The sequence below is a fragment of the Thermobia domestica genome, chromosome 5, assembly GCF_964235325.1.
Source record: "Thermobia domestica chromosome 5, izTheDome1.hap1.1, whole genome shotgun sequence".
Lineage (NCBI taxonomy): Eukaryota > Metazoa > Arthropoda > Insecta > Zygentoma > Lepismatidae > Thermobia > Thermobia domestica.
In genome coordinates, this window is record NC_137458.1 from 96,030,132 (window position 1) to 96,133,382 (window position 103,251).

The 103,251-nt window shown below is 35.0% G+C and overlaps 2 protein-coding genes across 2 annotated transcripts; both read right to left on the reverse strand.

Annotated features, from left to right (window-relative positions):
* Positions 1–1,996: 1,996 nt before the first annotated feature.
* LOC145684672 (thyrostimulin beta-5 subunit-like) lies at positions 1,997–34,293 on the reverse strand. Its single transcript, XM_081757057.1, has 3 exons — positions 34,167–34,293; positions 7,018–7,240; positions 1,997–3,171 (listed from the first exon to the last, which is right to left on the reverse strand). Exons 2-3 carry the CDS (start codon positions 7,237–7,239, stop codon positions 2,932–2,934), a joined length of 462 nt encoding a protein of 153 aa, XP_081613183.1. The 5' UTR covers position 7,240; positions 34,167–34,293; the 3' UTR covers positions 1,997–2,931.
* Positions 34,294–44,657: 10,364 nt separating this feature from the next.
* LOC145684673 (glycoprotein hormone beta-5-like) lies at positions 44,658–78,162 on the reverse strand. Its single transcript, XM_081757058.1, has 3 exons — positions 78,056–78,162; positions 53,840–54,056; positions 44,658–45,066 (listed from the first exon to the last, which is right to left on the reverse strand). The coding sequence occupies exons 2-3, from the start codon at positions 54,053–54,055 to the stop codon at positions 44,803–44,805; spliced, it is 480 nt and encodes a 159-aa protein (XP_081613184.1). The 5' UTR covers position 54,056; positions 78,056–78,162; the 3' UTR covers positions 44,658–44,802.
* Positions 78,163–103,251: the final 25,089 nt, after the last annotated feature.

Sequence of the window (103,251 nt, forward strand, 5' to 3'; positions counted from 1 at the left end):
CAAAATTAGTCATTCGAAAAATACGTGCTCGTCTTACACTCGTAGATTAAACTTTGGTAGTTGAGATCATTGTATGTACGTCGCACAATAGTTTATACCAAACGTTAAGGTAAACTCCCATTATTGTAGTAATGATTGTTTTGATTTTAAATTTTAGTAGTTGCAACTTTTGTCATTGTTATCGTAAAAAAACTGTATGTATCGTAAACTATCGTATTTTTATTTACGATACTGCATTTTACTGGTATTTGTTCTTCTATTACCATAATTTAGATACCCAATAATCAGCTTCAGTTTACAACAGGTAATGTTGACATTTTTTATTATCTTAAGATATTTTGTATCAATAAAACCATTTGTAATTTTTATTACTTATAATCTGTTAAAAAAAAGATTCCCAACAAAGCTTTTCAAATAAGGGGCTCGTCTTAAATTTAGGGTAGTCTTATAGTCGATTCAATGCAGTACGTATTTTTTCTATAAAGAGCCTAAGTGCAAGATTTGACTTAATTACTACTTCAACGCAATGGTAACTTTATACTTTTCTGCATAAAAAAGCTAGAGGAAGATTCTAAGATAAAGGGTAAATGATACAGGTACTTTAATTTCTGACGATATAATACATTAATATTGATAATGAGAACGAAACTTATAGGTACGTTCGAATAGACACTATTTTTTATATTTTATTGAGTCAAAGGAAAATGTCTCGGTTAAGGCGATTTAGTATTATTGAAAACAATAAAAATAATGAACATTATATTTTTTCACCAAAATATTAGTTTTTTGTTAATCAAACTGTACGTGAGCATATCCTAAAACTGAATTTAGTTTACAATTATCCTGAATTTCAGTATAAAATATGTAAAGAAATTACAGGAATAAGCAAATGGGTTCAGTATCAAAAATAATGTTTCTATTAGTGCTGTGAAAATTTGAATATCATAATCGAATAGCGGAATAGGATTCCTTTTTAGTACTGAGGGACTAGTTATTCGAACAACTAAAATTTGTTAAATGGCGAGTAGGCCTATTTAAAAAATGCTTACAATTATTTTGTGAAATATTCGACTTAGTTTCACAACACTTATATGTAGTGTGTTTTCACAGAAAAGAAACCAACTCTGTGTTCATAGCAAGGAACTTTCACAGAGTTCCTTACGGTAGCGAATTATCAATATAATCGTAAGCATTTTTGATTTAATTTGACTTCTACAATGTATCACTTCTATATCAGTAATTTAATAATTCAGTAATATATTCATGAACTTAAAGATCTAGAAAGACTGGATAGGGGTTTTTAACTAAACTTTCCGACATATCTAGGAGAGTCCAGCTATCCTCGAAAAACTTATAACTTGTAATTTTGATTATGATTAAAAACAAAAAAGTGTAAAATTGATATATTTCAATTTCCTATATCGGAAACGTATTTTTGGGTATGGTAATAGGAGTGACCAGATATCACAGTATGCAATATTCCAAAGCAGAGTAAAATATCTATAATATTCTAATGCATTTTCAAATAAAGGTAACTGTATCACTATTATTAAAAGCGAGAAACAAAATTAAATTTTCAGAAATGTTTAAAACTGTTAATTGAACACATTATGGTTGAAAACGTTTTGTTCATATAATCGAAAGTTCCAGCATTTTTAAATTGTGAACTGTCATTCTGTAATACAGTTTTAATTTCTTTGATTTAAGCATAAACTTGATTAATTGAAAAGGAAAGGTAATCAGAAAATAGCTACAAAACACAGTGATATTTTTACCTTCTTGAAGTGCTCATAAGTAGTCTCTGAACCGTGAATAGGACAGATGAATAGATATGTTTTAGCTTTGACCATCATATTTATAGAATTAATGTGTATTAATTTGACTCTAATTAGATCCTATGTATTGCAATAATTTAATATATATATATATATATATATATATATATATATATATATATATATATATATATTTCTTGAAACAATCAAGGTTAGCAGGACAAAATTAAACTTTTTTTAACTTTTTGCTGAATTGTTGGAGTCATTTGACATCTCATAGAATCAGTTAAAGTAATTATTTAATATATTTTACAGTATCTTAACATTCGGCAAGCTCTAACTTATTTTCTTAAAATTTCTATACATCTGACAGGACTAGAATTAAAATAATTAATTAAAATTAAATTAAAATAATTACTTGTGAGGTCTGATCTGTATATAATTTCTGACAAGGAAAGAAAATATTTATTCTAATTTCATTATATTACCGGAAAATCACTTTTTGAATTGACCCATTATATCGGTATATGAAGAGTTTTTAAACAATTGAATTCAATCCTGTAATTTTAGATTAAAGCATAATACATACTTTTTATCTATGAAATCCATAAAACTTTTCAGATGTGTAATAAATATTGAATTTTCTGAAGTGTTTGGATTTCTAGTAAGTAATGCCAGTGATTACTATATTTTGAAGAATTCGGTATACTTTAAATTCTTTAGCGTTTGGTCGAAATCTGGTATCGAGAATTGACTAATTTACTTATATTGGCATCTGCTTTACTAAATACACTAAATAGTTTAACTGTATATACTTTTTAAACATGTCACTATAGTAAAATACAATTTTCCCCACTGATGGCGATAGTATTATGATATGATATGCCCAATGATAATAGAATAGATTCTACAAGTATGATAAAATTATGATAATTCAGGAAGATAATTCATCTTTCAATATATAAACATTGTTTATTTTTTAACACCGTGAGTTCATTGTTCCATCGTTTGAACACTGCAAAAAGTTCCACTGTTTTGACCAGATAAAAATTTAGTTATTATTACTGTATTATTGAATAAAATTTGTCATGAAAATATGATCATTACCAAAACATATCTATTGCTGGTGAAGGCCCAAAAGTACAGAGATTTTTTTTTATTTCTTTCTTCCCCGAGATCCGCTCCTAGCTCCTCTATACCTCAATCCTTCGCAGCTTGCTTCGGAAGATTTGCACACAACACAGCTACAAGAAACTGCCTCTAGATATTGGTAAATTTCCGTTCCAGGTTCCACTCCTTTGTCGCAATTTCCCAAAATCACTTCTCGAACCACTCGTTCATCATGCATACACACTGGATGGTAGGAGCGCTTGTAAGGAAACCTCCAATCCGATATCTAAGAATGCAATAGAATAATGAAAATCTGTATATTAATCTAATTAATATTCATAGCTGAATGCTGAAGAGTCAAAATGAGCCATCAGGAAAACAGAAACAAATACCAAAGCACATTTTTAAACAAAGAATGCACATATCATTATCAGATACTGAATGTTAGGAAACATGCCTATTTCTCAATAAAAATGAACATGCCAGAACTCATTTGGACGGAGATATAACCAAAATCTATTTTGTCTATTTGGCTTTATAATACCTATATATTATAGCTTAAATACTAAAAGTTGCCTTCTTCAAAATTAGAACTATATTGTGATAACTACATTGATCTCGTTGACAATAAGGATTTCTGTCCCTTCTTAGAAACTTGAAAACTAGTTTTTCCCAAGTCAAGGTCAAGCTGAACCCCCAATATGGAAAAATGTCGCCGCAAAAAATGAGGTTGAGTAGTTAGGCCAATAAGGACTTGGACAAATTAAAGAGAATTGAAGAAGAAAAGGTAAAAATGTACCAATCCACATGTTCTTCCATGCTATAGAGAAATACATGGTTATCATTGAAAAATTGAAAATGAATCTCGCTGTCATCTGGAATCGCAAATTAATGATTCTTTCTGATGAACTACCAAAATGTATTAACTTAAAATATGCATAACAATTTATCTACTTACTCGAAAATGGCCAATAATTTCTTTCTTTGGACTGATGTGTGTAACGTGGTGTAAATATTTGGACTGCTATGTGAAGAGATAAAATGCTGGAAATAACTTATTACAAACACATTAGACTAATTCCATGCTCCTCTCTTTAGAAGAAGTTTTCTACAAGCAACAACCAGGAATGTTAATGGATTATTTGAGTGCTTCGTGTGGCTTAATTTTAGTTTCTTAATGTCATTGGATATTAGAGATTCGAATTAACTCCATTATTTCGAGTTGAACTTTACCACCTATATTTGGATTGAGGCACAATAACCACTTTTTCAGCTTTTTAGAACAATATAAACTGGTTGTGAAAACTTTCTAAAACCGGATTTCCATAAATCGGTTTGGTTTTATATTAAATCAGTTTTAAACTTGTTTAGGTTTTCTCTCAGAAATCTTTTGTTGACTTTTTTTTAGGAAATGAGGACTGCAAGAACAAGAAAGGATACCAGCTTCGATGGAAATCACACTGGTTTTCAGTAAAAAAGAAAACTCCATTGAGAACACTGCAAGCGATTTCGATAAAAGTGGAAACTGTTTTGCAAGATATCGAAATATCAGGTTTTCAGTTTTCCTAGTAACCGGTTTTGTCAATTCATAAATAAAATTGCCTACCTATGTAATTTGAATGGTTTTAGTGTCTGAACATCCAGTCTCTGATTGTCTTCATAAGTTTTTTTTTTTATCATCACTAATAGGCTACTTGCTGCAAATCGATAAAATCTTAGCTCGATAGAAGTAATCTGCTTTAATGAACTAAATAGAACCATTGATGTGATACCCCTTCGCGAGCCTGAGGCTACTCTAGCGCTATCTGTTAGTGACCGCTAGAACTGCGTCCAACTTAGCGACGAATATGTGATCAGTGTGTCATGTCACCCCACCACTAACTAGCTTATCAAAATCTAGTTGCCTCTAGCTTTCTGGACCTAGCGGTCGTCACATCTTTATTCACGAAACTAGCCAGTTCGCGTCACTACGCTGAGTGGATGCCGAAACATTGGGAGACGCTGGCTCGGTATCAAGCCTGGGACAACGGTCTCCAACGCTCTAACCACTAAACTACCAAACCTTCTAATCTGGTTTAATAGGTAACAAAAATCCGCGGACTGTAATACAAAAGTGATAAAAATATTAGGTAAATCAAGATATCTTGGAGTACAGGTAAACAAAGAGACAAGAAACTATAGAAGCAGAGTAGTACATACCAAATACGTTATTCGTATGCGTCATCACGAGAAATATAGAATGAAATTAAATAAAATCAAATCAAATTTCTGGTTATTAGTCCCACAGCTATGTATACCCTTTAGGCTAAAGGAGAGGATGATTAAGAACGTGAATGATAATGAAATAATTGGCGAAATGAAAATGTGGAAGGAAACGAAATACACGAAACGCACAACACGATATTGTCTACAACAAACTAACTTGGCCTAGGATAGAACCAAGGATCCCTAGCACCAGAGATGAGCACTCGATCACTGAGCTGTCGTATCTCTTAGTAATGTATTTTTTCTCTGCGTGTAAGGTAGAAGAATACGTAAAAAGCCATTTTATGAGTTATTTTTTCTGTCTTTTCCTTCAGAGGATTTCATGAGAGATGATTATAACGCGTTTGAAATGTTCATGTTTTAGCAAATCTTCAGATAGTGTTTCTGAATATATAAAATTTTACAATTGATACACAGATATATCAGAACAGAGTAGTAAGAATTACATCAACTCGGCGGGAGGTGGTTATGAAGCACTTTGCCTCTGATTACTTTTAACAAAAAAACTTACAAAATTTCTCACATAAGATAAAGAATATTTATGTATTGTAGGAGAGGAACCTTTTACAAGCTTTGTTCAATTTATGTTACTATTTCGTAAACTATATTTTCGTTTCGTTTCGTCGTCTTTTCCTATATTGTTGCTCGTTACAAAGTTTCACATTTTTATATGTATTGTATACCAATGAACATTTGTTGTAAAGGGAGTATAAATAAAAATAATATGATTTCAAAAGACAGATTTTGGTAGACAATTTAACACAGAAGCGTAGTGTAAACTTTAAAATTTGTGTCTGAATAAAGTTTTACTCACAATAGTATTTTACTTTGTTCCAGATAGATGCCTCTTTGGTGCGTGAAGATAGCGACGCAATATGAGAAAGCGTTAGGATTATTTGCTGCGACGTACGATACCACACTTGGTCCGCACTTTACACACAGATTGTAATCTTTTCATTTTCCAACAGAACGGAGCATTAGTACAACGCTGGCATCAGAATGTCCGTTCACTTGTTAATGAGCGTTTGTTAACAACAAGTTCTCTCAACGGTAGATAGGCAGTCATGAACATAAGCTATCAATTTGGCTTTACACCACTGGTAACTGGAAACGGCCCATCTCATTACCTGTGATTTGTTCTTGTCGAAGTTCCACTCGTGTATGTCCCCCTTTTCCAAAAACCGTGGCCGTAACCGCATAATAACAACAATAACTGCGTTAACACCACATATGTTCGCTTAAGTATGAGTTTCTTATCGATTTGATGTGTTATCCGTGCGCGTGAAGGTTGAAATATTGTGCATTTAGGAAAGTTGTGCAAATAAATATTCAGACATATATTTTAAAACATACTGTATGCTCTATATTAATTCGTTTAGAAAATGTCTTCAGAAATCATATGTTTAGCCTTTTAGTTCTTTTTGGTACATCCTGTATAAAACTATGATTCTTACATTAATGCATTTTTCTAATTTTGTTTAATTTTCTTCCTCTGTTTTCTAATCACTAGGAAAAGTATGTATTTTGCAGTTACTTCTCTAAATGCATTGCTTATATTAGTGTAACATGAAATCTTAACTAATATTACGTTCAAAGTCTACAACTCAAATTACGATAGCATCAAAATGTATTCAAACCTACTGCCACAATCTATTTTTATTCACATAAGCCTACTTTCAAAAAAGAGGCAAGGGATTCCGCAGTCAAATATTAATAGAAAGTAAATCTAGTTTCATGCTTACAACTTTATTGTACTCACAGCAACTAACGGTTTATTTTTGCAACTAACGGTTTATAGCAAAATCATATTCTTAATTAAGTGATGAAAATGCACCAAATGTATTTCGAGAAAGATATACTAGCTTACCTCATTGGAGTCACATCGTCCCCAACAGGACATAACCTGCACATAATCCCAGCATTCCAAACCAGCGCTATCAACTTTTGAAGCTCTGCTCATGTATAGACGCCGATGACATTCGAGGGTTGTTGAAGGATCCACCATTTCCTGTACGTTCTCATACGAAATCCGAGCTGATGTCAGCTGCATCATGGATCCAATTATCCCTAAGATCACAATCATCCACATCCTGCAAAGGCAAAGTGAAAGAATGTGAACGTAAATTGGTATACATAAAAACACCAATAACTGATTTGCTACTTCCACCAGGTTTTAGTATGCATAACACTGCTATAAAAGAAAAGACTGTTCGTTAATGTTGTAAAAGATTTATAGATACAAATTGCTCTTTTCTAACCTAACTAGTTCCATTTTCCCCAGAAAAGGCGTGAAAATTAAGCAAACTACTGAGCGGGTGTCCTAAGTATAGACTAAAGGAAGAGAAAAATAATTATTCAATGCATCTTCGCCTCAAATCCAGCCCGAAAATACAAATAAAATGGCAGTCACTATACTAGATCAATAAGGGATTCTCGAACCGAGGCAATAACAATTTGAACTATAATATTTTAAATTTTGTTACTTCTGTTTTAAAAAGTTTCAAATCGGAGAAACCGATTATTTTTACTACTTTTTCAGAGTTTCCTCACTGAGTCAGATGAATCCTAGAATGACACCTCTAAAAGTAGGTCCTGCGGGATTCCATTCGGAAATTTCATTCTCACTTCCCTTTGTTCATATTCTCAGGTTTATAATTAGTACGTGTTAAAAATGTTGGCACATGCCAAGTTGGTCAGTGGTTGTTAGAACGATAGTATGTGGGACTGTAGATTAAAATAAGAATATTTTTGAAGATTAAAATATTGTGTGCCGTAAGGGAGAAAAGTAATAAGATGTATGATCTTTTAATATTATAGATGGAAATTTATCAATAATTAATTGAAAAAATATAAATAGAAAGAAGGATTTATTAAACCTATATTCTTTAAAAATAAGTGCTCTATCAGTTATAGTGATTTGCAATAGTTCTGATAATAGTACATTACGTGTCGACTATTTATTTAAAAAATACGTATATATATATATATATATAACATATCTCTTTAAACCCTTATAAGGTCTCCAATTCATCAAATAGTAGCAAGTTTAAACTGTTCTCTTGCAACACTGGTCAATTCCTTAAATCAATACAGTGGCTATTATTTTGTGGGTTATAAATCGAAAATTGGAAATTGCAGTCGAAGAGCCTTAACATTTATTTTCTTTTTAAGAAATACAGCCATCTCCAAATGTTGACTTGATGGACTTACCGACGAGAAGAGACGAAATCGACTCTTCTAATAGAAACAGATACAGTTTCTGAGACAAGACAACCTCAACCCTTGTCTCGTACGTAAGAATGGATTTATATAGTAAAACTTTCCTTCCACTATTTTGGAACAAAATACTTGTAGGCTATCTAAATTATTGAATTATTGCCCCATTCGTCCCTGTACGATTTCTGAGAGAGTTACAGGAGAGATTACAATGTCCTGTGATGAGTAGAAGGAAACTGGTTGACCAGTGTTAAAATGTTTATTTACGCGGTCTCTGGTTCGATTACAGGCAATGTAAGCTTATATCGGACCACATTGTATTCGTAGAGCTTTTAATGATTCACTCGTATTCTTCCGCTGTCTTTGTTGTCACAATTCATTCGTAACTAATCACTTTTATTTATCATTAGATTCTATTAACCTATAAAATATAAACAGTATACGTAGGACATCAAACCAATGTTCTCCTTTGATTTCTTTGTGTGCTTAATGAAGCGTGTGTTTCCGAGTTCTCTGCACAAGTTTATTTTAATTAAGGAATTATTCAAACGGTTGCATATCATGCAGCAGCTCTCTATCTATTAGTAGATACAGCTTCCCTATTATACTGCAGAAATGTGGTCCCAGGTGTTTCATTTGTTTACTTAAATTGTATCTTGAAATGAGTTCAAGCTACATCTTGTATTAAAGGGAATATCATTTAGTAATATAGAATAATGAAACAATTATCTTGAAATATTCTATGAGGTTCATCAGTTTTTTTTTAAAAAAATGGTTTTGTCTCTTTGAACTAAGTAAAGAAAAAAAGAAGTAGATAATTCTTTGTCGTTTCATTGCTATTGAATGCGAAACAAAAATGCCAATAAAATAATCGATTTTACAAGTTCTGTTCTATCAGACTAATGAATTATATTGCATAAGAAATGCTTAATCATTTTATAATTTGGTCCTTGTTCCTGTTAATCGTCTTATATATTCTATGAAAATAAGATTTCAGTGGTGGCTCTTGACAGACGTCACATCGCTAAGGAATTAAATTGCGCTACAAGCTAAGGTAAGAAAGCTTACTTAATGTAGTAATTCTTGTATAGTACACCTCTTTCTGAAATTTTCTGCTGCCATTAGCTTATATTGATAAAATGTAAATTTTAACGAATGTGGCTTTGGTCGAGAGCCGCCACTGATTCTGTGTCTTTATTTTCTTCCTTGAGACTGCTTTTGTACCGGTACATTTTATTAATGTCAAATGTTCCCATTTCCTGTCACAACAATCACGCCCAATCACTTTCTTGTTTCGAAGTTCCTTTCACATGAGCTCTCGTTGCCTATTTCACTATAAAATGTTTGTACCGAAACTTTCATCAATCGGACTAAGTGGACATATTACCTCAGACTCCGATTAGCTGAGTAAACTGGAGCCTCGGGTGGCATATTGGTTCTCTCTTCCCCTCCTTATGCATTACAGAATAAATTCATTTACTATTGTGCTAAAAAGATCTTATATGATCTCTATATTACAGATTTTAATATAGTTTTATTTTTCGAATGATCCTGTTGTATAAAAGTATATTCAACAATGAGACATTGTATTGATATTTGTTTTCACAGTATTTCGCATTTCTGTACCTCTGCAATCTTTTGTTTAGCATATTTTGTTTGTACGAAGTTTTACTTGATTAAATCACCGTCATCAAATGATATTTAAAGTTAGAACTTGGTTTACAAGTGTTATCAATCACTTACTCGACATCACAGCTTAATAAACCGATAATAAGACATTTTCAATCAATAGTACAGGCGCTAGGCTACAGGCACCATGTCACGTGTGTAGTTATATATGCCTTCATTTTGACTGCTAGGTGATATTACCTACTTAAAAGAGAGTAAATTTGTTTCGGTCACGTGATCTGGTTCATGGTCGTTCATTCCCCATATTGGATTCAACATGACGGATCATCACCTTTAAACGTTCATAATTCGGCTATTTATGGATCAATTTTGATTATCATTTTTCCCTTGGGAAGAGAAAATCATACTCTACACTTCTGTACCCTGGCACGTTTTGCGAAATCTGCGCTGACTTCACGGAAAATCGGAAAGAGTAGAATTGAAGATAAAATTTCATTCTATTTTCCTGATTTTCTCAAAAATAGCTAATAATTCAACATTTTAATAAGACATAAAAAAGCAGAATTTAATAAGCTTAAAAACGGTATACAACAAGCAGTTTTTACTTTAAAACTAGGCTACGTATTAAAGAAAAACTTAATAGTATGTATGATTTTCATTGTTTTTACAAAAATAGCTTTTAGACCATTTTTACCTTCTAACAATATCTGTACTGCAGGCGCTAGTTCATCTCATGTGTGAAGTCATATGTCCCCTGACTTTTGTTGTAAGGTATGTTAAACACCTATACGAGTATAAAAAACGGTCACATGATTCAGATCATGGTCGTTTAGTTGCCATATTTAAAAATGGATGCCAAATTACTAGATTTTTTGCCTATCTCCGTATCCAGTGGTCCGAAATTACAACCTGGTTGCTCATTTTACTCCTTAGTAAAGTGAATCTCATAATTCTAAATTATAGTGTAAGATGAAAAAAATGTTACAATGGAGAATTTTCAGATACAAGTTTTTTTCTTTTTTTTTTAAAAAAAAAAGTGGATTCAAAGAGCAAAAAATATTTTTATAAATAGGAGTATGTAGTTTTAAATAAATACGTCGTAGTGGATAATACTGATACAAATTAATAACATAGTGCCAAAAATTAAAATAAATATTGTAAATCTTTCAGAGTCGAGATAAAGACAAACAAAATTATTAATGAGGATTTTTCTTTAATATATAGCATAGTTTTAAAGTAAACCTGCTTTTGTATACGGTTTTAAAGCTTATTAAATTCTGCTTTCTTGTATCTTATTAAAATGTTGAATTATTAACTATTTTCGAGAAAATTAGAAAAATACAATGAAATTTTATTTTCAATTCTACTCTTTCCGATTTTCCGGGAAATCAGCGCAGATTTCGCAAAAAGTGACAGAATACAGAAGTGTAGAATATGATTTTCTCTTCCCAAGGGAAATAGAATGATCAAAATTGGTCCATAAATAGCAGCGTTATGAACATTTAAAGAATGTCATGATTCGCCATGTTGAATCCAATATGGCGACTAAACGACCATGAACCAGATCACGTGACCAAAAGAAGTTTACTCTCTTTTAAGTGAGTAATAACACCCAGTAGTCAAAATGAGGGCACATATAACTGCACATGTGACATGGGCCAGCGCGTACACTACAAAACATTTTTTTTCTCTTATCCGTATTTAAATTAGGGTTCTGATACCCCAGTTCTCTCTACAAAATTCGTTGCACCGGTACGACCTAACTCTGAAATGTAGCTATTTAGATAGAGAGTGTACAAGTTCCTCTGATATTTCCGCCTTTAATATGTGTAATGGTTTCCGAGCTAGCCAGTCTCAAAATTATACTTTCCTCGTTTTCGGCAAGGTGTAACTTTGAAACAATGTGGTTTTTACCCTATGTTCATATAGGCTTTTTAATGGTTTAGGTGTAACAATTTTACCAGTGGATTTTGGCTACATAATAAATTAACACTGTATATGATGATCAAAATAATACAAATATGTAGTTTGCAACACGTAAAATGTGTGACGTAGTTAAATTTAGCGTCTACCCATTATTTAGGTGTTAGGCGATTGTTTGGTATATGAAGCGGGGTAGAACGGAAGCGTATGTTGAAGCGGGAGGATGATGAAATGCAGTAGAATACTATTCACAGTGTGAAAGGAACCATGTACACTCATGTCCAAAATTATTGTCGCATGTCTATAAATATGTTGTTGTAGGAATATAATTTGATAACTAATTCGCTCGTTATTTCTTATAATGTTAGTATGTGTATTATCGGCAAAGACATGTATGTGAAAAATTTCATGACAAATGAGCAGTAAATACGAACAATGAAACGAAAACAAAACTTTCTTGTCCATTTAGCAACATTTTGTTTTACTCATTCTAATTTTCGTATTTATAATTCTTTTCCTATGAAATTTAGCAGAAATATACATTTCCTGATTATACACATAGTATCAGTATTAAAAGTACCCTGCAAAATCATTATCAAATTATATTCTTACAAGAAGACAGTTATAGATATGCGTCAATCATTTTGGACATGAGTGTACGTGCGCGGTTAGTTACTTCAGGAGTATCTAAGGTGGCCATAGTGATAGATGAGTCGCGAGAAACAGTGTTCAAGGTAAGGACAGTCTTCAGAACTCATGACAAAATATTCGGTTTGCTAAGAGAAATACCTGATAGAAGACAAACCTCTGTACCAAGCATTGCCCATCACTAAAGAGGATTGTCACCAAAGACAATAGAACAAATGTGGCAGAAATGACTACAGAACTCAATGTGTATCAAACAGTCTTGGCGACAATTATACCCGTCTTGGCGACAATTATATCCGTCACTACTGTCATAACCTGAGCATCCGCTGTCAGGTAGTAACTTCCAAATGATTGATCACCTTAAACACTTCTACAGAACAAAGGAAATGATGTCAAGACTATATAAACTGGATCGACAATGATTGGAAACGCCTAATATGGACCCGTGAGTCCCTTTTCTCTTATTTCCGACAGTAAGCCATATTTATGGATGAAAAACGCCCAAAGAAGTTTTACTCCAAACAGTCTCATCCCTAGTTCTATGTATTCCGTGAGTCCTGAAATAACGCTTACACGACGTATTACTGCTAATGATTATGTAAACATTTCAAGTGACCATGTGCATGCTATGGTTGTGTGTATGTTGTTTCCGGATCATGAGGCAATTTTCGAAGATGACAATGCGCCAATTCGTACCGCTGGAACTGCTGAGACGTAATTTGGTTAACTATAACAGGTGTTCTGGCCCACCCACCCGTAAAACGTCAACGTTACTGAACGTTTGTAGTCAGCTCTGGAACTCAGATTTCGGAATAGGTAGTATGACTCCTTCATCCTCGGTGACGGAACTCAGTGCTTAACTGTATGTGTAAAGCAGGATACACATGTTAAGGTTTACAGGAAAAGTCTACCTGAACAGGTCGTAGGCTGTAGTGTGTATGGGACGTACAGGTTCACTGTACGGTATCACTCAGGGGCGGGTAGAAGTAATTGATGTTTTATTTGCTCCAGTCGCCTGAACAAGTCTTCTGACATACCCGCTACGGTCGATTTTCGCAGGTGTACCTGTGCTAATAGACCTCTCTGTTAGACCTAATGTGCGTGGTCTGCCTAATAGTACAATATTCCAATGGAAGTCTTCATAATGTATTTGAAAACCTTCATTCGGTATACTAACGGTGACCTCAGTGACGTAAAGATAACTATGCTGGCTCGTCTGGAAAAAATAAATTTCGTAGCCCCTAAAATGTGCGTGTACTTCAAATTGTCAATTGTCATATGACCACAGAGAGTAGATGCACCGGGGAAATCAATGTTGGCAGGTTTACTGTTTTTTTGCAGATTTCCTGCTATTTAAACAATGTACTAGTCTATTGTGAAATTAAACCCTCTTCAAAGATCAGCGCGAGCGTCTTTAGTGAACGAAATTCCGGATTCCAATTCCAGTTTGAATGCCTTGAAGTTTAAACCCATTATGATGGTTCGAATTCCACACTTTATGACGTCAATACTGGAAACAGACACTAACTTCCAACCAACCAATGAATCTACTGTAGAAACAGCATGAAATCTGAAGATGTTTCTTCCGAGATAACATCATGTAATAAGTTGACTTCGTTTAATATTTTTAAGTAGAAAATCATTAGAAATTGACATGAATTGGGAAAATACTGTTCAAATTACTCTGAATATTGGATTTTTTCTTCTGAGTGAGGTAGAAGCATATTTTAAGGAAGAAAAGAAACCAAGTACTGCTATTATTTGTAGAGTCAGATGAGTTTTGTATTATCTGTGTTTATTTGGTGCCTATTGAGTCTTCCTCATTTTAGTGCTAGAGTTTAACAATTATTTAAAAATCAGGGAATTTGATTGTAAAATTTAGGAAACCGATTAAGTATAAAACAATGTGTAGGCAATGTAAAAGCACAGAACGTATACATTAGATTGAAGTACGTAGTCTTCTGTACACGGTAAGATTCTTCTTAAAATTCCAATGTCATTCTTTCATTGTTACAAATTATTTGCTATAACAGATTAATAGTTACTTGCATGACAGGGAAAACTATTGACGAGAGATTAATCCTAAAACTTCTTAATTCGGAGAAGAGGGACTAGGACTGTCATAATTACGTCTATTATAGCTTTTGCATCATTAACTGTATTTATTCTTCACTTTTCATAATAGATATATCTCCTGCCATTTCATGTTAAAATCTACTGACTTCAGGGACGTATAGCAAAAAGAGAGAAAGGAAAGCTCTTTACGTGAGTAAAAACCGCTATGCTATCGTCGAAAGGGGCAGGTTTGTAAGATGGTTAGCACCCTTAGGTACTGCATCGACTTCAGCACAATACTAATATTATTTGATACAATATTTTTATAATTTGTCTGTTCTACCCACAAATATCAGTTGGGACTATCCTATAAAAGGGTCGTAATACATAATCTGATCTTTCTCATTCGGAGAGCCTTAAAAAGTGAGACTCTCCGGGCTCCCAAAGCACGACAGGCTCGTCTCTATTAGACGACTTACAGGCCTTAATGTTACGCCACTGTGTAGTCCCACACCTATTAGGCAGGTAAGTGGCATGTCTTTCATCTGTTTTCATTATTTTGATAACCGTTTTTTTTTATATATAAGGTGGTAAAACTGATTCATCGGAGATTCTCTGTTCGAATTCTATCGTTAAAAAATATATAACTACTTTCTCAAACGAAAGATTAGAAGTGAATCTAGAACGTAGCTAGCGTATAGCCTATCAACGAAATTTTTCCGGAAAATTTTCTAGAAAATCCTTCAATTCGTAAAAAATCCTTCAATTGATTTACTTGTTCGTCTCTCCTACACCGTTATTGTACTGTAAATTTTATTTGCAATAGACGTCGCATGAAAAAAAAAATAACTGAAGATTTTTAACAATCCTTCATTTCTGGAAAATATGTATGAAACATATAATTAATATACTTTATCCTTAGAAATAGCCTTTGTTTACAGAAAATCATAATATCGGCGTTACATCAGTTTGATACGAATGATATAATGTTTTCTCATAAATTTAGCACTTTTCGATATATTTAGATAGTTCCATCACATACAAAGAAGTAAAATTTAATATAAAGTACTTACTGTAAGTTTTCGATTACACCAGACTCTAAAGTTTAACTGATGTAACTCTTTAAAACAAATACTGAAAATTTTCAAGAGTAAACATTTATTCAAATACTCATTCAGAAAAGGAAGTAAATAATAACTCATATATCACAGGTTTGGATAGTTGCTATTTTAATTTTAAAAAATGTGTAAAAGAAAACTACAAAAGCTTCAATAAGCAACAGCATTTTAATTGACAAAGTAATTTTTTTTGGTTTTATACGTATTTATCTGTCATATAATTATTGTATTTTATTTATTATTCTTTTATGAATTTTTATAAATAAATGTTTCAATACGAAGCATTTGTGACTACATTTTATAAGAATAGAGTTTATAATAATCAACAAGTCTTGTCCCTACTACATATATGAACTGTTTCAAATAACATGAAATAACTAGAATCTATAAGATTCTTTGCACCACTACAAGTTGTATACATAACTGAAAGATTAAAACTAGCTTACATAAGGATTAATAATACAGTATAATAAAATTTTGATTGTGTACATGCTTCAAAGTTCTTCGTTTTATAGTTGGTTCAGTAAATGAAGTCACAAATAAAATCAATACAGAACTTCGTATTCCATGCTATAATAATTGTAATAATAACTTCTGAACAATGAATAGCGCAATGGCAAAAATGCATTTCTTTATCATAGCAAAAAATGAAATCTTTAAGTTTTACGTCCTATGTTTATGCCGGCTAAGCTAAAGGAGACGATGATGACGAGAAACGAATGAAATAGTGGAATGAACAAAGTGGGAGGAAATGGGAGAACCCCCAGAAAACTCACGTATGCAGTGTTTGTCCATTACAAAAGTCAGTATCATAGAAAGTTAAACACATATTGCATACAGTGTAACATATCTATTGAAACAAAAATATAAAGCAGTGTCGGATTAAATCAAAATGGCTTGTCAAATTGTTACCAAATATATTTTATTCTATAATAGATACATCGTCAAAATACTACAAATGTATATTTTTGTACAAATTAAAAATGAATGTCTATTAGATTTTATAAAATTGATCATTTTTCTTAAAATTAAAACTTTTATCATTCAAGAAAACTAATGTTGATCCATTCCTCATATTATATAGTTGTACCCTCATACCTATATTGTTGTAGGCAGTATTGAACATGATATCTATTGTCTAATATTTTCTGAATAAAATCTTTTTTAACAATATTTTTTACCTGTCACTTAATCCCTATAATATCAAAAATTGATTCCAATTCCATAAAATTGACTCCAATAATAATAAATCAAAGAAAAAGTCAGCATAGTAGTCCTACCTATACGGAATTCTTAATCACACCAGTATTAGTCTCTATTTATTTTACATAGTATAACAACAAGCCTTTTTCTGTCGCTGTTTGTAGAGGTCCGTGTTCCATTTTCCTTCACACCGTGAGTTCACAATTGGCCTTCACCGTGTTCCATTGGCCATTTGTATTCAAAAATGGAGATAAGACGAAGGTCAGTTGTTGGTGTAGATATATCCAAAATACTACCTGGTTGTGGCAGCTCAGTTACACCGGGGACTTGCGTAAGGACAGAGTGAACGTGAGACCTCCACAGAGCTCCATAAGGGAGTGTATGCTGTACGAGTTCAAACTGGGGTCAAACGCCGCTGCAGCGGGGCGGAAGGTATGCCAGACCTTAGGTGGGGGTGTCGTGACTATGCGAAAACTGCAGCGGTGGTTTAGCAAGTTTAAGGACGATTACGAAACGCTCGAAGACGTAACACGTGCCGGAAGACCAACACATGTGCAAAATGAAAATCTTCAGGCAGTAATTGAGGCGAACAGTGACTAGACATATGAGGAACTGGAACTACAATTCAGTGCGAGTAAAGAAACCATTCAGCAGCACCTCCATCAACTTGGGAAGCCTTACAGTTGGGTTGAAGGATCCCACATGATTTGACTCCGGGTCAGAAGGCAACGCGAGCAGACACCTGTGTTTCTTTGCTGTCTCCTCTGAGGAAGGAGCAATTTCTGGACAGGATGTTGACATGTGGGGAAAAGTGGGCCCTGTACGAAACACCGCGGCGCCCTCATCATTGGTTAGCATCTCATGAACCGGTTTTGAAACAACCGAAACCAGCACTGCACCAGAAGAAGGTCCTCCTATGTGTTTGGTGGACTGCATCGTGCATCGGGAACTGCTATCAGTTGGTCAGAGCATCAATGCAACAGTGTACTGTCAACAGCTGAGACGTGTTCAAGAAAATCTCAAAACTGTGGAGCCAGCACTTCTGAATCGCAAAGGAGTCCGCCTGGTACAGGACAACGCCAAGCCCTACGTGCCCAGCATGACCCGGGAAAACCATTCTATGCCTTGGATGGGAGACGCTATTGCATCCGCCATACTCCCTGGACATTATACCATCCGATTATCACCTATTTCATTCTTGGACAATCACCTTAGAGGTCGCCAGTTTAAATCCCTAGTAGAGGTGCAAAATGTATTTATACTTTCTTCGCTTCACGGCCCACCAAGTTCTACCGCGATGGAATCCATGGCCTTCCAGAACGTTGGCAGAAGGTCGTCGATGTTGATGGGGACTATTTTTAATCTTCCTGTTGCGTCTTAGGTGACATATCGATGTTCGAAGGTGGTGAGTAAGAAAGCGACAGAACGTTCTTGGTTACCTTTATACTAATTTAAACATGTTATAACGTGTAGTAGGCAGGGATTTACAGTATTAAGCAATGATGTGTCATTTAAGATATCGTTGGATCTCTTCTGTTCAATGTGGATTTCTGGCCAACAAACATTACGTGGAAGCATTTTGTCAAGATACGTACTCAAGATACGTACTCGACTTTTCAAGATCCTATTGATTACTTCATCGTCCTTCATTCGCATTTATCATCTTTCTATTTTCTCATAAGCTTTTTCAAATGCGGCAGAAAAATCGCCCATTGAGTTTTTATGCAAATCTTTATTAAAATAGTTTAGCGAAAATTTCACCAAGTTCATACTTCTCATTTGATTACTCGTAGCCCGGAAACCAAAAGCATATAAACAAAACTTTTTCACAGCAGGTCAAAGTCTACCACCACTCCAAGTTTTATCCATATCGATTGAGTTCAGTTGAACTTGTTCGATATATATAGGGAGTTCAGAGCACAAGAAAAAAAAAGTCCAATTATCGAAGTTGTGAGAGGCCGCGGTGGCTGAGCGATAGACCGCCCACCTCTGTCACATAGGGTCCCTGGTTCGATCTCAGTTCCCACTACATGAGTTTTATAATGAACATACACCGTCTAGGTGAGTTTTCTCGGTGTTCCTTCACTTCCTCCTACTATTGTCATTCTACCATTATCATTCATCTCATTATCACCGTCTCCTCTAGTTTCAGTGCATAAAGGTAGGGCGCTAAACTCCAAAAGAAAAACAAAGATGTGAAAGACAACATTATGATTTTTAACATTTAGTTATTTACAAAATTTGAAGATCATTTTTTTAAGCTCTGAAAGGAGCTTCAGATATAAATCTTCTTCATGTTCAAGATGACCAAAAGTGAACTTGATTCCTTATGCAGTGAACGTGCTATATAAAATGGCCTGGATTTTTCAGGAAAAAACATTGAAGTACGGAACTTGAAAATAAAGAATCAATATTAAAGTTTGTAAAATACATATACAGTTCGTGTTCCTTTTAAGCTTCCAAATACTATCAAACAATGCAATAGTACTGTTCGAGATATTCTTTATCGTTAAATACTGGACTTCTTTTTTTAATTTGGAAAGAAAATCATCCCTTACCCTTCACTAATTTCAACCTAAGCAATAGGATTGATTTATCAGTCTCAAAGTCAGCGTATTATGTTTCATAAACATGACGAAAGTTACCACGGAACATTCATTTATTGATTATTCACTAATCTCGGTGTTTGCTAGCACATAAAGGACCCTCAGCATCAAACAAATGAGCAAAAATATGACTTCGAAAAATGTATATAAGCTGAACGGAATATAAAATAAAAGAAAGAATATATCTAAGAATAAATTAGAAGAGAGGTCGTGAAAAAGCTAACACAACAAACGCATATCAGTGTCACGCGTACACTACATGAAGGAGTTTGGTTTCTCAATTACGGCGTGTTTTTCAAGGAACTTTTAACTAATTGAACACTACGCCACTGATCCGTTCTTCATTTTGGATATCGCTTCAAATAGTTCAGCAAGTTGCAAAGACAAAATTGTATCCCTTATATGGAGGGTCTGTGATCCTTCAAAGTGATTTTGAGCAGTTTCTTCATATACAAAGCTCGCCTTGCCTCTTGGTTTAAACTCAAGAAACTCGTCAGGACAGTACAGAAAAATTCAGTCTTCCGAAAGAAGGTACGAAATTCTTATATAAAAAGAGTGTTTTTATGGAATATAAACAAATATGAGATTTTCTAATAACTAGTAAACCGTAATAATGTGGGCTAATCCCGTACAAACATAAATAATAATACTATTTTACATTTTTCTAGTGTAAATTAAAAGTGTTCAGATTAATACACAAGTCACGCATACTAACACATGAACTTAGAATTGCGTCTCGCGGGTGGAGAGAGAGAGCAATGTACGCCATCCATTGAATGAAACAAGAAGAAACGAACATTTTTTTAGCATAATAATTTTGTTGTGTCCCAGTAATAAAAAATGATCGTAGTTTTCATGACAAGTAGTATATCGTAAAAAGAAAAAGAACTCTGCATACTTCATCCTAAGAAGAAAGAGTTAAGTATGATGTTATAATCAGGGGTAAAATGGATCTAAAATGGTAGGGGAACGTTAGGTAGTAGCATGACGTAACGCCGTCCCCCTGCCTATCTTTGCGCATTGTATTTTTTAAGGAACTGCGAGACGCCGTACATATTTCTTAAAGGGGATGGGAGGGCATCCCCCCGCGTTCCCCCCTCACTTTTATTCCTGGTTACAATATGTTATGTTAACGTCTAGGCATCCTAACATGTTTTGTCCGCGTCTCGAGATTCGTTATATAGAAACGCGTTGTATATTAAATAGCTTATTTATTATGGAAAGTGCTAGCAAATGTTGATCAGAAATAATAATAACATGTGAAATTCATAATATTAACAGTTGTACGATTTTCATGCAATAGAAAATTTATAATGTTCTAGATTCAGTAATTACAATTAAAAAGTTTTCGGAAAATATTTTACGATAAATTTAAAATAAATTTTCATTTATTTAACACATTTTCGTGTTACTAGTATTTTTGCATGAAAATATTATTCATGTACAAAATGGGCATGTTAGTATAAAATCTTGTTATGAGACGCTATAGGCATCCAAAGTAAGAAGTGATTTATATATGTATGTTCAGTTCGATGCCCTGTTGGAGTGTTGATACCATAATTCTTCAATCATTCTGCTGAGCTAGTAAACACCCGAACCTTGGACACTGCGCTTCGAGATTTTGAGCTTTCAATATATATATACATATATACGTTTGACATGAACAGAGAAGGTATAGCTGAGGAACGAACCCAGACCTTTCCAGGTCTAAAAAGTTGGTCTATTGAGACAAAGGATCGAAGCAGAGATTTGATCCCCGGTCCCGTTATAGAGTTATATTATATATGGTTAATAGAGAGATTTGAATTGAGATGGAATACATTTTTAGGACGCTTAATTGATTGCAGAAGACCATTTATCAGAATCTATAAACATAATCGTTTTTTACTCTATACTGATCAGGTTAGAACCGTAAGTTGTTGATTTCTACCACTCCCGGTTTTAATAGAAAGTTAAGAAAAAAGATTATGCCTATTATTAGAACGCCTAATATATTGGAGGAAACTGCTTCCAGGGGCGGATCCAGGACGGACTTCTGGGGGGCGGTGGGTTGTAATACTGCTACTTAAAGCTACTTTTAACAGCTCTAAACTCTGGAATGGGTTTTATTTATATAAAAAATAAAATAAAAGTTTCCTCTTCTGGGGGGAAGCGATCGCCCCGATAGCCCCCCTGTATCCGCCACTGACTGCTTCTCGCAATCTGTTATCTTTTTTTGCTCTATGGAGATGAAAACTGAAACCAGAAGTTATAATGATTTTTTATCACTTTCTGTTTTAGTAGAGAATGCACATATTCTGGACACGTTTGATTGATTGCAACAAACAGTTTATCGCTATGTTCTTTCTATTTCTCCGTTGCTTGAGTTAAAAGAAAAGAGGAAGAAGGAGGAGAGAAAGCAATTCAAAGCAAGCGAGTTTTTTTTTTTTTTTTTTTTTTTTTTACATTGTGATGACTTCTGTCTAAGCGTAGATAGTAAGAGAAACTGACGTATTCGAGAAATAAGATAAATAACAATAACAGTGGGAGATAGTCATTGTCTCAAAATATATAAGGGAGTTTTCATAAACTAAGTTCCTAAAAAACAAAAGTATTTAATATGCAACGTTTCCTACTTCAAGCCCAACGAATGAATTAACTGATTGAAAAGCCTCAAAGAAATATGTGTTATATTTCATTAAAGTCATATTTTTTTACAAACTACCGAAGGAAATTATTTTGCTATCCAATTAGATATGTACACAATCGTGAATTTTCAATTTGTTAAATATTTAAACCACTTTTTCCTCAATCAATTTCAAATTTCAATCCCAAGCAAAAGAATTGTATGGAAAGTCAGAAGAAAGCATATCCATTGTTTTATTTTTTTAAAAAAATAATAATACCAGAAGTGTTTGTTCTTCTCAGGGGAAGAATAATATTTATGCAAACGTTTTGAAAGTAAAGAAATACGTGAAATATATAAGGACAAGCAATACCTTTTGGTATCGTCCTTATCGATTCCCGAGCCAACTGACGTGTCTATTCTTTGCACGGGAAGAATAAGATTAATGCAAAAGAATTCAAAGATCTGGAAGGTGTCGAACTCGGAATACTGGAACAATGCCTACTTCACAGGCCCTGTGGTTCTGTATAATGTTTGCACAAAGAAAATGAAGCCTCCTATTTCCCCTCGAGTAGAAATTCGACAAACGGTTACGTACGCGATTGAATCTATTGAAGATATATTTATGTACAAAATTCCAGCCTTTTTATAGATGAATCCTTCCTGTGAAAAAATCTTATGCGGACATGCAGAAACACACATATTGTTATATATTAGTATAGGTACATAAGGACAGACACGAAAGACATCTCGAACTATTTCGTTCTGAACGATTAGCGTACGCGCCTTTGGCATTATAGACCCTGGTTCGACTTCCGGCGGGAATTCATGTCATTTGGATTCCACGTTAATCAGTAGGTCTCGTCTCATATAGCCTCACTCATATACATATAACGTTAAACTCAAAATCAACTCAACAAAAGACATCTCATGCCGAGTGAAAACCTCGCTCGCTTTCATTACTATTTATTATGTGTGCTTCTCCATAGAATTGTAATGATTGTATCTTCTGTGCACTTGACATTAGGTTCAATTCCTGTTGTGTTTACTTGACTCGGACTCAAACCCCAGTAGTGGTTCAGATCTCACTTTAAACAGTAGGTTCTGTAGTCGCATATAGTCTCGGTGCTGAAAGGGATTTGAAATTCAAATCAGTCAAGGGAAGCACGGTGGTTCAATGTTAGAGCGCTTATCTCGACTCCAGCGGTCTCTGGTTCGAAGCTGTTAGTTTACGGTAAAAAAACATCCTGGTTTTTCGGAGTTTTTGAGTTGACTTCCACGTTATCATTTCACTAATTATTACATAATAATTCACTTTCATTAATCATCTGTCGCAAAGGTACTAGACGGAAGCTAAGATACTACCATTAACCAACTAAACTAGTGTCTTGTTAGCTTTATGAAAATAGTGGTGGTAAAGATATCGGGAGGACGCCACATCATTATCAATTTTCACGTGCGTCTTACTAGTGCCATGAGAAGGATGATGGTAAAGATATTGGAGGGCACCATACCATTAACCAATCTTACACGCATCTTTCTAGGTACGTGAAAATTGTGGGGGGGGGGGTAAAGATATTGGGAGGGAGTCGTACTATTCAAAATTTTACACATACTTTCAAAAGTTGTTACCAACAAAGACCCACGAAACACGCAAATTATTGTGCGCATTATTCCAGAAAAAATAATGTAAATGTTTCAGGAAAGTTTATTCATTTTATTTTCGTAATTAAGTAGACTTTTTGGCGGGGAGCGCCATAAAGGGAAGAGCGTATCGGATATTTTCCCAGTTGTCAGGGGATCCAGTCCACCCCTGAAAGGACTAGTAGTTCTGTCCATTTTCTTTTTCTTACGGCAATCTTGATGCGTAGTTTATGATGTTAAAATTGTCAGGCACTCCAATTTCACTATTACTGAAAAATCTTGAGAATAATTTAGTTGATCTCATAGTATTTTCTAGGAATTAAATGATCTATTTAAATGAACTACAGTAAAATATCGTTAATCCAAACTAATTTGCGGGTAAATTGGTCGGAATAACGGAAGTCCAGATTAGCTTAAATAATCTAAAAGAATAGTAGAAAATGCATTACAACTCTATAGTAATAAAACACGTTCATTATGGTATGTCTAAAGACATAGGCCTACTAATATAGAATAAGATGTAAAGCACTACAATACAATGTATAGGGCTGTGGTATATAGTGCATATGTTTATACCCTTTATTATGACGATGCATATACAATAATGATGTGATGCAAAAAAGAAAGTGTTGGGTTATGTAGTGTTATGGCTGTGGTGAAATAAAAGGAATGCTGTTCGAGTTGGACGATATTTATTCATATTAGTATGTTAGGCGTTTTAGTAATATCCTCAATAACGGACAAATACATTGCAATTAGCAACTATCATGAAGTTTTGTTACAAAATGCAACTGCGATTTCTAGGCACGCGCGCACCCAGAAATTTTTGTTCGGACGAGTCCAAGCTTTGAGGGGTCCAATGCTACAAGCCATTACGTCTATGTAGTATTGAATGAGTATATGCTACACCCAAAAAGACGATAAGTGATTGTCAAATACTTCCAGCTATGTTTTCAGATAAAAATGAGAGAACTACATTGCTTTTATAAGAGAAAGACTTTAGATGATAGAATCAAAGTTTCATGCTACTTCAATCATTTCACTGTTAAACGAGTATAGTTTTATTGGAAAGTGTACAAAGGTATGTTGCGTCAGCACATTTCGGGAAGGGTCCGGACCTGGTGGACTCCTGTGAGTACGATAAAATTTTGCATTTTGTCGTTTTTACAATCTGTCCGAATTAAGCGAGTTTGGCTTATCGGCGTCCGGATTAACAAGATTTTGCTGTATTATGTTATTTGTTATTATTTAGTTATTTACAAAAACAAAATAGAAAAGTGGGAATCGTAATGAAGATTCCTAAGACTCAAGCCACTTAATGCTTTTATTTATTTATTTATTTATTTATTTATTTTGACCTTTCCGCTGGTTTCTCTAGTGGCTTGCGAGCGCACGTTTGATGTACGTGATGCCAGGTTTGTGTCTCGGTGGGAGAGTATTAAATGGATTACGATGATTCGGATTCCACCTTAAACTGTTGATCTACGTCTCATAGTCTACATATTGGAAAAGCGTTCTAAACTAAAACAAATAACAAAAGATTATTTTTTATCGGTTAGTGACGAGAAATATTTTTATGTTAGTGTGTTTAAATTTGCACTGTACAAGTTAAACACAATGTTAATGGCTATTGTTATAATGTTGATGAAGGAATATGATCTTTTACTTGTCAACAGTTCGTAGTAGTAATAAATTAATAGTAACAAAAATCATTGGTAGTGATAAAACAATGAATGAATCCGTATATTATTCACCTGTCGGTGTCTTTCTGTTCTCGCAAGTAAGGGCGTAAGTCAATTAAGTTATACGTACTTTAAATATATGTCCCTCTCTAGTTTCTTATATAAAGTGTGTATTCTGTCTATATGTGCGTTTATGTGGACTTAGTTATTCTGGAATCCTTGTGATAGAAAAGCGCAGGGAGTAAAATTGAACTTCGACGGAAAATTAAAAAAAAAAAAAAAAAAGAACAAGAACAAGAAGTCTATCCCCTCCAATGTCGCTAGATGCCTGATTTTTTCGTAAAATTCTCACAAAATTCAGATTAAACAAATACTAACATTCCTAATTATTATATTGACATGAATGAAATATTTGTCCCTTGTGCGTCATTCCAAAATGCAAAGCAAGAAAAAGATTTGATTTGTTTTAATTTGATTTTATTTGACTTGACTTCATTTGATGTGATGTGATGTAATTTGATTTGATTTTCAGTTTAACATCTCTTTCAGCAGCGAGGGTCTATGAGGTGTGGACCTCCTAACCACATGAGGTCCCACCGGGAATCAAACCAGGGTCTCCAACGCCAAAGGCGCTTAGCCACCAGGGAGCTCGAATGAGAAAAAAAGTAAGAAATCCACAATATCTGATTAATCAAATAGCCACCTTTTGCAATCACATATTTCTGTCATCGTTCAGCCAACGATTGGACTCCGTGATGAAAGAAGTGTGAAGTATAAGATGCGAAGAAGTCCTCAACCGCATGTTGCATTGCTCAATCACCAAGGAAGGTGTTCCCCTCAAGAAACGTTTGAAATACGTTATGAGTTGGTAGCTGAAGAGAGAAGCGTCAGTAGACTATGGTGAGGGATACTTTCATACTGTAACTTATGCAAAGTCTACACTGTCCTTTGTACATGTTGGCGAACATTGTCCTGCAACTTGAGGGCACCATGTCTTTTGACCACTGATGGATGATTATCGACACGTGTGGGCTTCAATACATGAAGTTCATGACTATAACGATTCACAAAGATGGTAATGCCTCGCCTGAGAAAGACATGATAGACCACACCCATCATAACAGCAGCAACATTCTGCCGGTAAAGGAGTGGTTTGGGACACTGTTCTTGACGTTCATCACGATCAAACCACTGTTTTATCAACTATTAACAATTGTCGTAAGAAATCCACATTTCATCAGATGTGACAATCCAATGCAGGAAACTTCCAAGTTATTTCATACACTCATAGAACTTTTGCACCTTCAGATGGCAATTTTTGTTTACCGATGTCACCTCGTTACACTCATGAGACCAACTTTTTCACCTTATCGTTTGCGTGGACCTATCGAATGAGAGTGGTATAACGTATGCCTAACTCATCTGTAACGCCAAAAATATTTTCCCAATGGTTTGCATCCACTGCTCCTGAGGAGTTCGCCTGAACATGATGTTGATCGGTTCCGACGGGGATCATTTTGCTGTGTCAGAAACTAACAGTGAATGGTGCGTTCATTCACCATCCCTGGTCCAAATGTACTGTTAATGTATGTATGTGTGTGGTTTTCGCCTTCCTGTGCAGTAATTCTTATAGAAAAATCATTCACAGTCATGTGTTCTCCATGGCTCATTATCATATGACCCTGTTTAAGAACGCACTAACTCCTGACTGTCTGGCAGTGATGATCTCAGGGGTTGCCCCAAGTAAATTCACCCTGGAGCTATATTTCCTAATATCCTCAATGTGGATTCTCAGAATTTGCGTACCTCTGTTGCGTGGGATCCTTGGTTGGATCCCCGAAAAAGCAAGTTTGTGGTGGACAACAACGTGTCGGTGTTTTCTCGGGGTAATCCCGTTTCCTCCCACTCTCTTATTCCACCAATTCTTTCATCATGATTCACGTACCTTAATCATTGTCTCCCTTAGTCTAAAAAGAATAATCATGGGACGTTAAACTGGAATATTTCATTTCATTTCATTTTCAGTATTTTCGTAGTACTATTTTTCATAAAAAGTATACTGAAATTCTTCCCGGGAGAAATCTGAAATCATCACTTTTCTGTCTGGTTACACTAGCCAGTTTACTGGACGTGTATTAAAATTGTGATGTTAGACGCGTGACCTCACCATGACGTGTCGATCCTTTGAGTGCTGAAGTGAGTTTCCCACCGGACGTCAAAACGGACATTTCATTTACACAAACCTAATATTTGAATAAGTTAATTTCAGTAGCTTCATTAATGACAAAAAATTGAACTTGAGTCAAACTTTAGATGATTTTGGATTTTTCAAATTCAACTTTAGGTAGATAAAAGCTTGAAGACTTCATTGGTTTGTTCCTAAGCATTATTAATTTATAATTTTCTCCATCTCTATTAGTTAGCAGAATTGAATGTTAAGAATTAAAACAAATTCAGCTAAGTAAATACAGAAACTATGCTTTTATACAAAGTTTGTCTTACGTACGTATAAGTTAAGATTCTTGTCTATCTAAAATTCCTTGCTACGAAGAAATGATACAGCTAGATAACCCAGATATTTGTCGTAAGATATTTAGGGAGAAAGCCGAAAATTTAGTTGTGCTTAGTAAAGGTTTCTCTTCATCATTATTACCAGCTTTGGTTTGTATCTACTTAAATTTGATTAAACTACTCGGTGAACAGAAAAATACTTTTTATTTTAAAAACTAATAACGTGCTTTTAGTTTAGGAAATTTTTTATCTTAGTTGCAAAATAGACAGTAAGTTTCTCAATATATGTATATGCGAGATTTCACTGCTTAAATCATTTTCTAAGATTTACTTGAAGTTGTTTTCTCTGTCGGATATGAGTCCTCACAATATTGCGGAAACATTAAGAGTTGTATAAAAAAAACGATTTATTTAAAGAAATTCAACAGTGAAAGATTCATACAGCCTCGGTACCAAAAATCAAAGAAACTCTTTAACGGTCCACGTCTATACTCTGAAGTCAATGTAGAACATGAATAATGAATCTAAGTAATGATGAATTTATTATAAGAATGATGTTGAAGCAAACGAGATATTCTACATACATGATGATATACACAGCAAACTCTCACAACAGGAACTTGACTCTTCTGAAATAAACGTACTAAAAAATTGTGTTTCCTACAATTACAACCCTATTTCGGAAGGCTAAACACTAATATAAAATACTTAGCTACAACAAGTAGCCGTTACTATTGTGGATTTTCAATTAAACATTTAGATGGCGATGTTTACAAAACACACCCACACAAATATATATTTCTGAAATTTTGTGAGAACAGAAATAAATGATGCAGTATTTCATAGCTGTTAATGAAATATGGATGTCTGAAATATAAGCGTAAGAGTTGAAGCCGTTTTTGAGGAAATCGCTATTTTTTTTTTTTTTTAATTTCGTTCTCCAGTTATGTAAGTTGATATTTTGATGTCAGAAGAAAATTCGAAATATACACTGGGGAATTTTATTACAATAGAGTTTTAAAATTTGGTATTAATGCATTGAATGATGTAACCTGTAGGCCTCTTTATATTGGTTCGAACAGATCGACGGAATTAAAGAATTACTTTTTAAGTACAAGAATTGAAACGTAAAACATGATCAAAATTCCGAATTCTTCATATTTTTTCTTGTTTTCTTCTTATTTTTCTACCATCATCATGAGACTCTTAACTAATACTGTGAAGGCATTAAAAAATAAACAAATAAAATCTTTTTTGTAACTTATCGCTTCTGGTTTTTCTTCAGGAAAGTACTTACCATATTGTAGGGTTGTTAAGGAAAGATTTATTTACAAAATGTGAACAAAATTGCTCGAAATGATGGAGAAAATCAAATACCTCTTGCGAAATTTTCAGGAACAATTACTTGCTCTATATTAAATCATAAGAAATATGAGGAAAGTTGCTCTTTCAGAAGAGCTTTTAGGTTGATTTGAAATTTAAAATCACTTTCAGTAGCGAGGCTATATGAGACGGAACCTACTCATTAACGTGGAATTCGAACAACATGAGCTCCAACTGGAAATCTAACCCGGGTCTCCCACGCCAAAGGCACGTATGCTAACCGCTTAACCACGAAGGAGTTCGAAGAGCTTTTAGGAAAACCGTATGAAAACAATTCATAATGAAGAACGTACTTCAACTTTTGGAGTTTTCTCTGAAATATTATTGATATCGTATTGTAGGATTCTTAATTAAATATTATTTTAAAAAAAATTTAACCAAATTGTTAGAGCAGTTTTTGAGAATATCACAACCTTCGATTTTCATCCTCAAGTAAACTATCCTCGGTTTCAGAAGTAGAAAGAAACTCGCAATAGTATTTTTGAAGAACTTTATGAAAAGGATAAGTTTAAAATTTGGTCCAAATGCATCGCAGGGTACAGCCTTTAGGTATTGTTATCGGGACAAACAAATAGATGGAAGGACATCTAAATTTTTTTTTCTCGGCATATGCAGACCAGAAAACTTGTAAATTCCTTGAAATCTCGAATTCGATTTTTTCCCGATTACAGGACTTTCTCGCGTACTTTCGCTCGAAAGTAGAAGATATGAATACTGATTGAATTAGAGAAAATAAATTCATAAATCATTTAAGACTTATAATTAAAATTCTATTAATAATAATAATAATAATAATAATAATAATAATAATAATAATAATAATAATAATAAAGTTTAAACGTCAATAGCTCCAAAACTATGGGACCTACCGTAGTCTGGGCAAGACATATCTTAGAAATTAGTATATGCCCTATCCAAATATCCATGTTTCAGAATCCTGCCATGCTTCCGCAACAATTTTTATGAAGGTAGTTGATGAGTACTTCAAATTATATGCCCGTAGCCAAACTGCCACTATGAAAATTGTTGCGTGAATACTTTGGGATTCTGAAATATGTATTTTTGGATAGCGCACATATTAGTTCCTAAGTGAAATCTTGACCCGACTACGGTAAGTCACGTAGTTTTGGAACGATGGACCTTTAAACTTCATTTTTCTCATGTTTTCGGCATCTTATAATTCCGAAAGGAAGCATTTGTGCACCCAGGTTGGTATTTATTTTTCGTCCTATCTTGATGTCAGGAATCACCTCCCAAACGTTGTCGGTGTTGTTTTGAAACACCCTGTAGATGCAGTGGCTGTATTGGATACACACCAAAGCTTGAACCTCTTCTAACAAAAAGTTTTGGGTTGTCCGCTTGAGTAAGTGTCTGTTACTGAAAGTTCAGTTATGACGATACATTAAGTATAAAGTTTAAATTATCACAAGCAGTCTATAATCAGGAAACAAAAATAAATGTTTGCGGGGATGAAGGTGTTTCATTCTAACAGTAAATGACTACATGTTTAAGAGCTTACTAGTCTAATTATATAGATTGATACCTGGGAAAAAGTATCAAAATCTAATGTAATCTTGTAGGACCAAATGGTCATATATCGGATGAGAAATGAAGTGATCTTGTCCTGTGATCCTCTCTATAGATCTTTGACTCCTGAGAAATGGACCATCAAGTTCTGGTTTGACCTAAGTCGAATTGAACCAAAGAAATATTACATTCACCAATTGAAGAAGAACATTATCTTTTGTTATTTAGTTCAAAAAATTAGGGGCAAATATACGGAGCAAACCTGAAAAAACGTTAATTTAAACTGCACTGTAGAATTAATTTGGATTGTAGAACAATATATTCTCATATTTCGTATATCAGTGCGAGAAATGTTCGTTTAATGCATACTGTATTATGGAAACTGTCTACTTCTTAGTTTTACATATATTGTGTTCTATTTTACTTTAAACCTCTGCAAATGCATTTTAATTGAAAAGAATGAATGTAAATGGTTAATTCACATAGTAGAAGCGTTATAATAATTCTTCGATCACTGGATGCTTATTTGTTATACTCGAAAAACTTCCATAATCTCTTTATCATGACATACTTGAAATGGACTAGTCGGATTTAATATCAGTCATCAGTTAAAGAGTTCCATCACAGATAGTCATACACCACGAAATGTTGTTTCTATGGAAGACCATCCTAAAAGTTTCATGTAACCATAAAATAAGAATGTAAATAAAATTCTTAATTATCTTATATTTTATATAAGAATATAAAATTCTTAATATTAATAAATATCCAATACATGGATATTTAAGCTTTTATGATACTGATTGTGAGGTTATTTAATAGTTAAGTAAATTGTGGTTATGCACATTGTCTCTGAGGGAATCCTTTAATTGTAACCTTTTTCTCACGCGTCTCTTTTCACTTTCCACCATATACTTCATCCTGTCTCTTAGGATGCAACGTTGTCTGAAATAATTACCTTCTCTTCTTTCTTTCAGAGTCGCAGTGGCTCAGTGATAGAGCATTCACCTCTAGTGTGGGGTCTCCGGTTTGATCTCAGTTCGATCCAAATGAACTTTGTGGTGTACAAATACCGTGTGCGTGGGTTTTCTCGCGGTTTTTCCGTTTCTTCTCACTTTATTCATCCCACCATTGTATTCATTTCTCATCATCACCGTCTCCTTTATCCTAGCCGTTATAATCGTAAAATTCTTTTGTTTTCTTTTCTTTCTTTGTAATTGCGCCAATCATTTTTTCCATTACTATTCCTAACACTTGCTTTTTTTTTTTTTTTGTCTGTTCGGCCTAATCGTACCTAATTTTCTCTGTAAACTCCTTAATGAGAAAGCAAAGAGAATAGAATACTAAATGATTATAGAGATAACGTAGAATTAAGATAACACTCAGAGAATATTCTTACTTAATCAAGCAATCATAACTCTTCGGACAGACATATAGCATTATATTGATCCAGTGTTACTTGTACTATACATATTCGGATTTCTTAGATAATTAAGCCCTCACCGCTGGTGATTTTTATATATATACCTATAGATAATTTTCTGCTTTTGATAATTGCCCATTAAAAATTTTAAGAATGGGAAATAGTACAGCTGGAAACCATTTTCATTTCCACTACTCTCGGAAAATATGAGTTAGCAAAGACGAATAATGTACTCATAGGACAAGTTATCCGTTCAACCGGGCTTACTGATTCAATCTGCGTTATAAATCCAACAGAGATCCAAGTTAATGCTGTGATTCATGAAGCGCAAGTAACGGCAAAGAAAGGGTTCGCGCCTTTGATGCACCTGAACCCGGGTACGTCCCATAGTTATGCCCGCTAGGCTAAAGAACAGAGTGATGATGAGAATGAATAAAATGGTGGAACCAAGAAAGTGAGAGGAAACGGGAGAACTCCGAGGAAACCCACGCACATGTTGTTTGTCCACCGCAAAGCTCATTTGGAGCGAGCTGGGTTAGAACTAAGGACCCTATGCACCAGAGGTGAACGCCATATCACTGAGCCACCGCATCCCCAGACCCGGGATGAATTCTCGTTGACTGTTTAGCATTCCTTTCCAGTACTGAGACGATATGAGACATCGACTTACAGTTTAACATGGAACTCCAACCAAAATGAAATGTTTAACATCTCATGATTATGTTCTTTCAGCTAAAGGAGACAGGTGATAAATAAAAGTGGATAATTATTGATAATTGGTGGAACGAAAACACTGAAGAAAACAGACGCTTCCTGAAGAAATGGACATGATTTTCTCCACTACAAACTTCATAGTCTGGGATCGAACTACTGGCCCTTGGATAAAAAGAGAGGGCTCCAGCACTGAGTTCCGTGAGTTGTTTTAGCATATATGAACAACATGAACAGTACATAATCAATAACCAAGTAACAGTAATTTCTACAGCGAAATGACAACAAATAAAATCAAAAAGTTCGCTACCCAGAATTTACAAAGTACTATTACTTAAATAAACTGATAAATAGTCTCATAGAGCTTATAGTCCAGAAACGAATGAACGCAGTTCAGGAAGTTATCCTCGTCGGATTCATATACTTGGGAGAAAAAAACGAATTTTTCGAATAAATTTAATCTATTTTACAAGTATATTACGCGTGTTAAATATCTCGTTTTCAAATTTGTGACATTTTTCGTTCTTATCTTAGCACTTTCCTCAAAAAAATCAGAAAACTTATTGTGAAATATAAAGAGAAATTATTGTTATTATTAACACTTATTATTGATATTCATGTTATTAATCAACACATTAATAACAATAAATAATATGACAATTATGGAAGGTAGGCAATTTAATGTTTATGAAAATCTTCTAAAAGTACTGGCAATTAGTTTAAAATATTTTATATAGCGAGAAACTTGATTACACAATAGTAATATACTATTATGAATTACGTCTACAGATTTTTTATCTATAAGAAAAGGCGTGGAAACATATTACTATATTTATTAACATTTTAATAAAAACTATCGAACTTATTTTACAAGTAGCGCGATATTTTAAATTGTCTCAACATTATTTGCTAAAACTTAAAAATCAAAAACAAAGTGCATAAGGAATTCGAATCAATAGGATTTTTATTAAGAAGCAAATTTTGATTTTAAAAAAGTTTCTCTCTAAAGAAAATATATTTCTTTGATTTTCTTGAAAAATTACATGTAAACCTGACATTACTAATTAAATGCAAAATTTCCATATCCTTGTTTAAAAAAGAAAAACAATCAATAAAAAATCAAATAACTTACGTTGTAGTTCGATGCTTTGAACTAGGTAATGTTTTTCCGACTCGCGAGAGAGGGCGTATTATGTCACTTCACAAAATTCATCTCAAACTATCTGTTGATGCAACGTATGCGCTGAGTCACCCGGCGCGACCTGTTAATTGTCTCCTTTTTATATTACCTATCAGAGCGCTCGGTGCAGCGCATGCCCTTCTATGCACTCCAGTCGTTGGCTGCACACCAAAACTCCGAAAACTACATGAGAATCCAGCATCGACATTTCGAGCAGAAAAAGTTTTTGCGTGGGCGGCAGTCAACCCTTTGAACATTGCTATGTAGCTATAACGTACGTATATACATACATACACAAATATAAACAATATTGCCAGGTAACTGTGTAAATTTGGTTGATTCCAGACTTTCTTGTTATATAGTTTGTTGAAATTCTTTTATGTTTTTTGTCAGTTCTAGTGTTGCCCACGAGGTGAGAAGTACGCTTTTTAAATTCGAGACGAGACAAGTAAAATTGCAATTCTAGGCTGGTTCTCGAAATGAGACGACGATTCTCGTGGACAATAATAGTTCCTCCAAGTCTTAGATTTCAAACACTGTTATAGTGTTGCATGATTCCAGTGGCGGATCTAGAAAGTAAAAACTAGGGGGGGCAGCCACACCCCCAACTATGATAGGTATATCGCGAGTTTATTACAAACTTACAAAAATATACAAATAATAGCTTCAATTATTTTCGTCACTCAAAAAACTGGGGGGCTTGGCCCCCCGGCCCCGGTCTAGATCTGCCACTGCATGGTTCATAGTATAAAAACTATTGATTGATAAAGAGATTGTACGAACATCAAGAACGAAATTTGTCAACGTTTAAAGATACTAAGTCATTACACAATACACTTTAATTAGGCTATAAACATGGTTTAAATGTTGTTATATCATATCCTTCGTAGACCTCTCGTTATGCGGAGGGATTATGAGAACTTTTAGATGAAATTAATAAAATAGAAATCAGGTCATAAATTTTGTACATAAATTTGCAAAACGAGCTTATTTCTCGTCTCGTCTCTCTTTATAGGAAACACTAATCTTTCACGTCTATCTTCTCATACTCTTTAGATTGAAAATTGTGGGGAAAAAGAACTTAATTCTAGTTGTTTGACGCTTTGAAAGATTGTATGTGTGTGTGTGTGTCAGAGAGAGAAAGAGAGGTTATAAGAAGGTATCAAAAAGTTCGTACAATCACATAGAAGAAATCCACTCTGGAAAACTCTGACACCATGATGATATTAGTTCTTCTCAACATAATTGCCGAGCCTAGCGATACATTTTGCCAACGGTTCTTCACTTTCTGTAAGCCCCTTTTGTAAAAGTCTGCAATTTGACTGAAACCACAGTTCAACCTCATAAATGACGTCATCCCTACTGTCAAAATGGGTCCTATGATTAGACACTTCATTTTTGGAAAGAGAAAGAAGTCATTTGGTGTCAGGTCCGGTGAGTATGGAGACTAGAGCAATATTTCATATCCTAATTCAATTGTCTTCATCATGGATTCATGGGCGAAATGAGCTGGTGTATTGTCTGCTAAAAGCAGAATCCTTTTTCTGACCAATCCACGATGTTCCTTTTTAAGCTTCTCTCGTAACTTAGTCTGGAGATGGGAATAATGATACTAGTAATAGTTTGTCCCTGTGGTAAGTAATCTGACATGATGTGAATTAATTGGATTAAAGTTTGAGATTAAAGTGAAGTGCGAAATAAGTGTTTCGATTAGAATGCACCATAAACACTTTTCATTATATAAATGGAATCAATGAAGCTTTTTTTCTGAAGAAATGGCATAATAGTGCAATATAAATAACGTATTCATTAAAGTTTCATGGGCTATTAAAGTTGTAATTTATTATATTAATAATGGATTTTCTTATAAAGTTTTCTATTATTAATATAATATATTACGACTTTAATACGTCCATAAAGCTTCCATCGACAAAGCTGCACTAAGTTATTGGGCTACTCTATTATTTACATTAAACTATTAGGCTACTCTGACATTTACGTTAAGCTATTGGGCTACTCTAACATCTACATTAAGCTATTGCGCTATAATAATCATAGATCTGAGATATATAATGAAAACTTACGATCCACGTTATTCGAAGACCTTAATACATACCAACCGTATCTACTACTGGTTATAATAATAATAATAATAATAATAATAATAATAATAATAATAATAATAATAATAATAATAATAATAATAATAATAATAATAACTTTTAGATTTAGCCTTTGCAGTCCATGATGAGAGAAAGATCATTTATATTATTGTTATTGTTATCACCATTATTGTTAGTAGCAGTAATAATAGTGGTAGTAGTAAAGTCATATTACGAAGAAGATACTGGATGTAAGAAAAGTTAACAGACAATTTTAGTTTCGTGTTTCGACAACACTGATATGTACAACGCCTTAAATCTGGCTTAAAAGAGCTTCTAGGGAAGAACCATAACATGGGGAAAATAAGGGCAAATAGAATGTACGTTGTTTCATATCAAATGCGTACCTAGAAGAGTTTGTATATAAAAAGTTCCAGGTGTACAAAGTGTTCCATTAGAATGTTTATATTTCAATATACCATGTGAACCTTTTCTCACATACACCTGCTATTCCTATTCGTTGATTGGAACTCGTGGGCAGCTAAAAATTGTCCAATCAATGCACTGTCATCGTAAGCAATGTTTTTTTCTTCTTTCTTTTTTTATCCCCTGTTTTATTTTTTGCGTACTTCATATTGGTTAGATAAACTTAAAAACATAATCCAATTTGTGTCCATAAATTGTTGAACATTGAATCTCACAAATGATTACTAATGAATCGAAAAAACAGAATAAAAGATTAAGTTTACTTTCCTCATAATAATACTTCACTCAATTGAGTCATTTGATGATGGACCTAATCCTGCTTTCTAAGGCTTAATTAGCACTACTTCCCAAATATCAGCAAAGAAATGTTTAAAAAGATAATTCCTCAATTCAATAACAAATTGTAAAAAGATTTATTATCTTACTCAAGAGGAATATTGTCATTATTTTCAATCAACTTAATATGGAATTAAAATAATACTTTTAAATCGGGAATATAAGGGATCTCCGTAATTGTGATTCTTCACCCTCATAATGAAAGGTATGTAATAGTTATTCAAAGATGTAGATTTTCATCAGATATACAAATAAGGGGATAGCAGGTAATTGTTTTAATAAACGTCATAAAGTTCTTCGTGTAAAAATACATTTATTGCAATTAAATGGAAAATGCAATTGTCAGGATTTAGGATTTAGATTTCTGAGGTTTCGGCAGCTATGGTTACGTTTGAGGGATGATGTCCCTCGGCGAGCACACGATCCAAAGAAAGGGAAGGAAGAAATAATTGGGGAAGGAAGGAAGCGACTGGGACCTATATGTTAGGTACCAAACCGGCATTTGCCTGCTGTGAATGAGGAAAACTTTATTCAGGATAGCTGACCTGAAAAAGCTTTTTACACCTTTTCAACCGAGTGCTCCACCGAGAATCGAACCCGGGACCACTCGTGCTGAAGGAGAGAGCGTTAGTGACTACGCTATGCGGGGCCACAGAACATGCAATTGTCATTCGATAGATATTATCCAGAAATATACTGATACGTTATTAGTGTTTGGACGAAGTTTTCAATTATATAGTATTTTTGAATAAATGCAACGACAAACGAGAAATTGTAATTGGTCTGTTGGCGAAGAAGCATGCCTTCATAAAACTGCAAAGTACAAAGTCGCAAGATAAACTATTTCACAATATTATTGTTCGCTTATGATCATCACCTAATGTGGTACCTGTGTCTGCAATATATTTTCCAAGCTTGCCGTAAGTTTTACATCAGAGTATTCATTTGTGAAATGTCCCATGACAATTAATCATGATCTGGTTACGTTAAATCTACGAATTTTTTAGCCGACGTGGGCAACATAGCATAAATTGAATGCAATTAAATATTGTGCTCTTATTATTTTACACGCTTGATATTTTGCATATGCACAAATCAAATTGTAAAATGATTAATACTATTATCAATAAGTAAGTACATCTGTGAAGTACATGGCTATATTCAGTGGTTTACTCAAAATTCTTTGATTAAGATACAATGAAATTTGACATGGAATGTTAATCAAAGCTTCAAAGTTCATAGAAAATATATATATTCGCGTACATCTATCAGTATATGATTACAACGAAGTCGCATAACATGATAATTTCTTTGAAAATTATGCAGATATTGCAACTTCGAAACAAAGTTCACTATTGCACACTCTCTACGGCAACGAAATACAAGATCGTTAGGATGACTCATAATAAGCTAGATGTAAACATGTAACATAAAGTCATCCAGTTAACAATATTTTCTTCAATATTAATCTATAAAATATGTTATATTTGTTTCAGTTCGTTAATTAAAAGTTAGCAAGGCATACTTTGAATTGGTTGTTATATTGATGTAATAAATATAATCTTTAGTTTAACGTCCTACGTATGTATATATAAAGCCTAAAATGGACTGAAATTGATGAAAATCAAAGGAATTGGAGAGAATTGGTGTAATGAGATTATCAGAATAAATGCAAATACCCTCGAGAAAATCTATGAACATGATGATATCCAACACAAATTTACATGACCTGAGACTAAACCAGGAAGTGCTCTACCAGTGAGCCACCATATCCCTGTTGACTAGTGTATTCGGCTTGAACACTTGATTCAATTAGTACAAGAGAAGAAGATATACATAAAAATAAACGTTCGAAGATATCAAATAGACTGTGTTATGAATCAGGACAGGTACGTTAATAGCTGGAAGAACACGAAGATTCTTCCCCGGGGCCGGCAATTTTTCTGATCATAACCTTGTGGTGGCCAAAGTGAATATTCAACTGAAAATTTATTTACAAGAAAAGTAGGCAGGATATTGAATACCGAAATGATAAAAGCGAGAAAGTAAGAAAACTTTTCTTTCAAAAATTCAAAGAAAAATACCTAAACGAAGAAAGGATAGGTGTAGGTAGTAACAGACAGAAAAAGCATTAAACTTTGTGTATTCAAGTACAGCAGGATGAAGAAGAAACAGTAGGTTACTGCGAATACAAAATGGCTAAGAAACCATGGGTTACAAACCAGATGTTGTAAGGGTAAAGAAGACATGGAAACAAGTTGATACAGAAGAGGTCAGAACGATGTATAGAAAGTTAAACAACGAAGGTAAACAGACAGAGCAAGAGAAGAATTTTACAAAAAAATGAGAGGACATATAAGAATTAAAAAGAGTTAGGAATATGAGGAAATATACAAAGAGGTGAAATCTATGGACCTTCAGAGGAAACAATAGAATATTACGATGACAGTGGAAAATGAGACTGGAAAGGTAGCGGGAGAGATGAAGTCTTGGGAAAATGGAAAAAATGTGTTAAGAACTTATATGAGAGTAGGGATAGACCGTGTGACCTAGATGTTGAAGTAGAAAATGAAGTATGTGAGGATGATCAAGGATTTAGTATTCTTCGGGATGAGTTTGGAGAAGCTATATCAGACAGGAATTGAAAGGGAACCGAAACAGATAATATGCCAATCGAATTTAATAAGAATATGGGAGATAAAGGCAAGAAAGAATTGTTTCGACTTTGGAATAAAATGTATGAAACAGGAAAGTATCCGAAAGATTTCCACTAGACCATCATGATAACCAGGCTAAAACATGGAACCCAGAAAAATGTGAGGATTATAGAACTATTAGTTTCAGATCACATGCAGCAAAAATTTTGCTTCGAATACTGAACAAATTGTATGAAAGAACAAATGAAAAAGTTGAGGAGAAAAGTTTAGGTTCAGGAGAGGTAAGAGAACAAGAGATGCAATTGGGTTATTAATGCTAATCAGTGAAAGGTTTGTAAAGAAAGAGAAAGAGATGTACGCGGTATTTATTGATCTATAAACACGGTAAAGCTTTTGACCGTGTGAATTTGGAATTGTTGTTGGAAGTTCTAAAGAAGGCTGGATTAGAATGGAAAGATCGAAGACTCATAAGAAAATTACATGTGAACCAAGAACAAAATATTAGAATAGTAGGGGAAATGACAGAGCAAAGTGCAATTGGAAGGGGAGTTCGACGGGGATACACAACAATACTTAATATCTATCTATATAGAAGAAATAGTGAAAAAGAGCTTACATAATGAAGACATCTCAGTAGGAGGTAGAATATTTATATGCATACGGTTTGCAGATAATATGGCGCTTGTTGCGAAATCTGAAGAGAAAAACAATAAGATGTTTGGAAACTTGATTAGGAGCTGTGAAGAATATGGAATGGAAATAAATGTGAGAAAGACAAAAGCCAAGGTGATAGGAACGAACCGGTCAGTGTCAAATATAGAAGTAGAAGAAGAAAAATAGAACAAGTGTCTAGTTTTCGATAGCTAGGTAGTATTATTAGTGATGATACGAAATGTGAAGGTGAAATGAGAGCAAGAATAGGGATGCAGAAAGAAGCCATTAGGAGGAAGAAAATATTATTTTGTGGGACCTTGAATAAAGAGTTGAGAAACATTCATAAAATGCTTCGCGTGAGGTGCAGATACATAGACATTAAGCAAAAATTATGAAAAACGACTGGAAACCTTCGAAACGTAAGTGTAGAGAAGAATGGAAAGAATTGACTTGGTCTACCGGAAAACGAATGAGAAGTTGTTTGAAATGGTGGAAGAAAGAACAATTTTAGATATTATTGAAAAGAGTAAGAGAAACCGGTTGGTACATTTGCTAGGATGAAACTGTGTCATGAGGGACGTGCTAGAAGGTATGCTGGCAGGAAAGAGAGGGAAAGGGCTAAGAAGGCTACAGTTTATCGACGGTATCAAAACAGAAAAATCGTACGTCAAGACGAAGAGGCTAGAGTTGTGGCAAGTGACCTGCCAGAAATGGCAGAAGACCTATGATAATGATATGTAACTGAATGAGATCCTTAAGTGAGGGTGATCTTTTTCTTGGCCCTGTATCGGAAGATAATTAAGGACTTAAATTAATTTTCCTGGAGCTTGCCAGATAGTACACATTTATGTGGCTGATATGGCTCTAAACGTCATTATTTCTCACTTAATAGGTAAAACTTTTCTACATCTTACAATAGTATCCAATTACTCACCATGCCAACACATAAATATTAACCCTACGTGCACCAAGGGGTTGCGCGTAACATCGTGCACCAAGGGAGGGTTAAAAAATGTCCACCACATAAATTGTAATAATCTGTCCCAGAAAATGTAATTTTCTACTGTATTTTGTACTAAACGTAAACTAAGACAACTAAAGGCCACGAACAGAACTATTATTATGTATGTTAACATTTTTATTTGTTATTCTCATAATATATTTTAAAAGCAAAGAAATGCTATTAGCATATTTTCCTAATTACAAGAATAAGGGTATGATAGTACAAACATAAGTTATTTTCATTGTTGAAATCTACAGAGTAAACGTAATTTTATTATATTACCTGCCATAAATCACTTGTCGGTTACTTTGAATAAGTAATATTTCGTTTACAAGCGAGATATAGGTTTTTTTTTTTTTCACTATTTTTTCCACAAACAAAGGCTTTATACTTTGAGCATACAATTATTATTTTTGCAAGTTTCTTCAATAGAATGCTTTTCGATTTGGCTTCTTTGCAACAAAGAATTCATCTTCCTCTTCGTGTCTTTGGTTCTTTCAGTTCCGTAACACGTTTCGTGACTGTGTGTCACAAAACATATTCTATTGCTGCAACAACGTGATTCTGGAGACCAATTGGATCCTTAGCTCTTTCCTGCACAGTTTCTTTGATAAGTTCCGTGCCGAGTTGTTGGAGGAAACTATGCCGTTTGTTAGATCTTTTTTATGCCACTCTGGATTAGTCAACACGTAAATAGTATATGAATTGAAACAAACGATATCCAACAACGAAAGAAACACAGACAATGGCCATCTTTGGGTGTTCCTTTTGATGGTATACTTCCTGGCCATTTGTCCAATAAAGTCGCTCCGTCTTTGGTCGAGTTATAAAACACTATAATATCGGACTTATTTTTTATGACTTTCATCGTATTTTGAACCCGCATGCTGTGTTTAGAGCATGACTAGTACTTCCTTTGTTTTTTCCCGAACAATATACGACACAATTGTGACTGGTGGATTACCAGAAGCAGGATCCGTAATTGCAAATATGTTGGAGTGCAATTCTCTGCCTTTAGTGAACTTCAGTTCTTCTGGAATGTGCTTGCTATTGCACAATTCTTTGGCAAGCTCTAGAAATGTATATTACCTGCCAGTTGTCACATCTCGTCCTGTATTTACAATAGGAGCAACAAGTCGTTTCACTATTCCTTTAGGGCCCCTTGATTGGGGGGTCGATCCTTCTACTTTGCCGACATAAACTTACATATTGAGGACATAACGCTATTCACAGTCTGCTAACATTCTTATCAAAATCCCGTACTTTTTGGGCTCAAATTGTTGTCTTATTTACACCCATGAAAATCACAATTCCAATTAAAAGCCGTAAAGCTTACGCTGAACAGGGTTTAGTATCAGAATTTAAACTTATCTTGATATAACTTTTTGTACATTATGGTGACACGCTGCACCAAGGGTGGGCACTTTATGTCCACCACGAAAACTTTTTTCAAAAAATAGGTTAAATTTCAGAAATTAAGAACACTGAAAAGCAGAAAGTACAGATTACATTAGTTTTTACACAAAACCTGAGTTATGGTGTGATACTAACGAAATATCCATAAAAATTGTCACTTTAGGAAAGGGTGGACATTTTTTAACACCCCTTGGTGCACGTAGGGTTAACCGAAAGCATAATCGAATCTAGGATGAGGTGCAAAAAGATCGCTTATTTTCTTATAATTGGACTCCATAGGTAGATACATCGGGTTAAAATTTTAAACCAAGAGTAATTTGTAGAAGGTTATTAATTGCAATAATTATTTTGTTTTACTTTAATAATGAAATGCGCCACAAGTCAAAGGCAACTCAAGAAGAGACAAAGAAAAATCTTTGTAACTCTGCGCAATGTATAGTTCCGTTTTCGTTTTTTAATTTTATATTGCATTTGAAATACGGATGTTAGTATAACATTGATCAATGACATAACATACATTATCAAAACTAGTGTTGCCACGACGAGATATTTTTCTTCTCTTCTAGTATTTTCTTTTTTTCGAATTTTCGTTTCGTTCTGATCCCAAAGAATTCTTTCTCATCTCGCTTTGAATATATACTAAGTATAAAATTTATACCTTGATTTTCTACAAAATTTCAGCTAAGATGTTACCAGAATTCTTCCGCATCAGCAGAACATTATAACAACATTTAAGCTAAATTTATTATTGAAACATATTGTGTAATGATTTACGTATACTTTAAACATCAATAAATGCTTTTTAGTGTGTCAGGACAATCACTTATCAATTTGTGTTTTTTTTTTTGTTACTTTGAATCATGTAACACTAAAGCAGTGTATAACATGTAAAACATTGGTGAACTAGTGCTGCCCACGCGACTCGAGAAATTTCTCGTTTCGTCCTGAGTTTTCAAAATACACTTCTCGTCTCGTGAGCAACACTACTCAAAACTCTGCTAGGAGGCACGGTGGCTCAGTGGTAGAGCACTTACCTCTGGTGCGTGAGGTCCTGGTTCAATCCGCAGCCAAGTAAGTTTGTGGTGAACAACATTGTGTGCGTGCGTTTTCTCGGGATACTTCCATTTCCTTCCACTTTTTCATCCCACCAATTCTTCGATCATCATTCACGTGCCTTAATCATCATCTTCTTTAGACTAAACCTTACCTTTCTTAACGACTATGTCATAACACATTGGTGTGTCGCGAGATTTTAAATGTCTTCTAAGGTCTTCCACAAAGAAATTACCTTTAGAAGAAAATAAACATTTATCTCCAATCGACTTGATTTCATACATGTCTTCCAATTATAAAGCTGGAAAGTTTGCTTTTAACGCTGTTTGTTTTTCTTTGGAAAGAAATACTGGAAATGAGAGTGTGTCTATCGAGAGTTCGTCCACGCAATAGATATGCTTTCCAAAAATTGCCAGAGACAAACATCTCACTAGTTTTAAGTTTGATGTCTTCTCATGTTTCTGATTGTAGTATTTCTGCTTAAGTCATAACTTATGTTGGCTTAAGTTTGAAACGTAAGTTTGAAAGGTGTGACCCAAAGGAAAAACAAAAAGAACTTCAGCAACCTACCCGTCACTTTTTTGGCCTTCAATCTCCATTTCGTGACTTGACAATGATTGGAGCTGCTTTTGAGGTCGGATGCAATTGGGCGCAACCTTATAACAATGTCCACATCTGATTTTAGTGTAGTTTTATTTTTATGCTATCCACAGAATTTGAAAGACAAAACTTCCGGAAAGAGAAAACTTTATTTGAAGTTAGAAATGTTATAGCCCTATTTTTTAAATTGCAAAAAAATAAGCATTATAAATTATTCAAATGAATACGATAAATTTATTAGTGATTAAGATTTTTCACAATGTCACCAAGTCTATCCTTCATTAATTGTAAGTAACAAAGTCAATGTATTCTTTTGGTATCAGGGGCCCTGATCCAAGAAATCTAGATTTTATGCCTTCGCAGCTTGCCTCTGAGGATTGGCAAATGCCACACTTGCAAGAAAGAGCCTTATAAAAGTGAAATTTGTTGGTTCCAGGCTCAACACCATCCTGGCAATACCTCAATTCTATTATATTTCTTTCCCTTTCAGCGTACATGCACACCGGATGGTAAGAGATTTTGTAGGGAAATCTCCAATCAGGGACCTGCAAATACAAGATGAAGAAACATATTAAAATATTTCGAAATATTAGAATGATACTAGCAATTATCTTATTCGTTATTATAATTAAAGTAAATAAGCATTGTAGATAAGGGGTCTTTAACGTTAATACAGTACATACAGGCGTCAAAGCATAGCAATGGAAAATCCTAATAGATAAGTTGGCTGATGTAAGTGTATTAAATATTATTCAAAAATAATAAATGTTTTCTAAAGACAAAAAGAAGAAACTATATCTATTTTTTAATATAATGATTTTTAAGATACGAACTATTCTTTTGTGTTCCCAGCGTGTAACTGAAATCTTTATTTGGTGCTCCATAAGAAATTAACTTCCATGGAAATAGCAATTAATACTATGTTATTAGTGTTTGTATCTTGTTTTTAGTGTTTAGTCAGGAGCGTAAACGGAAGGTGAGTTCTGGGATCCCAATTCCCTTCCTCCTTAATCCCGGCCCCCTTCTTTTCTCCAAATATAGTCTAACTTGAAGGGAAGTTTTACACATTTTAATACAATTTATCCTCATATTGAATTTACACCCTCCCCCCAAAAAGGTTTGGTCCCTTCCAAAATAAATTTCTGCATACGTGTCTGGCTTTAGAGTTTGCTTAGCAACAGAAATCAGTATTACCAAGACAGATAAGATCTTTCACTAGACCGAAAGTCAAAATATTTTCAAACACTATTTTTCAAGCTGTAATATAAAGTCAAAAAATGTATTTATTCACTGTTGAGTAGATGGTACCTGTGTGTGATTTTCGAAGTTGAATTGAATTATCGTCACAATATATAGTATGGTGTTTCCTCAGTAGATATCGGTAGTTCTACCACTGTGACATGTGACGTATAAGGTATGATAATGAAACAAAATGGCTGATGCACGCTTGATATTTGAGAAACGGAATTTTCCATTCTAAAGTAGTTTTTCAAATGATATGCTTTGTTACGTGATCTATTGAAGACCCGGAAGGTCTCGCCCAGCTATAAGTCCTACTTCTTCAGTAATGGTTTCAGAAAAGTCTCCAACTACCGTGAATCACTTTTAGTAACTGTACAGTGTGTGGAAAACTTTGTTCTATGCTCTGTTGTAATACGTATGTATTAAACTTACAGTGTACAATTAAGTCTAGTACTAAAAGATATACGAGGGTCAGTCAAAATGTTCCCTAAATTTCATTGTAGCTCTTTATTACAACAATATAAGTACATATTTACTTAATCGCCGTCAAAGTAGGGACGATTGGAATACATTCAACTTTCTCCTATGGTCCTACCATTGCTGGAAACACCGACAAAAGTCCCCTTTTGGCATCTTCCGAAGTTCAGTCGTCGCGTTCGTTTTGATGTCTTCTACGATGGGAAACAAGTACCATTACTGTTTGCCTTATAGTACTGTCACAGTAACCTGACTATAAGGCTATCGAAGTAGGTATTTGAAGCAGATCTTTCCAATTTGCACAAAAACTAGATGTTTTCATGTTGCTCGAACTGCTGCAATGCACCAACTGATCACCACCAACGTTTAGCTACACTACTTGTAAACTGACTGTTATGATCTGTTCACACTTATCATATTCATAATTAGGAAACCTAAGGACTGTACTGTATATGATTCATTGTTATTGTCTTATAAATGCCAAACCACAACAACATTCCGAGAACTTTTTGACTGCCCTTCGTAGAGTTATCTTACATTAAAGTGTGGATACATTTCTTATACACTTTTCTTTAACTTACAATTGTTCAATCATGTTCTCAAGTCTTGCAAAATTACGAGGGAAATGTGAAAAGAAAAACCACTTGCGCATGTGCGAGAAATTTCCGAGAAGAGTGACGTCAGTCCTGTGGCACTGTGTGCAGTAGTTCAGTAGACAGTGAACAGTGGACGGAGAAGGTTGTGTTGGAGAGTTCACTCGTTCGCTATTAGGGATGCGCACGAGTCGAGACACACTTTGTAAAATTCGAGACAAACGCATTTCTCGACTCGAATTTTCGAGTCGAGACACGAGTCGAGTCGAGACTGCTCATAAAAATCTCGACTCGATTCGAATGTCTCGAAAATTTTTCCATAATTTTTAATATTATTTTGAAGAAAGTATTCAGTCAGGAACAGCCTTGAAACCAATTCCAGTATTTATTACTTTAGAAAGGTACACTACACACAAATTTAATAGTTAATCTTCCGAGATCAAGACTTAATTTTCAGCTTAATTCAGTTAATTAAAACTGATAATTAATGTCGTGATATTTGATTGTACTTCAAATATAATAATAATAATAATAATAATAATAATAATAATAATAATAATAATAATAATAATAATAATAATAATAATAATAATATTTGATTATCTAGTTTCTATAAAACTATTATCTGTAGCCTATATCTAGTTTGTATGAAACCATTGCAATAAAGTGAACATCATAAATTCTCTGAATGACCAATTGGCAGTGTATAGTAATTTAGCATAGTTATAACTATTGTGTTTTTATTTCCATGAACGCAATAGGGCTACGTAACTTCTGGATTATTCGCTTCCCCAATCACGTGTTACGGATAATATATAATGTAACATTTATTGTACATCACATATTATGATACGAGACTATTTTACATAGTATAGTACAATAAATGGACTGCTTGGATGCCAAGAACTAGTACAGGTATCATTCACTTCTGTATATAGGTATTTTTAAAAGAAGTTTTTTTAAACACTAAATGAAACAATAAACTACATACAGTAGTTATGGCTTTGGTTCCTAACATAAAAGAAATATGGATTGTTTATGAAATATTGAACTTCAAATTCCGCTCTTGGAAAATTTAAATTTTGAGTTAGACCACTTGGTATCAAAGCAGTTCACTGTGAAATAAATACATTTTATATTCACCTAATAAAATTACGGATCCATTTTGTAATAAGTTTTAAATTTACAGAAACTATTAATATAAGTTCATAATCAAATCGAGCTAATTGTTTAATGAATTTCGAAGGCTTCATAATCGTAACAATTATATGCTACGAAACTATGAACGTAAAGTGGACTCGACCTAGCCCCGGGTCCGCTGTGACTCAGTGGCACAGCTTTCACCCTTGGTGTGTGAGGACTCTGATTCGATCCCCAGCTGGTGCCAAGTGGGCTTTGTGGCACAGAAACACCGTGTATGTGGACTTTCTCGTGGTTCTCTAGTTTCCTCCCACTTACTTCATTCTACCATTTTATTCATTCTCAACGTCACTGTTTTCTTTAGCTTACAGGACAAAATCGTGCGATGTGAAGTAATACTGAAAGATTTCATTTCGAGTTACCCGCCCAAAATTATCTTACCCTCTCCTGTTTTAAGTTATGGTTGGAGGCCTGAGTTGGAGGTGTGAAATCCAGCATGCAAACACTTCGCTCATGAAGTAAGAAACAGTAATTCCTATACTGCTCTAACTCCAGATCTTATAAGCACATAATGTTGAATGTGAGGATTCACTTAAGTCAGAGACGTGAATTATTGACTATAAGCTCCTCAATAAGAATGAGCAAACACGTATTCCAGCTTTCCCGTTTTTAAAGGAGGAAAGAAGTTATTTCGTATAACACTGAAATTTTTGGGATTTTATTCATAAACTTTATTCTTCCTCACGTAACTCGGACACTTCTGCTGGTATATGTACCTAGGTATACACTGTTGTGCAACTCTTAGGACAAAAGTAAATTCCGCGTGCTATGTCACTTGTGAAAGTAAGTTTCATATGCCCGAAGTGGCATAGATTGGTGGAACTTGAACCATACATGGAAAGTATGATACAGAAAGCAATACAAAGAAACACATGATTAGAAAAAGTGATACTTTTATTCACAGTCAACGCTGAAATCACTGCGATTCATGATGTCTCCTCAGACTTTACAGAAGGTCTAAGAGGTCCTTACAAGGTTCTGTGATTACCACAGACAGTGATGCATGTTCTGCACTGTGCTTCCATGCTACTTGCAAAGTTGGTAATGAGTAGACATCTGATTTTTATGCAAATGCATATTTTATTTGCTTATATGCATCTCTGTTAGACTTGGTAGGGGTTTCTAACAACGATAATACAGCTCGAATTTGAAGTTTTATAATTCATATGTAATATATATTCAAATGTAATATTATATTGTAATATATGCATATTTCAGAGGTTAATGCATATATATATATATATATATATATATATATATATATATATATATATATATATATATATATATATATATATATATATATATATTAGTACTTAAGAGCATGTTCAGCATATTCTATGTTTTTATTTAAGATATATGCTTATAACATACAAAAATGTTTATGTAACAGAATGGCTTTTTGCATGGGAGCGTGAGGAATTCCTAGTCTATGGAGAAACAATATTGTTAGCAACCAAGACAAACAAGAGATAAACTTGTTCTAAATCCTACAGGTTTTTTCTCACATCCCCGAGCCCTTCCTCGCTGTCTAGAAGGACTAAGCAGAAATGGAAATTTTAAAAAAAAAAAAAAAAAAAGGAATGCACGGTCATTCAATTGTAGAAGGCGAAGGAAAGTGTAGAGGAAGGAATAATTAGTACACTCCCTCCTCCAGCTCTCTCTCTCTCTCTCTCTCTCTCTGCCTAGTATATTTTCTTTATTTTATTGTCTCCGAAACACCATTCCAGACAAATGCTTTTCGGTACAAAAGTTAGAAACAAACCATCCCACTCTTGAACAAAGTGGGCAAGGTGCGGTGCTCAGGTCAATGAACCTGCTTTGGAAATTTTCATGAAATTTAGGTTACTGAGAGGGAATAGTTTCTTCAACTATGCCGCCTTTTACTATGGTTCGTGCCATAAATAAGTCATCGTCTGATCATATGGGAAACACCGCTAGTTGTCCGTGCCTGACATCCGTTTCATATTCATATTAGCCAGTAGCGGCGATAAAGGGCGCGCAGACCCCGCGGTGCGGGGAAGCAGACTTGAGGGTACCCCTACAAGGTAGCACAGCAAGGCACCTTTTACTTGTCATTTATAATTTTAATGCATTTTGAAAGCGTTTCTTCACAGCCTATAATTAATTCTAACAGTTTCACAAAATTAAATAATGAAGTAATCATTAAAATTAAATAATGAGGTATGACTGTAAACATGAATGTCAGGTTGCTCTTTGCAATTTTCCAAAGATTTTATTTTCCAGTGTAACATTTGCATATTATTATGTTAGTCTATAATGCCATATTTTCGTTATCTTAGACTACAATTGCCGTGTATTACAATAAATTATCGTGTTTACCAGAAATATCCACCGAACCGAACTTCACCTAAAACGTTATTAGAGTAAACCTGCATCTTGTTTAACAAAAAGCAATGCGAAAGAAAAATGCTGAAATAAAATGAACATGACAGCTTTAAAAAAAAATCTGTCAATATCCCATATCAGTTCCTGCAAGTGAAATACATACAGTATGTAACACACATGTTCATACAGTGTTAATTTAATGACGAAAGTGCCTTGAACTTTATGTACTAGTTTTGAAAGAAAACATCACAAGCATCAATATATGAAAACCACGAACCGAATGTAACATGCAAACACTAAAAATAGTGAAAAGAACAAAAGCTACTTTTTCCATGCAACACCTTTCAGAACGTTGGCACCTTTTCTTTGTCTCTCAGAGCTTACTACATAGTCGCCCACTACTAAAAGCACAGAGTGCATTATGGAAGACGAGAGCGCATGGTAGTTTACGCTGTGAATTTGCTTTGAAGAAAATGGGGCGTCGAAAGGAGTTAAGTAGTGATTTGAAGAAGATGATTGTAAACCTTGCCTTAAAAGGTAAGTCACTGAGAGACACAGGAAAAAATGTAAACAAATCCTATTCAACTTTTTCCTGTTCATTGTGAACAAATTTAAAGAGGACGGCTCAACCAGAAATTTGAAGAGAACGGCGAGGCACTAGAAAAGAAACTAAATCAGAGAAATGAACGAATGATTGTGAAGGAAATCAAAAGAAATCCTAAAATTAGTGCACTAGAACTTCGTCCAGCAGTAGAAAGTGTACGTGGGAAAGTAGTGTTCAACCAGACAATCCGTAGAGGGTTATGGAGAAACGGCTACCACGGTTGAAGAGTAAGGAAAAGGTCATATGTTAGCAAGAAAAAATCGTGCTCTTAGACATGAGTTTGCTAAGAGGCATCTGAATGACAGTCAGGATGTTTGGGATCGTGTCATCTAGTCAGATGAGACAAAAATGAACTTATTTGGCACGGATGACATCACAAGAGTAAGGAGAAAAGCGAATAGAGACAATGATCCCATAAACACTCTCCCAACTGTAAAACATGCTGAGAGTTCTCTTATGATATGGGGGATGTATGTCAGGCAGAAAAGTTGGAAATATACATTTCATAGATGGTATTATCGATAAGTGGGGCTATACCATAATTTAGAAACAGAATGTGAAGCAGAATAGGGAGTAGACGAAAGTGCCAGCAAATTAAGTGTTTCAACAAGACAATGATGGTAAGCATACTCATATGGTGCACATTAATTAAAAGTGGTTGATATGGGATATTCCTCAGCAACTAAGAACACCTCCAAAATCTTCGAATATCAATCCTATTGAGCATTTGTGGTCACATTTAAAAAAGCGTGTCTCCAAAGTGAATGTGACAAGCAAAGACGATCTTAAGAGCGACATTCTGAAAGAGTGGGAACTGATTACGCCTCTAAAGTGTCGGCAATTGGTTCAATCAATGAAGCGACGGTGTGCAGCTGTGATCAAAGCCAAGAGCTATTCAACAAGGTATTAAATGATACTGTGTGCTTGGATTTGCGAAGTTTTTCCTTGTTTTTTTTTGTGTTTGTTTCTTTGAGTGTACAAACAAGTGTGTTGCACGAAAAAAGTAGTTTTTTGTTCTTTTCACTATTTTTAGGATTTGCATGTATTTAACATTTAACATTGGGTTTGTGGTTTTCAGATATTGATGTTTGTGATGTTTCATTACAACAAACTAAAACAAAGCTAGTATATAAAGGTCACTTTTTGGCGTTTACAGAGTAATTTCCCCAGTATATTCACACTGTACGAGCAAGTGTGTTACATACTGTATGTTCACTATTCCCACTTTGTAAATATTAGGAAAAGGACTGCAAGTAAAATAACTCTATTCCTATTTCGAAACTATAAGGAGAAAGAAATCACACTAATGTCATACCTATTCGTCCAACGGTTCAAGACGAACATGTAGTTAAAAGTAAAATCTTTCTTTCTTTCATTCAGAATGAAATTTCCAACATTTGTCAAAATATATTAGATATTCATATTCTTCGTATTAAAAAGTCCCTATGTTCTAAATCTCATGCCTCTGTATTCACTTGTCTAAAATACGTAAATTAAATCCTCTCGTATTTAACTTCATTCTAATGGATTAATGTTAGTCGAAGTTTAGCGCCTCAATTTCAGCACCGAGCCAGTACGATTCGTGGACGCATAGTTTAAGATGGAATTTGAACAATTGTAACACGTTGGAATTTCAACGCATTTCCAACAAATAATCGAACCCTGGGTCCCATTTCACCAAACGTACGCGCACTAGGCACTTGCCCATTGGAAAGGTAACGTACCTAGTGGAATTTTCAAACTCATACAAGAGGCCCATTTTACAAAACATTCCATATCAACGCTTCAGACTTTAAAGAAAACACTTCTATGAAATTTTATGTTCATAGGCAGAATGGCTGTGAGGTTATTTCTACAGGTATAAGCTACATTACAGAGCACAGTAATCGTAGACTCTGTTCTTAGTTAGATAACAACTGCAGGAGATAGTGTGAGAAATGTTCAACTTCATGAAGTATCAATGCTTAGCGTGCAGCAAGACATGTGAGTGTCACTTATGAAAATTTAACTATGTGTGTCATGACCTCTTGGTGTTAATTATTAACTGTTATTGCTACCAGAGATGCTTATTATTATTCACTCATTTGCTAAACATCGTCAATGTGTTAGAATAATGATTAATTAGCCTGTATGGAATGTTAATTATGTTTGTTATTCAATACCATATAATTTTAGCTTGTAAGGTGAACATCGTTACAGTTTTGGGAAAACCATCTCAAGACCATTATGTCATATGACGTAAGAGAATGAAAAGGTAACATTTATTACGCACTCATATAATAAATAATTCAAAACATTAAAATCCTGTATAGGCCTAAAATATCTACACACAGAAATCGTATATTTGTCAACTTGCCTCTTTTCGGAATATAATATTCTGAGCACGCTAACAGATTTTCTTGCCGGAGATTGAACCGAGGACTCCACGCACTAGAGGTAATCGCTCTAGCACTGAGCCACCATGCCCCCGAGAGCACATTTTGAGGACGAGGCCGATTAAAAGGTAAGAAAAAATGCTCACTTCTGGAGCACCGTGGCTTTAAAGAGTTTAATTATTATGAATATTTCTTAGGTAAACTACCAAATGAATTACAAAAGTATGATTTGTATATCATTTTAGATTACAGTGACTATTTTCCTTCTATGCTTAAGATCTGAAGAAGAAATTGACAAGTTTCACTTTAACATAAACATTTAATCGAACAAGAACCCAAACTTGTTTTATGTAGATTACTTTCCTTTTCCTTGTAGAGTAAGAATGTTGTAAGGCTTTAGGAGAATTGTTAAGCAACGCCAGCAATTAATGTAAAAGTAATTAAAGAGAGCGAAAAACTTGAGAAACTGGTAGCTCACCTCCCTGGAGTCGCATCTCCCCCAACAGGAATTGACCGTGATGGTGTCCCAGCAGATTCTTCCTTTACTGTCTGTCTTAGTAACATTCGTGGGGAAACGAACAACTGCGCAACCAAGCATTCGAGGTTTCTCTCCTACAACGTCCAGCTTTTGCGAAATCACGGCGCTAACCACAAAAATACTCACAATGATGAAGCAGTATATGTACGTTCGCATCCTGAAAGAAGAGATTTTTTTTTAAAAAAATCAAGACTTTCTATTAAGAAACAAGTCAGTACAAGAACACTACAAAAAGTTAATCACTTACTTCCACATCTGCACGTGGGCATACTATGTCTGAGAACTTGTCTCGTTTTCTGCTTTAGATAAGTGTTTCCATTTATATGCAACTGTATTTACAAGATAATCAACAAAGTTACTGACATTTTAGAGCAGTGATAAACAAAGAGCAATGCAGTAAACGGTATTAGACTTCGAAGTAATCTTCATCAGCATCCAACATCTTTTGCCAACGCTCCTGCAGCTGCACAACCCTGGTTATAAGTCTGTCAGTGCGTACTGCAGGTCACTTGCGAAGGATCTTCCACAGAGGTGGTAGTTGAGGGAATGAAACAGGTGGTAATCTGTTGGCCCAAAGCCCGGTGCATGGTACAGTGTCTCTCAGCCAAGTTGCTGAAGGATATCTTGGGTCTACTTTGCCACATGGGGCTTGGCATTGTCCAGGAATAGCACACTAATGCCGGCTCCTTATGCGCGGCAACGCAGAATGCATCCTTTGTAACTGCTGAGAGTAGAGAACAGCAGTGATGGTTTTACCAGGTGGAAGAAGCTCGTAATGCACCACTTGCCGACAATTCCACCATACAGAGAGCATAACCTTTCGTAAGTGCAAAGGTTGTTTTGAGATGTGAGGAACAGGAAAGCGACAACCAAAGTCTGGTAAGCTTGGGAGTGTCATAAAGGACCCATATTTTTCGTCACCAGTGAGCGAACGATCAAAGACGGGTATGTCCAGGTGCCGAATGAACCAGGGCAAACAGTCTCTCACTCGTTCCTTGTTGGCTGCCGACAGTGTATGGGGTACCCACTTGCTTAACTTGTATGACTTCCTCGTGGTGGACAACATCGTATCCGTGGGTTTTCTCGGGGTGCTTTCGTTTCCTGCCACATTATAATTCCACCAATTCTTTCACCATCATTTAATTGCATCGTAATCATCGCCTCCCTTAGTCAAACAAACAATCGTGGGACGTTAAACTGAAATATTTCATTTCATTTCATTTGTATGACTTCCCTACCCCATGCAGGTGTAGTATGACTGTTTCAGTGGTAAAATGGAACATTTCTGTAAGCCTTTCACACGTTAGACCATTGTTCTTATCTATGCATGCTTTCAGGGCCTCGTTATCCAACACATGTGGTCGTCCACTGTGAAGTTCATCCGAAAGGTAGGCCTATCGCATTTCCCGAACGCAATTTATGGAAATAATGCCTGTGGGTGCGTTCGTTCACAGAATTCTTCCCCAAATACCTGGCATATGCGGTGACTTGATGCGGCAGCAGACAGGCCCACTTTAATCACAGAGGAAACGAAATGACGTACGTGCTTGCTAAGTAATCGGGAGTTAATCTGATCATCCACCTTCAGTAATAGAGGTACGTTGCGCACATACAACACTCATATCTCGTTCAGTGTCGAAGAGAAATAGAGGTATCGAAGCAGCTATGTATTCGCGTGTGTTTGTTGTATGAATTTAACACGTTAGCTGCCATGTGGGTCCGATCGGACCTACTGGAGTGATCTAAGAAAATGTCCTCGTAGGTCCGATCGGACCCACGATTTTTAATTTGTCGAGTTGTCCTTACAGTACTTGTATTTTAAAGTGCTGCCTCTAGTGTTAATGATCTGTAGTGTTTCTATCACATATAATATAGGAGATATTTATGCTGTAATTTTTTTGTTAGATGTTGCTTATTAACGCCGCTAGAGGCGCTGAATATCAATTAACAAGCATTTGCTGTTTCTCTAGGGCCGATCGGACCTATGTGTTGCTTTTTGAATGAGTTACTCTAATTTATTTTAACAAGATGCCAGTATTGTGAAGTCCCCGTCAATTTGTTGAATTTTCAGAAAGGTCTAGATCACTATATTCTTACTTGAAAAGACATTAAGTTCTGCACATATTTCTTCGTTTTTCATTGCACAAAGAAACTACTTATTAGCACTAAAAGCAGCAGGAACTCATCAACTTCTTATACAAAGCTTGCTAGCTCCTTTATATAATAATGAACAAATGACTATCAAACAGAGTTGCCAGTTCAACTGTAATTTATCCCCTAGCTCATAAACAAAAAATACACAAGTAGGTCCGATCGGACCTCCAAGTTTCACGCGCGCGGATTCAATACATCGCCTTAGGTTATGTTTCAGCATTACCATTATGTTCAAAAAATATGAACAAATTAAATATAATGTAAGTACGTACGTTTGGCACTCTACCGGTAAACAACAAAATTCACCCCTGGCAGCTAACGTGTTAATGGGACATCAAAAACGACAAGAACTTTTTTTGGTTACCTTGTATTTATTTATTTATATATATAGTTACAGTTTGTTGGCCATTTTACACTGCAACATGCAACAACAACAATACTAACAAGTGAAATAAGCATTGTCGTAAAACTCGATCTTCATTTGATTTTTCTATCCTTTCTGGCCTTTAAATTATTATTTAAATATTAAATTTTTGTCTGTCTAATACTAACCTTTAATTGGTATTTATAACCCCCCCCCAATGAATTGGTTTAGAGCTTTACCTGTGTGTAACTTGGAAAGTCTTTACTCCATAATATTTTATGCATTTGTATAAGAGGCCAAGGTTTAACACCATACCAAGTTTTATTTATTGGGTGAGTTCGGTTGACGCTTTTACTTTTCAGAAGTATGAGCGTCAGGGTTAGAAATAGGTGTATGTATCATTGTTAGGAATGTACAAGTTACTACTAGGAGAATATGTATCATCGTTGGAAAGACTCAACAATAGGTACAATCTGGCACTTAACACTATTTTTTTCTACACACACAGCACTTAAAGAAAAAAAGCAACTATTCTAGTAGAAAAAAACCATCAATTAGTATTGCGAATAAACTTTTTTTAGTGCCATAAAAATCCTTTTCCCGAACGTCACTGAAACTATGCATTAACATTTACCACCAAGCATATTGTCATTTTATTCAACGTAATGTAATATATTGAATTGATATACTCCGTGGTATATATTATATGTGGACACCATGGGCAAGGTGACCAGACGTCCCGTTTTAGCCGGGACAGTCCCTTATTTTTAACCGTTGTCCCGTTTTTTCTGATTCTCATACGGGACGCCTAAATGTCCCGTTTTTAAGCAAACATGACCCAGGTGTCCCGTAATTATTATTCAAAATATAAATGGTCAATGCTAATTCTACACTCTTCCGTACCAACACGCATTGGGAAGGTTCAGCCGTGCCTAGAACTTCTGAATATTCAAATGAGAATTGAGTGTTCTGTGGTTCAAGTAGGAATTGAGTGGGAATTCTGAGTGTTGAAGTAGTTAAAAGTATTTTTGGGTAGTACTTAAGTTAGAAACGCTGTGTTATCATTCTTACTTGTGTATTTTGTAAATTGAAAACACTGCTGACAAGTGAGTCCCAAAATGCAATGTGGAAGTCACCCCCACCCCCCTTATCACCGATTCGTATGCGTCCCGTTTTTGAAAGTAAAAGTTCTGGTCACCTTGACCATGGGTAGTTTGTAACGTGCAGTGATTAAGCACCGATGTGGGACACTGGGCATATAGACCAAGATAACGTTCTTAGACGACGAGAAATTTATTATTTTTATTAGTATTATTAGAAAAAGTGAGAAAATACAATGTTCAAATGAAATACCATACATACACCATAGGTTAAACTATATGTTTTCAAAATTGTTAGAATATAACACTGAAAGCACAAATCCTCTGAGTTCAAATAGCTGTTCTAGGAGAAATAAATGGAAGTTATATATATATATATATATATATATATATATATATATATATATATATATATATATATATATATATATATATATATTGTAATACGTATGTAATACTATATTGTCTCCAAGACAATCGATATTGTTAAGTTTAGATTTGAACACTATTCTATTCATTAGTATGGGAAACCATATAGTACGGTTATGTCCCATTGTCCATCTGTCTGTCGGCAAGCATCTCAGCAAAAACGATTAGAGATAGTAAGAGATGGTTTTACAGACAAATTTCGTGCCTCCGTTCCAACCGAAAGTTGTACAGGGCAACAATTCTACCTCTTGCTTATCATGGTGATGAAATAGCAATAGATAGCTAGAAGTAGTATATATATTTGAAAACTTTATAACAAATAATACTGAATAACGAAGAAATTAAACAAGAATAGACAAAACAAAAAATACATTTCTTTTCCTTCATTAAGAACTCTCGCTTTATTGACAATAAATATAATTTCGAAATTCAAAAAGTTAAATTTAACCAGAATTGAGAACTCTAGTCTAATGTTACAGTCAGTGATGAACTCTGATTTAACAAATTTCAACTTTTATATTCAAGATTATTAATTGAAATCTATAAACATTAACATTCTCGTTATCATAATTATCGTTAATATATATATTAACACAGAATGTATCACTCACCAACAAAATTTCTGCTAACTCGTACCTGCTACACAACTTACACAATTCTCTTTCCCTAATATTTGCACCAAAACTTATTTCACATTAGATTTGCCACTATGTTAGAATTACCCGATACATTATACCATTTACTAAATCCAAAACTGAAACACTTTACGCTTTTAATAGTGGTTAACAAGGTAACTTTTGACTTGTTTTCTGGAGCCTTTACACCAGAATAAAAATTCAAGGCTGTGCCTATTTATACAGGGTGCGGCACGTAAAACCGGCCCGCCGTAATATTCTGGTATATTGTGTTTTTGGCAACACTTAAATAATCTACCTTCCTACCAAGAGATGGCGTGTCGAGGTCGGGTCGACTTACGTGACCTGCAGCAGTCACGTGCAGCCGCAGCCAGTGAAACTTGTCGAAACCAGTTGAGAAAAAGGCCTCGTTGTGTTAAGCCGGGTGAGGTGATTTTGAGTTTAACGTCCCGTTGAGCAGCGAGGCTATATGAGACGTGGACTTACTGATTAACGTGGAATCCGAACCACATGAGCTTCCGCCGGGAATCGAACCCGGGTCTCCCACGCCAAAGGGTTAAGCCGGGTGAGTGTCAGTGTGTGTTAATGCCGTATTCGATACCCGAGCGTTCATTCTCACTGGATCTTTTGTGAAAACAAAGAATTTGTTTCGGGAGAAATTTCCAGGACGTTCTGTGCCAGCATAAAGCACCATTCAGGAATTGATTGAAAAATGGCGGCGTACAGGATCGGTTCAAAATGCTCCCAGGCACAGACGACCATCTGTCTGCACACCTGAATTAAAGATGCAGGTGGAGGAGATAATGACAAGAAGTCCTCGAAAGTCAACCAGGAGATTGAGTCAACAGGTTCATGCGAGTGAGAGAAGTTGCAGACGTGTTTTAAGGGGACTGAAGTTAAAACCGTACCGGATAAGTGTTGTGCAAGAACTGAAGGAGCCTGACCTGCAGAAGAGGGTGCATTTCTGTTCATGGGTGTTGAGCAATGTTGCCAGTGGTTTCTTGGATCCACTAATGCTCATCATGAGTGACGAGGCGTGGTTCCACCTGTCTGGGTACGTAAATTCCCAAAACAATCGGTATTGGTCGACAGAAAATCCACACGCAATCCACCAGGTACCCTTGCATGATGAGAAGATTGGTGTTTGGTGTGCCATTTCCGCCACACGCGTTATTGGGCCCATATTCTTTGAGACGACAGTGAACAGTGACGTGTATATGGGAATCCTGAAGGAGTTTTATACACACTTGACCGAAGAGGAGCGTCAGTTGTGTTACTTTCAGCAGGACGGTGCAACATGCCACACATCAGCTGCATCATTGTCCCTTGTGCATGAGATGTTTACACCAGAGAGGACAATCAGCAAAGGCTTGTGGCCTCCTCGGTCACCAGACTTGTCCATGTGTGACTTTTACTTATGGGGACTGTTAAAGGGAAGAGTATACAAAACAAATCCACACACAATTGAAGAACTCAAGACCATAATCCAGGATGTCACCAATAGCATTACAACACAAGAACTGACAAGGGTATATATGAATCTCCTCAATCGTGCTCACATGTGTGTTGAAGTGGGCGGAGGACACTTTCAGCACCTGCTGTGAAGGCTGCTGTGAAGGTGAGTAGTCATACTCAATACATTACATTTCATTTATGTATTGTAGTTAATCATATTCAATACATTACATTTCATTTTATGTGTTCACTTTACGGGCCGGTTTTACGTGCCGCACCCTGTATCTACGCGCTTCGAATGACAATTCGAAGACTGAAGCGAACAGTCGAAGGCAAAATTTTCCGAAAAATTCCACCTATGGCGCTCAACTTATATAAAAACCTTCAGGGTTGCATACCTAATACGTTACAATCTCTTTCTTTTTAACTTATAAAGTGTGGGAAAACTTTCCGCATGTAACAAGTGAAATAAAAATTTAAGTTTAATAGTTACTCAAAATTTTTGGGTTATATCTAAATAGTCATACTGGGTACTGTTGTCTTGCTAGTTGCATAATGAAAAGTTTCATTAGAGTACACTTCGGCATCAGTTTCATCTTAGTGCATTGGTTTCCGTATTAATTTAGATGGCGTACTTATAAATTTTTGAGTTTAAAACAATAATTTACTTACAGTAACTTTCTATTTTTTTTATTTATTTATTTTAAATTATGCGTAACGATTTATATTCACCTAGATTATTTTATTCAGCTCAATATGAAATCTATAGTTTGTTTTGTTTCTTTATTTCTGTCTCTGCCTTTGACATGAAGTAAATAGTAATACATGCACACCTGTCCAACTGGAAGTCCAGTAGAGAGTTATTTATATTTATTTCACGATGTAGCCCTCACACGTCCAGTACGCCTGGTCGTAGTTTCCTCAGTACCTCCAATCAGTGACAAGATTGTTGTTCAATATATACATGTAATACAAGTGATGAATACCATACAATATGAGTGATAATTGATTTGTTTCTTGCTTTAAGGTAATACAGATTACAGTTATTAACGTCAAGAAATTAAAACTTACATAACTTTTCAGCTATGATTACTCGAATAAAACCTTGCAGGATACTAGGATCTTTTAGTAGCGTATATAGCAATAGAAGTTCTACTCAGCACGGAAGACTATAGGGTAGTACCTTATAACGTTGGTGTGGTTATTCTGGCACACGTGGAGATCCTATATCCTTGTGTTCTATGTATTATTGATACCGTATCATGAAAGAGTACTAACATTACATGCTGACAACGAATAATATACCATGTCCCTCTCTTGCACTATATAAGAAGGAACCAAGGATACACATAATACAATGATATAAAGTCTCTACGCATGCAGAAATTAACACTGATAATAAACCACTGTAAACGCGATAACTCATCGTCACTAACGCAACTGTTCCCTACGAACGCACTCTCGCGCTAACGTGCGGACTACCCACCTTCGCCCTGAACTGTTTACTCTTAACTGTTAATCACAAAGATTCCTTATTTTCATGCTTTCTTTCCTTTTCACTAAATATGTATTCATTTTTATTGTATCACTGCGCAAAATTAGTATCTTTCAACTGTTAAGTTTTGCAAACCGCTCACTATTTACAAATAACGAAAGAATGAATCATTACCTTCTCATCTTTCCAACTAGCGTTATAAACAACACCCTACCAGTATTCGTAAGTTTCTTTAAGAAAATTTCCCTCGACTGACACAAAATTTTCTCTTTTCTTATATAATTTTCCGTAGTTTATCGAGTTCCAATACCTATGACAAAAGTTATGTTATAAGGTTAATTTAGCTATATTACATGAACTACCAACCATATTTGTTTTATTCATTTGGTTTTTGGTTCTATTTTTTCGTTTCCTTTTCATTCACTTTTTTTTTTTTTTTTTTTACAAAAATATACACAAAAATACACTCAGATAACCAAATGAAATATATTGAAATATTTCAACTCAACGTCCCACGATTATGCCAAAGGTTAAGAGAGATGATAACTAAAGCAAGTGAATGATGATGGAAGAATGATAAAGTGGGAGGAAACGGGAGTACCTCGAGAAAATCCACGGGCACGATTTTGTTTACCACAAGCTTACTTGGCTGGGAATCGAACCAGGGAAACCATTCACCAGAGGTAAGCGTCTACCACTGAGCCATCTTGCACCCCATCCAGCCAACAATGGGTGCAAATTATGCTACTTTTACCACACACAAACTATTGTTATTGTACTGGTTTACTTCTGAAGAGAAAAGAAAAATTTAAACATTTATATTGGTGAATCCAGTCAGTTAAAGAATTTCCCTGGATTTTTCACGTTTTATCGAAAAATTTCCGTTTTCCCTTTTTGCTAAATTTACCTTTGAAATTTCCCTAGATTAGGATAATTTCCCTCATACTACTAACACTGTACCCTACTACAGTATTATGAAATAAACTCTTAGAGGATGTTTGGGGGCGAAGCCTCCTAGCAAATACATGTCCCTAGGACATCAAAAATTACATACGAAAATACTTATTTTCTGTATTAGGTTGTCACACAAGAATATACTTAAATTCATGAAATATGAACTTTTCTTAGCAGCAAATTCACTCTTACTGCCTTAAAGGAGTTTCTTAGAAGAGTTGCATTAATGGGTGCAAATTGACTTTAGGAATTCTGAGTATAACTACAGCGTGTGAACATATAAAAATTGCAGTGTATAAAACAAGATTTACTTAAAAACACAAATTAACTTGTGGTAGGTGGTCACTAAAAAGCACGAAAGCTGCCTAACCAAGTCAGGGCAGGAGTGTAGTAGGGGGCCAAAGCGATAGTGAGGGGGTGTGTTCTAGGGAGTAGGCACGTCAGCAAAGGTAGGTTTACGCACAAACAAGAATAGTGGGAACACGCTTTATATGACATAACGCACCTGCCTTATGTGACACACAGACTGGAGATACTTCTATGGTCCCCTTGTACACTGCCATCACTTCACTTCATCATGTCTTTCGTATGGTGTATTACTGATAAAGGGCACGCTTTCCATTTTGTATTTCTATCTTATTATACATGTAAAAAGTAAGATCCTGATATATTGGTTGTACAATCCTATTGTGAAATCATGTAGCATATTTCTTCCGTGGATTTTATAAAGTTATGCCCCTATAAAATGAGATAACACCCAAAATTTTGCCCCATTTCTCCACATTTGATTCAGATGCATTTAGTCTGTTATTAGTTTCCGCTCTACATTTCTGTATTTCCCTTCATTACGGCAATATGCACCTCCTGAACTAATTAATAAGGCAGTCTGTTTGAACCACTATCATATTATAATGCTTCTTTACCTGTTTACCTATTATGACATCAATACGCGAACATATAGTTTACAATTCAGTTTTGTTTTCCTTCCTAATTAATCACCCTACACTGATAACCTTTATTATCTTTTTTGTTATTCTCATGCTGATATTTCATCTGATTCTGTTCATTTTTCCGTAAAGTTTGTATTTTGGGGCCGCCACCTGTGGCAGTTAACCCAATTTAAATAAGTACAATAACTCTCATTGTTTTCGGTCAACAAGTCAGGAAGTAGAAACATGCAGATACATAATATGTAAGTTTAGCATTTCGTTCCAATTACGTTATTGCTGTTGGTAACACTCCAAAGTTTGGTTGGTTTTCGATGTTTGTGCTACTGTAGTGTCCTTAGTTTGTAACTGAATAACAAGTGTGGTGTTATGAATTTTTGTTTAACATGTAAATTTAAAATACGTAATAATCTGACGTAGTACCGCTTGAAATAAATATAACTTTATGTCGGATTCGCAACCCTGTTAATCTGGTAGTATTGCAGTGTGTTCAATATTTGTATGCTACGAATTTTCAATATTTTATATTATGTTTTACTAAGTCACAAGGGCGAACGAAGATAAATAGTCCACCTTGTATACGTTACGGTATAACATCAATATGCAAGACGGTATAAGTGCATCAATATACAAAACTCATGGGATAGCAGGTCACTGATTTACAAACGAATATTACATGTGTTCCACACACCCCGCAAGACTCCAAAATGGTTGCAGTTGTGTGTGTGACGTTGTGGGAAGTGACTGTGTGAGTGATGCATGTGATATGTAACCTCTTCGTAAGTTGGAAGCATTCGAACAGAGCATGCTGGTGGGTGCTTGAGTTATGGAACATTTGATTTCGGAGCTGGTGCAGGAATTCAGTTTCCAACGTGCAACTGTATGCAGGATGTACCGAGAAAGGATGGATGAAGGCGTCACAGACCACAACAGACACTATACCACATATCCACCGGTTTATGGCCTTTCAACACTATGGCGATATTTTCAACAGCACAACAGGATAATGCGCTGCCACATCGCTCCAATGTCGTCCGTGAATGGTTCGAACAGCATGCTGGGGAGGACACTATAACGGGCGTACCATTGCCCTCAATAGTCAAGAGCGGAGACACCTGGGACGAATGGTCAACAGATACAGGAGAGCAACAGCGCAAGAAATCACGGCCCAATTCAACATTGGCAGCGCTAGAAATCCCCAGTTGGACAATCCGTCGGAACATACGTGTTCTTAGATATCGGAGCCATCGCCCTACATGGGTGCCACTGCTAGCACTAAGTTATCAGACACTTCGGCGTGCACTTGGCGTCAATCAACGATGGATGGATACTGCAACAGTGGCTTAACATCATATAGTCTGTAAGGTCACGGTATCATGTACACCATGCCGATGGAAGGCATTGTGAGTGGTGCAGATTGCATGGTACAGGGCGGTGGGGTACCAGTCATGGGTGCGTTTTCCTGTTACGGAGTTGGTTTCATGGTTGCTCTGGAAGACACGTTGACTGGTCTGCGGTATCGTTAGCTGTTCTGACATCATCTCCACCAGTTTATGGCCTTTCAACAACAATGACGATATAATCAACAGCATAATAGGATAATGCGCTGCCACATCGCTCCAATGTCGTCCGTGAATGGTTCGAAGAGCATGCAGTGGAGGTCCAATGACTGAACTGGAGCCCTGATATGAACTTCATCGAACACTAACAGGTCGAAATTGGTTTGCTGCTCTGAAGATAGTGTGATGTCAATTGCCTCGAGAAGTATACCAGGGAATTAGAGACTTAGTTTCACGCCATATCAGTACATTCCACAGGTCCAGAAGGTGTCCGACCAGATATTAGATGGGTACCCCTTGCGTTTGAGTCAGTGTCCTACCACCATTCTGAAAATTATTCTTTATTTAAGAGATAGTTCTAAAACATAATTTCCTCTTACATATAAATTAATTGGTACATTGGTATGTTAGTTTTGCAGTAAAACTGATGATTAAATGTCATCTTCATCACAATATGAGCAATGGCGGCTCCTTTACTTCTACCAAGAAATAGAACCAAAAAATGCAAATTGAATACATATTATGTATTTGCATTAATTTTCATTTGTAACCTAGCTGAGAAAATGATACGTTGTGTATGTAATCATACGAAATCACGTTATCAACTAATGTTGTGCGTACGTTGTGTATGAAATCATACGATTACCTTGACATACTATGTATGTAATATAACAGATAAAGAATTTTATCAAGAGCTCTTGTCACGTTCCGTTCATACCAGTACACTAGGAAATCGAGTGACAGTAGAATATTGTTGGGAATAGACATGAAAATTCAGCAAAACCGAAAGGTCAGAACCTGAAAAAGAAATCAAACGATGTAAGACTTGGAATAAGATATACAAAGTCAATTTTGAGAGAAATGTGCGTGCACGTCATATTAACAAATTTCCTCCAATCTTCTTGTTTTACATGACTCTTTGTTATTTTTATTAGATCTGTTATTTTGACACTCATCTGTTCTGCATATAGATAATGTATCGTCTCAAGATCACAAATCTTAAACATAATTCTTGTAGACAAGTTAGAAAATGCATATAAGCTGAATATTTGAATTCAGGATTATCATTTCGTCCATGTTGCCCACTTGAAAGAACATTGAGTTAGACAAATATGCAGCACTAACCTAGCTCAGGCTAACTACCTTCCTACTTTGTAACCAGCTGAAACAACGTTTATTCTACATTATAATAACATAAAAATAGTATATAAGGTAAAAATAGTTTATTCTTTGTTTTACAAATTATGATATTTTTATGATAAGTGTTTACCTTGTTATTGAATGTCATGTGAATATGTTTCTATTAATATCTGTCTTTTCCGGATGTGTTCTGAGTACTAGTGATACACAAACATTGATGATAGCAATATGATATAACTATGGTGAAAAAATGAAATGTAAAGCTCCTAGATTTCATTTCATTTTTTCACCATAGTTTGATACTAAAGCAAATTCCAATTCAACTGTTTTTACACTGATAGTGTATATTTTGGTTTCAGTTATCAATAAATTATGAAATTTAACAATAGACAGTAACGCAAACGTACCTTTGTTATTGAATATTTATCAAATCTTCTTTATAACTAAAGATCTTAGACATGTGCGAATTACCAAATTCACTAACCCTCTCCGCTGGTCTGGGGGCTAGTGTCCGCGCGTTTGGTACACGTAACCCTTGATTCGATTTTCGGTGATAGAGCATTAAAAGCATTAGAAAGGTTCGGATTCTATCTTACATTGCGGGTCTACGTCTCATATAGGCTGGGTGCAGAAAAGAAACGCTGAGATTCAACAAATAAGCAACCTAATTCACCAGGGTCTCTGACAGCATCTATTAAGGTGGATCACTACCCGGAAGTCAATACATATTTTAGCTCATTGCCTTAACTACTGCGCAATGAAACGTTATATATTATAAATATTGTACTAGAAGATAGAATAATGTTGCAGCTACAGCACAAGGCACTGATTCATTTGGTTTTGTCTCATATCGAAAAATGTAACAAAAAATATTTGGTTCGTTTTACAATGAGCACACTGTAACCAATAACCGTGAAAATAAGTGCCTCCTACCATAAAAAATATATGGTTTACCGTTTTTCTAAAATAATGGTAGGAGACCGTTTTCCTGTCAGATGTTTGTGTCGGGCATGCGCATTGGAGAGAAAAAGCACATGTTGGAAGCGAGGATTGGTGGCGCGTAGGTTCGGATGTGTTGTGCTTTGTTTTGTTTTGTTTCTTTCTTTTGTTTGTTTGTTTGTTTGTTTAGTGTGTGGTTTTCTGGTGTGATATATACAATAGGCCTACCACTGTTGAAGATATCCTGGAAATTCAACATTAAGCAAGGTAATGTATGGGAAAGCACCATGTTAATATTTGAACTTTGTTCAGTGACAAACAAAACTTTAGTTGGCTATCGTGGCAAGCAGATCGCTCCAAAGTGCAACGATTCGAAACCAAGAAGCTGCTGGATGTATAAAGTCTTATGATAATGTAGCCAACTACGAGTGGTTTGTGAAGCTAGAATTAGAATCACAATGTTGAAATACTTAAAAAAAAAAAAAAAAAAAAAAAAAAAACTTTTAGGAAAAGTGCTTCGTAGTTTACCGTAACAGCATTACATAAATTGTGTTGCATCAACTGGAATTTTTCATGTTACAGAAACAAAAGTATACTGTCACTCATGTGTGCCCGAAGGAGGGGGTCGCTCCCCTAGCTAGTGAAAACGTATTAAATTTCTTAATACAAATAAAAAATATCAGGGTATATAGTAACCAGGGAGTTGAGTCCCCTAGAAAATTTTCATCGGGCGCCCTTGCTGTCATTATTTTTTCTGGATAAATAAATTGTTAGATTTGAAAAATATTTCTGTAAATGTTTTTATCTTTAATTTTGTTCTGAGTACCTATAATCTGTTCTGGTGTCTTGTTAATACATTTGAGCGTTTAATAGTCTAAATATGCAAAAGTTCGATAGTCTGGAAGTTTGGTGACTTTTTTTTTTTTTTAAGCATTGATGCCACTATTACATAATTATGCAAACACGTATTTATTAATTTGAGATAGCGGATACTGAATACTGTAGGCAGTCTTGTGAGAAGTCATATGGTTTTACACTTGTTTAGTCGTACTTCTGGTCATTCTAAGCTATGTTGTCGAGTGCCTGCTTGGTTATCTGAAACCGTAATAATGCGACGAATCGCTGATTAGAATATTTGAGGTCTATTAGTCTACTGGTACTCATAGCAAAAATACATGCAATAAAGCTAGTCTTAACACTGTAACAGAATATCGATTTATGAATATCTTAAAAGGGCATGGATGTTTGTTCCAAATACATCTTCAAAGCGTGCGAAAACAGCTATAAAATTCGTTTTTTTTTTTTTTTTTTTTTGTATGTAATATCGAATCCTCTTCTGGTGTTTTGTTCAATACATGACAAAATTAGTAATTTTGAAAAGAAAAAGCAATGTATGTTCAAGATGATATCAGAAAAAGGGTTCGATATTACAAACTAAGAATTAATTTCAACTTTTATTCTTATGGATATTATGCACGTCCTAGGTGCAACGCTTCTTTCGTTCACTTTTGTTTTCTTTAGTTAAGTAGTCTTTAACAGCAGTGGACCAGTGTGCACTCTAGTTGCATCCATCCAGAAAAAATATTGCTAGCCAGTGTGTGTACTGATACAGTTTCCAGCAATTCGATGAAAATTGGGTCAATATATTGATCAGCAAGAATTCTTACTGGATCCAGCAAGAATTCTTACTGGATCCAGCAAGAGGGCACAGGTGTGTTATAACCGTAAATCTTGTACGGTAATAACACACCTGTGCTTTTTTTTTTTAAAAAAAAACGACCCCTAAAAATTACAGTAAATTACCATAAAATATACGGTACCAAATTTGTTTCTAAACACGGTCAATATTATTTTGCTTCTAAATATACGGTCTGCCGTTTTTATGAAAAGACGGTGGTTGGATGGCAGCGAGAGTTGACGGTAATCGGTCAGTAAATTTAAGGCGAATTTTTTTACAGTGCACACAAGATGGCACTTGCTGTAAGATCTTACTAAAAATGTTCAGTTTTACGAAATGTTTATTTGCATGTGTAAAATATTTTAAAGTAATGATCTTATTACGAAATAGGTATATTGTTTGACCGTTTTTCGTGTTGTGTTTCATATTTTATTTAAATACTAATTTACCTTTAAGGAAATAGATTTTGAGACGAAACTTGCGCAGAACGCCATAATGCGTTGCTGCCAAATTTGAACGTTTACTGTAGTAGGCACAATAAGAAAATTTCTGGGTTCTAGCGTTGCAGTTCGAGAAGCGGAATTGCGGTAAGGGTCGAAATGTTCCGGGGGAGCGCACTTAGTATTTCAGGGGGACACTACTGGTACTATTCTATCTATTATTATATTATAGACGTATTATTTGGTCTCCTCCTTCGGGGGGCAGTGCCCCCAAAAACATGTCTGCAAGAAATACTCCACAGGAGGATAGGTTTATGGTGGGTACTTAAAATTCTTCCCCCTTAGTATACGCATGGGGGCTGAACTTTGAATTAAATGGCATCTGGGATATCACTATTCATCTCAACTACCCCGAAAACTATAGCTTAGACGTTAATATCGGTTCCTTTCCATTATTTTTACATGTCATCTCCTTCCCACCCTCATGTCGCTTAATTTGGACTTAAATGGCAACAGGAGTGTCGTTGTTCGCCTCAGTGACCCCAAGAACTAATATCAGTCGTTTACGATTATTTTACATGTCACTTCCCTTCTCCCTCTTATCGAAATTATGGTAAACACCGAAGTTAGGCCAGGCTCCAAGCATGTATCAAAATTTATCAAAATCGGTTCAGCGGTCAAGCAGGAGTTAAGTGTCAAACGTAGTTATATTCATTTTAATGTATATACGAATAGATATAGGCCTAATAGTTTTTCAACACTGGTCAAATTTGTGCTGATTAAGAAAATGATTTCTGAAAAGTACGACACTTCCGAAATCTTATCCTTCATTGAACCAAATAATAGATTTTATATATTTTACTGGAAATTAAATTTTACAAATACAGTAGTTAATATTACGGTTCTTTTGTTATAATAATAATAATAATAATAATAATAATAATAATAATAATAATAATAATAATAATAATAATAATAATAATAATAACCAGGATAGGCTGACATCATCTCGAGGCTACTATAACTAAATATGATGTTAAAGGAAAAAATACCAAATGAACAGTTAGAAAAAAATTAACCACGTTACAAGGGTTATTTTGCATGATGACACCCAACAGATTAAATAAGAAGACACAAATATGCTCCAAAAATCACGCAACAGTTTCTAACACATAGTATGGAAATAATCACTGATACCAAATCATACGAGGGATATTCAAAAATTATAAATAGCCCTGACATAAAAGGAGTTGAATAAAGCTATTTTGCATAGCCTATAATGAGTTGTACTCTAAAATTTAAGAATGTGTGTACCAAAGCATAGGGCAATGTCATTGATACTGGTTGTGTTTTCTGTGTTTTCAGGTATCAAGTGTGTCCGGATTGTGAAAATGGACAAACCTAAAGTGTGTGACGTGCAATGTTTCTTCCAGACCTGTTTCTTTTGGAGGGGGCATTGCCCCTCCGCAGCTCTGAGAGTCCCCCCCCACGGGGCAGACCAAAATAATACGTCTATAATATAATAATAAGTAGAATAGTATCAACAGTGTCCCCGGAATACTAAGTGTGACCCCCCCCCTGAACATTGTTCCTGAAAGAAACGCTGGTGACGTGATCAAATACTTCCAGATGAAAAGTCTAACACCGACGGAGATGATATGGTTAATGCATCAGGTGATAGTGCCCCCTCCCAGACACGACGCCAGAATCGCCTATAGGATCGGGCAGAAGGGGACGGGTCTAGGTTCTGGGTGAGCGGACATTGAAAAGGAAACTGGATTATGGAGGTCAATAATACAGGTACGTAGTAGATGAAGGTGAGGTCAAGAGGACTTAATTCTTTAAAATTTGGATGCATAACCAGGGTTTCTGAGGCCCTGCGTAGTATACTTTTGTTAGCCTTTTCAGTTACTTTTCTTTTCAGTGTACAGGGTTCTCCTTTCGTGTAATCTTCAAGTTGTGAATGAACATTGTGTATTGTTTCTAAACTCTTTTTCTGTAATTTCCTTTTTCTTACTAGCATTTATTCATGTGTACCCCTTCGATGCATATGCAAGGTTTGTCATGCTCTGCACCATAGTGCATTGCTGTTGTCTTGTTCTCAAAATTAATAACGTGAAATTCATTTTATTTTCATATTTGTGTTCATAGTCAGAATTCATGGACAATTAAGTACTTCTATGGCCAATAGATGGCACTTATATTCACTACAGTAATTTAGATGGAAGAAATTAGCAGCTGTAACGAAAGAGAAAAAGAAAGAAAGAAAGAAAGCAGTGGAAGGATGCTTCTCTTGAAAAATTGTATCGCGTTTTTTTACCATCCTATTACAAGCAGGGGTTGGAAAAGTTGGGATGAGCCTATAGATGAGCTGTTCCTTATGAAAGTTGAAAATTATTTTAGGAAGGAATAATGTCAGTCAGGAGGTATTCGAAAGAAGTAAGATTTCAGTCAAACGTAAACGGAACGTTTGACAGGAAACCGATAAGCTTATAGCAATCAGTTTCTGTGGAACCTTCCATTTCTCTTGGTAGTTGTAGAAAAACAATTATTCAGTCATTTTCTTACCGTTAATAAATGATCAGCGCCATTTCGTTCATATCCCAAGAAATCCTTCCTAGTATTACTCAGATGTCTATTGACCATGCGCTATTGACAGATTTCTACAGAGTAGGAAACCAAATGAGCCAGTTCAAAGCAAGTTAGAAGTAAATGTTATCAAATGCTTATTGAAATCGTAACAAACTCTTTAAGAAACGTAACCATGGATAATTATTTCCCGAGTGTCATTGTTGCGCAGGATATACAGGTATTTGAGTAAGGTGTCATAACAATAGGAAGAATTAAAGAAAACCAACCTAAAGTTCAAAAACAAATGAATTCTTTAGCCTCAAGGGATGTAAAATCTTCTTCCTTTTCCTGTCAAAATGACTCCATTATCATAAGTTATGTTCCCAAAACTAACCACGGAGTAATTTGGCTCAACATAATCTACCACGACAAATCTGTTAACAAAGATTATCCGAAGAAGAAAACGGAACTGAACACGTGAATATTTCCATGGAATACATTAAAGATTTAGTATTATTCCTCAGAAAGGCAAACTCGAAGGTAGACTTTAGTTTTGTGGACAGACATGCTGCATGTTTTAGTTTTGAGTAGTTATGGTTTTTTGTGTACTCATGATCCATAAAAGTTCCCGAACAATAGAGCAATAGACTACTCAGAAAACAGTGAAACCTCAAATGTTTATGAAACTTCAATTACCTAAGTCGTCAAAGACAGTTGAAGAAGTTGAAAAGATGTGGGTTTGAAAATAAACAAACAAACAAAATCTGACAAAGAAATAAGACACCACGAATCAAAAGACATAGTTACAAATCGTTACTGACAATCTTCAAATGAAAAATCTCCTTAATGGTCTCCCGATGTAGAAAAAGTGTTTTCGAGTGAGACAACAAATTTGTTTGCAGTTCGTTCTCGCCTCGCCTTGAATACACTAAACTATTTCTAAAGGTGTGGACGATATGTTTTCTTTACATGCACTTACTGCATTGTTATACGTATGTTAATATTAACATTGTCATTCTGGTGCAAATAGGAATTGTATGACAACTGCTTATAATGGAAAAAATGAAATGTCGGAAGCTATGAATGTGTATCTCCCATGTAATTAGAATTGTACATGTTTTAAATTTTTAAGTAAGTTTCACTGAAATAAATAATCCGGAAATATTTTTCTGGCCTAATTATTAAATAAGTGTTTGTATAATGTAAAATTAAGTTGATTTCGAGTTTAACGTCTCTTTCAGCAGTGAGGCTATATGAGACGTGGACCTACTGATTGACGTGGAATCCGAATCACATGAGCTTCCATCGGGAATCGAATCCGGGTCTCCCACATCAAAGGCGCTTCCGCTAACTGCTTAGCGACGAAGGAGCTCTAATAATATATATAGCAATTACTTCAGAAAAAGAGTATTGTGACTCAATTGTACCTGATATTTGCTTTTAAAAAATCTTAGAACTATCCTATAAAATAATCAGTAGTTGTGGACGCTTGTAATATAGTCCGAAAGTCCATTGCAGATGAAGAATTCTAATAGCATTTGCTAGAGACAACAGTCGGTCGAAAAGGCGGAAAAAACTTTTCATGATCTTGAGTGAGGTTTACCCTTTGTTTTCCTTATTCACATTAGGCAAATGCCGGTATTATTATTATTACTATTATTATTATTATTATTATTATTATTATTATTATTATTATTATTATTATTATTATTATTATTATTATTATTATTATTATTATTATTAAGTATTCTGCCTTTCGTCTGGTCCTGGGGCTAACGAGGATTTTTTTTTTTTCAATTTTAGATTTGGGCCTGGAAATGTTTCTTCTACGTTTCCCAATCTTCAGCTTCGTCTTTTAACTCCCAATATTTTCTTCTATTTTTCAAATCATCGATCACTTGTGTTCTTCTTCCTATTCCTTGCTTTCCTTCCATCTTTCCTTCTATAGCGGTATGAAGAAGACAATTTCTTCGCAAGATGTGTCCATTCCAATTGGCCTTCGTTTATTACTTTCTCTGTTTATTTTATTTTCTCCATCTTCCCCCAACACCACATTTCCAAGCCCTCTAAATATTTCTTCTCTAATTTCTGTAGTGTCCAAGTCTCTGAACCATTCAGTCCAATGCTGCATATATAGCACTTGACCAATTTCTTCCTTAGTCCAATAATAAGCCTGCTAGTTAAGAGTGATCTTTTCTTGTTGAATGCTACTTTGACTATGACAATTCTTGATCTGACATGATCTCTTTAGTACAGTAAGCGCCGAGATGATACTTAGCATAAAAAAGTCGCAGGCAGTTTCCTTCCTTCCCTTCCGTTCTTACTCTTTCACTTCCCCGTTTAGAGTGTTCGCCAAAGGAGATCATCCTTTATAAGTGGCAGGCTCAAAAGGCCATAGATGTCAAATGCTGAGACAGGTAATAATAATAGTTCCACAATATTATTAGCGCTTAACGAGAAAAAGATGTCCCAAAATGATACGTATTTCAATAGATACATCTTATTGTGATGAACACAATTTTATGCATGAATGTAAAACCCGATGCAGAGTTTTCGAGAAAATACAGAAAAAATTGATTTCTTTGTAACTCTAAAAATTGATGCTGTAGAATATCAACGCCACTTGTTAAAGTGAAACTGATACTTAAATATATATGTACTTTCATTAAGATACTACCAAGACAGCAATACATAGTATGGTGAATTAGATATAGTGTAAAATAATTGTTATCTTTGAAATTTTAATTTCTGATTAATTGAAATATTGTCCAAAGATAATACATAAATCAGCGGATAGATCATATCGAGCTGAAGAAAATAACATGCTTGTGGGTAAATTTTCATGACTAGTTTTCGACGAATTCGAAAAAATAAACTTTTGCGTCGCTAAAACGTATGTCGTTCGTTAACAATAATTATTTTCCTCGTATTAATATGTTCGAAGAAATGGTTAAGTTATTTAATTATATATTGTATATGTAGGAAAATTTACGGCTCCGATACTTCTAGACTTAAAAAAAATCTATGAAAATTTACAGTACATTCATAATTATACATTTGCTCCTCACTGAAATATCAGAATCAATTAAATAATAGATCAACATTCACGAAAAGTGAGTGATACAGAGTACATTATTCCTATCAGTTGATTAGGATTAGGAAATAGATTCCTGATATAGGCATCTATGACTCACGTATGAGGGAAGACGTCCCTCAGCGATCACATTGTTCGGGGAATTTGGGAAGAAGGAAGAAAGCGCTCTGGAAATATTTTGTGAGGTACCATCTCGGCGTTTACCTGGTGTGAATGCGTAAAATACAGAAAAACCCCATTCTAATAGCTGGCCCAAAAAACTTTTACATTTTCGGCTGAGTGCCTCCACCGGGAATCGAATCCAATGTTTTGAAGGGAAACCGGAACATTTGAAGATCCGAATAATTCCTTTGGTATGACTTAGATTTGGGACTGTCTCGACTAAAGCAGAACGTCTTGGAGCCCTAAGCAAAATACAGTATTAACTGACGAATTCTATCTATTGTTGCTCGACTTTTCCTGTTCGCGTATGCCGCTTTGCATACATTCTACATGTGATAATCAAGGGCGCCGATTTCTCTGTAAATTTGGGGGGAGGCCATTCAGATGCAGAAAGCATATATGAGGATTTTAAGACAAATTGCATTCAAAATATGCCAAATATTGTAAATGTACAAATACAATGAGGGGAGCCCACATGAGCTTTGGGAAGACCCGGGCCACCTCGGCCCCCTTAGGATCGGCGCCCTTGGTGATAATCCGAATTATGCTATTGATTGATAGGAATGGATTGTTCAACACATTAGGAGAAAACGTTGTACTATTTCCCATGGTAGGCTGTCTTTCGTGTTACTTCAAACGTTTCATATACACAACGTAACTTTAAAACAATGAAGATATACAGTATACTATACAACCTTCTTATTCGTACTCATCTTAATTTAAAAGAAAACCACTACGTACGAAACATACTGGTGCTAAAATTGACAGTAGATTGCTGGAGTGATGAGATAGCCCCCATAATAAACATACTCACTGTAGAAAGGGGTCAAAACAAGGATACAGTAGAAAGGCATAAAAGAAAACATGTGAGAACTCCCGAATTTTACACCACATTGTTATTCGTACACTGGTACACAGGTGTACATTTCATACACTAAAAAGGAAATAAAACAGCAGTAGAACACGAGCAGAACTAGTGTGGCGATTGTGTATGGGCGTACACAAATAGATAAACCTTTCAAAGATGGATAAGAGTAAAGAGCTCGGAGAAAAAAACAAAGAGACAATTGCAAAGCTGGCATTAAGGAGATGGTCATTAAGAAAAAATAGGACAGTTAATAGGAGAAAGGCACACAATAGTTTAATATGTAGTAAACAGTTTAAGTATAATGGTTCAGTGAGAAATAAATCAAGAAATTCGAAGAATAAGAAGTTAAGTGAGAAGAACGAAAGAGTGATTGTGCCACAGGTGAAAGCAAACCTCGACTAAGTGCTCCAAAAGTCCAAAATATAATAAAATGTGCTATAGGTAAGAAAGTAAGCATTCAGACGATTCGTCGAATACCCCATAAATATGACTACCGTGGTCAAATACCTCGAAAGAAGCCATTCATGAGTCGTGAGAACCGTACGTTGCAACTTCAATTTGCAAAAGTATATGTTAACAAGACCCAGGAATTTTGAAACAATGCCTCTTTGGGTCCAATGGAGTACATAGATCTGGCGAAAACCCATTCGGACAACAACCTTGTCAACACGATACCTACGGGTAAAATATGGAGGTGGTTCTATTATGCTTTGGGGTGCATGTCGGCAAAAGGGGTTGGTAAAATCCAGTTTATTAATGGTACTGTGGACAAGGTTATGTACTTTGGTTTTCTTCGGAAAAGTGTTAAGCAAAGTGCAGACATATTGGGCATGCTACCAACTTACATGTTCCAACATAATCACGATCCCAAACATACGGCAGGCAGGGCCGAATTTAGGGGTGCACCGGTGCACGTGTACTCCCCCTTCGTTGTAAATATGCACTATCTAAAATGAGAAGCTAGCAGTGAAAATAGGAACATTTTCTGAAACTTTCTGCCATCATGTTTCCGTTTGGAGCTTAAAAGAAAGAGTTTTGCAAAAGCAATAGTTTAAGGTTGAAGGAAAATGATTCACCAAGCAAAGCAATACATTTATTAAGTAGGGAAGAAAACAGAAGCCAGAAAGAGAGAACAATTTTTCCTGTATATCACTTGCAACTCTCTTTAAAATACTCCCCCTTCCGTTCTATATACCAGCGTTGTCAGGTGTAAAGAACATTGTCACATGTCACTTTGAAGAGTTTGGTAGTTATGGTGCAACCCGCTCAGAAAATCCTGGATCTGACCCTGCGGCAGGTATAAATAGGGACTGGTTAATTTTCAATGTACCCAAACAATTGTACACCCTTCCCCAATTCACTGATCTTAACATTATTGATCATTAATAGGCTTATCTGAAATCTAGGGTTCACAGTAAAAATATTTCGAGAAAAGAAGTCTTAAAACGAGTGCTGACGGAAGAAGGGGCCAAGACCAGCCCTGCCACGTGTACTGCTTTTGTCAGTTCTTTGCACCGGCGATGTATAAAGACTTTCTTACATGCAGTCTTTATATCTAACTGTACGAATAACAATGTGTCGAAATATTGCACATCTCAATTTAATTATTCATTTTATGTGATATCGATTAGTAGATTGTTTCTTTGTATCTGTAGCAACCACAAATGTTTCAGTAGTATTTATGTTCAAGCAGAAATACATTTCCTTCATTTGTTTACACGTACCGCTCTATTTCTTTATGATGACTGTGTGTACGAATGCGATATACTCTATATCCATTTGTAGAAATATTAAACTTAAATACTACTCCTTGAGTCAGAGCACATGAAGTGTATAGCATGTAAATTGACACCAGTTCAACTATTAAGGAATGGTCAGCGCATCAAATGGCATCACCATTATTTGTGACCTTTTAGACTCGAATCCGCTATCTTTCAATTGGAGTTGAGTTGATTTTAGTTTAGCGTCCCTTTCAGCAGCGAGGCTATATGAGACGTGGACTCTTTCAATTGGAGTACCTCCCGACTTGCTTCACGAACCTAGCCAACACCGAAAAAGTATACATATTACGACCTGGAATAGAACACAGGACCACTCACATTAAAAACACGTGTATTAACGAACCAATTTACTACACACTAGCACATTTCTTTAAAATAAATTAATACTCACCTGTTGAAAAAGAATTCTGGCAGATATTGTGGTGTTGAGACGATAGAATGAGAATGGATACTACGTTGGATGGAAAACTTATACACTGTGTTTTATCCAAACCCTAGTGAGGAGGAAGAAGAAGAGAATGATTTTGTGGGCGTGTTATTTTCTTGAAAAGCAGAACCATAAACAGTTGACTATCGTTTTTAAGATTCGTAATATTTTATGCGCTATAAGAACTTAGGATGACAGGATATTCCGCTTCATCCTCATTGCAATGATTTTGTAAACTTTTCTTCATTTAACAAGTTGTACAATTTCCATACTTTGGTCCTTAGTGTGCAAATGGATTATCTCTGAAGACCTTCAAATCCTCATTAAATGTACCAGCAGAAGAAATATCAAGTTTAATGGGAAGGAATAAAGCCATGTTGATGAGCTTTTTTATTTAAATGTGTTGTCTGGTATTTTTATTTGTTTGTTCTGTTTCTCTCTAACCTAATAGTAATATTTTTTAGCTTACAAGTGAAAAAATTATTATTTTACTGATACTTTTTCCTCTTTATGGAATAAAACAGATTGTCTACACGTATAAATACAGAAATATGCATTTTGTGTATCAGGTAACAGTTTACAATTGCAAGCTTTCCTAGGATGAATTGAGTAAATAATCTATGTGTTTATTTTAAAAATAATAATGATAAATACAATAGGGAAATGCGCCAGGAGTCAACCGTTTAAGGATTGTCCCAATCAAAGTCTTATGCAGAGATTTCGGGTAGACCTCTTTTCCTCGAAATTCCGACTTTTCTGTAAATTTAGTCTAATTTTAGGGATGGATTAACAAATTTTAATGTAATATACTGGCATCAATTATCCCTTCGCTGGGTTAAATTTAAAAAAAAAAAACAATAGTAATATATTCAATTAGTCAGTCACTTTTACTATTACTAAAGCGCTCTCTGATATAGGTCATTTTCGATGAATTTTTATATTTTTCTCCCCTCTTACACCCCTATGTTGCGTCCCTGAATTTAGATTTAAACGGCGTCGGAGGTGTCATTGTTCATCTCAGCGACCCCGTAAACTATGAATTCGACACTGATATCGGTCATTTTCGATGATTTTATATTTTCCACCCCTCCTACACCCCAATGTTGCGGTGCTGAATTTGGGCTTAAACGGGATCGGAAGTGTCACTGTTCACCTTAGCGATCCCGGAAATATGGTTACGACAATAATATTGGTCATTTTGAGCATTTTTATGCATTTCCCCCTAACCCTATCCTAAGTTGCTGAATTTGGACATATACAGGATCGGAAGTGTCACTTTTCAACTCAGCAACCCCGAAAACTATGAATTCGACACTAATATTCGTCATTTTCGATCATTTTAATATATCTCACCCTCCTCTCCCCAAGTTGTGAAGCTGAATTCGGATTTAAACTGCATCGGGAGTGTTACTGTTATCTCAGCGACAACGAAAACTATATATTCGACACTAATATCGGTTATTTTCGATCATTTTTAAATGTCTCTCCCCGCCTTCTCCCCTAAGTAGCACCATCAAAGTGATATAAAAAAAAATCTCAGGTCCCAACTTAATCTATGTTGAAAATTTGATTGAGATCGGTTGGGTGGTTTAAGAGTTATTAAGCCACAAACCTAGTGACTTTTATTTTTATTATATTGATTTTTGTATATCTTCCTCTCGTCCTTCTCTCCTACGTTGCTCCATCAAAGTGAAATGATCAAATACATTCCAGACTTGAAACTCATCTATATGAAAAATGTGATCGAGATTGGTCATTTGGTTCAAGAGTTATTAGTTTTGTTTATTGCTTTTATGACTCCCCACATTCCCCCCGTCAAAGTGAAATCGTAAATTTTCGTCATCGCTTCTCTGCAGTATCAAATATGTTATTTCAGAAACAGTTTTCTACTGCTCTTTTAACTTTGAAACAGACAGTAGTTGACGTAATAATAATAACAACACTTTATGTGGAAAGAAAGTTCATTAAGTGGAAGAAGTAACATTTGATTCAACAGAGAAAGGAACGCAGATATGGTAAAATATTGTATATACAAGATATTATTGAATATGTACTTTTTATAATAGTGGATATGTACTTTTTATAATAGCTGAGATCATAATGAAAGGAAAATTCTTATATTTGAATGAACAAAGGAAGGAACGTAGATATTGTAAAATCTTTTTCAACTCTTTTTTTTTTTATTATTATTATTCTTTTACTTGAGATTTCTTCATAGTTTGTTATTAAAATACTTACTAACATATTCTTATTTTATTGTCCTAGCAAGCCAATATATTTTGTTAATAAAATAGTTTAGATTGATCGCACCCCAGGTGTGATAACAACAGTATTTCATGTCACGAACCCGCCCCCCTCCTTTCACCATTACGAAATCGTGGCTACGTGTCTGGGTAAAGATAGAGCTTTTGTGTGTTTTCTTTCTTTTTCTTTTTTCTTCCTAATGGTTCGTTTCTCTTGTCTCAGAGCTTTTACCTGTATGTTGTACGTTATTCTACTGTTAATCGTCATTCAAAAGTTGTTTGAGAAACGGTACGTTTTCGTCACACATCTAACTGATGAATTGCACCTAAACGTGGATCATCATCCAACGAGAAATCTCCAAGATGAAAACAACTTCTGACACATTCAACCGTCAATCACATACACTGCACGAATGTAATTTTTACGTATCTTCTGTATCTTTTATCTTCGGTAGTAAATTGATATACAAATTGCATCAATTTGGATAAGTTCTTGTAAAGATAAACACTCTCACAACTATCACAGTACAATCTAGTAATATTGTTTTGAACGAACTTAACCTTTTGTTTTACTAAGGAGAATCAAGTTGAAACCAAGGGTAAAAGTGAGGGGGAACGCGGGAGAACGCAATTCCCTTACTTCAGAAGAATATCTATGGCGTCCCTCCACTTCCCAAAAAAATACAATGGGCAAAGACAAGCACGCGGAACGTCATGAGTCCCCCTACCTTTACAAATCCACCTTTACCCTTGGTTGAAACTACTAATTTTGTTGGCTTCTATAGCTCATAGTACCCTGCGGAAGATTCCAATTGCCATAGTAAGTTGTAGTTCTTCTCTTCATTACCAAAGATAGCAATACTTCGCTGTGCCATCACAATCGGTTGTTTTCTTAGACCGAAAGAGGCAAAAATAACGTTTTATATTCACCTTTTATATTTAATATCACATATTTCACACTTTGAATATCATATAATTTTTTTATATGATATTGTAGGGAGCTTTTTTGAATTTTCTTCCTACCTCCCAAAATAAGGGTAATTTACTGAAGGATGAAAATAAAAAAAAATTGTGATCTCGAAAATGGTTATAACGATTTTATTTATATTTTATATATCAATTTTTCATAAGCACAGTGTTATATGTCACTTTCCTAGGAAAATCTAGGATGGGTAGTTTTCTCTTGCGGGTGAGCTGTTTTCAGACGATTTTCTCAAAATAGACTTTGGCGATTTTCTTCATATTTCATTAATAACCTCACAACATAGAATAACTCACTCGTCCTGAAAATCTGCGAGAGTTAGTTTAGTCTTGAAGGTGAGATAATTTTTCGGACGATTTTCTCAAAAATGACTCAGACGATTTTATTTGATTTCACAAATAAATATTTTTTAATATCACTGCCATACATGATAAGTCATTTATTATAAAAATAATTACAAGAAGTGGTTTAAGCTTGAAGTGAGTTTTTTTTAACGATTTTCTCAAAAACGACTTTAGCTACATTGTGCCTAATTCATAAATAAACATTTCATTTTTACAATGTTCATTTCATATCTTTACATAGGCAGGACACTTTTAGCCCCCCAATATTTAAAGGTGGGGTCCTCGTCCCCCAATATAATCCAGTTGAGGAAAAATTAACAAAGAGGAGTAAGAATTTCTGTCGCAAACTTGGTCGTACCTTTAATTCAATATTAGGAACAGCCTTCTTATTCGATAGAAAACGCCACTTTCAAAGCTGTGTTTAATAGAGCACTGAAGCTTCAACCAACACTGTGGCAGCACTATGACAAGTGAAGATCAATGTGGTGCGCAAACTTACAGTGAAGTTCCCAAATTTTGAACTTGAATTTGTTTTGATACCTATAGGCAAATTTTACTTACGTTGTGAATTTCGCAGCAGAGCAAATATAGCGGACCAAGATCCTGGGGGGGGGAGGACTTAATCAAGCAGTTGATAGAAAACTGCTGAATATGATGATATATTTATTCATTGTTTGGGTCCCCTCAATATTTTCTTCAAGTAGGCGCCTATGTTTCTTTAATGTTGGGTAAAATTTACATTTTCCAATGAGTATACACAGAAACATCTTCTAATTGTGTAAATGGTAATGTGTAAAGCGTTCTAACACTGTTTAAGGGTCGTTTCTGTGCCCGTATACTCACTCGATACATCAGCCATTTAGGTACACTTGTGTCCAAAATTGTTGTCGCATGTCTTTAGAAATTACATAAATAGAAATAACTCTCTTTCTTGTGATAGAAAATGACACATTTCTTCTTTGAAATATGCAGAAAAACAAAACACATATTTCCAAAAAATATTTCAATAAAAAATTAAGAAATAAGCAAGTTATAATTAAAAAAAGAAATCTCCGAAACTTTCATCGAAAAATTCTAAGTTCCATTTTCGTAAACGTGGCAAACGCGCAGCGAAATTTACAAGGAGGGAGGGAATTTTATGCTTTGTTAGAAATACAACGTAAATCTGTCATAAGGTTAGTTACTATACATGTGGCACAGCTCTAACAATCATTGCTATTAAGCATTTTACATTTAAACAAAGGACTAAATAGAAATAAGCTACAAAATGTGCGAAGCGATCAGGCATTTTGTGTTAGTGGTTTCGTCACATGCGTCTGCCAAGCTACAGTCTTTACTGTGCCGTTGTAGAGTAGTCGGTTAAAGCTTCTTCTTTACATACTTTATTTTTCCACGATCATCACTTCGAATCCCATACCCTATAGTAACTTTTTTTTTTTTTTTTTTTTTTTTTTTTTTTAGAAAAGCTTGATTCTGTGAATTCCTTAAGGAACAATGTTTTGTTCTAATAATGCTCCCTAGTATTATTTTCTTCATTCTAGTTTATTTGAATATTTCCAAATAGTTTAGAATTATGTCTTTAAAACATTAAAACTGTCAAGAATTTTATAAAAAGCGGAAGCTTCATTTATAATCATTTTCATAACCGAAATGAGAAATTTACAAATAGTGGAATTTTAATTAATATATGACTAAACTTTCATAAAACAGTAATTAAATAGAACATAGTTTCTGCAAGTAATATTCAGGTAATAGACAGAAATAATGAACGTAAACTATTAGATGTCGATTAAAAATTAGTAGGGATAGTTCTAAAGCCAAGTAGAAAATTCTCTCTGCTTCATGAAAATAATAAACATTTTATAAAAATAATGGTATTTTTGCTATATCGGAAATGTGTTTAGTAAATAAATAAATAAAATACAATTATATAATTCAATCACTCTTATAATACTCGATAGCTTGAAGAGAAACTGTCGGCCGCGACCCTTCGGTTTTCTTCGTAGCACACGAAGGGACACGAAGTTGATCCGAACCAAGGGAAAGGGTGTAGAAAGAAGTAATGGCACTCAGGGCGGGATAGGTATTGCCTGTCACATAAGAAAATGCATGTTCTCCGCAGGATGGTATCTGTTGCTTCTTGACGCGATGGAAAATACGGGAAAATCGGTCCAGTTAATGTAATTGACCATTAAAACTTTTAAAAGCTGTGGATGCTGGTAAATTAACAAAATATATTACGTTTGCAGATGCAATTTACACAACAAATAACACGAATAGTGTGAGAAGCAGGGAAAGGAGAGAAACTGTTATATGGTAAGACAACAGAAACAAAAATCACAAACTGGATATTTAAAATGTATAGCAAAAAAAAAAAAAACTGAGTATGTAGCGTAGTAGATAACGTTCTATTCTACCAATCAGTTGTTCCATGTTCGAGTCTTCGTCAAGTGCATGGGCGTCTTTGGCGGGGGGTTGAGGGGGACGCGTCCACCTCAATATTTTGAAGTACAAAATATTCAATATTTTATTCTAATTTATTTACTAACGACAGAATAACATATAAATAATAATTACACTATTTGGAATATAATATTCTGGCTATGAAAGGATTATAAGGATTATAACAGTCTTGATATACCTCAGGAGGTCCGTGAAAGTAATCAGAAAGCTAACAAATGGAATCGAAGATAATAAACATGTTGGGCTTGGTAATACCATTTAAATCACTTTCCTTGATGTCCCCCTTCAAATTTTACATGCCAGACACGCCAGTGGTCAAGTGTGTTTTGTTTTTTCTCGCCGAAGGAACACCCATTACTTGTAATATTTACTTTTTTTCTTTTCGTCAAAGGAACAGCCATTACTTGTAGTATTAGAGTTTTATACAGGGTGTTAATGAACTATACCGACAAACTCTAAGAGGTGATTCCTTACATCAAAATAAGAGAAAAAGTTCATATGGACCTGTGGGAAAAGTGCATAGTTTCAGAGCTAGGGCTGTCCAAAATCGCGAAAAAGCAAAACTTCAATATGTCCTATTTCGAATTCCAGAAATTGTGGATGGTGTTCCTTATCAGGTAAAAGAAGTCTCACATACGCAATCCAGAAATGCATATTTCATTAATTTTCAGTGGGTGTACAAAGTATTCCATACAGGGTAAAATTCCCAGACATACAATCAACCGAATTTTGAGATTTGACTGACTTTATGATTGGTCCAACGTAGCCAAAGATACGTCCTGATAGCAGTGAACACAGAATCCTTTAGCGCGATGTCGAAAGTGTTAAGGATCGTCAGCAACACGGTTTCTCGTATCGGGAAAACGCATGTTGTAATGTTTTCTTTCGCGCTTATAAGTGAAGAGAACGTGAAATATACAGCGAGGAAATCCATCGCATCACACATTATTGCGAACACAAAAAAACATGGAGCTGCCGGTTCTTAACAATTCCGAGTTCCCTCCGAAGCAGTGGATGTCCATTATTGTTAAGGCTTATATTCTGCCTACTTTGGACCCTCCTTGAAATCAGCGTATATCTGAAAACTCTATTGAGAGCATATCTGAGAATTGCACCATGTAGTTTTTTTTTTTTTATCATTTTGCTTTGAAGGTAGCTTTTAGGGAAGGGGGAGAGCAGGAGGGGAAATATATGGAAATGAATAAAACTTAGTAACTATTGAACTACCCGAGAGATCTCGATCAAACTTTCAACATAGATTAGGTTCGGGCCTGGGATGTTATTGCCATTTCGTGTTTACGATGCAACGTAAGGGATGGGCAGGGGTAGATATATGTTAAAAAATGAAAATAAAAGTGACTGTCTTTGTGTATTCATCACGCTTAAACACCCTACCGATTTCAGTCAAATTTTCAACATAGATGAGGTTCAGACCTGGGGTAGTTTTATCATACCAATTTGACGGTAGAACAAAGAGTTAGGGATAGGGGAGGGGAGAGATGTATGAAAATGAATAGAACTTAACTCTTGAACCACCCAACTGATCTCTATCAAATTTTCAAGATTGATGACGTTCGGTCCTTCGATAATTTTTATAATCTAATTTTGACGGTGCAAGGTGGGGAGGGGAGAGATATGTAAAAAAATAAAAATAAAACTGGCTGTCTTTGTGACTTTATTACTATTGAACCACCCAACCAATATCGATCAAATTTTCAACATAGATGCGATTTGCGCCTGGGATGGTATTTACGGTATCTATTTACTTTGACGATAAAAATTAGGGGAGGGGAAGGAAGGAGTTAAAAAGTAAGTGAAACTTAACTCTTGAACCAAACGATCAATCTCGGTCGAATTTTTAAACATAGATGAAGTTAGGGTCAGAGATTTTTTTTATCATTTCACTTTGACAGTAGAACTTAAGGGAGGGGAGGGGATACCTAAAATAAATAAAACTTGATAACACTTGAACCACCGGACCGATCTCGATCAAGTTTCCAACCTAAATGAAGTTCTAACCTGATATGGTTTTTGTCATATCACTTTGACGGTGTAACTTCAGGGAGGAGGAGGGGAGACATTTAAAATGATCGAAAATGGCCGATATTAGTCATCTATAGCTTTTGAGCTAGCTGAGATTAACAGTTACACTACCGATGCTGTTTAAACCCAAATTCAACCCCACAGTTTGAGAGAGGGAGGAGGGGGAGATATATAAATACGATAGAAAAGGACCGATATTAGTGGCGAATCTATAGATTTCCAGGTTGGTGAGATGAACGGTGTTACTTCCGATCCCGTGCCCCGCAACATGGGGAAAGAAGGGGGATATATAAAAACCATCGAAAATGACCAATATAAAAGAGCGCTTTAGTAATAGTAAAAAGTGACTGACTAGCGGAATTATGTTTTCTTAATTTACGCCAGCGAAGCAGATAATTGATGCTAGTATATTCTAAAACTCAGAAATAGAATTTACAATTCGTTTAAAAATATAGGCTGGAGCAGTCTTTAAAGGTCAGGTACCAACTAGTGAAATAGCCATTTATCGAACGAAAAGAATATGTTTATGGAAATATTATTTGCGAAATATTCAAATCTGTTCCCCAATAGAATAGCATATCAAGCGAAGTGAAATTAAAAAGATCCAAGTAAATCCAACTGCTAACTATCTTCTAGATTTAATTTAAACAGCTAAAATGCTTACTCACTTTGGCCAGTTTATGAACACAAAATGGGAAATTAAAATATTGTAGCAGTTGCCTTACTTTCTTTCCTAGAGTTGGAATTTCCAAAAACGATGGATCACGTGGTCACAGATTTGTAACGAGGAGTTTAAATGCCGAGTTTCATCTCCCTCTGATGATACATTCATCAGAAAGTCTTTTTTGGAGTATATTTTTAATATTTCCTTTCCTCGCTTAGAACATGTATTGTATGAAAGTAACATGAGGAAAGCCCGGCCAGAGTTAACTAACATGGGAAAACCAGAGTTTGGTAAATGAACTTCGGAGCCATCCTTCGCGAGGCAGTAGTGCACATTTAAAGTGTTAACATTACAAACTGGAGGAGCGCAATAGTCAGAAATAGTGGAGGAAAGGCGTCCTAAAGATTCTAACTCAGCGCATGTATGACACGACGTATAAAGTTCTCAAGTGACGGCGTGGCAGAGTTAGGATGATCCACGGCTCCCGTGCAAAGAGGCCTGGGTTCGATTGCTGCTCGAGTGGATTTTTTGTTTTTTGCTTTAACCAATAAAGTATTCATTTTTAACTACAAGTAAAATATTAATTCATCATATGTTTATAATACATAAAACAATAGAATTGTTCAAATCAGTTGTAAAATCTTCGAATATTCCATGTTAACTAGCAATAGAATGTAACCTATTCCGCGTAGTATATTGATGCCACGGGTTGTATTATGAAAAAAAAAACATTAAATTTTTGAGTTTTACGTCCCACGGTTATGCCGATTAGTTTAAAGGAGACGGTGAAGATGAGAAATTAATGAAATGGTGGAATGAAGAAAGTGGTAGGAAACGGGAGAACTCCGACGAAACCCACGCACATGGTGTTTGTCCAGCACAAAGTTTACTTGGCGGGAGCAGGGTTTGAACCCGAAACCCCATGCACCAGAGGTGAACGCTCTACCATTGAGTCACAGCGGCCCGGAGTTATATTATGGTTAGCAGAGTCGTTGTGTAAAAAATGTTCTTGACGCTTCGTGTCTATATCTGTAAACAGTGTGCAAATTGACCGGACATTTGCAAGGGAGGATGGATTATACTTCAGACGACAATAGCATGGCAAAGTATGACAGTTGTAGCCAGGGGCGTCACTTAGGGAGAGCAGGAGGGGCAATTACCCCTCAAGAGTTTGAGGATTAAATATCCTTTAATCGATTGTCTACTAATACACTAGAACTAAACGTGAAAGCCTTATGTCGGTGGTGCTCTTGCCCCCTCAATTGAAGTCTGAAATGACGCCGCTAATTACAGCATACATCCAGTATTACCAAAGGGAATTTCTCCCTCATGCCCCTTGTAATTCGCACAATGTTCACAAATATAGACACGAAGCGACAAGAACATTTTTTGCACAACGACTGCGCTAACCATAATATAATGCGTGATATCAATATACAACGCGGAATAGGGTACAATTAATTGCTAGTTAACACAGAACATTAAAAGATTTTACAACTGATTTGAATATTTCTATTGTTTTATGCATTATAAGCATATGGTGAATTAATATTTTATGGCTACTTTATTGGTTAAAGCAAAAAACAAAAAAGTTGAATCGAGCGAGGATGCAACCCGGAACCATTTGCACGGGGTCGTAGATGCTCCTAGCTCTGCCACGTCGTCACTTGATAACTTTACGCGTGGTATCATATGCGAGAGTCGGGATCTTTAAGACGAGTTTTCTCCACTATTTCTGGCTATTGTGCTCTCCCAGTTTGTAATATATACACTTAAATATGCACTACTACCTCGCGAAGGATGAACCCGAAGTTCATTTACCAAAGTCTGCTTTTCCCTTATTAGTCTTGTGAGATACTATTTTTTAAGCATAAATTTTTCCACCCTCTTTTTCTATGGACTTTAAACGAAAGTAACATAATAAAGCCTTCGTTCGAAAACGGTGATAATTATGTTTAAAAACTAATTTGAAACGGTTGGAATGTTTTTTTTGTGATGATGCAATAGATAACAAAATAATATGAATAAAACAATTGAAGAAATCCTCTCTACTACTTCTTAAAGTTGGAATTTTTGAAAATGTTAGGATATATGTCTATTTATTTATAATAAGACATTTGTATCGAGTTTCACAGCCGTAACTTGAGAGGCTCTGACGTATTTTATTATTGGCATAATTTTTTAATCCTTTATCACCTTTAATATACGCGCGTTAATTGAAGTAAAAAAGTACAGAACATTGTTAAAAATTACCTATCTTAATATTTTTGTTTTATTGGATCAAAAGATTCAATATATTTTAGGCAAAATTTTCTTGTACGCCTTATACCTGGAGAACTACATATAGTGTAGCCAAACTCATGCTATCATTTAACTCAGTATCATTTGCTTATTTCGCCCAAAAAAAAAAAACGAAAACTCGATTTGGGGGCCGCTCATAAATGTTGTGACCCCTGAAAAAAAATCTAATATATTTCACTCAATCAAAATTTTTCTTCTACACCTTTATCTGGAGTTCTACATATAGTGTAGCCAAACCCAAACTATCACATAACTCAGTGTAATGTGCTTATTCCGTCGAAAATACGAACACTTGATTTAGGGACCATTCAAAAAATTTCTGCCCTTGATTAAGAAACTAATTATTGGCCAAGATCGCAATCTTTTGATTCATTTTTTGGATCATTCCTAAAATTCTTCTTTTATTTTTTTCATTTCGACGATATAGTCAAGATTGATTTCATTATACTAGTTGAAATGCCGCAATATACTAGTTGAAATGCCGGTTCTTGTCACTGGAAGATTACATGTATGGAACATATTTGAAAGGTATATTTGGGGACTCTTCCCCCTTTAGGACGCCCCTATGAATTAAAGTGAGATTATAAAAACTCAGGTAGACGCAAGTCACAAATTCATTTTAAACGATGTAACCTTTTTAAAATTTGGTTATTTTATGAACAGACTATGGGAAACTAGAATAATATGGAAATTGATATCCTCATACTTATAAATCGAAATGTTCAAAAGCGCTGGGACTCATACCAACTTAGATTTAATAAGGAACTTATATACTGAGTTTCATCTGTTAAACTTGAGTGATTTCCAAGATATATTTTTGCCATACATTTTGAATATCTCTAATCTTTTAGCAAACATATTTTAATGAAGGTAACATGATAATAGCTAGACATAGTTAGCACTGTCTTCCATCTCATTGTTTTGTTCATTTATTTATTTATTTTACTTTAATAAGGACGGACACATATACTAAGGAGGGAAACATGATCCAAAGTATACATAAAAATAGAGTATCTTACGAGATCTTTAAGTTAAGAATATGAAAGTCACCGTATATATTCCTAATTTAAAATATATAGGCACTCGTTCTAGTATTTTGAACAATTCCGTTTTCACGTAAGGAAGGAGCAACTTCTACCATGACTTTTTTCGCATTCAAATACAATACAGTCTCATCATGATAGGAAAATTTCTTAAGTGTTTAAATTGAAGTTATGAACAGTTAACTCGACATTGCTTTTGTCATGTCAATTTCATTAAAATGCTCTGGGGGGATAGTCGGTTTAAAAATTATGCAATATATATATATATATATATATATATATATATATATATATATAGTATATCACGAATATGGGCCGATTTGGAATATGGAATCTGGTAAATAAACTCCTTGTTAAAACTCGATGGACACAAGATCCAAAGTTTCCGAAAATTTCGCTTTTAGGAGGAAGCGCAACTATTCCTCTATGTTTTCTCAATAAACAAATTGCATCGATATTTTCCGTTTCACCATGAAAAACGACTCAGCCATTTGAAATGAATTTGTGCACATAGTAAGCACTTGAGTCGAGCTTAGTTTTAATCAGTTCACTTCAATTCAAATACGCATTCTGAGAGGAGAAAGAAGGTCCAAACAACCTTCAAAATATTTTTCAAATAAAACTACTCTTCCCGTACAATGAACGGATATCTTTGCTATTAAAAAAATAAATGTAGAAATTTTACGTTTTTCTCTGAAGCAATCAAATGCAGGCTATCCCTTGATATATAGATTACAGCCTACGATTTCCTAGCGATGACCAAAATTTTTCGCGGTCCGGAATCCAGAAAATTTATTTTCCGGAATCGGTAAGTTTACTTTCCGGATTTCGGAAAAATTTCGATGTCGGAACAATTCCGAAATTTAGAAATATTCCGGACTTCGGAAAAAAAATACGAAATTTTTCCGACATCGGAATTTTACTGAAATTCGGATTTTTTCCGAATTCCGATTTTTTTCCAAAATCGGAATTTTCCGAAATCTAGAATGTTTCCGATTTTACTTTTCGGATTCCGGGAAGTAAAAATTCTGGAATTGGCCATCGCTATTTCCTATTTCAGTTGTACTTATTTTACCGGTAAATTGTATACATACATTAAATAGGATTTATTGTTACGAAGAAAATTAAAAATGAATGAAATCGGGTCTATATGTGATTTAAAGTGGTTCAGGTATATATAATTTAAAGGAATGTTGCGTTCACTTGCGGCTAAGGGGTATCCTTGTGAAAGAAATGGGGGCACTTTGGATTCGATTCAGGCCGGTAGCCAGCCCAAAAATGTAAAGGGGGTCCGGCTGAAGTTAGGGGAGGCCCGATCCAACCATATTATAGTTCATCACCATATTATAGTTCATTTGCAAGTTTACCGTGAAACTTTTAGGGGGAAGCTAAAATTTAGGGGTGCCGGCCTCCCTAGACCCCCTGGATATGGGCCTGATTCGATTATCGGTGAATGTGCATTTGTTCAAATTAAACGCTAGTCTGTAAGTCTACGTCTTATATAACCTCGGTGCTGGAAGAAGTATTCTAGATGTCATTGAATGAAACTGAGGTATATACATATATACTGTTACTAGTTCTGAAGCTAAGTGTGTTGGGTTATTGAAACGCCTGCAGGATACAAGTTACATTATGCACATTCAAAGGTAAAGCTGAAAGAAAACGCCTCTGGCTGTGTTTCGTGTGATACTGTAGGGCTATTAAGTAAGGACTCAATTCACACTACCAAATATCTGATATGACAACCAATCAAAATTCGATAAAAGGGAGTTCGTGTCTAGTAAATGCCACGTAATACATGGGATTTCTTTTAGATAGACATTCACTTACATTTGAGTGGTAGACGTCATGGAGGAAGCAAGAATTCGTTTCATAACGCTTCTTGAGGAAGGTTACAGCGCTAAGCAAGCCGCGGAGCATGTAGGCATTCACCCTAGAACAGGTCAGCGGTGGGCACATAGATATCGTGTTACCGGGGAAACAATTCGTCGTCGTGGTAATGGGAGACGGCGAGTTACCACAAACGAGCAAGATCGCCGTCTGGTTGAACAAGCCAAGGAAACTCTCCATTCAAATTCGCGTCAACTGCGACAAGCCGCTGACTTCCCTGGATCATGTCAAACAGCTATTAGGCGACTCAGGGAGGCTAATCTCTTCGCTCGGCGTGCAGCCATTAAGGAATTTCTTTCTGCGGAACACATCAGACGACGACGTCAATTTGCAGAGGAAAATATGCATCGGAACTGGACAAATGTCATTTTCAGCGATGAATGTATATTTTCTTCTGCAAATGATGGGCCAGTCTGTGTCTTTCGTGAGAGAGGTTCCAGGTTCGATCCTCGATACATATGGTATAAGCGTTCCAGCGGACGCATATCAGTGGCTATCTGGGGCTGGATCTCTGCAGATGGATTTGGGTATCTTCACAGGATTGATGGGCGTCTTACAGGTGCGCAGTATAAGTTCATCTTGGAGAATATTATGCTGCCATCTGTTCGCGAACGTTATCCTGAGGGAGCAATCCACTTTCAACACGACCGGTCACCTGTCCATATGTCACGAGTTGTCCAAGAGTGGCTGGCAGAGCAAAATGATGTAGAGGTAATCAATTGGCCTCCACGCGGAGCAGATCTTAACCCAATAGAAAATGTCTGGGCAGAGGTAAAGAGATGTTTGAGGGAGAAATGGGCTAATGAAGTTCCTAGAACTTCCAATGAGCTCTGGGATTCGATCGTTAATGCTTGGGAAGATCTTGCTACGAATGGCACGGGCTATGTCCGTCGAATGATAGAAAGAAAATGAAATGAAATGAAATTTTTGAGTTTTACGTCCCACGGTTATGCCGGTTAGGCTAAAGGAGACCGTGATGATGAGTAATGAATGAAATGGTGGAATGAAGAAAGTGAGAGGAAACCGGAGAACCCGGAGAAAACCCACGCACACGGTGTGAATGATAGAAAGAATGCCTCGTCGAATGTTAGCGGTTGTTGAAGCAGGTGGTCACTGGACATCATATTAAGAACGTGTTTAGTTTCAAACAGCCCTTTTAAGGGCTACATTTCATCCATAAAATGTTATGTGAATATGTGATTAAGCATGCAGAAAAAATTGTGATGCAATCATCGAAATATATTTTAAAAAAATAAAATGTGCTTTGAGTGGGATTCGATCTCGCAACCCTAACTATCTAAAGCCGAAACGCTACCTCTACTCTAGCCTCTCACTAGCTGTTATGCCTACCAATTCCTTGCACAATTGCTACCAAGCCGCCAAATTTTCATACATAACATTCCTTCGTAATTAAAAATCATATACAAGAGAGATACCTAATTACTACCATTGTTTGGCATTATTAAGAAGACGTCCCTTGCATTGAAAAAGTAGGGCTTCATTATTGACTGATGAAAAGGAAAATGCAATAGTCGAAAATTGTATTTTCTTTGCAAGTGATTTAAACAAATTCGTATGCATAACCAAACTTGAAATGAAGTTGGGTTGAGTTGACTTTGAGTTTAACGTCCCGTTCAGCAGCTATATTAGACGTGGACCTACTAACTCACGTGGAATCCGAACCACATGAGCTCCCACCGGGAATCGAATCCGAGTCCTCTACGCCATTAAAATAAAGTGGATTCGTATCTCTAAATTAGGATAAATTTCTTAAAGTACTTTTGAAATTCTTAACTAGATTTTCGCGTGTTTCCAAAGCAAATTTGATAAACCTTACTGAATTTTGATTATTATCTTTTTTATACTTCTGAACCATACCTATTATTTGGTATCAAATATACAGAATGTTTCAAAACAACACCGATAACGTTTGGGAGGTGATTCCTGAACCAAAACAAGACAAAAAATATGGACCAACTTGGATTCACAAATGTTTCCTTTCGGAGTTATAGGCTGCCTTAAACATGAAAAAAAAAATGAATTTTAAAGATCCATAGGTCCAAAACTATGGGACCTACCGTAGTCGGGTCAAGACTTCACTTAGAAACTAATACGTGAGTTCTCCAAAAATGCATGTTTCAGAATCTTAAGGTACTCACGCAACAATTTCTATAGAGGGAGTTTGGCTAAAGGCATATGATTTGAAGTACTCACCAACTACCTCACTAAAAATTGTTGCGGAAGTACCGCAGGATTGTGAAAGTTGGATATTTGGAGAGAGCACATATAGTTCCTAAGTGAAGTCTTGACCCGACCACGGTGAGTGCAATAGGTTTGGACCTATGGACCTTTGAAGTTCATTTTTCATATTTTTGGCATACTATAACTCCGAAAGGAAGCATTTGTGCACCCAGACTGGTCTATACTTTTTGTCCTATCTTGGTGTCATTGATCACATCCCAAATATTTTGTCGGTGTTGTTTTGAAACACCCTGTATAAAACCACTAACTAGAAGGATTGCACATGCTAATATTCAATCTTACCTGAATAACTGAATCTCTGAAATTAGGGAAATTATTTGATTATCAGTATACATACAATATGGTATTCACATTTATTTTAAACGTTCATTTAGAATAAATAATTTATATTTACTGTTTTCTTTGAGCTGTATAATGTTTTGTAAGAGTATGTTTTGACTTCACTCTTGTATTCAATGTGGGATCAAATTATGGTGATCGCGTTATGTGTTTTATTTATTTAAAAGATTTTAGATAAAGTTGATAGCCCAAAAGATCCAGGTGCACTGAAACATTAACAAAAAATGAACAGAATATTTATCAATTCAGCCATGGCTATATATTAAAAATATGTATCCCTGCCTCCGCGTAATGGGATGGAGAATCTCTAGCCAAGAAGGCATATATGTAATTGAAACACGGAGACTCCTGATTTTGAAGCGCCAGTGCTAACTGCACATACATTCATTAGTTACCATTCATGTGATAAAGTTTTTGAAACAATTGTTTTTGTAAAATATTTATTAGCTATTTTCTGCGAGAGTTAATTTAATGATGTTCCCTCTTCAAAATAGTGTTAAATAATAAATAATAATTTAACAATAGAACAATGCTTAATCCCACACCCCTTAGCAGTTAATACACTCTGGAGCAGCCTAATCATTAGAAAGCTAAGGACTCTCTTCCTATAACTTTTACAGTATAAACTCTCAAGCTGATATAACATCTATAACAAGAGTTATACATCATATTAAATTAGAAATAAGTGTGGTTATAATAATTGCTTGTTACGTCAGAAAAAAGTTTCTTTGATTAATATCATAGGTATTAATCTATGTATTTTCGTGTACAGAAAAGAAATAAAGAATTACGCTAGGAAGCCAATTAACTCGTTAGACAAGGAACTTTGGTATTTTCGTCACTTAGAATATAGACGTCCTCACATTTCTGAATTAAGAATTGCAATTAGGAATCCATCAAAGTATTTTGAATTTGTTTCAAATTGTCTCAATGCTCAACGAATTATTTTTCAATTGAAAGTTTTGAATAAAAATCTAAAGATGACACTGCTTTTTTTACTTTCTTGTGCACTCTCCTTACGAACAATTTGTTCGGCATACCTTACATAGTACGGCAAAGTACTAAGTATCCTCTGTAATCCATAATGTGTACGAAGTATAGATTTGAAGTCATCCTTTGTCTGAACGAAATTCTATTCAGAAATATTTCGCTAAAACGTAAAATATGACTACCATCTCAGCAGATATGTCTACAAGATTAGAAACAAAAATCAGTATTCGGTGAAAGCACTGTTTCTTTCAGAATTAATGTTCCGGGGGGGGGGCACACTCACAAGGAGAAGGCAGACTTTGGTAAGTGAGCTTCGGGGCCAGTTTTAGCGAGTTGTTAGTGCACATTTAAAGAATTAATATTGCAAACTGGGAGAGCGCAATAGCCAAAAATAACAGAGAAAAACCGTCTTAAAGTTTTCTACTCGCTGCATATATTGTACGACACACACATTTATCAAGTGTGGGCGTGGCAAAGTGAGGAAAATCTTTGACTCATGCGTAAAGGGTTCCTGTTCGAGTCATACATCTTTTTTTTTTTTTTTTTTTTTTTTGCTTCAACCAATAAAGTAGCCATTTGTAACTATAAGTAAAATATTAATTCACTATATGTTTATAATGAATAAAACAATAGAAATTTTCAAATCACTTGTAAAATATTTCAATGTTTCATTTTAACTACGGTAGAAACAAAATTTAATCTATTCCGTAAATATTATTGTTACCGCAGTCGTTGTGTAAAAACTGTTCTTGACGCTTTGTATCTACATATGTAAACAGTGTGCGAACAAGGAGAATGAGGAGGACCTCTCCTTTAGTTATAGCAACATCCAGTATTAGCAAAGGGAATTTCCCCCTCATGTCCTTTGTAATTCGTACACTGTCAACAGATGTACTCCAGACACGAAGCGTCAAGAACATTTATTACACAACAACTGTCGTAACCAGTGGCGTATTTATTGGGGGCGCTTTCGGGCTTAAGCCCCCCAGAAATGTTATTTGCTATATTAAAGTAAATGAAATATCGTTGAGAATTTTCACATTTCCAGGGCTAAAGTTGGGAAATCCCCCCCCCTTCCGAAATAAAATCGCAAATAAGCCACTGGTCGTAACCATAATATAACTCGTGATATCAGCATATTTACGGAATAGATTAAATTTTGTTTGCCAGTTAACATGGAACATTGAAAGATTTTACAAGTAATTGGAAAATTTCTATTGTTTTATTCATTATAAACATACGATGAATTAATATTTTACTTATAGTTATAAATGCCTACTTTATTGGTTGAAAAGAAAGGAGATGTGTGACTCGAACAGAAATCGAATCCGGGACACTTTACACATGAGTTACAGATTTTATTCACTCTGCCACACCGTCAATTCGCAAGTAGAAAACTTTAAGACGGTTTTTCTTCGTTATTTTTGGCCATGGCGCTCTTCAGTTTGTAATATTAACTCTTTAAATGTGCACTACAACCTCCCCCCCCCAAAAATGGCTCCGAAGTTCACTTACCAAACTCTGCCTTCTCCTTGTCAGTATTACGGGGGGGGGGGCACTGTCAGAGCTTGTCCGGAAGAAGCACTGGGTGAAAGATAACGTGTTAAGTATGAAGCGTTTAAGATCAATCCTTCAAAGACTACTGAAGGGGAATTTCTAACTTAATTTCATACATATACCTTAAAATAAAAGATTTCGACTAAAATTGCCACTTTAAAAACTTCATTTCAGAGAATGACTATGAGAAACAATAAGGTCACTGTAAAATACATTATAAAACACACACACTCAAGACTCTATCTACCTTCAAAATGACATTTCCAAAAGTTCAGACGCAACTATATAGGTTTTTTAGACCTGAAAAAGTTAACCATTCTGCAGTTCATGCAAATATTTAATCTTTCTTCCGAAATAGACTCTTTCAAGTCACCTCCGACTGGGATTTCTCCTTGAAGTGAAAACTGTTCCTTCATGATTATAAGGTTCACGTACGCCTTTTAGACGCAAAAGATCCAGTTTGGATTCCCGGTGAGAGCGCATGTGTATCGGAACCCACATTAAGCTGTAGATCTACGTCTCATATAGTCTCAGTGCTCAAAGAGACGACAAACTCAAGATCAGCCATCAAACCGAAAACTTATTTACGTCGCCTTTTCACCCTCATCAAGGAGTATTAAGCGCTTTTTTTAAATATTACATTTACAATCAAACAAATTAACTTGGAGTGCTGTCTTTAAAAATATTTAATTTTAATTTCACATATATATTAGACAACTTCACATAAAACCATACTTGCAGATCTTCATATTGACCAACACTTTTTTTAATCGCCAATTGATATATATTTTTTATATTATATTAATTATTTCAAGTACATTTACGTATAACGTGCAGTGCATATGTAGAATAAACAAAAAGAGCAATCCTACTATGGTCATTTTATGCAACAAAACATTGAATGAGAATATGCAACAAAACAAAATACGCTGTGATTTTAAAATATTCTGCATTCAATTAGAAGAAATTTTCGATAAAATAATTTTGATACTTTCATACTTGTTTTATGTAGTAATGTAACGATTTATCACAGCATTGTGTACAAAAGGAATTAACAAATGTAGTTACTTTTTCTAGAATATTTAAATTAATTTGTTTTGCAAAATTATACAAGAAATATAGTTAGCACTAAATGATGCATAATAAATAGGAAAGTAATGTTTTATTAAAGCTGCGGGCATGTTGACTAAACTTTTATTAAAGTTTCATTTTCAGGTTGTGACAATTAAGTTCCTTCTTTTTATTGAAATCTTGCTAATTGTAATATTTGATAAATATAAAAGTTTGAATTATACTTTATGCACATATTCAAATTGAATAGCATTAAATTAGTAATATTGAGAAATATTTTTTGGATTAAAAGAGATTGTTGAGTTGAGTTTAACGTCCCGTTCGGCAGCGAGACTATATAAGACGTGGACCTACTGATTAACGTGAATTCCGAACCACATGAGCTCCCAAAGGGAATCGAACCCGGGCCTCCCACGCTGGATTAAAAGAGAGTTGTTTAAAAAATATCACTAACAAAATGTGAACATAATAATAAATAAAAAAAACTAGTATGCAGGATTTGAACTGCTGATCATCACCAAACGTGAACATTTAGTGAGTGCACACTAATTGATTGCTCCACGATTGCTAGTTTATCAAATACATCTCGATAACACATATAAACAAAAGGGGTGGTTGCTTCATTTTTTAGTTTAGTTAAATGGTTTTCTGAACATAATTAGCACTGTCGTCTTGTCAATGTTTTGTTAAAATTTGCATCCTAAGGGGGAAATGGAATTTTAACATTTAACCTATAAATAAAGGATCTCAAAAGTCCCTCATGTTATATAGATGAAGTTTGATATATAAACTCCTCACTAAAATAAATGGTTCTGTGTAATCGAGTTTTCGAATATTCAGCATCTACATGAAAGGTATAAAGGTAATTTATATAATACTTTCTCAACATATAAATATGAATCGAAGTTTTCTGTCTCCTCATCATAGGTAAACGCTGAACTATGTAAAACGAATTTTTGAAAATCAGAATCACTTGGCTAGAGTTGAGTTGATTTTGAGTTTAAAGTCCCTTTCAACAGCGAGGCCATATGAGACGCGACCTACTGATTAATGTGGAATCCGAACCACATGAGCTAGCTCCGGGAATCGAACCCAGGTCTACCACGCCAAATCATTTGGCTAGAGTCGTGATTTCACCACCTCACTGTTGCCAAAATATATATCCTAAAGCAGAAGGAGATTCAAAATACATGATAAAATAGTGTATCCTGCAAGTCCGTCATTAGGGACTTGAATCTACTTATATAAATTCGTCAAAGAAGTAAGGGAAGACTTATTCCAGCGGTTAGGATAGCTTGGCTTCTAAAAAGAGAAAGGGCAATTTGTAAAAATTAAGTTGATGTTGATTGCCTCATCACCACGTACTGATGATTTCAGGGGGTAGCAGAGGGGCACATTTTCTCCTGGGACCAATGAAATTCTTACCTCTCCCGTCCAAACTTCCGAAGAAACCAGTACTTTTGCAGTGCTACTTTAACCCTGTATATTGAAATTATCCCCCGGGAGAATTATTTTGTACTCATCACTTTCATCACGGATAATGACTGAATCGTTTGGAATTAAACTTCGAAGATAGTCGAATCAGTTTTCTTTTTTATCATATTGCTTTCATTAGAATTGGTATCCTAAGGAAGATATCGGCTCCAAATTTGTGATAAAAATATAGTATCTTCCGAAACTCTTAAAATAGGCAGATTAAACTTTGTTTATAAACTCCTTTTGAAAAGTAAGATGACACTTGTCCCAATAAAGGGTATGACCCACATGCGAAATTCTTGGCGATCCTTTGTATAGCCCCTTCGTGATGAAAACGGAAGTATTGTTTTATTAAAATTAATGATATGTTGATTAAGTTTTAGTAAAGTTTCATTTTCGCAATGAAACTTTATGACAATGAAGCTGCTACTTTTGATAAAACTCTTGATAATTTTAACACGTCTAAAGGCAAAAATTTGAATTGTTTGCTCATATTTAAATTACTAACATAAAAAGAATAATATCAAATACCTTTTATTAATAGAAGAGAGGTGTATAACAAAATCTCGCGAACAAACTTTTAAAAACTGTAGGTACGGAGATGGCACTAATGATCATCGAAAAAAAGAGGGGCACTAAATCATGCTTTAACAAATCACCCTACTACTTGTTGGAAAACACTATAACGAATAGAGAGAACAAGCATTTCTTAAAAAAAAAAAAAAAAGACTATCGGGTATGTGATTTGTACTGATGGTTATGGAAAAATAAAGTATAAAGAGCATGTGCTAAGTAACTACTCTACAAAGGTAAGTTAAGAGCGAACTACTTGCAGACGCATATAAGGAAACCACTAACACAAAATGCATGATCGTTTAACATATTTTGTAGCTTATTTCTATTTATTCCTTTGTTTACGTGTAAAATGCTTAATATCATTATTAGAGCTATTCCATATGTATAGTAACTAACATTATGACAGATATATTTTGCATTTTTAACAATTTCTGAACATGAATCTTTGAATCTTATGCGCTCTGAAAGAAGATTCAAGTAGAGATCTTAAAGATAAAACATGTCTAAAATTTCAAAAGTGAACTTGACTCCCTCGTGCACTGAATGTGCCAGTTTTCAGTTAAAGATCAATTCACACATAGTGTACCATGCCCATGTCATTCCCCTGCCATGATCCGTCCGTGTCACTGCCGTGGCCATTGACACATATCATGCCGTTCTGTGGCGTGACACTATTTCTTTCTACACCCTTTCCCTTGGTTCGGATCAACTTCGTGTCCCTTCGTGTGCTACGAAGAAAACCGAAGGATCCCGGCCGAACAGTTTCTCTTCAAGCTATCGAGTAAGAGCGATTGAATTATATAATTGTATTTTATTTATTTATTTAATAAACAAATTTCCGATATAGCAAAAATACCATTATTTTTGTAAAATGTTTATTATTTTCATGAAGCAGAGAGAATTTTCTACTTGGCTTTAGAACTATCCCTACTAATTTTTAATCGACATCTAATAGTTTACGTTCATTATTTCTGTCTATTACCTGAATATTACTTGCAGAAACTATGTTTTATTTAATTACTGTTTTATGAAAGTTTAGTCATATATTAATTAAAATTCCACTATTTGTAAATTTCTCATTTCGGTTATGAAAATGATTATAAATGAAGCTTCCGCTTTTTATAAAATTCTTGACAGTTTTAATGTTTTAAAGACATAATTCTAAACTATTTGGAAATATTCAAATAAACTAGAATGAAGAAAATAATACTAGGGAGCATTATTAGAACAAAACATTGTTCCTTAAGGAATTCACAGAATCAAGCTTTTCTAAAAAAAAAAAAAAAAAAAAAAAAGTTACTATAGGGTATGGGATTCGAAGTGATGATCGTGGAAAAATAAAGTATGTAAAGAAGAAGCTTTAACCGACTACTCTACAACGGCACAGTAAAGACTGTAGCTTGGCAGACGCATGTGACGAAACCACTAACACAAAATGCCTGATCGCTTCGCACATTTTGTAGCTTATTTCTATTTAGTCCTTTGTTTAAATGTAAAATGCTTAATAGCAATGATTGTTAGAGCTGTGCCACATGTATAGTAACTAACCTTATGACAGATTTACGTTGTATTTCTAACAAAGCATAAAATTCCCTCCCTCCTTGTAAATTTCGCTGCGCGTTTGCCACGTTTACGAAAATGGAACTTAGAATTTTTCGATGAAAGTTTCGGAGATTTCTTTTTTTAATTATAACTTGCTTATTTCTTAATTTTTTATTGAAATATTTTTTGGAAATATGTGTTTTGTTTTTCTGCATATTTCAAAGAAGAAATGTGTCATTTTCTATCACAAGAAAGAGAGTTATTTCTATTTATGTAATTTCTAAAGACATGCGACAACAATTTTGGACACAAGTGTACATTTTGAACACTTTGATGGCAGTTCATATTAAAAACTGTCATAGAGGAGCTATCAAGAGATAGTTCCTGATGTTTCTTACCACGTGCAGAAGGAAAATGCAGCCCTTACTTTAGCACTAGTGTTATCAACCATGATCATTCTGTTTCACACTATTAAAAAAACTCTCATTATAGATTCACCAAAAAAGCCTTGACATGTGAGTAGTACCAACGCCACTGAGAGCTGTTAGAAACTTTCTTTTGCTGGCTCCTTTGATGATATAGTTGTTTTTATAGGAGGATTGTAAGCATTATTTTGTTCACTGATACACTGAGAAAATTCCGTTATCCGGACAGCAGTATACTGTACAAATATACGTAATCCTCTTGCTTACTACAGAAATCAGTACGGATCATACATTATCCGTATGCTACATAGGCATTGCCCTTAGTTGTTACATCATGCCGTTCCAGGATGTCTGATATCTAACAGTCTTCCTTATACTACATACATATATGTATGTTACCTTCGTCAGTTATATGTTATATACATCCATTTGTATGTGGGATCCTGACCGCCTATATTGTTTCATACGGAAAGTACGTAGATATGGAACACTTATACAGAACGTATTATAAAACATGCGTTTTCAGTTATACATTTGGTGTACGTTAAGTCCAAAAACTACAGAATTTACAAATGCAACATACGATTTTACGTACGCCACACACACTTTTGTTCTCAGTGCAGGACATTTTGGAACACCTTAAAAATTACAAAAAGTTGTTTGTAAAAATGTACTGATATGATTTATTTATTTTGCAATATATTAAAGTATAGGTTTCACTTTAACAATTTTTAGTGCTTTTTATAGATTTTTTTGTCTGGATTTTAACTTTCGTTTTCAACATTCAAAGTTATTGTTGATTTAAAATTATAAAGTCATCGTTGCATATATTCCCTTGAAGTAGCTATCATCTTATTGGTAGAATAACGTACAGTGCTCTCCATTAATAACTATCCAGAGAGGGTAGAGAGAATTAGGAGAACGAAATGGAATATTCTAAGCGTCATTC

Bases quoted from the DNA above. Each gene is read 5' to 3' on its own strand.
- LOC145684673 (XM_081757058.1), bottom strand. From the start codon at position 54,055: ATGCGAACGTACATATACTGCTTCATCATTGTGAGTATTTTTGTGGTT. The intron at 45,067-53,839 runs GTGAGCTACCAG...TTGTATTTGCAG, and splicing joins GGAGATGCGACTCCAGGGAG to GTCCCTGATTGGAGATTTCC.
- LOC145684672 (XM_081757057.1), bottom strand. From the start codon at position 7,239: ATGTGGATGATTGTGATCTTAGGGATAATTGGATCCATGATGCAGCTG. The intron at 3,172-7,017 runs GTAAGCTAGTAT...TTGCATTCTTAG, and splicing joins GACGATGTGACTCCAATGAG to ATATCGGATTGGAGGTTTCC.